Here is a 144,179-nt window from a genome sequence, read left to right as displayed (position 1 = left end):
GTCTGTATGTGTATATGTATGTATGTGTGTATCAATGCATTTATGAATGCATGCATGTTTATATGTATGTGTGTATCAATGCATTCATAAATGTGTGTGTGTGTGTGCACATGTCTGTACATATCTGAGTGCGTGTGTGTATGTATCAATGCATGTATAAATGCATGCATGCATTTATGTATGTATGTGCATGTATGTATGTTTGTAATGTATGTGTATATGTTGCACAGCAAATGAGGGAATAAATGTGGTTTACTGGCTAGAGCTGCCAACATTGGAGCAGCAAAGCAGGAGATTCCAGAGAGCAGCAGATGATGCTTCAAGACGTTAGTTTTCCAATTTACCACTAACAACCTGGAAATGGTTTGGAAAGGAGTCCGAGGCATGGCCAGGAATGGACTTTCAGATAACACGGAGCCCCGTTATCTTAAGCTGGGATTCCACTGTGATCCATTCAGGCTGAAGTCAGGCAGTGTATTCTTTCACCAATTTTATTTTATTCAAGACTTTTGCATGGCTTAGGTGTACGTATTTATTGGTATTTTTTATAATGTGAACCTAGCTAGGGAGCAAAGGAACACTATACATTACGTGGGGTGTCAAGATCATGTACATTGAGTCAGGCAGGGGGAAATTAGGTATGGGATTCTGCTCTGCTTCACTCAGAATAGGTCAGTGTCCCCACATCTGGTTTGCCTGGGAGTTGAAACAGTGCAACTGATTGATTATTCAGCACCCACCAAGTAAAATCGCATGAGGCTTTGACTGCAGCAGCCAAGCCTCAATCTTCCTATTTCGGTCATGTAGGGTGAGAGTTCACTGCCTACAGGACCTTATCCGTCTTTTCATCCCCTACTCCCAAACTCCGCTCTCCACCTCCACCTCGCTCAGAGGCACTAGCATTCATTTATCACTTGCTTATGCATTATAGCCCATGGAACTGAGAATTCTGTTTGGCTTGATGACAAGTACATTCTGCCCCACATAGTAATTCCCAATTCTATGGGGTTCAACTCTTAATTGCTCAAAACGAGCCCAGTTTAACTGCACTGCAATAGTAATTTTCCACCACACCAGTACCATGTAACTCATAAAGCCACTATGTTGGGATTACATCAGACATTTTATAGGCACAGAGAGATTCAGTGATATGTCCAAAATCACACAATATTGGGTAAAGCCAGGTATTGGGTAAAGCCAGGATTCAAACCGATAGCCCCAAGTTGAAAAATCAGCATCTTTAGTCATTAACCCACATCCCCTGCAGTGTGGTCATTAGGTATTGTAAAGTCTTCAACTAGACATTAGTAATAAAGAAGTCAGGACACATAGATGGCTTGGATCGATGGGTGGTCCAAGCAAGGGATACATCTCAGATAGGTTCAACACATGGAAGTGAAACAGACACCTCTGCTGCCGCTAGGACTTGCAAAGTGAATAAACATTTGTAATCTAGTGTAGCCCCAAGGAGTCACACTGTTTTTCAGGTTCCAGGAGGGCCCATGTCTAATGGCCAGTCTTCAAAGTTTGTTGTCAAGTTTGCAGAGCCCAGTTTTTAAATATCTGCTTTGTCAGCTTGTAGACTGGGTTCTACAAACTCTGCCATAAACGTGTTAGATTGCCCAACTGGTAATTCAAGCCTTGCCAGAACCAGTGATTTGCCAATTTACTCGATGTTGAGTCAAGACTGAAATCCAACCAAGGTACTCAGGTTCCCAAGTCAGCAGCTCTAGCACACTAAGCCATATATCCTGTAGCCAGGGCCTTAGTTGTTGTGAGCTTAGACATTCAGACCTTTATGGCTGCTGGGCATGTCTTGCCCTTCCCTTGGGCCTTCAGCAGCGTATAGGAAGCAGTTAAGGAGCTGAAAATGTAAGATGGGGTAAATTCTTTGATACCATCCAGAGTAAAAGGGTGCATTACTCCAATGGTGGCTACAGGACACATTATATCTATTGCTAACTTGTCCCATTGCCTCCTGCGAAATATTACTAGCTAAGGAGGCAGCGCCGTAGGTTTATGTCTCTTGTCACTGTTATCAAACAAGTGACATTCTTTTATAAGCCTCTCCATTTCTTTAACCCCTTCGAGGCTGATGACGAGCTGGGCTCGTCATGGTGTAGCCTCCTCAAACACTGATGACGAGCCCAGCTCGTCATGAACAATGGGTTTTTTAAAAAGTCAGCATAGGAGGAGAAGAAGTGCAGCGCGCATGTGGTTAATAATAATAATAATAATACGGCATTTTATAGAGCACGAACAGCTACCTCGCGAGGAGGTGTCCCGGCGCTAGAGAGAAACAGGGTTGATCAAGAGGACTGAAGTGATGACGCCTAGCGCGGTTGGGTGAAAAGCCAGGTCTTTAACAACCGCTTGAAGCAGATTTCGGAGGGGCCTGCTGAATTGCTGGGGGCAGGGTGTTCCACAGTGTCGCAACATTAGCCGAGAAAGTTCGACCTCCCAGCCGAGCCCTTTTCACTCGTGGGACGGCAAGCCGAACGCGGCAATTGGAACGGAGCGCACGGGCCTGGGAGTATCTCGGGAGCCAAGTTTTCAAGTAATTAGGGCAGGTGCCAAACAGAGATCTAAAGGCCAACGTGAGTGCCTTGAATTTGATTCTGCTGGCAACTGGTAACCAGTGAAGTGACCGAAGATACGGAGAGACTGAATGCTTAAAAGGGATCCGCATTAGCAGTCTCGCAGCCGCATTTTGGACCAGGTGAAGTTTTTGAATTAGGTATTTCGGTAAGCCCAGATGGAGGCCGTTTGCGTAATCCAGCCTAGATGTCACTGTGGCATGGATTACTGTTTTTCGGCAGCTCTCTGGTAGAAGTCTCAGAATTTTACGGAGATTCCTCAGCTTACTCAAACAGCAGCTGACTACTTGCTGGATGTGCGAGGTAAAGGACAAACTGTCATCCCATCGCACTCCCAGATTTTTTGCCGTTTGGCTGGGTGAGGGGGCTTGTCCCATCTCCACTGGCCACCATAGCTCTGAAGGTGGAGGGAGGCCTTTACCAAAAAAGATCACTTCCGTTTTGTTAGCATTGAGTTTTAATTTGTTCGTATTCATCCAGCAGGCCACATCTTGGAGACAGCCCTTGAAACTCGAGAAGGACTCTTCCGACACCTCTGAATACGGAAATACCAATTGGGTGTCGTCGGCGTATGAAATTGCCTTAACCCCCCAATTGGCAATCAGCGTAAAGAGTGGGGCGAGGTAGATGTTAAACAAGAGGGGGCTGAGTGCCGACCCTTGAGGGACGCCACAGCTGAGGACTTTGGGTGTTGAAGAGACACTCCCCATCGCCACCTTCTGTGTTCTCTGGGTCAGATACGAATGTATCCACCCCAGTGCCTGGTCTTGGATGCCTATCTTAGCCAGTCGCAGCAAGAGTTTAGCATGGTCAACCGTGTCGAAGGCGGCCGACATGCGCCATGCTCGCCCATCAAAATGACTCCCTGATCCTATTTTTGGCTTTATTGAGACTCACTTGACCTTGATGAGCAGATTGGACAATCTTGTCTTTCAAGCAATGGGTGGCATTAATTTTGCTCAACTTCTTATTCCCCACTCATCTTCACTAAGTGTGTCTATAATATCGCTGTACTTCAAACATCACCACGTTTGGGCCACTCTTCTCTGATCAATTTGCTAATGTTTGACAACTCCTCGTCATCTTTTACTGCTTGTTTGCACGATTCCCCCATTATGGTTTCCATGTCTATGTATCCTACAGTCTAAACCCATCCCTGAACTTCAACTTCCATGCAATTTTCAAGACTCTGTATGTCCATTAACTTAACCCTCAACATGGCATTGGCAAATCCGTTATTGCTACCAGCAAAAACTCTACCATGAAATTGAACAACTTAAAATTTGCAAACCAGCTTGCATTCCTTGAGGAAGTCATAACAGAACCTTTGGTGATCAACAGGTGAACCAAAGGCTTATGGTTGGTGCATGCCAAAAAAAAAGTAAGTGCACCCCACAATAAAATCTTAAAATGCTTTGCTGCCCAGATTACGACCAAGGCCTCTCTTTCTATGACTGAGTACAGCCTCTTGGAATCAGACAACATGCATGATGTGGAAGCTAATTTAACTTCTTTATCATCTTGAACCATGGCTCAAAACAGCACTTAATGCAAAGGATTGGTCATCGGTAGTTACTGTGGGTTTACAGGTAAAGGTAAAGCTGAGCAATGGTGGTGAATTAGCAATTTCTAGCTTTATATTTAACAAATTCCACCTGACTCTCATTGCTCCATTCACATTTTGATTTCTTCTTAAACAATTGATTTGGTTTTATCAGAAAAGTCCAAACAAATTTGTAATAAAATACAAAAATGCCACAACAGGATCTGAACTCATCCTTATTCACTGGAATGGCCCCATTCATGATATTGTCAATCAATGTGTCTTTTGGTTTAAGTCTGTTCATCAATCATGTAAATATGCCATACTATTCAACTTACAATTTATGTATTTACTCTCATGATCTTCACAACTCTATTTAATCTGTCAACATGCTCCATCTCGTGATTTGCAAAGATTAAATGGCATCTAGGAAACAGCAGATATCCTTAAACAAAGCCTGAATCGAACTACCCGTAAAGAGGGATTACTCTTCTGGTAAGGAACCTAATCATCAATAGATTTGATATATTTTTGGACCTTAGAGAAGAAGCTATAATATCCAAGTATAAAAGTTTCTTTTTGCCCCAAAATAAGTGTCTAATTGCTTCAAGCATTTCGCAAGCAAAGTCAAATTATAACCACCCTCTTGGGTTTATAAATCTGGAAGAGACCAATATGCCCGAAAAACTTATATTACCGAAGCAGTGCAGTAAAGTACATTGCTTCCTATCATCAGCTAACATCTTACCATTTGAAGCAAGTATATAAACTTAGAAAATATCTACCCATACTTCCCAAGGGGTTTCTGGTTGCCCTGGGTTCGGTAGGTGGTGACGACATACTAGACAGTTCAGGTTTTGAGAATTGACAATAACACAAATATTAGGGTAAAGTGAAAAATATTGAACTGAACTACTAATAGCTATGCGAATTCAGTTGACCTAAGGCTTCCCATTAAATCTATAACTGTTCTGCGTGAGAAATTATGACCTTGTCTTGGCCAAGATCAGGAAGATGCTTTGACTTTGATCCAGAATCAGACACTTCCATACATCAAATTGCCCATTCTGCTTTTCCATCCTTTCGATCAGGAAGCTTTTTGAGCGTTTCCCCCTGACAAGTTGCTTTCATGTGGTAAATGGAAAGGAGTCCCATCAGAGTGCAGGGTTCTAAACCAAGGAACCTTTCGACTATAGAGGTAAGGGAGGAGTGAAACCTTGTTAGTATCAGAAGAAAAACTAAGACTTTACTGTCTGATACCTCGCCCTGTATTGACTGCTGAGAGATTTCTTTTCTCATCTGGTTTTAAAGCGTCAAGGCATCTTCTCTGAGGGTGCATGTTCAGCACTTTATAAGTGTATACTTGGATTGATATGTAGAAACTAAAGTTGCACACACCAATAGGTAAACCAATAAAATGAAATAAACCAGAGTTTATCATCACATAATTGGTCTATGGTATAACAAGCACTGACAAAGCCAACACGCCTAACTTTTATATCCGAAAAAAGAGAACAAGGGAGACCCTACTCACGATGGAACCAGGGTAATGTGTTTATCCAAAGAACAGTGGTTCTTGTGGCATAATTACTTGTACAATTTACATTCAGTACAACAGCTAAATAGCAATTTAGTTTATCAGAGAGGGGTTGGCAAAGAGAAAAGCACACTCATACCAATTTATAGAAATTTCTTTTGTATTTCAAGTAGGACAGATAATACTGTAGTCATATCAGCGACATATATACAACACAGAAAAGTGCAGTGTGTCCCCAGTGATATTGTGAGCGAAAAACACAAAACATAAAACAGTAAGTGGTCTATACAATTTTCAGCTATAGATATTTACAACAAAAGGAAAATGACCAAACGCGATAATAGAAACAATTTGTAATCAGTGACTATCTGCAATCATAAACACTGTGTTTGTAAGGTTCATTTCCTATGGCGTCGACGGCGTTTCGACCCGTTGGATGAGGGTCTCGTCAGGACTAAGCAGTAAGGGACATCTAAGGGGAAAGAGTGGAGAGTGTGTAAATATATGTGTAGTCGCATTAAGTTGTGATTAAACGTGGACTTAAATTAAGGAATGTACCTCGTGGTGCGTTTTATTGCGCAACCCATGCGTGAAGAAATAATTAAATTGACTTACAGTGAACCCAGCCGGGCACTGTCGGGAAGCAAAGCAGAGCATTAATGATCAAAACAGACCTCAGAAATTGCATTCACTTAGAAATGAGGAGTTGTCATGTTGTCTGACTTACCACTGTAGATGGAATGAGTGGTAGTCCTATATTGAGAAGTAGCGGTCAGTGCCGTCAAAGCGAGGGATAAAAAGGGAATTACCTGTTAACAACAAGCATTTGCAATGCAATAGGTCTCGCATTAGGAATGTTTGACCTATTGGTATTGTAAATAACCAATATTTCATTTATGTGTTGGTTTTGAAAATAGCAAAATTAATATCTTCCAGATCTAAACAATACAGCCGATTCAGGATAACTAATGTGAAGCTTTGCATGACCGCAAGATTACTTTTCATGAGACTCCCTCTCGCAATCCCTACAGCCAATACAGTAATTCATTAAATTGATTTGTGGGTACAATGCAGGTCTTGCTCTCCACAGATGAACGCCAACAAAATGCTCCAACGCATCAATGGGAGGGAAGAGGGTAGGGAAGGGGGGGAGTAGGGGGGGGAGGGGACGATTACAAATCTGAGCAGAAAAAGGGAGCCCATCAAAAAGAGATCGTGTCAAACAGAAGTCCCACTTGTATGCTGTAAGCGGTTTGTCCATCAACAAGTACAAATGAATCCAACCCAACTAATCCACATTTATCAGACACGCGGACATACAGCGCGCGACTGACACCACAGAGTGGAATAGGCTATTGCTGTAAATTTGCCCTTTGTAACTGAGAATGTGCCAAAGTGTGAGAGCCTCAACATTTTCCTTTCATCAACTGCCTCTGGCAGAACACGAAGAGATATTGCCAAAACAGTATTGTTTTTCATAAAAAGGTCTAATTCGGTACAATATGCATCTGCTATGGGTTTACATGGGCTCTTCCAGAGACCCAAGTCACAGTAACTAGTTTGGCAGTTGGGTCAAGTTTCTTAAAACAAAGACAAAGATTTGTGCTACAGAAATTACGTCATTGTGGCGCAGTTATCAAATATAACAAGGCTGAGGACAACAACAACAAAAAAAAGGCCTCATTAAATCTTTTACGGAGGTTAAGAAATATAAATTCCGTACTGACTTACCTTGTGTAACAGCCGACTAAGAAAGTATGTGGTCATGGCTGTCAAAAATGCCGTAAGTCACAAAACAAGTCCACGTCTGTTACCAAGCACAAGTAAAACTGTGTATGGTTATTGGCCAGAAGTGTTGGCCGGCTCAGACAAAATATGTCGAACAGCTGGAGAATGCTTGTTCCATGGAGAATCAAGTGCAATACTATCCAAAATTATACTCCAAGTTTATACCCAGCGCAAAGACACGACAGCTGAACGTGGGTCGGCCACATGCACGGCAGCTGTTTCTTAATCACACGGAAAGGTACCAGAAGCGTGGCAGGGGTTTAGTTTCACTTCCTAACAAAGCTTTAAAACGTCACGTTGAGAAGTCAATGGAAAGTAGGTGCACGCCGATTTAAACGAGTCATCATCTTGAAAATAAATAAAACACATCTACGCCTACGGAGCACTGGATGAATCATTAAAGCGCTCTCCTTCAAACATAGTTGTTATTATGTCCCGGACGGAAGTCAGGCAGGCCGGGGGCGGGACGTGAAGACACACCGGAAGCCCGGGCGAGCTCCCGTGAGGTGAGAGCCTCGCACGCACAGAAGGATGAGACCGCCGCCGCCTGCAACGAGCCCTCGCCTGGAGACGAGTACAGGTGAGTGGGGGCCTTTGCTGAGCTGCGAGGGCGGGGGGCATGTGTGTGTGCGTGGGGCGGCGGGGGGCTCTGTATGTGTGTGAGCGTGCGTGTGTGTATGTGTCTTGGAGTCTATGTGTATGCGTGTGTGGTGACTGCGGGGGGTGGGGAGAGTGTGTGTGTGTGTGTGTGTGTGTGTGAGCGAGCGAGCGTCTGTCTGTGTGTATGCGCATGCATGTGTGGTGATGTGCACGGTGAATGTGGACGGAGCCGACGTGCACGAGGTGAAATCCACAAGCTAAAGCGCGTGGCACCCTCTTGTCCTAATCCCCCCGAAGTCGATCACTATAGTTGTCGAACTGGACTGGAGCATCCTACGGATGCTAGTCCAGCTCGACCTAAAAAGCGCCCTAAGGTGAAATCAATGCCCGAATGATGTTGGTAATATCTATTGGGCTTAAGGGGTATGTTCCTACCTGCTCGCCGAATGCGTATGCTCAATCGCGTGTCTCCGGGCGTCTGTGTGGTAACAGAGTTAGTTCCGGGTACAGACGTCATCACGATTATAACGTGATGCGTGGAGCACTGCAAATCATTATAGAATTGAACTTACCATAGAAGCAACATCGCACTGCAAATAATTGTAGAAATGAACTTAGCAGAGAAGCAACGGAGCACTGCAAAAAATTTATAGAATTGAAATTAGCCGAGAAGCTACAGAGCACTGCAAATAATTATAGAATTGAACTTAGCAGAGAAGCAATGGTGCATTCCAAATAATTATACATATGAACTTAGTAGAGAAGCAACAGTGCACTGCAAATAATTATACATATGAACTTAGTAGAGAAGCAACAGTGCACTGCAAATAATTATAGAATTGAACTTAGCAGAGAAGCAACAGCGCACTTCAAATAATTATAGAATTGAACTTAGCAGAGAAGAAACAGCGTGCTGCAAATAATTATAGATATGAACTTAGCAGAAAAGCAACAGAGCACTGCAAATATGTATAGAATTGAACTTAGCAGAGAAGCAACATTGCAGTGCAAATAATTATAGATTTGAACTTAGCAGAGAAGCAACTGAGAACTGCAAATAATTGTAGAATTGAAGTTAGCAGAGAAGCAACAGAGCCCTGCAAATGATTATAGACTTGAACTTAGCAGAGAAGCAACGGCGCACTCCAAATAATTATATATATGAACTTAGCAGAGAAGCAATAGAGCAAGGCAAATAACTATAGAATTGAACTTAGCTGAGAAGCAACAGCGCACTGCAAATAATTGTAGAATTGAACTTAGCAGAGAAGCAACCGTGCACTGCAAATAATTATACATATGAACTTAGCAGAGAAGCAACAGAGCACTGCAAAACATTATAGAATTGAACTTAGCAGAGACGCAACATAGCACTGCAAATAATTATAGAATTGAACTTAGCAGAGAAGCAAAGGAGCCCTGCAAATAGTTATAAAATTGAAATTAGCAGAGAAGCAACAGCGCACTACAAATAAATGTAGAATTGAACTTAGTAGAGAAGCAATAGAGCACTGCAAATAATTATAGAATTGTACTTAGCAGAGAAGCAACACCACACTGCAAATAATTATACATATGAGCTTTGCAGAGAAGCAACAGAGCACTGCTAATAATGATAGAATTGAACTTAGCAGAGAAGCAACATCGCACTGCCAATAATTATAGAATTGAACTTAGCAGAGAAGCAACGGCGCACTCCAAATAATTATACATATGAACTTAGTAGAGAAGCAATGGAGCACTGCAAATATTTATAAAATTGAACTTAGCAGAGAAGCAACAGCGCACTCCAAATAATTATACATATGAACTTAGTAGAGAAGCAACAGTGCACTGCAAATAATTATAGAATTGAACTTAGCAGAGAAGCAACAGCGCACTTCAAATAATTATAGAATTGAACTTAGCAGAGAAGAAACAGCGTGCTGCAAATAATTATAGATATGAACTTAGCAGAAAAGCAACAGAGCACTGCAAATATGTATAGAATTGAACTTAGCAGAGAAGCAACATTGCAGTGCAAATAATTATAGATTTGAACTTAGCAGAGAAGCAACAGAGCCCTGCAAATGATTATAGACTTGAACTTAGCAGAGAAGCAACGGCGCACTCCAAATAATTATATATATGAACTTAGCAGAGAAGCAATAGAGCAAGGCAAATAACTATAGAATTGAACTTAGCAGAGAATCAACAGCGCACTGCAAATAATTGTAGAATTGAACTTAGCAGAGAAGCAACCGTGCACTGCAAATAATTATACATATGAACTTAGCAGAGAAGCAACAGAGCACTGCAAAACATTATAGAATTGAACTTAGCAGAGACGCAACATAGCACTGCAAATAATTATAGAATTGAACTTAGCAGAGAAGCAAAGGAGCCCTGCAAATAGTTATAACATTGAAATTAGCAGAGAAGCAACAGCGCACTACAAATAAATGTAGAATTGAACTTAGTAGAGAAGCAATAGAGCACTGCAAATAATTATAGAATTGTACTTAGCAGAGAAGCAACACCACACTGCAAATAATTATACACATGAGCTTTGCAGAGAAGCAACAGAGCACTGCTAATAATGATAGAATTGAACTTAGCAGAGAAGCAACATCGCACTGCCAATAATTATAGAATTGAACTTAGCAGAGAAGCAACGGCGCACTCCAAATAATTATGCATATGAACTTAGCAGAGAAGCAATGGAGCACTGCAAATATTTATAAAATTGAAGTTAGCAGAGTAGCAACAGTGCACTGCAAATAAATGTAGAATTGATCTTAGCAGAGAAGCAACAGAGCACTGCAAATAATTATAGAGTTGAACTTAGCAGAGAAGCAACAGCGCACTGCAAATAATTATACATATGAACTTAGCAGAGAAGCAACAGAGCACTGCAAATCATTATAGAATTGAACTTACCAGAGAAGCAACATCGCACTGCAAATAATTGTAGAACTGAACTTATCAGAGAAGCAACGGAGCACTGCAAAAAATTTATAGAATTGAAATTAGCCGAGAAGCTACAGAGCACTGCAAATAATTATAGAATTGAACTTAGCAGAGAAGCAACGGTGCATTCCAAATAATTATACATATGAACTTAGAAGAGAAGCAGCAGGGTAATGAAATAATTATAGAATTGAACTTAGCAGAGAAGCAACAGTGCACTCCAAATAATTATACATATGAACTTAGTAGAGAAGCAACAGTGCACTGCAAATAATTATAGAATTGAACTTAGCAGAGAAGCAACAGCGCACTTCAAATAATTATAGAATTGAACTTAGCAGAGAAGCAACAGCTCACTACAAATAATTATAGAATTAAATTTAGCAGAGATGCAAAGGCGAACACCAAATATTTATACATATGAACTTAGCAGAGTAGCAACAGCGCACTTAAAAAAACTATAGAATCGAACTTAGCAGAAAAGCAGCAGCACACTGCAAATAATTATAAAATTGAACTCAGCAGAGAAGCAACAGCGCACTGCAAATAATTATAGAACTAAACTTAGCAGAGAAGCCACAGAGCACTGCGAATAATTATAGACTTATACTTAGCAGAGAAGCAGCAGCGCACTGCAAATAATTATACATATGAACTTAGCAGAGAAGCAATGGAGCACTGCAAATATTTATAGAATTGAACTTAGCAGAGAAGCATCAGAGCACTACAAATAATTATAGAATTGAACTTAGCGGAGAAGCAACAGTGCATTGCAAATAACTATAGAATTGAACCTAGCAGAGAAGCAACAGCGCACTGCAAATAATTATAGAATTGAATTTAGCTGAGAAGCAATGGAGCACTCCAAATAAGTATACATATGAACTTAGCAGAGAAGCAATAGAGCACCGCAAGTAATTATACAATTGAACTTAGTAGAGAAGCAACGGCGCACTTAAATTATTATACATATGAACTTGGCAGAGAAGCAATAGAGCACGGCAAATAATTATAGAATTGAAGTTAGCAGAGAAGCAACATCGCACTGCCAATAATTATAGAACTGAACTTAGCAGAGAAGCAGTGGAGCACTGCAAATAATTATAGAATTGAACTTAGCAGAGAAGCAACCTTGCAGTGTAAATAATTATAGTATTTAACTTAGCAGAGAAGCAACTGAGAACTGCAAATATTTATAGAATTGAACTTAGCAGAGAAACAACAGAGACCTGCAAATAATTATAGAATTGAACTTAGCAGAGAAGCAACATCGCACTGCCAATAATTATAGAATTGAACTTAGCAGAGAAGCAACGGCGCACTCCAAATAATTATGCATATGAACTTAGCAGAGAAGCAATGGAAAACTGCAAATATTTATAAAATTGAAGTTAGCAGAGTAGCAACAGTGCACTGCAAATAAATGTAGAATTGATCTTAGCAGAGAAGCAACAGAGCACTGCAAATAATTATAGAGTTGAACTTAGCAGAGAAGCAACAGCGCACTGCAAATAATTATACATATGAACTTAGCAGAGAAGCAACAGAGCACTGCAAATCATTATAGAATTGAACTTACCAGAGAAGCAACATCGCACTGCAAATAATTGTAGAACTGAACTTAGCAGAGAAGCAACGGAGCACTGCAAAAAATTTATAGAATTGAAATTAGCCGAGAAGCTACAGAGCACTGCAAATAATTATAGAATTGAACTTAGCAGAGAAGCAACGGTGCATTCGAAATAATTATACATATGAACTTAGAAGAGAAGCAGCAGGGTAATGAAATAATTATAGAATTGAACTTAGCAGAGAAGCAACAGTGCACTCCAAATAATTATACATATGAACTTAGTAGAGAAGCAACAGTGCACTGCAAATAATTATAGAATTGAACTTAGCAGAGAAGCAACAGCGCACTACAAATAATTATAGAATTAAATTTAGCAGAGATGCAAAGGCGAACACCAAATATTTATACATATGAACTTAGCAGAGTAGCAACAGCGCACTTAAAAAAACTATAGAATCGAACTTAGCAGAAAAGGAGCAGCACACTGCAAATAATTATAAAATTGAACTCAGCAGAGAAGCAAAAGCGCACTGCAAATAATTATAGAACTAAACTTAGCAGAGAAGCCACAGAGCACTGCAAATAATTATAGACTTATACTTAGCAGAGAAGCAGCAGCGCACTGCAAATAATTATACATATGAACTTAGCAGAGAAGCAATGGAGCACTGCAAATATTTATAGAATTGAACTTAGCAGAGAAGCATCAGAGCACTACAAATAATTATAGAATTGAACTTAGCGGAGAAGCAACAGTGCATTGCAAATAACTATAGAATTGAACTTAGCAGAGAAGCAACAGCGCACTGCAAATAATTATAGAATTGAATTTAGCTGAGAAGCAATGGAGCACTCCAAATAAGTATACATATGAACTTAGCAGAGAAGCAATAGAGCACCGCAAGTAATTATACAATTGAACTTAGTAGAGAAGCAACGGCGCACTTAAATTATTATACATATGAACTTGGCAGAGAAGCAATAGAGCACGGCAAATAATTATAGAATTGAAGTTAGCAGAGAACCAACATCGCACTGCCAATAATTATAGAACTGAACTTAGCAGACAAGCAATGGAGCACTGCAAATAATTATAGAATTGAACTTAGCAGAGAAGCAACCTTGCAGTGCAAATAATTATAGTATTTAACTTAGCAGAGAAGCAACTGAGAACTGCAAATATTTATAGAATTGAACTTAGCAGAGAAACAACAGAGACCTGCAAATAATTATAGAATTGAACTTAGCAGAGAAGCCACAGTGCACTGCAAATAAATGTAGAATTGAACTTAGCAGAGAAGCAACAGTGCACTGCAAATAATTATACATATGAACTTAGCAGAGAAGCAACAGAGCACTGCAAAACATTATAGAATTGAACTTAGCAGAGAAGCAACATAGCACTGCAAATAGTTATAAAATTGAACTTAGCAGAGAAGCAACAGCGCACTACAAATAAATGTAGAATTGAGCTCAGTAGAGCAGCAATAGAGCACTGCAAATGAATGTAGAATTGAACTTAGCAGAGAAGCAATAGAGCCCTGCAAATAATTATAAAATTGTACTTAGCAGAGAAGCAACACCACACTGCAAATAATTATAGAATTGAACTTAGCAGAGAAGCAACATCGCACTGCAAATAATTGTAGAACTGAACTTAGCAAAGAAGCAACGGAGCACTGCAAAAAATTTAAAGAATTGAAATTAGCCGAGAAGCTACAGAGCACTGCAAATAATTATAGAATTGAACTTAGCAGAGAAGCAACGGCGCATTCCAAATAATTATACATATGAACTTAGAAGAGAAGCAGCAGGGTAATGAAAGAATTATAGAATTGAACTTAGCAGAGAAGCAACAGTGCACTCCAAATAATTATACATATGAACTTAGTAGAGAAGCAACAGTGCACTGCAAATAATTATAGAATTGAACTTAGCAGAGAAGCAACAGCGCACTTCAGATAATTATAGAATTGAACTTAGCAGAGAAGCAACAGCTCACTACAAATAATTATAGAATTTAATTTAGCAGAGATGCAAAGGCGAACACCAAATATTTATACATATGAACTTAGCAGAGTAGCAACAGCGCACTTAAAAAAACTATAGAATCGAACTTAGCAGAAAAGCAGCAGCACACTGCAAATAATTATAAAATTGAACTCAGCAGAGAAGCAACAGCGCACTGCAAATAATTATAGAACTAAACTTAGCAGAGAAGCCACAGAGCACTGCAAATAATTATAGACTTATACTTAGCAGAGAAGCAGCAGCGCACTGCAATTAATTATACATATGAACTTAGCAGAGAAGCAATGGAGCACTGCAAATAATTATAGAATTGAACTTAGCAGAGAAGCATCAGAGCACTACAAATAATTATAGAATTGAACTTAGCGGAGAAGCAACAGTGCATTGCAAATAACTATAGAATTGAACTTAGCAGAGAAGCAACAGCGCACTGCAAATAATTATAGAATTGAATTTAGCTGAGAAGCAATGGAGCACTCCAAATAAGTATACATATGAACTTAGCAGAGAAGCAATAGAGCACCGCAAGTAATTATACAATTGAACTTAGTAGAGAAGCAACGGCGCACCTAAATTATTATACATATGAACTTGGCAGAGAAGCAATAGAGCACGGCAAATAATTATAGAATTGAAGTTAGCAGAGAAGCTACATCGCACTGCCAATAATTACAGAACTGAACTTAGCAGAGAAGCAACGGAGCACTGTAAATAATTATAGAATTGAACTTAGCAGAGAACCAACATTGCAGTGCAAATAATTATAGTATTTAACTTAGCAGAGAAACAACAGAGACCTGCAAATAATTATAGAATTGAACTTAGCAGAGAAGCCACAGTGCACTGCAAATAAATGTAGAATTGAACTTAGCAGAGAAGCAACAGTGCACTGCAAATAATTATACATATGAACTTAGCAGAGAAGCAACAGAGCACTGCAAAACATTATAGAATTGAACTTAGCAGAGAAGCAACATAGCACTGCAAATAGTTATAAAATTGAACTTAGCAGAGAAGCAACAGCGCACTACAAATAAATGTAGAATTGAACTCAGTAGAGCAGCAATAGAGCACTGCAAATGAATGTAGAATTGAACTTAGCAGAGAAGCAATAGAGCCCTGCAAATAATTATAAAATTGTACTTAGCAGAGAAGCAACACCACACTGCAAATAATTATAGAATTGAACTTAGCAGAGAAGCAACATCGCACTGCAAATAATTGTAGAACTGAACTTAGCAAAGAAGCAACGGAGCACTGCAAAAAATTTAAAGAATTGAAATTAGCCGAGAAGCTACAGAGCACTGCAAATAATTATAGAATTGAACTTAGCAGAGAAGCAACGGCGCATTCCAAATAATTATACATATGAACTTAGAAGAGAAGCAGCAGGGTAATGAAAGAATTATAGAATTGAACTTAGCAGAGAAGCAACAGTGCACTCCAAATAATTATACATATGAACTTAGCAGAGAAGCAACAGTGCACTGCAAATAATTATAGAATTGAACTTAGCAGAGAAGCAACAGCGCACTTCAGATAATTATCGAATTGAACTTAGCAGAGAAGCAACAGCTCACTACAAATAATTATAGAATTTAATTTAGCAGAGATGCAAAGGCGAACACCAAATATTTATACATATGAACTTAGCAGAGTAGCAACAGCGCACTTAAAAAAACTATAGAATCGAACTTAGCAGAAAAGCAGCAGCACACTGCAAATAATTATAAAATTGAACTCAGCAGAGAAGCAACAGCGCACTGCAAATAATTATAGAACTAAACTTAGCAGAGAAGCCACAGAGCACTGCAAATAATTATAGACTTATACTTAGCAGAGAAGCAGCAGCGCACTGCAATTAATTATACATATGAACTTAGCAGAGAAGCAATGGAGCACTGCAAATAATTATAGAATTGAACTTAGCAGAGAAGCATCAGAGCACTACAAATAATTATAGAATTGAACTTAGCGGAGAAGCAACAGTGCATTGCAAATAACTATAGAATTGAACTTAGCAGAGAAGCAACAGCGCACTGCAAATAATTATAGAATTGAATTTAGCTGAGAAGCAATAGAGCACTCCAAATAAGTATACATATGAACTTAGCAGAGAAGCAATAGAGCACCGCAAGTAATTATACAATTGAACTTAGTAGAGAAGCAACGGCGCACCTAAATTATTATACATATGAACTTGGCAGAGAAGCAATAGAGCACGGCAAATAATTATAGAATTGAAGTTAGCAGAGAAGCTACATCGCACTGCCAATAATTACAAAACTGAACTTAGCAGAGAAGCAACGGAGCACTGTAAATAATTATAGAATTGAACTTAGCAGAGAACCAACATTGCAGTGCAAATAATTATAGTATTTAACTTAGCAGAGAAGCAACTGAGAACTGCAAATATTTATAGAATTGAACTTAGCAGAGAAACAACAGAGACCTGCAAATAATTATAGAATTGAACTTAGCAGAGAAGCAATAGAGCAAGGCAAATAACTATAGAATTGAACTTAGCAGAGAAGCAACAGCGCACTGCAAATAAATGTAGAATTGAACTTAGCAGAGAAGCAACAGTGCACTGCAAATAATTATACATATGAACTTAGCAGAGAAGCAACAGAGCACTGCAAAACATTATAGAATTGAACTTAGCTGAGAAGCAACATAGCACTGCAAATAATTATAGAATTGAACTTAGCAGAGAAGCAAAGGAGGACTGCAAATAGTTATAAAATTGAACTTAGCAGAGAAACAACATCGCACTACAAATAAATGTAGAATTGAACTTAGTAGAGCAGCAATAGAGCACTGCAAATAAATGTAGAATTGAACTTAGCAGAGAACCAATAGAGCCCTGCAAATAATTATAAAATTGTACTTAGCAGAGAAGCAACACCACACTGCAAATAATTATACATATGAGCTTTGCAGAGAAGCAACAGAGCACTGCAAATAATTATAGAATTGAACTTAGCAGAGAAGCAACATCGAACTGCCAATAATTATAGAATTGATCTTAGCAGGGAAGCAACGGCGCACTCCAAATAAATGTAGAATTGAACTCAGTAGAGCAGCAATAGAGCACTGCAAATGAATGTAGAATTGAACTTAGCAGAGAAGCAATAGAGCCCTGCAAATAATTATAAAATTGTACTTAGCAGAGAAGCAACACCACACTGCAAATAATTATAGAATTGAACTTAGCAGAGAAGCAACATCGCACTGCAAATAATTGTAGAACTGAACTTAGCAAAGAAGCAACGGAGCACTGCAAAAAATTTATAGAATTGAAATTAGCCGAGAAGCTACAGAGCACTGCAAATAATTATAGAATTGAACTTAGCAGAGAAGCAACGGCGCATTCCAAATAATTATACATATGAACTTAGAAGAGAAGCAGCAGGGTAATGAAAGAATTATAGAATTGAACTTAGCAGAGAAGCAACAGTGCACTCCAAATAATTATACATATGAACTTAGTAGAGAAGCAACAGTGCACTGCAAATAATTATAGAATTGAACTTAGCAGAGAAGCAACAGCGCACTTCAGATAATTATAGAATTGAACTTAGCAGAGAAGCAACAGCTCACTACAAATAATTATAGAATTTAATTTAGCAGAGATGCAAAGGCGAACACCAAATATTTATACATATGAACTTAGCAGAGTAGCAACAGCGCACTTAAAAAAACTATAGAATCGAACTTAGCAGAAAAGCAGCAGCACACTGCAAATAATTATAAAATTGAAGTCAGCAGAGAAGCAACAGCGCACTGCAAATAATTATAGAACTAAACTTAGCAGAGAAGCCACAGAGCACTGCAAATAATTATAGACTTATACTTAGCAGAGAAGCAGCAGCGCACTGCAATTAATTATACATATGAACTTAGCAGAGAAGCAATGGAGCACTGCAAATAATTATAGAATTGAACTTAGCAGAGAAGCATCAGAGCACTACAAATAATTATAGAATTGAACTTAGCGGAGAAGCAACAGTGCATTGCAAATAACTATAGAATTGAACTTAGCAGAGAAGCAACAGCGCACTGCAAATAATTATAGAATTGAATTTAGCTGAGAAGCAATGGAGCACTCCAAATAAGTATACATATGAACTTAGCAGAGAAGCAATAAAGCACCGCAAGTAATTATACAATTGAACTTAGTAGAGAAGCAACGGCGCACCTAAATTATTATACATATGAACTTGGCAGAGAAGCAATAGAGCACGGCAAATAATTATAGAATTGAAGTTAGCAGAGAAGCTACATCGCACTGCCAATAATTACAGAACTGAACTTAGCAGAGAAGCAACGGAGCACTGTAAATAATTATAGAATTGAACTTAGCAGAGAACCAACATTGCAGTGCAAATAATTATAGTATTTAACTTAGCAGAGAAGCAACTGAGAACTGCAAATATTTATAGAATTGAACTTAGCAGAGAAACAACAGAGACCTGCAAATAATTATAGAATTGAACTTAGCAGAGAAGCAATAGAGCAAGGCAAATAACTATAGAATTGAACTTAGCAGAGAAGCAACAGCGCACTGCAAATAAATGTAGAATTGAACTTAGCAGAGAAGCAACAGTGCACTGCAAATAATTATACATATGAACTTAGCAGAGAAGCAACAGAGCACTGCAAAACATTATAGAATTGAACTTAGCTGAGAAGCAACATAGCACTGCAAATAATTATAGAATTGAACTTAGCAGAGAAGCAAAGGAGGACTGCAAATAGTTATAAAATTGAACTTAGCAGAGAAACAACATCGCACTACAAATAAATGTAGAATTGAACTTAGTAGAGCAGCAATAGAGCACTGCAAATAAATGTAGAATTGAACTTAGCAGAGAACCAATAGAGCCCTGCAAATAATTATAAAATTGTACTTAGCAGAGAAGCAACACCACACTGCAAATAATTATACATATGAGCTTTGCAGAGAAGCAACAGAGCACTGCAAATAATTATAGAATTGAACTTAGCAGAGAAGCAACATCGAACTGCCAATAATTATAGAATTGATCTTAGCAGGGAAGCAACGGCGCACTCCAAATAATTATACATATGAACTTAGCAGAAAAGCAATAGAGCACTGGAAATAATTATAGAGTTGAACTTAGCAGAGAAGCAATAGAGCACTGCAAATAATTATACATATGAACTTAGCAGAGAAGCAACAGAGCACTGCAAATCATTATAGAATTGTTCTTACCAGTGAAGCAACATCGCACTGCAAATAATTATAGAACTGAACTCAGCAGAGAAGGTACAGAGCAATACAAATAATTATAGAATTAAACTTAGCAGAGAAGCAACGGTGCACTCCAAATGATTATACATATGAACTTAGAAGAGAAGCAACAGGGTACTGCAAATAATTATAGAATTGAACTTAGCAGAGAAGCAACGGAGCACTGCAAAAAATTATAGAATTGAACTTAGCAGAGAAGGTACAGAGCAATACAAATAATTATAGAATTAAACTTAGCAGAGAAGCAACGGTGCACTCCAAATGATTATACATATGAACTTAGAAGAGAAGCAACAGGGTACTGCAAATAATTATAGAATTGAACTTAGCAGAGAAGCAACGGTGCACTCCAAATAATTATAAATATGAACTTAGCAGAGCAGCAACAGAGCACAGCAAATATTTATAGAATTGAACTTGGCAAAGAAGGAACGGTGTACTCCAAATAATTATACATATGAACTTAGAAGAGAAGCAACAGGGTACTGCAAATAATTATAGAATTAAACTTAGTAGAGAAGCAACAGTGCACTGCAAATCATTATAAACTGGAACTTAGCAGAGGAGCGTAACTGCAACAAATGATGGACGAATTGCTGATTGATTCAAACATTCTCCCCTAATGAAGTGATCTGGGTTAAATCCATCGTTATTTTGCCCACTACGCCACCCCAGTTTGGACCCAGCCATATGCAAATCAGTCTTGACCCTGTGACTTATGGGAACAGTCCAGACCGAACTCCCAAGCCAGGTCCTCCCTGGACCAGAAACAAGCATCCTGTGACCAGTTTCAGGGTATGTCATCCTTCAGCAGCTAACAATTATACATATGAACTTAGCAGAGAAGCAACAGAGAACATCAAATATTTATTGAATTGAACTTAGCAGAGAAGCAACAGCATATGCAAATAATTACAGAATTGAACTTAGCAGAAAAGCAACAGAGCACTGCAAATTATATAGAATTGAACTTAGCAGAGCAACAGAGATCCTGCAAATAATTATAGAATGGAACTCAGCAGAGAAGCAACATCCCACTGCAAATAATTATAGAATTGAACTTAGCAGAGGAGCAACCGAGCACTGCAAAAAACTTAAAGAATTGAACTTAACAGAAAAGCGACAGCGCACTCCAAATAATTATACATATGAACTTAGCAGAGAAGCAGTAGAGCACAGCAAATAATTATAGACTGGAACTTAGCAGAGGAGCATTACTGCAACAAATGATGGACGGAATGCTGAATGATTCAAACATTCACCCCCAGTCAAGTGATCTGGGTTAAATCCATTGTTATTTTGCCCACTGCGCCACCCCAGTTTGGACCCAGACATATGCAAATTAGTCTTGACCCTGTGCCTCATGGGAACAGTCCTGACCAAACTGCCAAACCACGTCCTCCCAGGACCGGAAACAAGCATCCTGGGACCGGTGTCACCCTTCATCAGTCAGGCTAGCCTTGAGACGGTGGCACAGTGAGCAAGGGACCAAATTCTGGGCATACCAGTCCTACCCAGGGCGAAAAGTGTAACTGCAACAAATGATGGACAGAATACTGAATGATTCAAACATTCGCCCTCAGTCAAGTGATCTGGGTTAAATCCATCATTCTTTTGCCCACTACAGCACCCTAGTTTGGACCCAGCCATATGCAAATCAGTCTTGACCTTGTGCCTCATGGGAACAGCCCAGACCGAACTGCCAAGCCAGGTCCTCTCTGGACCAGAAACAAGCATCCTGGGACCGGTTTCAGGGTATGTCACCCTTCAGCAGCAAATTATACATATGAACTTAGCAGAGAAACAACAGAGCACAAATGATTATAGAATTGAACTTAGCAGAGAAGCAACAGCACACTGCAAATAATTATAGAATTGAACTTAGAAGTGAAGCAACATAGCACTGTAAATAATTATAGAATTGAACTTAGAAGTGATGCAAAAGAACACTGCAAATAATTATAGAATTGAACTTAGGGGAGCAACAGCGCACGGCAAATAATTATAGAATTGAACATTGCAGAGAGGCAACAGAGCACAGCAAATAATTATACATGTGAACTTAGCAGAGAAGCTACAGAGCACTGCAAATAATTATAGAATTGAAATTATCGGAGAAGCAACAGCGCACTGCAAATAATTACACATATGAACTTAGCAGAGAAGCAACAGTGCACTGCAAATAATTATAAACTTGAACTTAGCAGAGAAGCAACAGCGCACTGCAAATAATTATAGAATTTAACTTAGCAGAGAAGCAACAGCGCACTGCAAAAAACGTATAGAATTGAACTTAGCAGAGTAGCAACAGCGCACTGCAAAAAATTATAGAATTGAACTTAGCAGGGAAGAAACAGCGCAATCCAAGTAATTATACATATGAACTTAGCAGAGAAGCAACAGAGCACAGCAAATAATTATAGAATTGAACTTGGCAGAGAAGCAACGGCGCACTTCAAATAATTATAGAATTGAACTTAGCAGGGAAGCAACAGCGCACTGCAAATAATTATAAAATTGAACTTAGCAGAGAAGCAACAGAGCGCTGCAAATAATTATAGAATTTAACTTAGAAGTGAAGCAAAAGAACACTGCAAATAATTATAGAATTGAACTTAGCGGAGAAGCAACAGCGCACTGTAAATAATTACACATATGAACTTAGCAGAGAAGCAACAGCGCACTGCAAGTAATTATAAACGTGAACTTAGCAGAGAAGAAACAGCGCACTGCAAATAATTATAGAATTTAACATAGCAGAGAAGCAACAGCGCACTGCAAAAAATTATAGAATTGAACTTAGCAGAGAAGCAACATCGCACAGCAAATAATTATAGAATTGAACTTAGCAGAGAAGCAACAGCGGACTCCAAGTAATTATACATATGAACTTAGCAGAGAAGCAACAGAGCACAGCAAATAATTATAGAATTGAACGTGGCAGAGAAGCAATGGCGCACTGCAAATAATTATAGGATTGAATTATAGTTACATTATATATCATCTATTTTCGGAACTTTAAATACTAGATTATATCTTCTCCATGTCATCTTCTCTACTAGTCTATTCAACCTCATTTGTGAAACCACGTGGCAAAGTCTATTCGAGAAGCTCGCCAAATACAGGAAAGTTCGAAAGGATGGGGACTTACTGCTTCATAATGTGTTACCAAAATGGCATTTATTATCTTCATAGACTCCAAAAGAGTGATGGGGGTTCCCCCTTGATGCTATCACACGAGTACATTTTACCACCCTGTACTTTCTATCCGAACCTGTCCTTAGATTCTGTGAGTAATGTACACGAGAATGCCACACAACAGCTGGCGAGGAACATGGCGGCAGCAGGATAGCTGCCGTGGTGCTCCGCTCTAGGCTCCTGCGGAGCTCTTAGTTATTGCTCGTAAAATCCGAGGACTCTCGAAAGCTTTTCACCGCTTTCAATGAATGAATGAATCTCATGTGTATTTAGCAATACTTACTAAATAACAAGAGAAAACCCCTTTTCAAAAAAGTTTGCTCGGACCGTTTACTCTGGTCCCTCCTCGCTCTCCATGCTTATCCACTGCGGCGTGATCGGAGAGTCAGCGTTCGTCGGAGCTCTTTCACGTTGCTCACCGGCGGCTCTGCAGCAGACTCGGACTTCGGCGGCGCTTTGGAAGTGGCATCTAACCGCCCTGGAGCTGCGTCGCGGGAGGCAACTGCGGTCCTGTCGCAGGGATATTTGCCCTGGGGATTCAGCAAGAGGTGCGAGTGAGAAAGTCCAGAACGCTCAGAAGGATTATGCAGCGGCTTTCGGCGCTGAGAATCAAGTAGCAGTGGCAGCAGCAGTAGATCCTGATGCGTTGGAGTTTGCCGCTGTAGCAGCAAGTACCGGTTCAACGGAGTTGAAGTCAGCAGAGACTGAGGTGAAGGGGGGGCAAGGTGGGGGTAGAGGTCTGAAGTTGCAAGCAGCCATAGATGATAAAGAGCTGAACTCAGGTACAGGCGCTAACCGGAGTGACAGCAGTCTGGTAAAAAACACACGTTCTTCCTCCCTTAGAAGCCGCGGATTAAATCAAGGGGAGCCTCCTATAACCCTGCATGAAATTGCCACTGACAAAGGTTATAGCGGCAAAAAATCTAACAAACATCAAAGCATACCCCAAAGGAAAGGGGGAAAAGGGGGGAAATATTGGTGGAAGAAAGGGGGGGCGAGTGGGCCCTTAGTTTTGGATACCAGGCTGGAGTCAGAACAAGAGGTACAGGATAACACTAGATCTAGCTCTAATACAAATAAGATTCCTTCAAAAACTTCCTCTTATCTCTCCTCTGAGGCTAAACCTAAACGAGCAAAAAAAAAATCTAAGATTCTAAAAACTATCTTAGATCCAGGCTCCAAGATAACGCCCTCATTGCGGTCATATTTTAAGGCCATTCCCCAGGTCTTGGACCTGGCGCAGAGTAATCCCTCTCCTTCTTTATCCTCTCATAAAATTCCGAACATACCAACACCCGATAGTGTGGCTCTTATAGATCCAAGAACACGAAATATGGAGGAAGAGGCTCGTAATGGAGGTTATCTTGGGGTGAAGGGTAGTGACTTCACAGATATCGGATCGACAGATCTAAGCCTAACCATTTTGCCTAAGGGGATATCTGTAGATCAGACTCTTGAGGAGGGTAACAGTTGTAGTAATTCCCCAGTTCTTTGTGATACTGCTATAACTGTTATAACAGCTATAACTCCTGAGGTATCAATCAGTAATGCTGGAGAAGAGACCTGTAGTCTCCCAAGTGAGCATATTTCCCTGGAGGAGGATGTTAGACCTGAGATAGAAGTCTGTGGTAGTCAACTATCTGAATCTTCTCCAAGCATAAATCAGAATATCCAGACACAAATTGTTCACGGCCCTACTCCCAGTCCTAGTACTGACTCACAGATGGGCTCCTCTGCCTGCGCCATTGAAACACCCTCAGACCTCTCGCCTTCCTCTATATTATCTATGTTTTCTAATTTATCTGCAGACATTAAACGGGTTTTGAGGACGCATCAAAAATTCAGAGAGAGATTAGGTCTTACTGCGAGTCGTTAGATAACAAGATAGATGGGCTTTTTTCAAGAACCGGAGTGTTGGAAGAAACAACTGCTGTTATGTCTCTCGAGTTGGAAAACGTTAAGGAGGACATAGTCAAACTTAAAAAAGAGGACACTGCTCTGGCGGACAGAATGGAGGTGATCGAAAACAATGCGAGGCGTAGCAACATACGCATCTTAAATGTACCAGAAGGAAGGGAAGGATCTGACATTAAGCTGTATATTATTCAACTCCTAAAAACATCGCTCAATTTAACCCATACAGAGGAGGTATTGAATTTAGATATCCAGCGGATCCATAGGGACCCTTTCAGGCGAAACCCACAGCGGACGAAGCCCCGGAAGATCCTTGTTAACTTTCACACTTTTCAGTTAAAGGATCATATTCTTAACCTGGCCCTTAAACAAAAATCTCTATCAGGGGGAGATTATAACTTTCAAATAAGATCCGACCTATCACGGTCGACCCTTGACAGGCAGTGGGAGTTGGGCAGGAGGATGGAGGCCTTCAGGAAACTGGGTGCAACAGTGCAGTTGACCTTTCCGGCAGCCCTAAAAATCATGTTGAATAATAAAATGTTTAACATCCGAACAGTTCAGGCTGCGGATGAGTTATTAATGGACATCGGCACTTCAAAGAGCACTTCTAGGAGCTGAGGTTAGGTCCGGCTGAATTTATTTTATTTTTTTTTTCTTCTTCTTCCTCGGCTAGTTGTTTACTACTCCTCTTTAAAAATACTTAATAAAAGCAAAAAACCAGATATAATAAGGGGGAGAGAGAATTAAAAGAAAAAAAAAAAAAAGGAAAAAAAGGAGAGAAAAGAAAGAAGAAAAGAAAAAGAAAAAAAAAGAGGGAAGGGAAGGATGGATGGAAGGGATAAATAAATAAATAAAGCACTCACCTGAATACCGTATGAAAAACTATAGTCTTAAGCATTTGACACTTTGATGAACCCACTTTAAAAATGTATTTGTTTATTTTTTTTTTTTTTATTTTTTTTAAGAGAAGTCATAGCAGGTTACAAAGGTTATATTTAATCTGATTTGCAGACTTTCTCTTTTTGTCCTCAAATACTATACTTAATAATGCTCCGTGGGCGCCTAGAAGGGGTTAGGAGTACCATAACCGGAGAATTTCCGGTTGGACAAACAAGGGTTCCTCAAGGGAGGGTGGGTGGGGATCACGCGGGTGAGGGTTAGGGTAAATAATTATAAAATGTTTCTCATCTCTGAATTGGTATTTGATAATTCTTTTATAAAATGGACAGATTTTACATCTTTGAGATATATGGAGGGTTGCAAGTTTGAAGGGTCTAGCTCCTTTAGGTATATTAGATATGAGTTCTATTAAGTTTCTCTCCTGGAATGTTAATGGCCTGCGCACCAAACCCAGATCTAACACAATTTTACAATATATACGTGACTTTGATGCGCAGGTCATTATACTTCAGGAGACACATTTGGTTGAGGCTGAAGTACTCGATCTGGCAAATAAAAATAAATGGATAGATCAATTTGTCACCACATCCCAAGCTGTTAACACTAGAGGGGTTACTATCCTTTTTAAAAAGACAATCACTACCAGACTAATTGAGCAAAAAGTAGACCCCGCAGGTAGATGGGCTATTGTGACCGCAATGATAGGTGGTTCTCGTTTTACGATAGTGGGTTATTATGGGCCCAATCGAGATGACCCCTCAGCCCTGATATCATTATTTTCTGAGCTCTTACATTTCCCTGAACCCATCATCATAGCAGGTGACTTTAATATTGTACTCAACCCTGTCTTAGACAAGACTACCTCTAGTAGGCAACATACTCTGTCTAAATCTAGAGACTTTTTATTGAAAGCGATGTCCCAATATGGATTTAAAGACATCTGGAGAGCAAGGTCAGGGCAGAAAACCGCTTTTTCTTTTCGAAATTATAAATATCGCCATAGGTCTAGGATTGACTTCTTTCTAGTTAGTAGAATTTTGTCGGACTCAGTGAAGACTGTCACCTATTTGCCATCTCACCTGTCGGATCACTCATCCGTATTTTTAGATCTTATAGCGGTGGTTCAACCCCCGATCAGGTCATGGTCCATTGATAGATCTCTACTTACATCTCCAGAGGATCTGGAATATATTAGAGTTGAAGCACATGAATTCTTTAAAGTAAATATCGGTTCTGCTAGCTCCAGCTCTGTATGGGACGCTTTTAAATCTACCTTACGAGGGGTTATCAAGAACAAAACTACGTACAGAAGGAGACAGTACACCCAAGAAGTCACAACTATAGAGGCTAATATATTGTTGGTTCAAACTGAACTAGAAACCTCCAATAATGTACCAGATTCTATTATATTAGAGAAACAGGAGGAGTTGCTGAAGCTCAAAGGGGAACTTGCTTCAGTACTTAATCGCCGCATTCTTCAAAGATGGGAAGTAAGTAAACTAGCCCATTTTGAATTTGGTGAAGCGGCAGGGAAGTTATTAGCTTGGAAGTCTAGAACAGACCGGACACGTAATAATATAGGTTCTATTACAACTAGTTCTGGTACTGTATCTTCAGACTTAGAAATAAGAGCAGCTTTCAAAGACTTCTTTCAGTCTATTTACCAGGAGGACAATAATATCTCCCCTGAAACTGTGAAGACATGGCTTAGCAACATTCCACTGCCATCACTCTCCTCAGAACAAAGCGCCTCTTTGGACCAGGCAATAACAAAAGAAGAGGTTGTAATTGCTATACATAACTGCAGTAGTGGTAAGGCGGCGGGGCCAGACGGCTTGCCCGTCGAGATTTATAAACATCTTGCGGGTGATATAGCTCCTTTTCTTGCCTCACTATTTAATGAAGTTTTGTTGGAGGGAGTTTCATCGCCCAAGTCATGGAATGAGGCATCGATTACACTGATTTTGAAACCAGGCAAGGTTCCTACAGACTGCGGCTCCTATCGCCCCATTTCAATACTTAATGCGGATTATAAGATCTTCACGTCACTCTTGGCTAAGAGGCTGGGTCAGGTCGCTCCTTCAGTTCTGCATTTCAACCAAAAGGGCTTTGTGAAGGGTCGCCAGCTCTTTGAGCTGACGTATGACCTGATTGGAGCAATAGACATCGTGACTAGCTCCTCATTACCCTTGGCTATTCTTACGCTGGATGCCACCAAAGCCTTCGACAGGGTCAACTGGTTGTACCTGTCGGGGGCCTTGGAAAAGTTCGGTGTGGGCCGGGCTTTTCGCAGAGCAGTCGAACTCTTATATCAGAATCCATCTGCCTCAATATTGGTTAATGGCGGTCTGACCGAACCATTTGCTATTACAAGGGGCACAAGACAGGGATGTCCTCTATCGCCCCTGCTCTTTGATCTTTATATCGAGCCGTTTGCTCAGAAAATTCGGGAGGATAATAACATCATACCTTTCAGATTTAGAGATTGGGAAAAAAAAGTGTCCCTGTATGCGGACGACATTATGATTATGACTTCTGATATCAATACAGCGTTTCCCTCAGCCATAAAATTGGCATTAGAATTTGGTAACATCTCTGGCTATGAAGTCAATGCCACCAAAACTGAGGTTATGGTGTGGAACAGCACAGTAACTGGGCTGCCTGTGGAACCCTGCGATAACTTGAGATATCTGGGCTTGAGAATCGTTAAGGATATTAATTTGATAACTTCCACAAACTTTACTTTAGTCGCTAAGGAATGTAGGAAGTTGATGGGCTCTTGGGGAAATCTCCCATTGACACTCTTAGGACGCTCAAACTTAGTTAAAATGTCCATTTTGCCTAAATTGACTTTTATTTTTAATAGCATACCATTATATTTTGAGCCAGCATTAATTTCTAAGATGCAGAGTGATATATCTACATTTGTTTGGAAGAACAAAAATATAAGAATAGCCTGGAAGAAATTAAGGCGTCGAAGGGAGAAGGGTGGGCTGGCCGGCCCAGACCTTCAGATCTACGCCTGGGCCTTTCAAATGACAAATGCCAGAATGCTGTTAAAAACACCATCAAATCAGGACATTGGGTTGATGTTTACAACACTATTACAGTGTGAAGGACTAGGGCAGTCTGGGTTCCTCTTCAAGTTTGGAGACCCCAAATATTTTAAGAAAATTAAACTAAAGGTGTTACAGGGCCTAGCAAAAACTTGGTATAATTTGAGAGTCACCACTAAAATAGGATATTATTCGAACAGATCTCCTATATGGGACCTCCCTGCTCCTCCGGGTTGGGCTAATGATACATTGATAAGTCCATTAATTGATGCTGGAGTTCTAACATGGGGTGACTTGTTTGTGGAGGGGGACATGCTTTCTTGGGAACATCTAGTAAGCAAGGTGGGCCCCAATTTCTCTAGATTTAAGTTCCTACAAATCTCAAGTTGGGCACAAGCATATACAGCGGAGGTTTCACATCGTCCTCAAATGCCCCTAGGAGGGAGCTCTCAACTGGAATCTTCTTTACTTGACAAAATACCTGCACCGAAGGAGGTGGCCTTTTTATATAACTTAATCTTAGAGGAGATAGACGGAGAATTTCAGCTGCCAGATCAACTATGGGGTTCACTGTTACTTTCTGTCAATTTGCAGGAACTATGGCTAGCATCTTGTAATGTTCTTTGGGATATAGTTAAACCAGCTTGGCTCCGGAGAAATCACCTGTATACCCTCCATAGAGCTTACTATTCCCCTCAGAGACTGTCAAAATTTTCAATGGGGGAACCAGTGGCATGCGCCCGGTGTGGTCAAGTGGCAGCCTCGGATGCACACATGTTCTATGACTGTCCACATTTAACATCCTATTGGCATTCAATAGCCAACAAATTAACATCTTCAACAGGCTCTATAGTGGACATAGATCTTCAGCTTGTAATATTTGGAGTTGTAGATCGTAGCCGAAGTTCAAATAATAACCTTTTATTCTACTCTATGTTGGTGGCCCGACGAGAAATCTGTAAACGTTGGAAAGAGGCGTCCCCTCCGTCCTTGCACGACTGGAGCTCTTCGATGCTACAACTATCAAAAATAGATCTTTCCAGGGCCGGGAAATCAGATAAAAGAGCATTTTGGCAGAAACTTGATTGGTCCCAATGAATTGAGCTGGGGTTTTTTTTTTTTTTTTTTTTCCCCCAGTTCCAATGATTACGAAGCCATGATACACCCTTTCTGCTACAACATCTTCGCTGTCTTACTAGGCGACTTGGTGCATAAAGCAATGGTGGTAACTGGCTACAATGGCAAAACATCTGTTCAACCGTAAGCAGGGTCTAAGGAAATGACGGGAGACAACCTGCTGAAGGGAGTTTTCTATTTATTTGGGGCGGATCCACATTATAACAATGCCCTTGCCAGTCCTCGACTGAGACAGTATGTTGTCATCTTATGTCATCCTACCTGTCCATTGGTATGGCAGATTGAAGCCATGGTGGAGATGAGGAACTAAAAAAAAAAAAAAAAAAAAAAAAAAAAAAAAAAAAGAGAATGCCACACAATGCCACAGTGGAGAAGCGTGGCTCAATGGTTAGAGCGGCAGACCCTGATGCAGAGGTCTGACCCGGGACCAGGGTTCAATTCCTGCCTCGGCGGGTCTTGGACTCAATCTCCCCGGACCTGATAATTCTCGCCTCGGTGCCTAGTCTAATCATGGGTCCCATTCTGTGACTCTGGGCAATAGCTTGCTTAATCTCCACAATGGCCCCAGCAGCGCTTGGATGCCTGGTGTCACCTTGGGGGTGCTCAGGACTGGACGTCTCACAGGAAAGCGAGGAAGGGTTCCACAGCGGTATGAATACAGCGCTACGAGACCTCTGGGTAGAAGGCGCTATATAAATACAAACACATTTACACAGCAAACGGAAATAGATTTAGACATGGCTTTAAAGATCAAGAATTATATTGTTATCCTTGTCAGACGATAATGGTTTCACTTAACTATGAGAAACAATTTCTCAATATAAACTAAGGGGTATATTACCAACGAGCAGCGATATTTATCGCTAACTAGGCTTAGCAACGATTTTTTTATCGCTAAGCATCGCCGGACATTATCGCTGAGATAACGTGCTATTAGCAACGTTTATCTCCAAAGCGATAAGTTTTCTGGCGATAGCCTGAATATCGCTGAGAATACAGCGATATTCACGCATTAGCGATGAAATGCTCTTAGCCATGTTATCCACCTCCCATTGGATAACATGGCTAAGAACTGGTCTGAGTAGGCGTTAGTTTTTGGCGATAGCGGGAATATTTCCATCGCTACGCCAGCCTTGCTAATAGGCGATAGCGACGTTAGCGACTGCTTTCAGTCGCTAACAGGTTGGGTACGCCCACTTTGCATGTCATTAGCGATAAATATTGCTGACATGCAAAGCGGGCCGCAAACCGCTCGCTATCGCCTGAAAGCTGTAGCTAACATCAGTTAGCGACATCTTGCGAATATAGCGATAGAATTATCGCTGCTTACCGGCCGAGAACGGCAGCTAAACTGACGATAATTGCCCCTTAGTAATATGCCCCTCAGTACTTAGGGCCTGACTACAAGTAGGTCGGTTAATTCCTACCAGAGTGAAAACCAAGGTTTACACATGGGTTGGAATTTTGAATTTGACTATATTTGATGCATTGAATACTTATTGGATGTGAAAAACACCTCATCTGTCGTTAAATTTCGGCAGGTCCCACCTGCTGAAATTTAACTGAGCAAAATCTTACGGTATTTACTGTGCCATGTGGATTGTGGTGCACTAAACAATAATAATGATAGATATGTGTTAGCACATCTGTCACCACTGGGTAGCTTTGAGCTACACAAACATCTTGTGGACATATTGATCACTCAGAAGGAACTCTTTTCAGCTCTGTTGAATTTTTAGTGATTGTTGTTACATTCTTTCTGTGCATATTAAAAATAAATAAAACATATAAAACAAATAGGCTTCTGACACCACAGCACACACCTTGTCACTATAAAGAGTTCATATTATCTATACCTTCCTCCTGTACATGGGTTACCAAAAAGGCCTAACTAAGCGGGAGCTCGTGTTCTGAAAAAAGTGTGTTGACAGTGATCACAGGTTCCTGCAGTTGAGCTCCACCCCTTCCCCAAATTGTCTTCACTGCCTTCAAGTGCAGGAGAGAAGAGAATCCATATTTGAATGTTGGTCTTAATATCCAGAGAGATGTAAGGTCTTTTTCCACTTCTACTGAGATTGTTGGCTAAATCTACATTCCCCAGAGTGGTAGTGACAACACATATAGGGAACATTCCTTACAGAAGAACTTCCCCAGGGGAATTGTTGCCTCCTTTGATAGTTCAGTATTCAGTGGCTCTCCCACAAGTTTCCCCCTCTTGTATAATCAGTTCAACCCCAGAGTCAAACCACATTGGTTCATTTATGACTGCAGGGTAATTGGTAATGACCAGCCACCGCACAAACTGTTCTGACCACCATTGATCATTAGAACTGGGGCACCAGCTTCTGACTCCACCTGAAGATGTTGCTTATTGATGTGAAGCAGCACTGAGGGGTATATTTTCTAGGAAAGGCCTAAGGTCTGTGGCTGGATCGGGGCTTAATCGGCTCGCATGCAGAAGTGCTAATAGCATTTTTAAGTGGTATATTGTGTTTTCAAAAGAACGCTGCTCTTACCATTGCGTGTTTGCACCAGAGGCGTAGCTAGAGCTTGTGGCGCCCGGGGCTATCCCTCAGATTGCCGCCCCTTGGGGGGGAGGGGTGCTGGGGAAAAAGGACGGCGAGCACTTGAAAGATGTCCGAGAGACACGTAGTGTTGCCGCTAATAGTTACCTCGATCATGCAAGTTACATGCACATACATGACACGGTCAAAGGCTACACAGTTGAATACACCGGTGACTGAGCGGGAAGACATGATGATGGACTTAGACATGGGTGTAAAAGCCCCAGCTCGATAGTTACTTATCTAGTAGTAGCAGTTTTGACTCTCCTAAAAATTGTGCATACAGGGTTAAAATGCATGCTGCAAAGATCAGCTACTTTGCACCTGTTTCAAAATGTTAGAATTTCCCCATAATCAAATGGGTGTAATTTCTGGTATTCATATGTTTCCTTCATCTTTATTGAGTGATTTAAATCTTTGCCCGTGAGAAAGTGTGACTCCTAGACGTTGAAATGTCACTCATAATTACAATGGAATTCTGAAAGTGCCACACATAGCAATCTGAAACCTTGGCAGCTATGGATGAGCCACAGACTCAGCCACCCACCCCGTTGAACCTGCTGCTGCTCTCCGCTTACCTCACTCTCTCCAGGCACGGTCTATGGCAGGCAGGGGTGGTTCGATTGGAACTTTCTTCCCCTAATGACTTCTGCTGTACTGAGTTTGCAGTGCAGTGCAGCAACCAGACTCACAGTGAGTCCAGAGAGCCAGCAAAACGCCCAAAGCTGCAAGCACCAGGCCAGAATTGACTCCTCACGAGAGCGTAGCGGTGAAGTCGTAGCGCATCACTGCTACGTTCTAATCGCAAGTGCTGGCCAATTTGTCACTAGGGCCGTCATTGGTAGCGCTCGCTGCGCACGTTATAACAAGATTGACGGCCCTGGAGTTGAGGCTGGGACAAGGGGGCCAACAACGGTCGAGGAGTGAGGTGGAGGCAAGGACACACAAATGCGGGACAACTCTGTCTCACCACTTTATTGAACAGATTATAGATTACTGTGTACTTCTCTGAGTACTTCAGTGTTGTTTTTAAACAAAATTGCAGATCTTATCATTGACGGCTCCTCCGCAGGGGCGTGGCTTGAAGAGCTTTGAAGGAGGACGTGCAGAGCTCCTGCTTGAGCTCCCCTCTCCCGGGCCACTTCTCCGGTAAAATTATCCCTATCGGCTGCAGACTGCTAGCGGACCCGTACAAGATCCCCACCCACCCACGGACCGGCTGCGGAGCGGATCGGATGTCGGGGCCCGCAGCGGGACACACAGAGCAGCGGTAGCCGGTGCTGACGCGGCGCCCCCTGGGATCCCTAACTACGCAAGGCCGGGGCTCGGGCGCCGAAGATAGGCCTGACCTCGCGGCCTGTGTGAGGCCTGACCGGACCTAGCGGAACCCTCGAGTGGCGGCAGTGGGGACACCTGCGCCGCTGCCTGAGCCCCATCACGCCGCTTAGCCCTCCCTGCCTGCGCCCCCACCGGCGGCTGAGGTGGGGGACCGGAGGAGACTGGGGGCCCGGACGGGGCCGCCGCCTGGGGAGCTGAGCGCGGAGGCGCTACATCGGGCGGAGAACGACGCGGCCACATCGGCGACCCCCTGGGGATGGTGCCTGGCTGCACTGGGGCAATACTGAAACACTCCCGGTGAGTGACAGAGAAGGGGCGCGATCCACGCGCGAACGCCCCCCGCGCAGATACTTTTGTCTGGGAGCAACTGCTTGGGACGCCTAGCGACACGGCCACGTGCATCCTGGCCGGGCCCATACGACTTGGGGACCGGGACTGTGAGATACCCCCCCCACCTCTGCTGAATCACGTCTGCTGCGGCGCTTCCCTCCTGAGAGGCTGTGAGGAGGCTGGGCCTTAACTGCGACCACCACAAGGCAACAACAGCGACATCCAGTGTGCCCCGACATCAGGGGGCTACCCGCATCACGCAATCTCTACGACGCGCTGCTGCGCGTCCCTGTCTTCACCACCAGAGACAGGCCAAAGCAGGCAGTACTTGCTATGGTGACCTGGGACACGAGAAGAACCGAGGCCATTCAGGAGTTCCCTGCTCAAAGATAGCGTTGTGAGGAACTGACGCCCTTGCTGCTGCCACCCTTGCGGAGACATTGCGCCGAGAGGCGCCCGGAGGAGCGGATGTAGTGGCGGAGTGGTGGGAACATTGGGAGGCGGCAGCCCTGTGAGTTGCTGCGACGAAACGGCTGCCACGCTCTGGAACACCCGCCTACCACTGCCCGTGTCAGGGGGGTGCCCCTCAATGACTGCCCTGCCTGGCTGTGCGCCCTATTGCTATCGGCTGCTGTTGTACCTGCTGCCTGGACCCTCTTGTGGCTACACCGGAGCGCCCTCGCTGCCGGCCCCGCTCACCAGCCCGTCTACGTGTGCCTGCTGCGGCCTGGGAGGACTACGCCGCCGCGACACTACACAAGCTTAGTAGTGCTATTACAGTTGTCCCCCCTCCAGGCTGGAACTGTGGGGAACCGCTGACTTCCAGGTAATTTTCACAATTACCAAACGAAGAGAGACTTGGGGCAACCCCACTGGCGTGCAAGCCGATACCGAAAGGGAAGCTCTCCAAAACGACGTCCAAGATGGATGCGGAACTGGTGACCTCCAAGCTCGATCATGTGCTAGCTGTCATGGAACGCCTAGAGGAATCAATGCAGCAGACTCGCACCTCCCTTGAGACAAAGATAGACAGCGTAGCGATCGACCTGACACATCTCAAAGCCGACCACAAGAAACTTCAAGATCGCACTATGTCATTGGAGGGGGCGGTGGCGACGCTGGAGCCCACAGTGACCCAAGCGGACAAACACATCCTATATCTGCTTAATAGAGTGGAATTTTTAGAAAAACGTGCGGAGGATGCAGAAGGGAGGGCACGGAGGAACAACATTCGAGTCGTGGGCATCCCGGAGAAATGGGAAGGGATGGACCCTACTCGGCGAGTGGAGGAGTGGTTACGCGAACTGCTGCCTGAAGACACACTGTCGCCTCACTTTGTGGTGGAACGTGCCCACCAGGTGCCCACAAGGCCCCTTCCCCCTGGCTCTAACCCCAGACCTCTCATCTTTTCCCAGATTACACTATACAGGTGCAAAGACAAAGCCATTCCTTCCTGGCAGTGAAGAGAAGGCTGCGGCAGGCGAATCTTAAATACTCATTACTCTTCCCCGCAAAACTGAGAGTGGTGGTGCAGGACAAAACGCATTTTTTCACCAACCCTGAAGAAGTGGAGGCCTGGCTGGGTGGAGGAGTATCTGAGACACCTAGAAAAGCACATGGAACCACGGCGTCCTCACGCATGCGCGGGCCGAGAAGACGCCGCAGGCGCAGGACACCCACGCCTACCCGCGCCCAGGACACGCCGCACCGCTCCCCGCCCGCGGATCTGATCCTACAGGAACAACAAGATGCGCTCCACAGGGTTACAGAGATCAGCAGCTCTCCGGCCCCATCCTCCGTTCCGAATACCAGCCTGACCACTCTCCCGAGTGATGATGAGGCAATCTACGGCCTGCCGAATTCCCAGCGCTCTGCAGACATCCCTGATGTCACACTGCAAACAGTGAACCTTCTTGGCTGACGGGACCCTGAAAAACTTGCTCCCTCGTGATACGGGGCAGATATGCCTGCGCAACTGTCCCCGGACTTACCCTCAGGTGAGCGAACTGCAGAACTTTTTGGTGAGGGGGTCCCCCTGCCCTGAGGAGTGGAGACCTATCAGGACGCAGTGAGTAACATTTTCTTATACACACACGAAGCTGTCTGCCGCACTGATGGATTCGACCCCTAGACTATTACCACAGACCTACCAGTAGCCCCTGTGCTGGATTTACCAGCGACGGGGATCCTGTGAGAACTCTTCTCCTCATTCTCTGACACCGGAGGGCAGTACCTAGCCTGCATAGGGCGGGAGGACTGGCGGGCCTGCCAGTCACACACGGCTGCTCCCTGCTGGCCTCGGAGAGGTGATACCTCTTTACATCAATAAGACTGACACATAGACTCTTGTTGCATAAGCCACTTATCTCCCCATAGAACTGTATAGTTTAGCTCACTTGAGTGTTTGGACGGCGACATGTTGTGCAGCTGACCTTTTGGTATTATTTACTGTGTTACTCTATTTTGGTTTATTCAGTTCCCCTCTTTTCCCACCATTTTATTTCAAGGGAAATTATTGTATAATGTATTAGCAGCTACGAATAGCCTGAAGGCGGGGATGGAATTGAGGAACTGGCGGGGAACCAAGGCTGGGGGATAGACCCTGGCGAACATGGGCAGGACATTCATGGACAAAGATTATGGCTGAAATTCGGATATGTACCTGGAATGTTAGAGGCATGCACACACTGACTAGACAATACCAGATATACTCATATTTAAAACGCCATGAGATACATGTAGCGCTGCTTCAAGAGACACACCTGAACAGAACAGAGGCGCGAGCACTACATCGCAGATGGCGCGGGCAGCTTTATGCCACAGATTATTCCTCATATGCGCGCGGCGCACTGATATGGGTTCGCCCTGGGACCCCTTGGAAAGCCAAGGATACACATATAGACCCTGAGGGTAGATTCGTTCGCGCAGGGCAAATTAGATGGGCAGCAAGTGGCATTGACCTCCCTTTACTTACCAAACACTGACCAGGGCGGTTTTCTGGCGCGCCTCTCGATGACAATGGCGACCTGGCATACAGTCCCTTGGGTACTGGGGGGCGACTATAATTGTGTATTTGACACATCACTAGACCGCTCTTTCCCACCTCCACCGGTGGCACCAACACACAGAGCCATGAAGGCACTGATTGGATGGGCAGCACAATGGGACCAACATGACGCGTGGCGATCGCACAACCCTGCAACACAAATGTACTCTTACTACTCGGGTGCACATAACCTACACGTGCACTTGGACAGATTTATGGTGTCCGCAGAACTTCTCCCAATTGTTACGGACACAAGATACATGGGGCGCACACACTCAGACCACAACCCGCACTTCTTAACTATAGCCTGGGAGCGTCCTATCCCGCCCATCCCCACATGGCGACTCCAACCGGCGCTGCAACTGGATGCGGCTTTTCGCGACTCCCTTCTCGCACAAACTCCCCGATACTTTGAAGCGAACTCTGGCACGGCATCCTCTCCCCAGGTTGAATGGGATGCCTTTAAAGTTGTGATACGGGGCCATTGCTTAGGAATGCAGGGACACATGAGGCGTTAACTGGAGGGCGACTTAACGCGACTGGAGACTGACCTATTTAATCGAGAACAGGAAGCGGTAGGTGGCACTGACGACCCGCTAACGGAGGCACGTGCGGAACATATACGCCTCCTAGAGAGGCTGCGCAACCTCAACTACACTGCACACTCGGCGCGAACGCATCACCTAAGCGATAGGCCCGGCAAACTATTGGCTTGGTTGATTTCTAATGAGGTCTTCGATATGATTTTAGGCGTGCTGCCTCAATACATATGATTGAAAAACCAGAGCAATACGGCATTTTCAAAATACCTTCTTAGCATTGGGAAGATAATATACATATATCAGGAGGGGAACAACGATAAGGTAGGAATATGTTCCACTTCCTTAAAATAATTCAGCAATTGGCTTCAGCCATATTTCACTAGACTTAGTAAACTTGAAATTTGGTTTCTTCTATTTTGGATTTCAGGGTTGATACTGACTTTGTGAAGGTACCAGCATCAAACTTGATGCATATCCTTTTTTTATCACGAGCACTTGGGTTGTACAAAAAAAAATGATTTTCGAGGAAAATAAGGGTCTAGAGAATGACAATTGACACCTTAAGCAATCATGTATTATATCATATACTGTTTTACTAAAGTTTACAAAATACGTAAATGCATTGTTTCAAATAGTAGCTTGTATGGCTATAATGGACCTATGTTTTTTACAGTCCTGACACGGTCTGCATGATAATGGTGAATGGTTTTTATGACCACATGTAAGAAATCATTACAAATATACGTTCTTTGTATTATTTCCAGCCTTGATGAAGCCGTAGGTGTCTTGAACCTAGGCGAAACGCGTTGGCGTAAGGAGTGGATTTTGTGGAATAAAAAGATTTCTGTTGTAAACACTGTTACTTTGGAGTGGAATTTTGGACTTACAATTGGCAATTGCATTTAATTTTCTGTATGCTCCGAGATCTTGTGTTTTAAAGGGTTTGTTACATTTGGACACCTAGGGAAGATGATGCTTTGGTCGAGATATTCATATCCTGGATTGTTTTACTGGTGACACTTCTGCCAAGTACCGCTAACTCAAACGATTTCCAAGTAAATACAAATAAGCATAACAGTGACATGACTTTCTCTTTCTTGCAGACATCAGAGAGACGGCCTTCGTGTATGCCATAACCGCAGCAGGGGTGATCCATGCTGTGACACAGGCCTGCAGCATGGGGGAGCTGCTACAGTGCGGTTGCGAAGTGATACGCAGCAGGGCCCCACCTCTTCCCTTCCCCGGCCAGACCTCAGAGGGCACAGCCTGGGAGTGGGGTGGCTGCGGAGATGACGTGGAGTACGGGTACGAGAAATCCAAGCAGTTCATGGATGCAAAGAGGAAGAAAGGGCAGAGCGATATCCGCACCCTCATAGACCTGCACAACAATGAGGCAGGGCGTCTGGTAAGGAGTTCCCCTGCCCAGAGGTTATTGATAGGTAGAGCTGCACTTGTCGAATCGACGAATACTAAAATAATATTAAGTTTTAAGAATGAGAAAATGTGCACAAAATCTCCAATGAATTTCATTACATGTGCATTTCTTCTTACATATTGTGGGTATCTTACAAATCTAATTGGGTTTTATTTTTCATTGAATCGACAAGCGCAGCCCTAGTGATAAGGGAAGGGGTACAAGAGTACTCCCTGCACTATCCACACCACTTCTCCCATACTGTGTCCTCTGAAAGTGTGATAGGACAATATACTTGTGAATATATGTGTCACATTAACAGCCAACACTAGATATTGCCTTACATTGGTTCATATTGTTATGCGGTTAGTGAAAAAATGTAGTTTCCAATTCTGTATTTCCACATATATTTAACTGATAAATTACAGCTACATTTGGATGGGAGATGGGTTTTACAGCTACAAGTCAAACATATACTCATATAAAAACATTTTCATTATAATACCACACACGCACAGCTCCAGTTTCTTAAGGGAATACCTATTTTCTAGTCTGTCCATCTGCACGGGTACCAGCCTGACAATCGCAGTTGACAGCGTAGCAAGTCATTGAAAAGAAGAAATATTTTCTGTATTTTTCCATTTTTTTAAATCAATACAGACAATTAAACATATTTCCTGGTAGTATAAATGTATACAAATGGAAAACAAAGTTATTTACTTATGAGTAATTCACTGGAGGAAGTTTCCTTTGAATCCAGCAAGATATTTGAATTGGTTTCTAAATTGAGGATTGTTTTTACTGGTTTCGAATGGCTTTAATTTCTCTGCTTGTTCTGATGGATATTGGAGTCCAAATCCAAATATCCATATTGATCCGTTAAATGTAGTGGAAATTAGTTTACAGCCAGTCAAGAGTGATAGTGATGAGAGTTCACATGCAACAGCTATTTTATTTCTCACTTAGCATCGGCTAGCTATTGAAAAAGAAGTAAGTACTTTGGTTAAATATCACAAAGATTTCATACATTCACAGGTCTGATAAAACTTGGTAAGCACTTCTCATCCTTTAATGTATTTACAGTTCAGAAACTACTATGCAAATCACAAATCAACACACATCTAGACAAATATCACATGCCTCAAATACACTGCACAAAAAGATGTTCCTCATTATTGTTTCATTACTGAACCTAATTACTGGTTATTTAACATGAATAATACATTGGGGAAGTTCAACATTAAGTAATTTATGGCGCTGATGACTATTCAGTCACTTACACATACCATAAACATATTAACTTAATCTTATATATAATCAAAAAGAAATCTAAATTTAAATTGAATAAATGAAATCTTACTGAATCAGGTTGTTTTTAAAACAAACTATTGCATTAGTACCCTCAATAAGGACATCTCATAACAACTTGAGGCACTGAAGCTTTGTGAAGATTTCCGCTAGATCTGTCTTAATTGAGACACATAGGGCCTAATTACGATGGATGTCCGACCACAACTGATAGTTCGTCGGTTGCGGTCCGACTTCCATCTACTGCAGCAGTCCAACCGACGCATTATGATGCGTGTGGTTGGAGGCGGCAGTCGGAGGGACTGACCAACGCTTTCCGACGAGCTCCATCAGTCGGAAACTCACTAGAAGGATTATAGTGAGTTTCCAACTAACGGAGTTCGTCGGAAAGCGTTGGTCGGCATTTTTTCTGCTGTTGGGATTATGGTGTTGGTTTCCGACAGCCATTCGTTGTTAGCCTTTACGACATGAAAAGGCAGTGGGAAAGCAACATTGAGTCACCTAGCAGGCCCCTATTCCTACAAGGCCTCCACATTTGGACCTGGGGGACACCTACGGTGGCCCCCTAAACATATCTGCACCGTGTGGGAGGCACCTTGAGGTGCCTGCCACACCGTGCAGGGATGTTCACAAACTTCAATTTTTCAATGGGAGCTTGTGCTGCGGGCCTTTTCAGCCTGCTGCACAAGCTCCCATTGACAAATGGAAGTCTCAGACAGCATTATGTGCCGTCGCATCCTAATCGGGGTGTCGGAACCCTAAGCCTAAGGCATCTGACTCGAGAGGGAATCTAATAACAACTTCAAATACCGCAGGTTTGAGTATGTCTTGCCAGCCTCAGGTTTTCCAAAAAATATTTGTATTAAAATATATACATATATTTGAATAAAAGGACATGTCATCAGATATAGTGCTAGTCAAAAGACAGTTTATTAAGAGTAATGTTGATGGCACTTATATTTAGCAGAAACTGCTAGTACCTGTATATTTCCGATTGTCATCAGAAGAGTTACGTAGCAAGACATCTTCCTGCTTTCACAGACTTGGTAAGTGCACTTGCTGAAGCAAATGTCCTTCCAAAGATATGTTAACTTTCATGTAAACCATCCATCTTACTCTTGACAAACTGATCTAAAATGGCCTTGAACTGAAAAGATTATGACCGTCTATCATGTGACCATCAGCCAATAAGACAGTGACATCGCCCTTTTTGCATCACTGGTGCACTGCTCCCATATGTCTTATAAGTACTATGACTGGAAACGCAATGAAGGTTTAACACAGGCAAATGCCAACCTATCTCAGGAATACCACCTATCACAATAAATGAGCTTAACTGGCCCTGGAGTCCCAAATATTTTCCCTGGCTTACACTATCCTTCAGTAATCACTCAGGTCTTTTCTACTGGTACAAATTAAATGTATCCTATGCTCCTTTATGAATTTAGTCGAAGAGGTCAGTAAAACCTTTTCTTCAAGGGTCAGGCCAGTTAGATAGCTTGATTACTAGCCATTTTCGGATAACCTCCTTACGTGAAATACAAGTTCATTTAGATATTAGTTTTAGGATTTTGATCTCTAAGCTATTGACATGATGCTGTTTGTTAGGTTTATCTTCAGGCTTACAGCCTTGTGTACTAGTACTGCATCAGAGGTAAATGTACTGGTTTGTTTTCCTGGATAATCACTTGAAAAAACATAGATGGGGTTTCAACCGTAAGGCTATTCACAAATATCATATGTTCCTGCATTATTTAAGTTAAGAGCTGTAAAGGATTTCCTCTGCACACTTGATATTTCCATTTTAGAAACTTGTAAACGTTTGCAAGGCAAGATTTTTAAATGTATTGCTAGAGAAAAAGCGATAAAAGCAGGTTTTACGGAGAAACTCTTCAACAAACCATGGTTTTATTAGGGAAATTTTCTTGCCATAAAGGTATGCAGGGAACCTTTTCATCAAATGTTTTACAACTTATATTCACTTAAAATTTTGGGAAATTTACTGCAGCTAGACCTTTCCCAAAATATGTAAACTTATTGCAAAATGTCACTGCTTTTTTTCAGTTTGAACACGCTTAGTTTAAACCTCAGCTGCGTCTATTATCACAGGCTTTAAGACCTCATGGCTACTTTAAAAGAGATCGTTGGAAAATATGTGTGCTTTAAGTAGCTGGATGATATTTAGGGCCCAATTACAAGTTTGGCAGTGAGGCGCTGGGTCCCGTCCGCCCCGCCGTACCGCAAACCCAGTGGTGAAGCCGCCTAGAAGATTGAGTGTAACTCGTCTCTCACTGGTTCTTTTAGGCGTTCACACAGCGATGCCTTTAAAAACAGGGACTGCAATGGGAACGCCATAAACAGTTCCTGCACAGCATGGACTGAGAAGTCCATGCCTTGCAAAAACTGGTAAGCATGCACACAGGGGGCACAAGTTGTGGCCCCCCTGTGTGCATCCACAGGGCGCAATGGCACCGGGGGGCCCTTTAAGCCCCCTTTGTTTCCTCTCTGTCAAAGTTTATAGGGAGGAGGAACCGCCATAAAAACCCTGCAGAGAGGAAACTAAATACTTGGCGGAACCACAGCATTCTTGTCAAGCATATTAATGCCTCTACACCACCGCAATACCGCCAGGGAGCGGTGGTTCCCTGGAGACTGCAGCGGGCTGTGGAGGTCCCACCACCCAACTCAATAATATCATTACATGAGGTGGAGAAATCACCACTGCCACACCCCCACAAGTATGGCGGTCCTGGGACCACCAGACTCGTAATTGAGCCCTTAATGTGCTTCTAACGGATGCAAATAGGTTGTTCATGGCTGATGTCACTGCTTCGTAGATTACAGCAAGATGCAAAAATAGATGTAGTGTTATTTGATCATCAAATGTTACAAAGCTGTCTGTAGTAAGTAAACAGACAATCCAATTGGAATGAAGTAGTTAAATGTACAAGCTACACAGTAGACAAGATCTTCACAGCCCTCTGCCACCAAGCTCCAACCACCACAGTCCTTTGAACATCAACATTCAAGACCAAAACGTAATATCTTAGTAACATCAGGGTTCCTGGCATAGAATGGTCAGGAACAAACACATGCATTCCACTCCTGTAGTCCTAGAATGTTACATATCTTCCATTCTCCTTAAACAAAAAAAACCTATATACATAAACAAAACAAAAACATATGCATCAGATACAAAACAGAATAAAAAGGGTGGCTTGGCAAGCCATGATAGCGGTTGTGTTCTGAGTACGGTCCGTGAAGTCCCATAATATCCTGCTAATTTATCCTGTCTCTCCGACCCTGTGTTGGTCCCGGAGCTGCTCTGCTGCAGTCAGAACTCGGCAGCATACACCTGGGTCAGTCTGGACTCTGCAGGAGGTTCAAGGATGGTGCTGTAGCCGCCAGGAGGAGCCATGGCCTGTGGGAGGCGTGCCTTTGTGAGGCGCCGGGGAGTTGCCTGATCTCTAGCCTGGCTGAGGGGACATTGCAGCAGCTGTGCAGGAGGCAGGCTGTATATTGGTGTCCCCGCGAGCCCGGACGGACATCATCGGAGAGGGGTCCATAAGCGGATGGCTGTCTTCGCTTGATGCAGTGAGGACCAACGGAGTTAAGGAACGTCTCGGTGGCCTGTTCGGGCCACAGAGGTAAGGTGCTGTCGGGGAGAGCGGTGCGGCTGACTGGCCGCCATCTTGGGGTCCTGGACTGCCCCTAGAGGCTGCTGCACTGGATCACGGGGGCGAGGGGGGCCCTCCGTGACACCGGGGCTTCCCTGGGGCCCATTGTGTTGTTGGGGAGTGCCTCTTCACCACTGTATTCCCCCTCTGCTCTCCTCTTAGCTGGGTCTGTGCGCGATGGGGCTTCGCGGTCATCGTGGGGACGCAAGACGGAAGGAGGAGACCAGGAGCGGCCGTGCCGCGGGGGCCCACGGCTTTAGGGGGAAGAGCTAAGGAGCTGGCCGGCGGGGGTGCCATCGGGGTCGGGACCTGCCTTAGTGCTGCTTTCTTGTCCAACATCACCTTTTGAACCACCCTGATCTGCGAGCGGCCGGAGGACCTAGAGGTGGGGTGCTGTTGGGGGTGCCGACTGACCGCCATTTTGGAGCACTGACTCTCTTCTGGAGGCGACCTCACTGGACTCTTGGTTGAGAGGGGATCTCCATGACATCGAGGGCCATGTTGGGACTGAGAGCCGACTGGGGGCCCGTGAGTGCCAACGTGCTATTGGGAGGTGCCTGCCCGTCATCTTCTCCCCCCCTCCCCGCTTTTTTCTTTTGAGCCAGTCCCGGCTGGGGACCCAGCAGTCGTATCGGGCCGCAAGGGGAGGGGGAATTATTGGAGTAACCGCCTTGGCCACAGCTTGGGAGCAGTTCCCGGTGGACCCCGTTTGGCGGTCGGACTAGGCCGCGTGTGCCTACAAGTGGGTGATCCCGGTTTTCGCTCCTTCCATTGTCCTCCTTGGGCTTGTGTGGGGAGTCCTGAGGGCAGCCATGACGCGGGACAAGGGTGGTGGAGGCCAGATGAAGCAAGGCCCCTTCGATAAATATACCGGCAGGAGAGGCTGCTGGAATGCCCAGTGGGCAACAGGGAGCGGTACCTGATAATGCAGCACTTAAGAAGTGTGGCTCACTGGTTAGAGCAGGCAGACCCTGAAGCAGAGGTCAGACCCGGGACCAGGGTTCGATTCCCGACGCGGCAGGGTGTTGAGCTCAAATGTCCACGGACTTGATAATTCTTGCTTCGGTGCCTGACCTAATCATGGGTTCACCCTCTGCAACTCTGGGCATTAAGCTTGCTTAATCTCCACAACGGACCCCCCGCGGCGGGATGCCTGGCTTTCACCTTGGGGATGCCCTGTAGGGGCTATCTCACAGGGAAAAACCAGGACGGGTTCCCAAGGCAAGCGCGGAGATACGTATGTATGTATGTATGTATGTATTTTATTGCTTATTGAGCGCAGCTGTCACCCAAAGGGTATCCTGGCGCTGAGACCTATCCATACATCTGTTACATAAGCTACATTACTCTGGGGAACAAGTAAGTTTTAAGGTCCTTTTTAAAAGTAAGCAGATCAGGGCAACTCCTCAGTGCCAGAGGGAGAGTATTCCACAGCGTGGCAGCCGTAAAACTAAAAGCGCGACCACCCATTCTCATTCTATTGATTTTAGGGACTTTTACCAGGAACGCCGAAGACGATCTTAAAGGTCTGGCTGCCTGATACCAGAGGAAGAGATTCTGAAGAGGTATTGGTCCCAGTCCATGCAGGGCCCTAAAAACAAGGCAGAGAGCTTTAAACGCAATTCTCTGCTGGACTGGGAGCCAATGCAAATCAGCCAGAGTTGCGGATGAAGAGGCGGACCGCGGTCGAGACAATGCCAATTTGGCGGCCATATTCTGGATCCTTTGGAGCTTTAGGACCAGAGTCTTCGGGGCACCCAGAAGTAGTGCGTTGCAGTAGTCGATCCTACTGAGAATGGAACTACGCACTAACTCAGCTCTGGAGCCCCGTGGGAGAAGTGGCAAGATTTTCCGTAGAGCACGGAGCAAACCCATACACGTTGCTGCCGTCTTGTTTACAGAGGCATCAAGCTGCAAATTGGGTTCGAATAGAACTCCCAGGTTGCGAGCTGACTCTGCCGCCTCCACCGAGCCCGGGATGGACACTGGCCAAAAATCGGCCGGTAGTGTACGGGGAGTTCGGTCCAAGGAGCAGTAGAGTACCTCTGTTTTTGACCCATTGAATTGCAACGCATTGGCTCGCAACCATGCTGCTGTGGCTGCCATACAACGGTGAAAGGCATCCCTTGAAATGGTCTCTGATCCCTCAAATGAAAAGATCAACTGAGTGTCATCGGCATCGTTGACAACAGATATGCCGAATGACTTTATCAGTGCTATCAAGGGGCGGAGATATATATTAAATAGGATCGGACTAATTGCCGATCCTTGAGGGTCTCCCTGTTTCACCTGCCTAGTGGCTGATCGAAATGGTGGTAATGCCACGGCTTGTTGTCGGTTATCCAAATAGGAAGTGAGCCAGTCTAGGGCCAGACCGCTCACTCCCGCACTCCGAAGACGGCCAAGTAGTACTTCATGGTCCACTGTGTCGAACGCGGCCGACATGTCAAGTAGCACCAAAAATGCAGACTTGCCCTTGTCGACTCGCGTTCGCAGATCATCCAGCACGGTGACCAAGGCCGTCTCGGTGCCGTGCGCTGGCCTGAAGCCAAATTGTGCAGCATCCAGACAGAGATTTGTTTCCAGGAATTTGGATAAGGCTCTTGTGACCCACCTCTCGAGAATTTTTATCGCAAATGGTAATAGCGAAATTGGCCGGTAATTAGCCGAACAGAGAGGGTCCAGAGAAGCCTTTTTCAACAAAGGTGTTACAATTGCCATCTTCCAGCTGTCTGGGACTGACGCTGTGGTCAATGATTGACAGCAGATGGAGTGCAACGGAGGGAAAAGCTCATCTTGAAAAGCCTTCCAGATCTTATGAGGCATTGGATCCAGCGGTGATCCTGACGATACACTGACGATACACTACTTGCCAGGATGACAAATTCCTCTAACGAGGGAACAGGAAAGCTGGACAACTGAGGCATACCTTCCTTGCTGGGTGCCCATTTGGAGCCCAGGTTGTCAGAAGGGTCCAAAAAAGAGACTGCAGATGTTACAGATTGTTCAGAACTTTTGAGTCCAGTCAGGATGATCCTGATTTTCTCCTCAAATGCAAGGGCCAGCGAGTCGCACAGTGCCTGCGAGGCCGGGATAGTAGACGCCGTGCAAGGCGGGTCAGACAGAGTCTTAACCAATCTGAACCTTCGGGGGTCGATTCTGGCGCTATATAAGAAATATAATAATAATAATAAGGCAGCCATCACCAAGTCCAGGGACAGGCTTGATGCGAAAATTGGAGCGGTCAGCTCAGATGTCATGCTGCTGAGACAAAACTTGCGTAACGCAGTGTTGTGACTCACAGAGGCCGAAACCCGTATTTCTGGGGTGGAGGACGATGTCACCTCACTAAAGAAAAAAGGACTAGCGTTGGGAGTGGAAGATGCGGAAGGGTGGGCCAGGTGCAACAACCTCTACTTCATTGGTTTTCCGGAGGGTTGTGAGGGGGACAGCATGGAACGCTTCCTTACACAGTGGTTGGAGAGCTGGCTTCTCCTGGAGGCTCTGTTTCGTGGCTTTGTAGTCAAGTCAAGTCAAGTCAGAGAATTTATATAGCGCACTACATACCCAGAGGGTCTCAAGGCGCTAAGGAGGGGTGGGGAATTACTTGTCAAATATCCACGTTTTAAGTTGCTTTCTGAATGCTAGGTGGTTCTGGGTAAGGCGAAGGTAAGTGGGAAGTGAGTTCCAGGTTTTAGCTGCCAGGTAGGAGAAGGATCTACCTCCCATGGTGGTCTTGTTGATGCGAGGTACAGTGGCAAGGGCTTGGTTGGAAGATCGAAGCTGGCGGGAGGGGGTGTAGAAGGACAGTCGTGTGTTGAGGCATTCTGGTCCGATTTCGTAGAGTGCTTTGTGTGCGTAGGTTAGGAGCCGGAAAGTGATCCTCTTATTGACGGGAAGCCAGTGGAGGTTTTTCAGGTGACCAGAGATATGTTCTTTACGCGGAATGTCTAATATGAGCCTGGCTGAGGCATTCTGGATTCGTTGGAGTTTTTTCTGGAGTTTAGCGGTAGTCCCGGCGTAGAGGGTGTTTCCATAGTCCAGTCGGCTCGTGACCAGAGCGTGGGTGACCGTTTTCCTAGTTTCGGAGGGGATCCAACGAAATATTTTTTTGAGCATGCGAAGAATGTTGAAGCAGGATGAGGAGACGGCGTTGACTTGTCTGTTCATTGAAAGTGAGGAATCCAGGATGACGCCCAGGTTCCGTGCGTGGTCTGTCAGGATGGGTGCTTTTCCAAGGGCTTCTGGCCACCAAGAGTCGTCCCATGCGGAGTGGGAGGTACCTAAGATGAGGACTTCATCCCGTGGGATCTAGGGGCCACAGTATCATCCCGGCCAACTTGGACTTCAGTTTTATCTGAGTTCAGTTTCAGACGGCTGTGTTCCATCCATTCGGCTACTTCTTTCATTCCTTTGTGTAGGTTAGTTTTGGCGGTGCTAGGGTCATTGGTGAGTGATAGGATCAGTTGAGTGTCATCCGCGTAGGAGATGATGTTGAGGTTGTGTTGGCGGGCGATGGCCGCGAGGGGGCTCATGTATACGTTGAAAAGGGTGGGGCTGAGTGAAGATCCTTGTGGTACGCCGCAGATGACTTCAGTGGCCTCTGACTTGAATGGTGGAAGGCGGACTCTCTGGGTTCTTCCGGTGAGGAACGAGGTGATCCATTCCAGTGCTTTTCCTTGGATTCCGATGTTTCTGAGGCGCTGTAGAAGGGTGCTATGGCAGACTGTGTAGAAGGCTGCGGAGAGGTCGAGGAGGATGAGGGCGACTGTGTCTCCATTGTCCAGTAGAGTTCGAATGTCGTCTGTTGCTGCGATGAGGGCGGTCTCAGTGCTGTGTTTTGCTCGGAAGCCGGACTGTGAGGAGTCGAGGGATTTGTTGGCTTCGAGGTAGGCGGCGAGCTGGTTGTTGACAGCTTTCTCGATGACTTTGGCCGGGAAAGGAAGGAGCGAGATGGGGCGGTAATTTTTGAGTTCGGTGGGGTCCGCTGTGGGTTTTTTCAGAAGGGCGCTGAGTTCAGCGTGTTTCCAGCTTTCCGGGAAGGTGGCGGATTTGAAGGAGCAGTTGATGACGTCTCGGAGGTGCGGTGCTATGATGGAGTCTGCTTTGTTGAAGATGTGGTGAGGGCATGGGTCTGTGGGGGATCCTGAGTGGATGGAGTTCATCAGGCGGATGGTGTCCTCAGTGGAGATTGGGTTCTAGTCATTAAGGATGTTCGAGGGGGGTGAAGGTCCAGCAGATGGATGGGTGGGTTGGTCTCCGGGTTGGTTGTCGAAGCTGTTGTGGATGTCTGCAATTTTGTTGTGGAAGAATGAGGCTAGGGAGTCGCAGAGGGCTTGAGAGGGGGTGATGTCGTTAGAGTTGGCCGAGGGATTGGTAAATTCCTTGACGATGTTGAAAAGTTCCTTGCTGTTGTGGGCGTTGTTATCTAGTCGTTCCTTGAAGGCGGTTTTCTTGGCCTTTCGGATCAGTTGGTGGTGTATGCGGGTGGCGTTTTTGAAGGCGTCCTTGGTGCTGGTTGTTGAGTCTTTTTTCCAGGCCTTCTCAAGGGAGCGGCAGAGTTTCTTGGATTTCTTAAGATCATCGTTGAACCATGAGGCCTTCTTGCTGCCAAGTTTGCTTTGTCGTTTTTTCAGTGGTGCTAGGATGTCGGCGCTGTTGGATAGCCATAGGGTGAGGTTGGTGGCGGCTTGGTCGGGGTTTGAGGAGTGGGCTGGGGGTATAGAAGAAGCGATGAGGAGATCTGGTCGATGGTGATTTTGTTCCAGTTTCTTTGCAGAGTTGGTTGGGGGTGGTAGTTGGGTTTGGGCTTGTTGTAGGTAAAGTGAACGCAGCTGTGGTCAGTCCAGAGGAGAGCCGTAGTGTGGCTGAAGGAGACATGATTGCTGGAGGTGAAGATAGGGTCGAGAGTGTGACCTGCGATGTGGGTGGCGGAAGTGACCAGTTGTTTAAGTCCGAGGTTGGCGAGGTTGTCCAAAAGGGTGGGGGAGTTGCGGTCGTTGTTCTTTTCAAGGTGAAAGTTGAGGTCTCCCAGAAGGATGTAATCTTTGGAGGGGAGCGCGTGTGGAGTGATGAAGTCCGTGATGTCCTCACTAAATTGTGCGCGGGGTCCTAGTGGCCTGTAAAGGAGGGTGCCTCTGAGTGTGGTCTTGGGGTCGATGTGGATCTGGAAGTGAAGGTGTTCAGAGTTGGCGAGATTGACGTCAGAGCTGGTTGAGATGTGGATGGATTTCTTATGGACGATAGCGATTCCTCCTCCTGTGTGGCCGGTACGGTCCTTGCGTATGATCTTATAATCTTCTGGGATGGCAATGGTGATGTCTGGGGCGGAGGAGGCGTTCATCCATGTTTCAGTAAGGAAGGCGACGTCCGGAGAGATGGTGTCTAGTAGATTCCATAGGTCAATGGCGTGCCTGTGGACCGATCGGGTGTTGAGCAAGATGCATTGTAGGTGGTTGGTGTCGGGAATCTGAGGTGTGATCGTAGCGGAGTTGGTGACGGTGCTGATGAATTTGCAGGAGTAGCATGAGAAAGGTCCATGGGTGTGTCCAGGAGCGGCTTGGACGCAGTTGGGGGGACGGCCGGGGTTAAGGGCTAGGAGGGTGGTGGCATCGTAGGTAATGCGGGAGGGCTGGGCAATGCGAGGGCCAGGGGGTCTGGCGCTGGGCGCGGTCCAGGCGCGGACGGGCGTAGACGGGCTTACCTTTGGCGCACCTTTGGCGCGGATTGGGCGCGGACGCTGCGCATGAACGCTGCGCGCGGGAGCAACTGTCATTAATACACTCTGAGGGGGGGAGGGGCGTGGGAGGGGCAGCAGGGAGGCGGGAGCGGTGCGAGGAGGAAGGGCTCAGGGCAACAACAAAATACAAAATGGAGGTAGAGACAAGTCGAGTGAGGCTGGGGCACAGAAAAAGGTCACAGGCGCTTTAAACATGCAGATAGAGCGCTTATGCAGAAACCTCCCCCAGTCATAGCGAAACTCCTGAACTACCTTGATAGAGACGCCATCTTGAAGCAGGCCTGAGCTAAGGAACCTCTTATTTACAACAATGCACAAATTCTTATATTCCCTGACTATACGTGGCTGGTGCAACAGCAGCGACAATCGTTTATGGAGGCGAAGGCCCGTCTGAGAGACCTCAGGCTGCCCCTATTCTCTCTTGTTCCCCGCCTGCCTGCGGGTTGTATACTGCTCCCACACACACTTCTTTGATACACCGGAAGAAGTCAGCAAATGGACTGATGAGACGGTGCGGGTGAGAGTTCACCCACCACCTGGAAGAGAATCTGAGAAGTGTGGCTCAGGGGTTAGAGGCGATTTAGAAAAGGGGGTGGTGATGAACAGAGTGTCTGAGTTAAACAGACCACTCTTACCCAGTCCAAAGATCAGGGCTTGATCCATCACCGTTATTTATCTCACTGCCCCATCCCAGCTCAGAACCTGGCTATATGCAAATCAGTCTGTCCCTGGCCCAGTGCATCATGGGAACAGGGCAGACTAAACTACCAAGCCAATTCTTCACCAGAAAGGAGACAAGCTACCGGGGACCGGTTTCTGGCATTTCAGCCTTCTTCGGCCCGGCTTGCTTGAATCCTGATGGAGCAGTGAGAAAGGGACTCATGTCTGAGTATACCCTGCCACACCTATAGTGGCCAAAAACGATTTAGAAAAGGGGGTGGTGATGAACAGAGTGTCTGAGTTAAACAGACCACTCTTACCCAGTCCAAAGATCAGGGCTTGATCCATCACCGTTATTTATCTCACTGCCCCATCCCAGCTCAGAACCTGGCTATATGCAAATCAGTCTGTCCCTGGCCCAGTGCATCATGGGAACAGGGCAGACTAAACTACCAAGCCAATTCTTCACCAGAAAGGAGACAAGCTACCGGGGACCGGTTTCTGGCATTTCAGCCTTCTTCGGCCCGGCTTGCTTGAATCCTGATGGAGCAGTGAGAAAGGGACTCATGTCTGAGTATACCCTGCCACACCTATAGTGGCCAAAAACGATTTAGAAAAGGGGGTGGTGATGAACAGAGGGTCTGAGTTAAACAGAACACTCTTACCCAGTCCAAAGATCAGGGCTTGATCCATCACCGTTATTTATCTCACTGCCCCATCCCAGCTCAGAACCTGGCTATATGCAAATCAGTCTGTCCCTGGCCCAGTGCATCATGGGAACAGGGCAGACTAAACTACCAAGCCAATTCTTCACCAGAAAGGAGACAAGCTACCGGGGACCGGTTTCTGGCATTTCAGCCTACTTCGGCCCGGCTTGCTTGAATCCTGATGGAGCAGTGAGAAAGGGACTCATGTCTGAGTATACCCTGCCACACCTATAGTGGCCAAAAACGATTTAGAAAAGGGGGTGGTGATGAACAGAGTGTCTGAGTTAAACAGACCACTCTTACCCAGTCCAAAGATCAGGGCTTGATCCATCACCGTTATTTATCTCACTGCCCCATCCCAGCTCAGAACCTGGCTATATGCAAATCAGTCTGTCCCTGGCCCAGTGCATCATGGGAACAGGGCAGACTAAACTACCAAGCCAATTCTTCACCAGAAAGGAGACAAGCTACCGGGGACCGGTTTCTGGCATTTCAGCCTTCTTCGGCCCGGCTTGCTTGAATCCTGATGGAGCAGTGAGAAAGGGACTCATGTCTGAGTATACCCTGCCACACCTATAGTGGCCAAAAACGATTTAGAAAAGGGGGTGGTGATGAACAGAGTGTCTGAGTTAAACAGACCACTCTTACCCAGTCCAAAGATCAGGGCTTGATCCATCACCGTTATTTATCTCACTGCCCCATCCCAGCTCAGAACCGGGCTATATGCAAATCAGTCTGTCCCTGGCCCAGAGCATCATGGGAACAGGGCAGACTAAACTACCAAGCCAATTCTTCACCAGAAAGGAGACAAGCTACCGGGGACCGGTTTCTGGCATTTCAGCCTTCTTCGGCCCGGCTTGCTTGAATCCTGATGGAGCAGTGAGAAAGGGACTCATGTCTGAGTATACAAGCTACCGGGGACCGGTTTCTGGCATTTCAGCCTTCTTCGGCCCGGCTTGCTTGAATCCTGATGGAGCAGTGAGAAAGGGACTCATGTCTGAGCAAACTGGGCCGAAGACGGCTGTAATGCCAGAAACCGGTCCCCGGGAGCTTGTTTCCTTACCAGTGTAAGAATTGGCTTTTGTAGTTTGGTTTGCCCTGTTCCCATCATGCACTGGGACAGGAACAGACTAATTTGCATACAGCCAGGTTCTGAAACTGGGATGGTGCAGTGAGCTAAAAAACGGTGTTGGATCTAGCCCTGATCTCTTGACTGGGTGACAGTTTTCTGCTTAATTCAGAGACTCTGTCCCTCACCACCCCTTGTTGTAAATATTTTCAAGCAAACTGGGCCGAAGACGGCTGTAATGCCAGAAACCGGTCCCCGGGAGCTTGTTTTCTTCCCAGTGTAAGAATTGGCTTTTGTAGTTTGGTTTGCCCTGTTCCCATCATGCACTGGGACAGGAACAGACTAATTTGCATACAGCCAGGTTCTGAAACTGGGATGGTGCAGTGAGCTAAAAAACGGTGTTGGATCTAGCCCTGATCTCTTGACTGGGTGAGAGTTTTCTGCTTAATTCAGAGACTCTGTCCCTCACCACCCCTTGTTGTAAATACAGGGGTTAGAGGCGGCAGACCCGGAAGCTGAGATCGGCCCTGGACCAGGGTTCAATTCCCCGCCTCGGCGGGTCTTGGGCTCAAAAAATTCCACGGACTCGATAATTCTCGCTCCGGTGCCTTCCCGACTCACGGGTTCACACTCTGCGACTCTGGGCAGTAGCTTGCTTAATCTCCACAACGGCCCCTCGCGGCGGGATACCTGACTTTCACCTTGTGGATACCCTGCCGGGGTTATCTCACAGGGGAATACCAGGACGGGTTCCCTTAGCAAGCGCCGGGAAACCCACTGCGGATAGCTGTGCGCTATATAGGCTCAAATACATTTACATTTACATCATCGAGCGAGATGGCCCGGAGAGGTCCCCGGGGCCAGCTGAAGGGCAACAGACCGTCACGATCTAGGCGTCACTCCCAGTCCTGTGCCGCCTCTTTTCGGGGGGCCCCACCTCTGGGTGGCAGATATCAGCGGATTGATCTATGGGTCTGTGGGGTGCTGCAGGGCTCCAGACTACTGATTGATTATCGGAGAGACTTGGACATGGGCTGGTTTCTCTGCCAGGCCCTTGCTGGCAGGGGATATGCCCGAGGGGCATGGGCTGTGAGTTGGGGATCCATTGGTCGGACTGGCTCCCATCGCCCTGATGGGGATCGGGATCCCGCCCGGACGCGACGGATGCTTCAGTGTTTTTGAGGTATAGAGTGGGGGGTTTGTTGGGGGGTTGCTTATGTTTATAGATCGCGTGTCCACTGGGACCACATCTTTCCACACATGCACCGAAAAGTCCACATGCTTGCTATAGTAATAGATGCCCAACCGGATGGCCAATACACCTAATAGTGTGCAGGTGACCCCAGGTACCCTCCGTATTGTTAGCTGGAATGTTCGTGGGGCCATGGACAAGATTAAACGCGGGGCCATACTTCAACAGGCCAAACGGGCCGGGCCGATGTACTTCTGCTACAGGAAACACATCTAATTGGCATGAAGGCCCCTTGCTTTTAGAGATACGGGTTTCAGCAGGTCTTCCACTCCGGCTTTATGGGCGGTTCACAGGGGTGGCGATACTGATACACCGCAGGGTCCCTTACACACATAGAAAACAGTGGACAGACACATAGGGGCGATATTTGTTTCTTCGGGGCAAGATTGGGGAGGACCTCCTGGTATTGGGCAGTGTCTATGCTCCCCCTCACCTGCAATGGAATCTAGTGGAGCAGCTTATGACCCTCTGGGGGGACATGCCAGAAGTGCTCTGTGGTTGGTGGGAACTGGAACGATATCATGGAGTTGGGCCGGGATAGATGGCGGAGTGGACGTGGTCCGGAGAGTAGTTTTCCCACAAAATTGCACTCCCTAGTGAAAGGGCTTGATTGGCTAGATGTATGGTGGCGCCACCATGGGGATACTCGGAAATTCAGCTACCCATCCGCAGACCATGATTCATACTCCAGAATTGACTATCTCTTTGTTCTCAGGGTTGCAGTGGGTAGGGTGGTATCGGCGGACATTCTGTCCCGGGGCCTGTTGGATCACTCCCCAGTGGCCCTTACGCTCCAGATTGGTCGAGGGCGACAACAGTTCAAGTGGCGTCTGTCTGTGTGGCATCTGCAAAATGACGACTACAAGGAGCACATGAGTGAAGCCATCAACCACTATCTGACAGCTAACGTGGGGTCTGTCTCTTGCGCCGAGACATTATGGGAGGCACTGAAACCCACACTGAAGGGGGGTAGATATTTCCTGGTGCGCTGTAGCGTGTAGGGAGGAGCTGCTGAGAGTGGAGGCAGGAATAAAAGCACTTGAACGTAGGAGCCGGGAGGTGGACGGAAGCCAATTTAGGCGGCAATTGTTGATGGCACAACAGAATTATGCGGCCCTTCTGATGGACGAGGCCCGCCAAGCCTGGCTGGCAACGCGTAGCAGGGTTTCTCAATGGGGCGACAAGTCCAGCAAGATGCTGCATCAACTTTGTCAGGGAACCTACTATTCCCAGGCCTACCGGGAATTCTGGACCTGGCGGGAGAACCAATTAACGACCCCCCCCCCAACCCCCCGGCTATTGCGTAAAGCTTCGCTACCTACTTTGCAGAGCTATACGCTCCAAAAGAATGCTTATCAGCTGCCATCATAGATAAATTCAATAGCTGACCTACCACCCAAAGCCGTGTCAGATTAGGTGCTGGAACAGTTGGAGCTACCACTGACAGATGAAGAATTGGGCACGGCACTGGGACAACTCAACCCCGGGAAGGAGCCGGGACCCAACAGGTTCCCTAGTGAATTTTTTAGACACTATTTTATACAATTGGCCCACACTTTCGACCGGTGGAGGAGGTGGCTCGGGAACGGGGCTCGCTTCCTCCTGACTGGAGGCATGCAGAGGTGGTGGTATTCCATAAACCGGGCAGGACCCCGGAGCAACAGGCTTCATATCGTCCAATTTCCCTTTTAAATGTGGAGGTCCTGGCCAAGGCGTTGGCCAATCGCCTCCTGCCCCACATCTCCACCCTGGTACACCCTGACCATACACACTGACCAAGCAGGGTTCATGCCCCGGAGGGCGACCAGACACAATATTAGACGAGCCCACGTGGCACTGGTGGCAATCAGGCAATTGGAGGAACCAGTGGTACTGCTATTGGCTGATATGGACAGGGCCTTTGACTCCATGAGCTGGGTGTACCTTTTTTCCCTGCAGCGAAGGCTCAACTTCGGCCCGAGCTTTCTTTCCTACCTAACGCTACTATATTCAGAACTAACAGCGTCTGTGCGGGGGCGCTCTCATCATCCTTTTATATCGGGCAGGGTACGTGGCAGGGCTGCCTCCTGTCCCCAAATTTATTTGCACCAGCCATGGAGCCCTTGGCTGCATGGGTGCGCATTGACACATAGATCAGGGGATTTGAATGGGCGCCGGGTCTGTCTGATAGGATTGCATTATGTGCGGATGATGTTCTTTTCTTTCTCACAGCTATAGACAGGACGGGTCCGCGGCTATTGCGCATTATGCAAGTTTTTGGGGAAACTTCGGGTCTCTATATGAACCCCTGTAAGTCAACATTATGGGTTTGGGGGATCGGATGGGGATAGGAGCGTGGGCTTCCTCAGTTCAGCTGGTGGTGGGGGGACTGAAATATCTGGGCGTGTTTTTATCGGATGTACCTGCAGTCTCCTGGGAGCGCAACCTCATCCCAGTGTGGGAATAGACTCGTGGTCCAGTATGCCTCTGTCATTATATGGCAGGTCAGCGATATTCAAGATGGTGGCGCTTCCCCGGCTCCTCTATCAGCTACAAACTCATCCATATCAGATCCTGCCCGATGGTTCAGACAGGTGAATGCAGCACTTGGACAGTTCCTGTGGAAGGGGGGAAAGGTGCAGGTGGCTCTGCGCACATGCTTCCTGTCCACCTACTGTGGGGGGGCTAGCGTCCTCTGATGTTCTCTCATACTATCAAGCCTCACACTTGCTGGGTCTTAATGAGTGGTGGTACGGCAACAGGAGAGACCCGGCGTATGCAGTTGAGCGACAGCTCATGGGACATCATTCCCTACATACAATACTATATTCAGCGCCGCTGCAGGGGTTGCTGCCATAGGTGACGCGGGTAGTGTTCCTGATATGGAGGCAGGCATTGTGACAAATGGGGTGGTGGAACACTTTGACACAGGAAACCACCCTCTGAGGCAACAGGCGCTTGCCTCAGCTGGCGACCCTACAGGGATTCCGGGGATGGGATGCAATAGGTATCTCGGTCCATGGTGATATTATGAGGGGCCGGACGCTCAAATCCTTTAAAGACGTACAGAAAGCATTCCTTATGCCACAATCCCAGTTTTATCGCTACCTTCAATTTCGGCATTCATTTCCCCTAGTTTAGAGGGTTTGGAGTTGCTACCGGAATTCAGCACGCTGGAAGCAAAGGTTTTCATGGGAGATCTAAATGACTGGAAAATGTCCCAAATGTATCAATCCGTGTTCACTCATTGCTCCTCTAAATTTCAGAGGCTTCGGAGGGCCTGGGAGGGGGATGTGGGCACGCTAGAGGAGGAGTACTGGACTGAGGCCTTAGCAGCCCCACCTTGGGCTGCCATATCGATACAACTTTGCCTTGTTCAGTTCAAGTATTTACACAGGATCTATTTTACCCGAGTGTGCCTGTGGAGGGCAGGGCTGATAGCCTCCCCTTTGTGCCTTCCCTGTAGTCGAGAGGAGGGCACATTCATTCACACAGTTTGGCACTGTCCATCTCTTGATCGCTTTTGGAGGGGGTATATGCCTGCCTTTTGGAGGTTTTGGGGTGGGAGCTCCCCCGTATGACACAGCTGGCCTTACTTCATGTTATGGAGGGAATAGGAGGCAACATCTATAAGCGTCTCCTTATGCAATTGGCCTTTACATTGGCGAAAAGACATATTGCCAGGGCATGGAAGGCTCCAAGGGCCCCATCGGTGGTCACATGAAAGAATGGGCTTGACTTCTGTATGGGGCTAGAACAACCTACTTTTGTTGCTATGGGGTGCCCACGCAAACACTACAAAATTTGGAAATGGTGGACGGATTATCGGGGATTGTTGTTAGACCCGCCACCAGTGACAGAGGTCCATCCGATGGGATAACGCATATGCATATCTTCAGACTGTGAGGGCATACTACGGGGGGCCCGGAGGGGCTCACCCATCCTGCTATATTTCTATGTGGTGGACAGGACTATGTGGACCTTGTGCAATCAGGGGAGTGGGGGGTTGGGAGGTGCTGTTGGTATGTGTTTTTCGATTTTATGTGTAAAAGTGAAGGTCATTATTACTGTATTGTTGGATTGTGCAGTTGTCTCTGCAGTGCAGAACCCTGCAATATATGTGCAACTTGACAAAATAAAATGTGTTTAAAAAAAAAACAGAGTAAAAAGAAACTCTACACCCGATACTTATTAGGGATGGCTCTGGTTCTGGCACTTCTCCCGAAGTGATTTCCATTACATTATCCGCTCCCTTCATTATCCTTGCTGAAATCAGGCATGGAACCATCACAGCACTGCTTAAATCAGTATTCCTCCTAACATTCACCTTAACAATTCTACTTACGTTCCACCACTGACCACCTTTCACCTGAACATCATTACTTCCCACCTTTGTCACAGTGATGGGCTCACCATATTTGTTCACACTTTTCTTCACATGAACAGGTGACTTTATCCGGACCATGTCACCCACTGCCACAGGAACATTCTTTTTTTTTTTTTTTTTTTACAACCTTTTTTCCCCTAACTCCTCCCCCCCCTGCACAGGACATGAAAAATAGCAAAAGAATACAATCAAGTTTCGTTTTTTTCCATGACATTACTATATCTCAAGTTACAATTTACAATAATTCAGACTGGCAAATTATACTGGGTAAGCTAGAGCATTATTAAAAACAACTGGTAGAAACCCCTTGAAGGGTGAACAACCAAACATAACCCCATGTATACAGCTAGAATAATATTCCTGATTGCATTATACACCCGCCCTGAGGCCCTATGGAAGTTCTATGTTTCCTGCCACCCTATTCTTCCAATCTGTTATTGGTTTCCAGATCTGCAGACCTAGGGATCTAGCATTCTTCCCTTTTCTGGCGTATAGCGCTTTTTCCATGTTGTATATATACAAAAGCCTAGCCAACCATTGCTGCATAGTGGGTGGAGCTTGTCTCGCCATGCTGAAGCTATGCATAGACGAAATACTGACATCGCTACGAACAGAAAGTTCTCCAACTGTGGTTGTTCTCCAGTCCCGTCCAATCCCATTAATATTACTTCGGGTGTCATTGTTAACTTACAATTCAGTGATCTATCTAAAAACCCTTCGATTTCTTTTATCAGAGGAACTAGGTTGGGGCATTCGCCAAACATGTGAGCTATGTCTGCCTCCTGGCTGTCGCATCTTGGGCATGTTATGCCTTGTGTGCACCCCCACTGTGCAATTCTGGCTGGGGTGTAGTATAGCTTGTACAAGGTCTTATAGTGCTGGGTTTGCAATGAAGAAGAGCGGAGAACCTCCTGTCCCATCCGCAATGACTTCTCAAAGATCCCCTCCCGAATCCCTAGCGCATCCATCCATTTTGCTTCAAATTTACCCAAGTCATCTCCCCTGTGTGCTATAAGTTCGGCATAGAACCATTTTATCGTGCAGCTGTGTCCCCCTTCTATTATTTGTAATATTGTATTGTCTCCAAATCCTAGAGGTCCTCCTCTCTTTCCAGCCAATAAGCTTCTTGTCTGCAAATACTTAAAAAACGTCCTTGTACTGACCCCAAATTTTCTCTGTATCTCTGAGAATTGGCGCACTCCTAGCGGGCCTATCAAATCCCCCATTCTTTTCACTCCTAACCGTCCCCATTCCTTGAAAACAGTATCAGCAAAGATCTCTGGGAGTAATGTGGGATCATTCCCTAACCTAGTGTATGCATGGTATCTACCCAGTCCAAAGCTCTTTTTAAACGCCTTCCACACCTTATAGGCTGCCTCCAGGGTCTTGAATCTGGTTCTCTTGAAGTAACTCGGTTCAGTATATCTCAGGAACACATTCTGTGCCTCCTCGCCTAAAATCAAACCGAAGATCTCTAACGATTCGGTATAGAATTCTACTTCCATCTCGGCCCCGCCAATAAGGCCCGTTATTTGCTGCAACACTGCTGCCCAGTAATAGAGTCTCAGATCGGGTAGTGCCCACCCCCCTCTCTCTTGGTAATGCCATATATTTTAGTGCCCTTCTTGTTTTGCCCTGTGACCAAATAAACCGGTTTATTATGAACTCTATTCTACCAAACAAAAGTGGGCAAAAAAATAGAGGTATAGTTCTAAATATATATAAAAATTTCGGGAGGAGATTCATTTTAATATAATTTACCCTGCCAACTATAGACATGTGCAGATTATGAACCCTATCCAAATCCTTCTTCGCTTTCGCGATGATAGGAGAAGTGTTTAAGTCCACTAGATTGCCCAGGTCAGCCGTGATTGTTATTCCTAGATAAACCCCCTCAGCCACCACCCGTGAATCCGTGCATGTTGCATATATGTTCTTTATGATTTGTGTCTTAGTTTTATTTAGTGCGTACCCCGCGACCCGCCCAAATTGCTCCGCCTCCTGTTCTATTTTACTGATGGCCTCTGATGGTGAGGGTGTGATAATCGCAATATCATCTGCGTATGCTAGTACCTTAATCAGCCCCATCTTAGTGTCTAGCGGCCTAATTCCATAATTTAGCTCCAATTTCTTAATTAATGGGTCTATGTAAAGTGCAAAGAGCAGGGGTCAGCCCCGTGTAATTCTAAATGGGGTAGTGCGGCTTGCATTCACCCTTACACACGCCGTTAGTCCTACATACAATGATTGTATCGATTTTATGAATCCTTCTCCGATTCTCCCTTTCCTTAACACTGCCCACAGGAATTCCCACGCCACACGATCGAAGGCCTTTTCGGCATCTAGTAACATAGCTGCCATAGGTTTCTCCTCCGCTCCTTTTACATCAAATAGCGTGATCATTTTTCTAACATGGAGTGTAGTTCCTCTGTGTGGAATAAAGCCATGCTGATTAATACTTACTAGTTGCTCTATTACCCTAGCAAGTCTGTTCGCTAATGTTTTAGAGAAGATTTTTAGGTCAGCATTAATCAGTGTAATCGGGCGGTATGATCCGGGATCTGCGGGGGGTTTCCCTTTTTTAAGGATTATAACAATATCTGCCCCTGCCCAGCTGGCTGGTATAGAATGCCCCGCCTGTGCCTCCCTAAGTGTCCTGACTAGGTCTGAGATAATTGATGCAGAAAACACTTTGTAAAATTCCCCGGGTATCAAATCCGGCCCAGCAGCCTTACCGGAGGGTAGGCTGAGCATAGCCTCCCTAATCTCTTCTGCCTCTAAGCAGATCTCGAGAGAGTTCCTATCTATCTCCAGTAGGGTTTTAATAGATAGGTCTTGCAGGTACCTCTGAATATCGGCAGGATCCCTGTCCTGCTCCTCCTCATAAAGCTTGCTATAGAACTCCCTAAAGACCCCGAGGATGCCTTCCTTATCTGAAACCATATTGCCCCCGCTGTCTCTTATCTCTTTAATTTCACCTTTTGCCATCCTCTGTCTCGTGCGTGTTGCAAGTGTTCGCCCTACCCTTTCACTGTATTCATAGCATTGCTCTCTCTTAGCACTGTAAATCTTAGCTGATTTTATTGCTATACTCTCTTCTGCTTCCGCTTTAGCCATCATGGTCTCCATTAAATATTGTTCCAGCTCCCACCCCTCAGTAATAGCCTGTTCCAGTCTCTGCTCTGCTTTCAACAGATCGCTGTTTACTTGATCTACCTTGGCTTTCTCCTTTTTCTGTTTGGCTAGGCTGAAACTCAGTGTTTCACCTCGCACCCCTGCTTTAAAGGTATCCCAATCATTTCCTGGATTAGTACTCCCTCTGTTGATATCCCAGAAGCCCTTTATCCAAGCGTGCATGTGTGTAATATAATCTATTCCGTCAGGAGTTCCCTTTCAAATGTCCATGATTTAGCCTGTCTTTTAAGCCCGCTACCCGTTATTGTCAATAATAGGGGGTTATGATCAGACAGAATACGGGGTAGCCTCGCTATCGTGAAGGTGTTTGAAGGTAATCCGGAGGTGAAGAAGTAATCCAGACGGACGCACTTCCTGTGGGGGGCCGAGTAGTAAGTAAAGCCGTCCTCGCCCACTTTAAGCTCTTCCCAGACATCCATAAAGGCATTGTTACTGGCCATACTTCGGATTGCTCTGCACACCCTCTTTTTCCTTCCTTGGTATAGGCCCCTAGTATTCAGTCCCAAACCTGACGCCCCGTCAATGTTGAAATCTCCTGCTAGGATCATTCTTGGTGCCCAGGTAGCCAGTTCTATATCTAGGAACTCGAATACTTCAGGGTCATCCTCCGTTGACCCATAGACGGACCCCAAAGTGATCCAGACTTCTCCGATCAGACACTCAATCAGGGCCCACCTGCCCCACGGATCTTCTAGTTTCTTCCTAGTGTTAACATTAGGTCATTTAGTTAAAATGGCAACTACCCTGACCTTTGCCCCATGTTTTGAATATGCCAGCACGTGCAGCCCCAATTGTTCCAACAAGAAAGACTTGTTACCTTCTATGTGTGTCTCTTGTAAACATATAAATTCTGCCTGGGTGTTTTTGATTATTAAAGCTACCTTTTGTCTTTTCAGCCTATCGTTCAGCCCACATACATTCATTGTTAACACCTTAACTTTTGAGCTCATCTTTACTCTTTATTATTCCTGAGCCTTTTAGACTGAAGAGATAACATTTCTTTTCTACCCTCATTACCACCCTTGCTACTAGTACCATTATCATTGCCTTTAAGTTTTTGTCTAGTTTTTTCCAGATCCAGCTGTCTAGTATAACCAAGATTAATGCTTTAAACGTGAAGACAGCCCTTGTTTCCCTTCCATGTAACTTGAGTTCCTTTTGTGTAATTTCCTTGTTTTGATATGTCCCAGTCCTTTTCCCTGTATTCTGTCCTGTGCCCCTTTCCCCTCCCCCCCCCCCTTTGAGGCATCCTGGGTCCAGCCGGATCCAGGTGTGGGCGTCCGTTGAGCAGTACGCCTCAGTGCACTCCCCCCCTTAGCCCCACGTGATTATTATAATTAAATTGGGAGAAAGTCTATGACAAACAAAAGTTCTACACCTAATATTGATATAAAGAATTGAAACTTATTATCCAATCCACATCTTAAGAGAAAATATAGTTCTTAATCATTTTCTGGTATTGTCTTTTGCAGTCTCTGAGATCTCTTTAAGGTAGTTTTCAGCCATTATTTCGCTGATGAAACTATGAGTTGCTCCCCTAAAAATTACTTTCAGTCGAGCAGGGTTCTGTAAAAACACTTTAGCGCCAATTTGCTCAAAAGGAGAAAATAGCTGTCTCAGCCTCCACCTCCTTTCAACGGTGGCGTGGGCAAAATCTGGTCTCACAAAAAATATGGAGCCGTTGTATTCTCTCTTGCTTGTGGGACGCGCTAAGTCGTAGATAGTATCACGAAGTAGAAAGTTTCCAAAAAACACCAGTATTGCCCTTGGAAATTTAGGTTGAATCTGTGGTTTCTTAGACTGAGTGAGGGGGAACCGATGGGCACGTTGAACTTCTTTCTCTAAATCCCAGGTTTGAAGTTCAGGAAGGGCTGATTTCAGAAGTCTAATTACGTACCCCCTGGGGTCGTTTTCCTCGACGCCTTCTGCGAGCCCCAGGAAACGCAGATTGTTTCGTCTTGATCTATTCTCTTGTTCCTCGACCTTTATCAATAGATCCTGTATGATTCCTTCTTGTTTTTTTTCCTTCCTCTGAAGGTAGGTAACCTCGTTCTCAAGATGGTCGGTTCGTGATTCGACTGACACCATTCTTTCGGAAATCTCTATACATGTACTTCCCACTTTATTTACAGCGCCTTGCAGTTGTTGGATTGCTGAATGATGCTTTTGGGTTTCCATTTTAACATCTTTGTGGAGTTTTTTTATTGAGCATAATATATCTTTCAGTGACGGCTCATCCGCTTCTCCTAATTCTTCTTCGAATTGAGAGATATCCCCAGTTGGATCCTCCTCGCTTTCTTGAGCCAGTATCTTTTCCCCCATTAATTTATTTTTGGATTTTAAGTTTTTTCGGGGATTGATGGATTCTGGGTTACTTCCTTGATCGGTTGTTTCTTCATAGGTACTTTTATTTAATCTTTTATTCCGTATTCTTCTTTTCTCTAGTTTTTTCCCCCTTGGTGTGTTCCCTTGCCCAAGATTGCTTATGTTCCTTGTGTCTGAACAACCTGATATTTCCTGGGTTGATACTTCTTGGTCTTGTTCTTTATTTACATCGCTAGCCTCACTAGAAGTTGATATGCCAGTTTCATATATATCTGCTTCAGATTCGTCTGAATGTGAATCCGTTTCTGGTAAAGGCAATTTGTCCATTCGGGTATTCGATGTTGCATGAGGATTCATCCCCTGAGCAGATTTTTGGGTTGTCCCGTTCTTTATCGTTAGGTCCTGGACCACTAGCTCTTGGCTTGGCCCTTTATTTACCCCAGCTTTGGGCAGTGGGCTAAAGATGTTTAATATGCTAGGCTGTGAAGTAGTTGATTGCCCCGGCAAAGTTGCTTTTGCATTTGCTTTCAAATCCTTGATAGTTTGTAGCCGTTTTGCTTTTTTTGCCATTAGTTCCAGCTCTTCCGTGTCTACAATGTCTTTCTCTCTCTCCTTCTCCTTGTAACTCTCCTTGGCTTTATCTTTCCTTTTCTCTGTTTCTATGTCATTAATTTTGACTGCATATATATCATTCTTCTTTTCCTTTTTAGATTTTTCGTGGTCTCCGTGTTGCTCACTGCAGCTCTGGATGACACCTTTGACCTTGTCTTTGTCTTTATTTTTCTCTTTTTCTGGACCCTTTTTGTTTCCTCTGTCCTTCTCCTTTTCATTGTCCTTTTCTCTATCTTTTCCTTTAACTTGTCCGTGATCCTTATTTTTTACTTCCCTTGCTTTAGTTCCTCTAGTCTCTCGTCTTTGCTGCAATGGCTGTAATGGCTTTAATAATTGAACATTATCCGGTTCTTGTGCCTCATGTATCTTCTCGTCAGGTTCAGAGTCTTCAATACATTGGGCGCTCATGACATCCAGGGTGTTTGATCGGGGCATAAGTGAATCGAATAGATCAGGCACTCTAGTTTGATCACGTGATTCCATCTGATCACATTGGATACTCTCCACCTTTTCTGTACCCTTTTCCTGCATTTTCCCTATTTCTTCTCTCCCTATAGTGTGCTTGTTAGATTCGATTTTTTTCCGCTCAATTGATATTGTATGGGCTGGTTGTAATGTGACTAATCCATGCCCTGAGTTAGCCAGTTTTGACACTTCTTTTAATATTCTCAAGAGACTCAGTGTGATGCACCGTCCTTGTGCGTTTCGGTTGTTGTACAATTGACACAGAGGAATGAGTATGGTGATATCACTTTCAAAGTTTCGTTTTGTTTGCACCTGTTGCCGGTCAGATTGTAGGCGCTTGAGGGCCCCCTTAAGTTTGGTTGTGGTGTTTAAAGAGCACGGTATAGAGATTTTTATCCCTCCATCCGCCACTTGCTGTCGTAGAGGGGTGTCTAGGGGCCGAGAGTAGAGTTCTTGGTTTTTCAGACGCCGAGGCTCCTTGCGCATTGCAGGATGTAGGATGTTGGATGTTGGGATATATATATATTTTTTTTTATTTAGACTTTTCCCCCTCGGAAATGCCCTGCAAAGTCTTTTAAACAGGTGAACGGTGTCAGATTCAAAAGCGGGTTCAAAAGCCTCCCTTGCCACCCTGATAGAACCTGATGGAACCAGCAGAGCAAAGCCGAAAGCAAAGGGGTCCTTGTATCACAATTAACACTGTGACAATTTAATGTCTATCACTCGCTGCTGCATCTTGTTTGTTTCACTCCTTTGTATAAGTGGTGGATGTGACAGGATGTGACAGGTCAGAAGCGACAACTTCAGCAGGACACCCCACCTCGGTTTTCTCTTTATTTATTTTTCCTTGTTTTTCTTTTTCAGAGCTCGTTAATCTCAGCACTCTTTGAAGCTAAGTTTTAGAGCCCTTGAAGCCGATTAGCACATGTGATTGATGGCGTCTCACTGTTACTGAGCCTTCGGAATATGGTTCTCGGAGAAGAAGAAGTGTCAGAACACACTTCCCCCCTGCCCCATTCAGCCTAAGCTGCTTATGTTCCCTTGATAAAGCATTGAGGGTCAAGTAGTGCCGCCACACAATGCACCCCCGCTCCTCACCTTCTGCCTTTCGCCTCGCCTCCAGCTCCAGCAGGCTGATCGCCGAGTCAGGGATTGATAGCTCCAAGGCAAGAAACGGAGTTAGGGGTTAGGAGTAAAGGGCAGGCATCAGTGTCTTTTTAGGTTCTGCAATTATTTCCCCTCCGACGAAGCTTTTCTTCCCCTCAGACCACCTCTGTAGAAGACACCAGTCGGTGATATCCGAGAATGTCAGTGATATCTTCGGGTGTCTGAAGGTATCTGTTCAGCTCAAGGATCAAAGGTCAGCTGGCAACAGTCTTTTTTCCGCAGCCCCTTTCGCGATCCTTTTAATGGATTGTTTTTCTTCCTTTTTTTCTTTTTTTCCCCCCCTGTGAGTTATTTCCTAACATTCTTAACACCCTTATTTTGGTCATACCAGTATTTTTGCTTGGTTTGAGTTCTTGACACGTTCTCCTTAACAATGTTCATAATACTCACCACATCTGAGTCAGACTAGAGCCACGTACTCATCCAACCCGGTCTAAAACTAGTGTTGGCTCCCCTCCCCCTCAAAAATTCAAAAGGAGATACTTTGGTTGTAGAATGAGGGGTTGTTCTGTAAAACCAAAACATGCTTTCCAAAGCCTTGCTCACATCTAGGTTCCCTGACTTTGCCCACTTGACACACTCACCCACCACCCTGCTCATACGCTCCACCAGGCCATTGGTTTGAGGGTGGTACAGGGAACTCTTCACATGCTTAACACCAGGAATCAAGACAGGATTGTAACTCTCTACTCACAAATTGGGTTCAATTGTCAGAAACGAGTACTTCCAGGGAACTCCTCCCTCAACGCCACCTCTTTGAGGAATAAAACTATATTGGATGCATTATGATCTTTGACCATCTTAATTTCTGGCCACTTGGACGCATAATCCACTAGAATCAAAATATAGCGAGAACCCCCAGGCAGAGATTCTATGGGATCCATGATATCAAGACCCAATTTGACCCAGGGGCCAGAAGGACAGCAGGGGTGGTGTTGACGCCTTCAAACTTTTATCAGCAGACCCACACACCACACAATTTTCAACTATCTCATTTATCTCAGCATCCATCCCAGGCCACCAAAAAGCTTCACGAATGCGACTTTTAGTAAGTGTCGCCCCCAAATTGCCTTAATGAGCTTTGGTGATGATGACGCTCCTGATGACATGTGGAAGGAGACGTTTATCTGAATGCAACAACAGTCCCTTGAGGGAAATTTCTGACTTAACTTTATAATAAGGCTGTAGGAGGGGTGACAACACCCTTACTCTGGGCCAACTACTCCAGACAAAATCGCATACTTGCTGTAACAACACATCATACCTAAAAGCACTCTCATCTAGTCTTGCTCCAAACCCACACTACGCTCAGGTATCTCCAGTGCAGCCACAAAACAATCTTCGGTGTCTTCCTCACCCACATCATGAAAATCTTGACTCTCATTGCTTTTAGGAGGGAACCGAGAGAGAAAGTCAGCCCTACGATTCTTCCCACCAGAAATGTGTGTCACGCCGAAATGACGAAATGATACTGCATCAGCCTAGAAACCAACCTCACCATTCTAGGGGTACAACATTTGCTAGATCCTGCACCAAGTATGTTGACTAATGGCTTGTGGTCCGTTCGCAAAGAAAACCATCTACCCCAAACATATGGGAGGAACTTCTCCACCGCCCCCAGGCAAGCAAGGAGTTCCATCTCAAAGACAGAATATTGTAGCTAGAAGTCTCTAAGAATTCTCGAGGAAAAACCCACTGTGTTCTCTTTATCAGCAGAACCAATGTATCAAGATTGCCCCCAAACCAACTTAGCTCGCGTCCACAGTAATACAACAAGACAAAGGTAGGATCAACCGGTTTAAGAGCCCTACTCTCACTTAAACACGACTTGACTTGCTGAAATGCTGCAGCACATTGCGTGGACCTCTCAAACTTTACTCCCTACACGAGCAGATTGCTGATAGGCCGAACTATAGTGGCAAAATAAGAATGAAACATGAGTCGTACTCAAAAAGTCCCAACAATGACTTGACTCCTGTCTTGTCACAGGATGTAGAATCCCCAACAATGGCATCAATCAGCCCCTGCCTAGGCCTAATTCCCTCTTTAGAAATAAGGTGACCCAGATACTATACCTCCTCACACAAAAACTTAAATTTTTCAGTTTTCAGAACCACACCATGCTTCACACAAACGTCTAACAATCTGTGTATAATAACATCACGAGAATGAACATCCTTTGCATGGATCAATACATCATCTTGAAAGACTAAAACACCTTCTACTGCACACAACAAATTCTGCATAATCCTCTGAAAGACAGACGCAGCCGATGCCCAACCGAAAGGCATGAGTCTTTACTAGAAAGTTTCTAAAGGCGAACCATAAGCTGTCACAAAAGACGTGAGTCTGGGTGTACCTCAATCTGATGATAGGCGCTAGTCAAGTTCAATTTTGAAAAATATTTAGCTCCTTTGACACAAGCAAACAGGTATTTAATCGTAGGTAAAGGGTGTGAATCATTCCATATCTCTATTCAGTGACCTCAAATCAACACCTACGCACAATTGTCAACATCTTTTGCGTACTACTACAAGTGGAGAAAACCATGAAGAAGACTCTGTGGGTTCAATATTACCTCTATCTCACAGGGATCTGAGTTCTTTGTCCAGACCAGGGGTACTCATAGTACGGCCCTTCCCTGGCGGCCCGCGGACCTTCCAGACATCGTACACAAGTTGTTTTTTTTTAAGAGTGTCTGCAACCAGAGCGCGACTAAGACTCTGCTGCTCTGTGGGGGCCGGGCGATTCTCACCATAGTCAAAGTGGGGCTGGAGGGGCGCAGAGAGGTGAACAAAGCCTCATTAACATGCCAATGGTCTTTTAAAGACCTGTGAAGTATTTGGGTGCGGCTGAGTGTGGCTGTGTGTGTGCGCGCCTGGAAGCTGTCACAGCCCGGGCACACACAGACAGGGTGAGGAGGGAGAGCGAGGGAGGGAGGAAGAGCAAGCGAGGGAGAGCGAGGGAGCAAGAGTGAGGGAGGGAGGGAGAATGAGGGAGAGCGAGGGAGGGAGAGCAAGCGAGGGAGCGAGAGCGAGGGAGAGCAAGCGAGGGAGGGAGAGCAAGCGAGGGAGCAAGCGAGGGAGGGAGAGCAAGCGAGGGAGGGAGGGAGTGCAAGCGAGGGAGGGAGAGAGGGGGCAAGAGAGGGAGAGCAAGCGAGGGAGGGAGAGAGGGAGAGCAAGCGAGGGAGGCAGAGCAAGCAAGGGAGAGCAAGGGAGGGAGAGGGAGGGAGGGAGGGAGAGCAAGCGAGGGAGCGAGGGAGAGTGAGAGAGAGGAAGCGAGGTAGAGCGAGGGAGGGAGAGCGAGGGAGCGAGAGAGAGGGAGCGAGGGAGAGCAAGGGAGGGAGGGAGAGGGAGCACGAGGGAGGGAGAGCGAGGGAGTAAGAGCGAGAGAGGGAAAGAGAGCGAGGGAGGGAAAGCAAACAAGGGAGAGCGAGAGAGAGGGAGGGAGAGCGAAGGAGGGAGGGAGAGCGAGGGAGGAAGAGCGAGGGAGGGAGAGCAAGCGAGGGAGAGGGAGTGAGAGCGAGGGAGGGAGGGAGAGCGAGGGAGGGAGACCAAGCAAGGGAGACAGAGCAAGGGAGACAGAGCAAGGGAGACAGAGCGAGGGAGACAGAGCGAGGGAGACAGAGGGAGGGAGACAGAGGGAGGGAGACAGAAGGAGAGAGAGAGGGAAACCTCAGAGTGAGGGGGGGCGAGAGAGAGGGAGACCTCAGAGTGAGGGAGACAGAGGGAAGGAAAGAGAGGGAGGGAGACAGAGGGGGGGGAGACAGAGGGAGGGAGACCTCAGTGTGAGGGAGAGGGAAGGAGAGAGAGGTAGACCTCAGAGATAGGGAGACCTCAGAGTGAGGGGGAGGGAAGGAGAGAGAGGGAGAACTCAGAGTGAGGGAGAGGGAAGGAGAGAGAGGGAGACCTCAGAGTGAGGGAGAGTGAAGGAGAGAGAGGGAGACCTCAGAGTGAGGGAGAGGGAAGGAGAGAGAGGGAGACCTCAGAGTGAGGGAGACCTCATAGTGTGGGAGGCCTCAGAGTGAGGGTGAGGGAAGGAGAGAGAGGGAGGCAGAGGGAATGAGGGAGAGGGAAGGAGAGAGAGGGAGACAGAGGGAAGGAGAGAGAGTGAAGGAGAGAGAGGGAGAGGGAAATAGAGTGAGGGAGAAGGAAACAGAGAGAGAGGGAGACAGAGGGAATGAGGGAGAGGGAAGGAGAGAGGGAGACAGAGGGAAGGAGAGAGAGGGAAATAGAGTGAGGGAGGGGGCAATAGAGTGAGGGAGAGGGAAATAGAGTGAGGGAGAGGGAAATAGAGTGAGGGAGAGGGAAATAATAATAATAATAATAATAAAGGGGATCTTATCATGCGCAAACTTAGCCCAGTGGGCATCAAGGCGCCTAAACAGTGTGAGGGAGAAGGAAACAGAGAGAGAGGGAGACAGAGAGAGAAAGTGAGACAGTCAGGGTGAGTGAGACAGAGGAAGAGAGGGAGTGAGACAGTCAGAGTGAATGAGACAGAGGGAGAGATGGAGAGAGGGAGTGAGACAGTCAGAGTGAATGGGACAGAGGGAGACAGAGAGACAGAGGGAGAGGGAGGGAGGGAGGGAGAGAGAGAGAGAGAGAGAGAGAGAGAGAGAGAGAGAGAGAGAGAGAAAGAGAGAGAGAGAGAGAGAGAGAGAGAGAGAGAGAGAGAGAGAGAGAGAGAGACACATATGTGTGTATGCCGGGTCTGGTGGCTCAGTCCACTGCAGGGACCTGTGATCAACCTCATGGTCACAGTTTTTTTGTTGTTCTAGCCCCGCCCCCTTCCCCACTGACCCACCCTCACCGGTGCGGCCCTCAGACACAAACCACACTGTAAATTTGGCCCCCGAGAGAAAGTTTGTGAGTACCCATGGCAGACCATTCCTTATACTAAAAGGACACCCCCTCAACTTGTGTTTTATGAGGACAGCACCATCCTTCTTAATAATCTTGTGTTTTTAAGCCTCAAATTTTCCCCAACCTTTGACTGAAAATAGAGGTGAACTGGTTCTTCCCCTTGAATCCCTCATCATCATAATCAACTATCAAAACTTGTTCTGTGGTGCCTGGTCTCAACACCATCCTGAATAATCCCTGATGGAACCATCCTAAAATGTTTAGACCTTTGAGCGCAACATAAACTTTGCCTTTGATCCTCCTACCCTAGAACATGAGCACATCCACAATATTCCGAAGAAGCTCAATCTTGAGCCCTTCATAGGAAACAGGAGAACAATCCAGTGGTATCAACTCTCTATGTTACCATGTTTTCTCAAATAGGCTTTGATTGATCATAGTAATCCTGGCACTAGAAGCAACCAACAACTTGAGAATCTTATCCCCAACACTCACTTCTACAATTGTGTTGACACAATAAGATGGATCACCAACAATGGGTTCCTTTCAGTTTGAAGAAAGACTAATTTGGACATCATGGACAAAGAAATGACTTCAGAGTCAGATTCGTCATCAGACTCCACCACACATGCCACAACCTTTTTCTGTACCTTTCTTTTTAACATACTTAAGCAAAATTACCTGTTTTTTTGCAGTAATAGCACATGAAGTTTGCAGCGAGACATCTACCCCGTTTAGGGTGTGATGCATTCCCACAACGAAAACACATACTGTTCGATATGGGGTTGTCAGTTTGACTCTTACTCTTAGCGTTGGTAGACCATCCCACTACGAAACCCTTCTGCCTATTTGTTTATTTATTTATGTCATTTGTAAAACGCCTGAATCACCCCAACTGGGTATCTCCGCGCTATGATGGCCCTGGACAACTAAGCCTGGTGTAAAAACAATGAGGTTTTTAATTGCTTTCTGAAGGATAAGTAGTTGGAGGAGAGTCGAATGAGGATGGGGAGCTGGTACCAGAGGGATGGAGCGACATAAGAGAAGGCTGTGCCACCCAGCCGGGTTTGTTTTATGCGAGGCACAAGAAGAAGCTCTTTGGACCCAGAGCGTAGGGTCCTGGAGGGGATGTATCAGGTCACTTTATCTGCGATGTATTTAGGTCAGAGGTTGTGCAAGGCTTTATATATCATACAGCAGATCTTGAATTTCATTCTTTTCCGAATTGGCAGCCAGTGAAATTTGCGAAGTAGGGGGAGTGTGGGTGTTCTGGGGGGAGTATTGGTCACCAATCGGGCTGCTGTGTTCTGGACTACTTGTAGTCTGTTTAGGGAAGATTCCTTAGCAGAGATCAGCAGAGCATTACAGTAGTCCAGACGGCTTGTGACCAATGCTTTGACCAAAGTTTTCCTTGTGGATAGCGGGAGTAAGGGGATGACTCTGCAAAGCAGACCTAGTGCATGGAAGCCAGCCTTGGCGGTCGAGGTGGAATGCTCCTCTAGGTTTAGCTTCTGATTGATTTTTACCCCTAAATTCTTTACCAGAAGTTTGGGGGATGATGAAGGGCCCAGTTCTCCTGACCACCACTTGGGAGACCATCTTGTTACTGCTTCTCTGAAAAGCGTGATTTCTGTTTTCTCAGCATTCAGCTGGAGGAAGTTGTTGCTCATCCAGTCAGTGATGGTTCTCATGCCCTCCGAAAAGGTGGCCTGAATGCTGCTATTGTTCTTATCGAATGAGAGAAGCAGTTGCATTTCATCGGCATATGAGATTGGGACAAACCCTAAGTTTCTTATTAAGTTTGTAAGTGGTGTAACATACATATTGAATAGGGTTGGGCTCAAACAGGAGCCCTGGGGTACCCCCTTGGTGACATTGGTAGTATGTGATCTGAAAGGGCCAAGGTTAACGGTTTGCGTTCTGTCAGCTAGGAAGTTCGTCGTCCATTTTAATGCCATCCCCTCAATACCTATGTCTCTGAGCCTTTCTAGCAGAATCTGGTGAGAGATGGTATCGAATGCAGCAAACAGGTCAAGCAGTATGAGACCTCTGCTAGCATTCTGATGTTGTCTGTAACTGTCACAAGTGCCGATTCCGTACTGTGTCTGGGACGGAATCCTGACTGTGATGGATCAAGGCTATTGGAGGATTCTAGGAAACTGGTAAGGTGTTTATTTATATGTTTCTCTAGCAATTTACTTTGTAACCGGAGTAGAGAAATGGGTCGGTAGTTGGTGACGTCATTTGGGGGAAGTTTGGCATTTTTCCTGATAGGTAGGATGAACAATAGTTACTTACCTGTAATCTGTGGTTCTCCAGTATTGGTGTCTTTCATAGATTCACATACCTGAATCATTCCCCGTCGTCGGAGTGGGAGTCCCACGGTATATAAAAAAGCAATAATATGCCTGTAATAACCAAAAAACCTTAGTAATAACCAACCAGGAAGTAAAGTAGCCCTCAGCTACAGGAGCAAAAGCTCCCACACTCATGACTATCCTAGTCATTTTGTATAGACCAAACTGCAGCCAATCAGGCGACAGCACCCACCAGAATGTTCTCCCCAGAGGCTCGGGCTCTCAGATTTTCTCGCACAGGAGTGAAACCAACATAATTGCCTGAGGGAGCCTCTGAGGGGAGGTGGGCGGGTGCATGTGAATCTATGAAAGACACCAATACTGGAGAACCACAGATTACAGGTAAGAAACTATTGTTCTTCTCCAGTATTGCGGTGTCTTTCATAGATTCACATGCCTGAATCAGAGTAGATAGCAGTACAAGAAAAAACATTATGCTCGTAAGACGCTTACAGTATACAGCAGAAATGCATGCAATGTAATAACCAATAACATGTTAGAAGCGTCTAAACAAGAGCATAGAGGAGGAGGGAGAACAGAGGCTCACCTTATTTGAAAAGATTGCGTAGAACTGCTCTTCCCACTGACGCATCTGCATCACTTGCTGAATCCAGGCAGTAGTGTCTGGTAAAAGTGTGCCTGCTGGACCATGTTGCAGCTCTGCAGATTTGTAGCAGGGGCACACCAGCGGTGGAAGAGGACACCGCCCTTGTAGAATGCGCTCTTGGTACAGACTGCAAGGGTCTTCCTGCCTGTTGATGACATAGCCCAATTGCTGACGAGACCCATCTGGCTATAGTCTGCTTGGATACCGCGCAGCCTTGGCGCAGTCTTCCATATGCCACAAACAATTGGTCTGTCTTGCGAATAGTTGCCGTTCTTTGAAGATAGAACCTGAGACATCTCCTGATGTCTAAAGAGTGTAAAGCTCTTTCTGCCGGTGATTATGGATTTTGAAAAAATTTCTTGAGGATCACTGGCTCATTTAAGTGAAAATCGGATGGTGCTTTGGGCATGTACCGAGGATTGGTACGTAGCACCACAGAGTCTGAGGTAAATTGCTAGAAAGGCGATTTTGAAGTGAATGCTTGAATGTCACTGACCCTTCTAGCTGATGTTAAAGCCAATAGCAAAGAGACCTTCCAAGTAAGAAACTTGAGATCAATCTTATGAATGGGTTCAAAGGGGTGACGCATGAGTTGAGCTAGCACCACGTTCAAATGCCAAGATGGAGGTGGTCGTCGAATCGGAGGAAACATCCGAAATAGTCCTTTAAAAAATTGCTGGATTATCCTTGAAGAAAACAGAGAGTTTGTTCCGTCCTGACGGAATCTGGAAATGGCTGCCAGGAATACCTTTAGGGTTGAATGTGCCAAACCCGATCTAGCCAAATGCAAGAAGAAAGGCAAAACATGTTCTGGTCGAGCATGAATGGGATGCAGATCAACAGCTTGACACCAGGCACAAAAACGCTTCCACTTGACCTTGTAGGTCTTAATCGTTGACGGCGCTCTGGCATTAGCGAGAACTTTTTTTTTATTATAAAAAGACCTTTATTGATAGCAAAGCCATTGACAGCACCAAGTTTAACACATATTCACAGTGCACCATCTCATACATTATGATAATCACATGAGCAGTGAAGTATAAGTCCGTACACAGCCTTGTTGCCGGCATCCGGGGGGCCCGGCGGCGTGGTGATGTATCGTTTGCATATCAGTACCAAGTGAGGTGGCGCTCCGCAAGCAGCGTGTTGGAGCGGTGTGTCAACTGGCAATCCCCTACTGCAATCGCGGTCAAAAGGTCTAGTACCGAAATAAGTTCAAGAAAACTACCCCAACTAAACTCCCACCCCACCCTCTAGAGTGTGTCTGTGTGTCTGCCCACCCAACCCAGTCATGCATGTCCCAATGTGTACCTACTCTGTGTCCCGTGTCTCCCCTCCCGCAAGGGATGACCCCCCCTAGGCAGCCCCCAGTCTCATCTCAGCGCAGGAACCTCACAGCAGCCCCTATCCGGCGCGAAGCACACCCCAATTTCCTCCCTTCTGTATAGCAATGAACATGATCAGAACCTTACTCCCCCACCCTGTCCTGGAGTTCAGCCACTTCGGACGTGTCAGAGTCGCCATCCTCCCCCTTCTGCAGGTGTTCTTTATAAAGATCCCAGAAATTCTTGGGCCTACTCCTGGGCGGCAACAAGTCGCTGTATAGTTCTGTCTGGGTGCAGCAGTACTGTAGGTCTCGCATCCATCTCCTTTTGGCTGGCGGGGGCCCTCGCATCCAGCAAGCCGCCACCACCCTCCTGGCCAGCAGCAATGCCATGTCCACCAGACGGCGCAGTGAAGGGGCCAGTGGCTTAGAATAACCAAGGAGCGCCAGCGCCGGGGTGCGGGGTAGTGTCTCCCCCAGAATCTGGTCTAGTTCGGCAAATACCTCCCCCCAGAATGCTTATACCCCAGGACAAAGCCACGCCAAATGGAAGAAGTCCGCCACCAATGTTCGGCAGCGCTCGCACTCAGCTGTGGGGCGAAGGCCATAGCGATGCAGTCGCTCGGGGGTATAGTACACCCGCTGTAGGTATTTGAAATGCACCAACCTGTGCCTGCCATTCAGGGAAATCTTACGCGTGTTGGTGCAGCAGTATCGCCACATAACGTCATCTATGGGGGATTGCAAATCAGCTTGCCAGGCCTCCCTAGCCTTAAAGTCTGTAGACGCTGATGCACTACACCCAACTTGTTAACCTGTGAAATGAGCCTCGCCGACGAAGTGGATTTAATTACATAGGTCAGTTCCGGGACCTCCTCTGGTTCCTCCATGTCAGGGCCCAAAATTTTCCGGAACGCAGAGCGGAGTCTATGATATTGGAATTTCTGTAGCAAGGTAGGGCCTGACTCCGTGGCAGTTAGTTGGTGTCAGGTTTTAAGTGTGCCATCCATGAACAAGTCCTCCATTTTTACTATGCCAAGGGCCTGCAGGGCTTTAACTACTCCTCTCTCACCCAACGGGTCAAGCCAAAGGGCCCACTCTACGGGCATCAGTGGGGAGTACATTAAGGCGCAGCCACGAGAACTCATCAAGTAGTTCCAGGCATGATTAGTCGCTTTAAGTGAGTCCATCTGGCCTACCGTACGATCCGTGGGCAGGCAAACAGTGGCAGGCAGAGGGAGCGGGTCCGCAAACAACCGCTCCGAAATGAGGTGCGGAGTCCGTGCATCACCGTGAATCCACGAGTGCAGATGCGACGCCTGTGCTACTCGATAGTAGCGTTCTAGGTCCGGTGCTCCCAGGCCCCCCATCTCGCAGGGGAGGGTCAGGGTCGTCCATCAGACTCTGGGCTGTTTGTCACCCCAGGCCAGCCGAATCATGACTCCAGTAAGTTGCCTAAAGAATACCTTCGACAATACCACCGGCAAGTTTAGGAAAAGGAACAGGAATCGGAGAAGCACTACCATTTTCATTAAAGCGATCCTGCCCGATAGGGAGAGCGGAAGTCTGATCCAGGCGTCGACGTCGTCGACCAATTTATTATATGCCACTCCGTAGTTGTCCCGAATGAGGATCTCAGGATCCGTATGTAGGCGAATGCCCAGATAACGGACAGAGTCAGAGGACCACTGCAGCGGGTACTCCATAGCGAACGGTCGTGTCACCGGGGTAAGTGGAAAAGCAATCGACTTATCCCAGTTCACCCTCAAGCCCGATAGCGAGCCAAAGCGTACCACCTCCCGAAGAACCGCGGCCAGATTAGCCTCCGGGTCTCTGACATACAGTAACGTGTCATCTGCATAAGTCGATATCCCTATTTTATAGGTGGGGAAACTTATACCCTCCAGGCTGTGGTATTCCCGTATGGCGCATGCTAGGGGTTCCGCTACTAGAGCGTAGAGCAACGGCGACAGGGGGCAGCCCTGTCGCGTGCCCCTACCGATGTAAATCGGTTCCGTCACCCTGTCGCCCAGTCGTAGTCTGGCAGAGGGCCGATGGTACAGTGCCCCTATCCTCTGCAGGAACGGCTCGCCCAGACCCAACTTTCGCAGTACACGCACCATGAAGGGCCACTCAACCGAGTCGAATGCTTTTTCCATGTCAAGGAAGATTGCCAACGCGCTGTTCTCCTGCTTGACATGCTGCATAGTGCCCAATACCGTGCGTATGTTGTAAGTCAAATTTCTGCACGGGACAAACCCGGATTGCTCCGGAGCGACCAGTCCTGGGACCAGTAAGGCCAGCCGAGTGGCTATGACCTTGGCATAAATCTTCGTGTCAACATTCAGCAGGCTGAGCAGTCTGTACGAGCCTCAAAGGTCCGGTGGTTTCCCTGGCTTAGGTATTGTGATGAGCAACGCCTCACGCATAGTGGGCGGCATTTCGCCATTCTCACAGACGGCATCGAAGAGGGCAACCAAGTGCGGTAGCAGTAGGTCCTTAAAGGCTTTGTAAAAGCCAACCGTGAGGCCATCCGAACCCGGAGCGCTGCCCGATCTCATGCTCGCTAGAGCCTCCAGTATTTCGTCCTGGTGAAAGGGGGCCATCAAGAATTCCCTGTCCGAATTCTTGAGGAACGGCATCGCAATGTGATCTAGATATTCTTCCATTTCGTCCTCTACTCCCTGCGTCTTGGACTGATACAGCTCTGCGTAATATCTTCTAAAGGTCTCTAGTATCTGTTCCTCATCTGTGACCGTGTCACCCTCCGGAGTCCTCAGCTCCTCTACAACGAGTGGCCGTCTAGAGCTTCGAACCATGCGCGCTAGTAAAGCGCCTGGCCTATCCCCCTCCCCATACACTCTGGCGGTGGCGTATTTGCCCAAATAAAGGATCTCTCTGTCCGCCAGAGCCTGAAACTCGGACAGAAGTTGGGTGAGCGCCGGTCCCTCAGTATCACTACTTGTCGTCAGTTGCCTACCCTCCAGTTCCGCTATTCTATTCTCCAACGTAGTGAGGTCCCGCCTGATGGAGCGTAACACACTTGAGTGCTTTGACATAGCCACTCCCCTGATGTACACCTTAAAAGCCTCCCAGACCGTAAAGAAGTCGTCGACTGAGCCTATGTTAGTTGCAAAGTATTGTTCTATATCTTCCGCAAGCTCCCCCCTGAATGCGTCATCCAGCAACGCGAAAGGGGGGAATCTCCAAGTGAAGGCCGGTATCCCCTTCCTGGCGGTTGAAAGGTGTAGGAGGATGGGGGAGTGATCCGAAAGTGTGCGTGGAAGGACTTCGCATGTGCTAATACTACCAAGTACCGGGGTGGATGCCAACCAGTAATCTATCCTAGTGTGCACATTGTGGAAGGCCGAGTAATGCGTAAAACCGCCCTTCGTGGGGTGCCTGTCCCTCCAAACATCAACCAAGTCTAATTTGGTCATTTCAGCTTTCATATGTGAGGCAGAAGCCACCGGGCGCCGAACCAGGCCCGCGGAACGGTCCATAGTTGGGTCGAATACGAAGTTAAAGTCCCCCCCCCCACAACATCCAAGGCTGTGCATGTGACCTGCTAAGAGCCGACAGAGTCGCATAGAATTCAGGGCGATCATAATTGGGGCCATAAACGTTTCTCTACTAGTAGATCGAGGCCCTTACCCACACACCTAGCTAGGACGTATCTGCCTTCCGGATCAGCGTGCACCGGAATAAGCTTCAGCTGTGAAGAGGGATTGGCCCAAATTAACACCCCGCGGGCGTGTGTCGTAAAACCCGCAGCAGCTATGTTCCCCGCCAAGCCCCTAGATTGTAACATTTTGCTGGTGCTTGGTAAGTGCGTTTCCTGCAACAGGGCTAGATCCACATGGTGTCTATGGAGATAGCTAAGGACCTTCCTTAATTTACGGAAGTCGTTCAAACCCCGCACATTCCAGGTCATCAGTTTCAACCTATTCGGGGCATTCATAGGCAAATTCGGTGCAGCATTAGACATTACAAGGGTTCATGTGTGTATAATTAGCAAGGATAAGCAAGACAGGACACCGCAGTACACATAATCTCACAATCGCCAGCCGGCGTTTCCGAACAGGTACAGCACCACATAACAGTTCACACTCCGTACGATCAAACCCCGCAAACAACCCCAGGCAACAACCCCCCCAACTGACCAGATCCTAGTCCCCCCCCCCTCGAACTCCCGCCCACCCACAGCCGACCACCCCCAACCAGGTCAGACAGGTCCCAAAAATCCCCCCCATCAACCCTCAGGAAGTAGAGTTTCCAACAGCCCAACACTAACCCCTTAGAGAGTAGCACAACCAAAAGCACCAGGGCAGAGCGCGCCAAAATAGTGCACCACCAACTGTCCCAAAGCAATGTCTGATCAGCGCCTCAGTCCGGCCCCTCTTATAGGACAGTGCCCCTCGAATTTCGAGTATAACAGCCCTCTCACACCCCTACTGGCCCCCCCAATTCTGCAGCATTGATCCAGGATTCCCCCCCCCCCCCCGCGGCAACTACCTCCTCACCAGTAGTATGTGAGGCATATGTCCGAGCAGCTTATCCACCGCCTCCCCAATCAACACCAGCAGAGCTGATTTAGGCCCCACGCGCCTCTGCTATCATGGTGTCCTCGTGGTGCCAAGTGAAAGTGACCACCATTCGTTGAAGAGTTCAAAACCTCACTGCAGGAGCCTCTAGTCCTGGTCTTCCAGGTTCGATGTCGAGCCGGCGTCGTCCTCCTGGCCTCGCCTAGCCTCCTTCCGCTCCCGCGTCCAAGTCTTCAGGAATTTATGAAGTTCTTTAGGGTCTGTGAAGTAATACGATCTCCCACCGGTGTTGATGCGGAGCTTGGCGGGGTATAACATCGCGTAGTCCAGGCCCAGAGTTCGGAGTTGTTTCTTATATGGCGCAAACTGCGGCCTCTCTTCCTGCACCCTGGCCGTGAAGTCCGGGAAGAGGGAGATGTCCATACCCTCATGTTGTAGTTTGCCCTTCTCCCTCACCACCCGTAAAGCTGTGTCTCTGTCGCGGTAGTTAAGGAGCTTCGCAATAATGGGACGAGGAGGCGCGCCAGGCTGAGGTTGTGGGCCCAACGTACGATGCGCTCGTTCCACGATGAACATGGGGGAAAAAACCTCCTCACCTAGTAGCAGCTTCAGCAGTTTCTCTACGTACAATTCCATCTTCCCCGTTTGCGTAGTTTCCGCTACGCCTGTGATACGGATGTTGGACCTGCGCGAGCACGCCTCCAAGTCCTCTGTTTTGTCACGGATAACATGTAAAAGTCTATCAAACTGCTTTCTGTCTTTGTCCCACTCTGTTTGGGCTTCTTCAGCTTCGGTGAGACGGCGTTCCGCCATGTCTAGGCGCTCCGCGTGTTTGTCCACGCGCTCCGCCATGCGGTCCATGCGATATGACAGAGCGTCTATCTTAGTGCCCACAGATGCAATGCTATCCTGGATGCCCTTCTCCATTGCAGCCAACATGTCTCGAAGCTCCGTGGATGCTGGGGCCGTCGCCGTGGCTCCCTTCGGTGATGATTCCGGCGCCGCCGCCTCTGATCCTTTTGGTCGGCGCCGTTCAAAGGAAAGCTTCCCCTGGGCAGCGTTGTTCTTCCACATCGTCGCCCCTGATGTGGAGGAGTCCAGAACAAGGGAGCGTTTCTCCGGCGGCAGGCCGCGTGTGCAACCCAAGGGTCTTTGTAAGCAAGCGAAGTACTGCCACCGGTCTCCGGGGGTCCGCTGCAACCAAGATGGCGCCTACAATGGCGAACAAATCACTTCCTTTCACTCCAGCAAGGCCCGCACCAGCGTGGCCCAGGGTGCAGTCAGGTCCACAGCTCCTGCCCCGGTCAACCTCACTCTTCCGTGACCGGCGGGCGCCGGGATAGCGGTTCGCCGCAGTGGGGATCCAGACCGGCAGTAGTACCGTAGTAACGGTCGTTCCACCTCGTGGCACGGGAGTTCAGTGTCCTTTCCGCCGTGGGGTCACCAGGCCTTTCATTCGTGGGGCATTCGCCTGCGAGGGGGGAGAGGTCGCCCCAGCCAGGGACAAATCCAAACAACGGTCCTGTCGGCTCTCAGCCCGACCACTCCCAGCGCTGAAGCCGCAGGTCCGGCGACGTCGCCCGGCCGCCTCTCCAGGATAGTGCGCGGCTTCTGGCCCAGTCTGCCACTGCCGTGCCGCCGGGGGCCGCTCCCTGGAAAACTCGGAGAGGCTCGCCCGCAGTTGACCCAGAAGGTCCCCAAATGAAGCTGGGGGTGCCAACAGATGTTCGAGAGCCCGCTATGGCATATAGGGCACGATTAAGGATATTTTAGCAGGATTATTCCGGGGCTATGCGAGGAGCCGAAGGCTCACGCGTCCGCCATCGACGCCGGCTAGCTCCGCCCCCCATTAGCGAGAACTTATTGACAATCTTGTGGAATGTCTAAGTTGGCAAACTCATTGTGTTGAGGAGCCAGGCCGATAATTTCAACAAAACTGGGTCCGGATGGTACACTTGGCCTTCTTGGATTGTCAGGAGATTCGGTATTCGAGGCAGCTGTATCGGTCTGCACTCCGAGAGGAGGAGCAACTTGGTGAACCAATATTGTCGGAGCCACCTTGGAGCAATCAGGATTAGATGACATGGCTATCTCATCTTCCTGATGACTTTGGGAATCAAAGGAATCGGCGGAAAAGCGTACGCAAATATCCAACACCAGTTCATCGAAAGGGCATCCCCGCATGAGTTCTTGTGGGGAATTCCAGGTCGGGATGACCCTACTCTTGGAATATGTGATCCAGGGTTGGTTGATGTAGCTCCCATTCGTGATTGCCTGCAGCAGACCTGCTGAGGGAATCCGCCAGTACATTGGCAATCCCAGGGACATGGACCGCTGACAGATTGATGTTGTGATCCAGGGCCCAATTCCAAATCTCCTGTGCCTGATGGGATAATCGGGCCGACCTTGTGCCTCCCTGTTTGTTCAGGTAGTGCATGCTGGTTGTGTTGTCCGTTCGAATTAGAACCGTAGAGTCCTCTAAAATTGCTTGAAAGGATTTCAGGGCAAGAAAAATGGCTCGCAACTCTAAGAGGTTTATGTGCCACTTTCTTTGCTGTATGTTCCATTTGCCACTGATTGTCATTCCTTGAAGGTGGGCACCCCAGCCTTCCAGAGAAGCATCTGTGGTCACGATGAATCTGGGCACTTCTGTTAGGAATGCACATCCTGTCTTCACTTTTGCATCCACCACTGAAAGGAGTTCCTCTTTCGAGGAGTTATGTTGATCACATCCTCGAATGATCCTGTTATCTGAATTCACTGAAGACTGAGTTCCTCTTATAAGGGCCTCATTCTTAGGCGGCAGTTGGGGGTGAGAGGAATACAGGACGAGATCATCCCCAGGAAAGACTTGAATTTGCGAACAGAAACGCACTTTCTTGTTAGCAATGCAGATGCCATCTTGTGAATCTTCAACTGCCTTTCTTTTGATATGAAGACCTGGGCGAGCTTTGTGTCCAGCTTCGCTCCCAAGAAAGATTTTCTCTGTGATGGAGTTAGATGAGACTTTTCGAAATTTACTGAGAAACCTAAACTCTGAAGTAGCGACAGACATCTCTGAATGTGAGTTCTTGCTGCGAGGAAAGAACTGGCTTTGATAAGGCAGTTGTCCAAATATGGATAAATCTGAATTCCTTCCAATCGCAAGTGAGCTGCCACCGGAGCTAGACTCTGGGGGCTGATCGTAGTCCAAAGGGGAGGACTTTGAACTGAAAGTCCCTGACTGCTTCTCTGAACCGCAAGAACTTCTGGCGTCTGGGAAAAATGGGCACATGGAAGTATGCGTCCTGAAGGTCGAGTGTTGCCAAGTGATCTCCTTCTGAAAGAAACTGGAGAATTTCTTGAAGCGTTAACATTCTGAAGGACAATTTTTTGAGGTATTTGTTGAGGGCACGCAGGTCGAGGATGGGATGCCATTCCCTCGACTTCTTGCGAATTAGGGAAAATCTCGAATAAAATCCTTTTCCTCTTTGATGTTGAAGTACCCTTTTGGTTGCTCCTTTTCGAATCATAGAATATATTTGGGAAAACAGCTCCTTGAGATGAGCTGGTGGTGGTCCCTTTGGGGGAGAATTAGGAGGGGCTTTGACGAATTCCAGAATGTGACCCCTGGATACTTCATCCAGGACCCATCTGTCCGTGGTAATCTTGGACCAATTTGAGTAATGTAGGGATATTCTTCCTCCAATTTGCTTCAGGTTGGGTAAAAGTGGTGGAGGATGTTTGTCTCACTTGCTTTTGTTGTTGTCTCTTCCTCGATAAGAGGTTTTTCCTCTTGACTGAGAGTAGTTGTTCCTCTTTTGACCATACGTTTGTTGCCGGTATGGTTGGTATCTTTGGTTACTCTGTGAGTTGTTATAGGAAGGCTGCTGTGAGTAACCTCCTCTGTTAGAGAAATTGCCTCTTCCTCTTGCTCCACGAAAGGAAGATTTACGAAACTGAAGAGAGCCCGTGCAGTCTCAGTATCCTTCTGTATGGCTTGTAAAGCCTCATCCACATGTTGTCCAAAAAGGAACTCTCCATCGTAAGCCATGTCCATGATCTTAGACTAGACCTCCAGGCGAAAGGATGTAGATTTCAACCATCCCTGTCTTCTCAAACAGCTGCACCCGCTAGCTGTCTGAAACCTGTGGCAACCACCTCCACTGCAGCATCAATAATTTCTGATGACACACATTCTCACTCCTGCAAAATCTTCTTGGCTTCAGACCTATCAGGCTCTGAAAGCTTTTCAATATACGGTGATATATCCGACCACATCTGTCTGTCATACCTCCCAAGTATTGCAAGGGAGTTCGTGACACGGACAGTAGTTGCCGCAATAGTAGAGACTTTCTTTCCTATTGTGTCGAGGCGCCTTCCCTCCCTATCCGGGGGAACAGTGACTTGTTTAGACGGATTTATGGCTCTCCTATGAGCAGCCTGGGCACACACAGAATCCGTTTTTGCCTGGCCAATAAGGCATGCCGGTGACTTGTTAGGTGCCCTATACTTTTTATCTACCGGAGGTAGAACTGCAGGTAGAGAATTTGGCGTCGCCATTACCTTTTGCCCTTCCTTCCATATAAAATCAATAATAGGAATGGACCAACTTTGTTTGTGCGGTAAGTCTTTAAAATCATACAAAAAACACTCATCCTGCTTAGCTTTCATTGTGATGAGGAACCTCTTTGTTGCCCTTCCCATGATTTGGTGGAAGGTTGCGATGTCCACCGGTGGAGAATCCGCCGTAGGTTGGCCAACTGGAGAAGGAGTTTGTGCCTGATACTCATCCCACTCCGACGATACTGACTTGTCGTCTACCTCGCCATCCTCTCGTTCTTCCGAAGAATTATCATCCTGCGTATGATGTAAATGTAAATGTAAATTGATACTTGTATAGCGCACTACTCACCCGCAAGGGTCTCAAGGCGTTTGTACGAATACCGCTGTGGAACCCATCCTGGCTTTCCCTGTGAGGCGTCCACTCCTGGGCACCCCCAAGGTGGAGGCCAGGCATCCTTAGCGTTGTGGGGGCCGTTGTGGAGATTAAGCAAGCTATTGCCCAGAGTTGCAGAGTGGGACTCCATGATTGGAATAGGCACTGAGGCGAGAATTATCCGGTCCGTGGAATTTTGGGCCCAAGACCCGCCGAGGCGGGGAATTGAACCCTGGTCCCGGGCTAGACCTCTGCATCAGGATCTGCCGCTCTAATCATTGAGACACACTTCTCCACTATGACGAGATGGCCCTGGCGAAGAAGCTATTGCAGGCTGTATCTCCGAAGTTGGCAGTGGAGAAGCTGGTCTTGGAGGCCTTAGCGTTGCCGTAGATGTTCTTGGCACCGGCATAGAGAGGTGAGAATCACTCGATTCTGATGATGAAAAACTATGATAATAATCGCTTAGCATATATTGAAGATTATGCAACAGGTCTAAAGGCATTTGTGTGGTAGGCGCAGACACAGGAGCCCGACCAGAGGGCTCAAGGAATTGTTCCTTCTCATCTTGTTCTTCATCTTGAAGTTTGATAAGCAGCTCAGATGGGCTTCTGGCTGCACGGAAAGTGTCATCTTCATAGGATTCCTCTTCCTCGGAATCTAGTAATTTTTCTGGTAATTTCAATGGAGACAGAGTTGTCAAAGATGAACCACGCTTTTCCAAAAGTGAAGCCGTGGTAGACGGTGAAGGCAGAGGTATTGCAGATGGCTTGGATGACCAAACTTGTATTTCCGTACAGGTTGACAGTGGGGGCGTCGACGGTGCCACCGTCGACGGTGCAAAACCTGTATCTGACTGAGAAATAAGAATCTTCGTCGACGGTATGTCCGTCGACGGTAACATTGTCGTCGACGATGACTTCGTCGGCGGGGGTGTCTTTTTCTTCGTCGACGATGACGTCGTCGACTGAAGCGCCTTCTTCGTTGACGAGGTCGTCGACGGGAGTATTTTCTTCGTCGACGAGGATGTCGTCGACGGTAACTTCGTCGTTGAGGTCGTCGGCGGTAACTTCGTCGACGGGGATGTCGTCGACGGTAGGGCTAACTTCGTCGACGGCAAGATGTTTGTCGACGTTCGAGTCGACGACGGAGTACCCGTCGACGGTACCTTTAAGATAATCGTCGACGGTGGGACGTCGACGGTAGATGGCACTATCTTCAACGACGAGATAGGTCGAACTTGGACATGAACCAGCGTCGACGGTGAGAAGGCTGTAGACATCAACATAGCTGGTTTTGGTGAGGAGAAAGTCACCGTAGATGTTGAAGAGGTGGCCACATGAAGAGATGGTGACGGTGAAGCTGTATTTGACGCTGAAGTGGTCAAAGGGACAGCCTGAGGTAAAATCTTTTGAGAAGCTGTCTTGGAAGTTGTAGATTTTCCAGCTTTCTTTGAGGGCGTACTAGGACCAGATTTAATAGGTGGAGAAGCCTTTTTTGAAGTAGAAGGCATGGGCTTTTCTCAACACCTTCGCCCCAGGAGAAGCTAACTCAACCTCAGCTTTCCTCTTCCTAGAAGATACAGATGACCCCGAGGCGATGCTCCCTACCTCAGAAACGGGGTTATCTTTGTCATTTATCCTCTGGAGCCACAGGAGAAGACGACCCGCTCTGTCCCTGAGGGTTTTCTGAGGAAAAGTTCTGCAGATTTTACACTCCTTTGCCTCATGATCTGGATACAGACAATATATACATTTCTTGTGAGGATCCTTCTTGAACAGCCTTAGCTTTCCACAGGAATCACAAGCCCTAAAAAGGGATTTAGAAGTAGACATCTTTAGAAGGTAAAAAACCAACCAAAGTAAGAAGAAACTGAGCAGAGCTCAGGGAGACTCCCTTCACACGACGTGCGGTAGAAAATCTGAGAGCCTGAGCCTCTGGGGAGAACATTCTGGTGGGTGCTGTCGCCTGATTGGCTGCAGTTTGGTCTATACAAAATGACTAGGATAGTCATGAGTGTGGGAGCTTTTGCTCCTGTAGCTGAGGGCTACTTTACTTCCTGGTTGGTTATTAATAAGGTTTTTTGGTTATTACAGGCATATTATTGCTTTTTTATATACCGCGGGACTCCCACTCCGACGACGGGGAATGATTCAGGCATGTGAATCTATGAAAGACAGCACAATACTGGAGAACTGAGCTGCTTTCCATGCTTTTGAATGTGTTGAGGACCTGAAATAGTGCTTTAGAGGAGTTATCTGCCTGGTTAAGTAAGTTAGCTATATGGTATTTAGAGAGGGCAGATTGAAACCTTTCACTGTCATGGTGATTGTGTATGCGCCGCCAATGCCGTTCTCATTTCTTGCATTGGCTTTTTTCGGTCCTAAACTTGGTAGTGTACCAAGGTGTCTGTGGTCGTTTAGGGGTCGCCAACTGTGATTTCAAGGGTATCAGTGTATTTATTGTGGATACTATATTTTCCTGGAAGTTTCTGAGGCGGGATTCAACATTGTCTGAGTCCGAGTACTGTGGTGGGACAAAAGTGTCTTGGAACAGAGTGGGGGTCAATTATGCTTATGCCAATGTCTGCTTTTCTTTAGGATATGACACCTCAGAGTATTCTGCTCTTGAGGTCCAGTAATGCAGAATTCAATTTTAGAGTGGTCTGACCATGTAAGAGGGTACGTTGTTCCACAGAGGATGTTAGGCGAGTTAGTGAGGACTAAATCAAGTAGGTGCCCTGCTGTATGAGTTGGTTCATTGTTAATTTTGATCAATTCAAGAGTCTCAAGCTCTGTCAGGAGAGAGGAAGCGTCAGGATGATTGGGGTTTTCGGTATAGATATTTAGGTCTCCAAAGAGCAAGAAGTTTTTAGATGCGATGACATAAGGGGAGATTAGGTCCATGAGTTAGGTGACGGAATCGAGGAGTGGTCTCGGAGGACAGTATACAAGGGCACCTTTCCAACTAAGTTGCCCATGTAGATCGATTCTAAAAACAAGAATTTCTATATTGTCACTGCTTAGTTGATTTAAGATGGTGACTTTTATTGGATCTTTATAGATGATCGCTACACCACCCCTGTTTTTAGTGGTCTATCGAGTTTCCGGATGTGATAGCCATCGGATAGAGCTATAGCTATTGCTGGATTTGAATTGGGCTTAATCCATGTTTCTGTAAGAAACCCGATGTCGGGGAGGGTAGAGGAAAGCATGTCCCATATATTAATGGTGTGCTACAAGCCAGGCAGTGCGTTGAAACTGGCACGCTAGTTGTTTCATGAGTTGTTGTGTGCACGTGAGGACGATGGTACATTGTTTGCCCTTTTGAAGGATGCGCAAGCACAGTGAGGAAAGCCCACCAGATTGTATGAAAACAAAATATCTAGCAGGAGAAAACAAAACAAGCATTTGCAATGCAATATGTCGCGCCTTTGGGACCGTATATGTATTCAGCTATGAAGTGCATTAGCCTGGGGGATGAAACATGTACTGTTCTTTAACATGGAGGGAAAGTAAGCACCAAACTGTGTGACATGCCAGGTATGGGAACACATGGAGAGAAATATTGCCTTTCAGTGGGAAATGGTATAGTCCAAAGCAGTTTTTAATATAAAATAAGGGCCTTCGTTGGTCATATCACTGAAAATACAAGATTTGAAAAAAATATTATTGTCTACAGGTGCTCATGGAAGGCAATTTCTATTGAGTGGAATCTAAAGAATGCTCAAGTGATTCTGAAAAATAAATAGAGGCAGTTTGAATAATCAAAAGGAACTAGCCAGAAAATGGAAGCTTCAAGATGTGTGTTTCTCGAGGGAAGAAAACATTAGTTTCTTATAAAAGCCCTCACTCACCAACCTAGTTGGTGGCATGCTTCATCATCGGGACCCACCTGGTGGCACTGAGTGTGCCCCGGGTGTGATACGACGCCTGTTTACAGCAGAGTGGGTATTGGTAAGTGATCTGGCTTTCTTCAGGACCTTTGTCTCCCAGATGCCAGCCAAGTAGGTCTGAATGCAGGTCCCGAGCTTTGACGAAAGTGTGACTAAAAGCCGGACCCCCTGCCGGAAACTCATGAGGTTTTTCTCTGACAATTACCAGAGTATAAAACCAATAGAGGAAATTCTCTTCTTACCCGGATCGCACCTTAGTGAGTGCGCCACTTACCTGGTCACATATATTCTGTTGACGACGCTCTAATCACTTTTCACACATAAAGGTCCTGAAGAAAGCCAGATCACTATAAGGCTTGGCTGAAACATGTTGACAACACTGGATGTGGTAGATCATAGTCACCTCCACGCACATCCACCGCCTTGCATTTAATACTGCCAAGGGCCCATTAATAAAATAACCCTTGAGGGTAGTGGGACCCCAGGACAGTTTTTAACCTATACTGTTATGTTATGTTAAATTTTATTTCTATAGCGCATGGCTACTCAAGAAGAGTGTCCCAGCGCTTTATTTAGGCAGCTCGGTGTGAAAAACATAACACCATAAAAACAAAGACAAACAGGGGAAAGAAAGACATCCTAAAGGTTAAAAAGCCAGGTCTTGAGGCTCTTCCTAAACAGGAGCAGATTGGGTATGCGCCGCAAGGCCAGAGGCAAGGTGTTCCACAACTGAGGGGCCCTTAAACTAAAGGAGCGACCCCCGGAACGGGCCTTCCTCACTCGGGGGACCACGGCCAAAAACAGAGATTCCGACCGCAGAGATCGAACCGGGCGATAAAAGACGAGCCTGCGCTGTAAGTACCTTGCTCCAGAGCCAAAAAGCGATTTGTGAGCCAGGGTCAACGCTTTAAACATAATCCGCTTCCGGATAGGCAGCCAATGAAGCGACTGGACCAACCCGGATGCTCTCGCTCGCCTATGGAGGCCGAAGATGGCGCAAGCCACAGAGTTCTGCACAACCTGTAGCCGCTGAACAAGATAGTCCGGAAGACCCAAATAGAGGACGTTGGCATAGTCCAATCTGGAGCCAATTAAGGCTTGCACAGTGATCTTTCTATGCTCTTCTGTGAGCAACGGTAGGAACTTCCGGAGCATCTTAAGAATGCCAAAGCAAGTGCCCGTCAAACCAAGAATAAATATGTGATCTCAGCGTCAGATACTCACACACTATCACTGCATACTCACTTACCAATACCCGTTCCGCTGTAAACAGGAGTCGTAGCACATCCGGGGCACGCTCTGTGCCACCGGTTGGGGCCCGATGATGAAGCATGCCACCAATTAGGTTGTTTTCTTCACTCGAGAAACACACATCTTGAAGCTTTCATTTTCTGGCTAGTTCCTTTTGATTATTCATACTTTCTCAGGGGAAGAGAACTAGCTTTCCTGGTTCTCCCTCTCTCCTTGATACCTATAAATAGAGGCAGTTGCCAGAAAAATAAACAAGCATTTGCAATGCAATAGGTCTCACATTAAGTTTGAGCTATTGTCATTGCTAAATATTGCAACACCAATTGCAACAAAAGTCTATAAATTGTAGGCCAAAAAAATGTGTATTTATTTTTGTAGCAATGGTGGCATGCTGCGCTTTAGATGAATATGTTTAAAAGTAAAGTGCGCCATACTGCGATTGCTACAATAGTTAATTGTAGATGTGTTAACATTTGATGTGTGCACTGATGGCTGGTGGTGTGTGTGCCTGTAGAAATTGTACACTGATGGCTGTTGGTGTGTGTGCCTTGTGGAAGTGTGTACTGCCAGCTGGTGGTGTGTGTGCCTGGTGGAAGTGTGCACTGACGGCTGGTGGTGTTTGTGCCTGGTGTAAGCGTGCACTGATGGCTGGTGGTGTTCGTGCCCGGTCAAAGCCTGCACTGATGACTGATGGTGTCTGTGCATGGTGAAAGTGTGCACTGATGGTGTGGTTGTGTGTGTGGTTGTATATGTGGCTGTATGTGTGGTTGTGTGTGTGTGGTTGTGTGTGTGACTGGTTGTGTGTGTGGTTGTGTGTGTGTGTGTGTGTGTGCAGGCTGCTGCTGTGCCAACATATGTTTGAAATTAAATAAAACACAAGATCTGATTGGATAGCGAACCTTTATTGGAGCTGAATCTTGGGAAATTGATCTTAAGTCATTCAATACTATGTTATGAATAAATTATTTTGTGACATTACATACTCAAACTGGATTATAGAAATAATGATAGGGTGTGCTCGGGTGTAGTAGATATAATATTGAGTCAGGATTTTTGAAATCCATAGACTGATTGACACCCTAGTGGGTGGGTGCAAAAACACTCTTTCAGAGCACCCTTTACTTGGTAACATGTAATAGAAAAAATTCTCTTTTTCGGACTTAGAAGGTCAAAAGATGTGCATTACAAATTGAGCAAACCCACTTCATGTACTCTTGTGGTTGTAAGTATGGTTGTGTGTATGGTTGTGTATGTGGTTGTGTGTGTGGTTGTGGTTGTGTGTGTGGTTGTGTGTGTGTGTGTGTGGTTGTCTGTGTTGTGTGTGTGGTTGTGTGTGTGGTTGTGTGCGTTTTTGTTTGCGTTGGTGTGTGGTTGTGTGTGTGGTTGTGTGTGTTCTGTTTCTGGTTGTGTGTGTGGTTGTGTGTGGTTGTGTGTGTGTGTGGTTGTGTGTATGGTTGTGTGTGGTTGTGTGTGTGGTTGTGTGTGTGTGTGGTTGTGTGTGTGGTTATGTGTGTGGTTGTGTGTGTGGTTGTGTGTGTGTGTGGTTGTGTGTGTGTGGTTGTGTGTGTTGTGTTTGTGGTTGTGTGTGGTTGTGGTTGTGTATATGTGTGGTTGTGTGTTGGTACTCTGAGCTCAGCATGTTACTCAGCCCCCGGTCCAAAAGGGACTAAATAAAGTTATCTGCAAGAGGAGAGGGCGGCCGTGTGTTTGCACATCAGCATGTGACGTCAGCCAGTGGGCTGGCATTCGTTCGTTACAGCGTGTGGGCATGGCAGCCTGCATTAGAGAAACGGCCTCCAGACGCACCCATTCGAGTCCAAGAATGGGCTAATTCTAAGTGCAGTCTGATGCTCAATTGCAGTTGATCCCTAATTTCATAGTGGCATAATGTCTACGGCATCTTTAGGTATTAAAGGTGTACTCATTTTAAAAGTGGCATGGTTAAAATGTTCAGAATGTTATGTGTATATTATCCCAATATTCAACATATGTCGTTCACACAATGGTAACATGTTTATAGTGACAAGCAGAAACAAGCGGGTCGGGCAGACGAGTGCAGTGGGGGGCAGGCGAGCCTTTCAAGTAGTGCAGCGTCTGCAGGGGGTACACAATGTAAAACTAGGTGGCTTTTGTTTATCTCAAATTACTCTGGCACCTTGAAGTTAACAGAGGATGTGGCGAACTGGTTGGTGTGGCCAACCTTGAAGCTGGGGGGACTGGGTTGGAGTTTCGGCCGAAGCCTCACATTCTAAAATTAACAAATTACTTAATCTCTCCGTGCCTAAAAAATATTAATGTGTCTGTCTGAAATGCAACGAGTGGTCCTGTGACACCTTCGGCTCGCCTTCGCGCTTTAAAAAAAATTGCCCAAAAAAGGGGGTATTGTCGTGCCTAGTTGCCCAGGCCTCGCCGTGAGCATTGTTTGCAGTTCTGAGGGGAGGGGTGCGGCTTGAGTCGGGCGTACGGTTGTTTGGAGTTGGAAGGTTCGCCTCGAGACTGTGTCCGCCCGAGGGCAGATCCCCGGACAGAGAAGGACAGCACAGGACAGAATTAGCAACTGAAAATATTTAACCTGTGAATTATTAAGTTCGAGAGCACATTTTTACTTTGCAGAAGGGGTCTATGGAATTAATGTGCGTAAGGGAGGGCTTCACATGTAATGTTTTCAAGACCACTGCTGTAGGATAATGTGAGGGTCCCGAAGGCATGGACAGGCTTAACTTGTGAAGTAGTGTGTTCTATGGGGGAAGTGAGGGGTGTTAGACAGGCACAATGAGCATACTTGTTAAACCAATATACCCGTAAAACACTGACAGTGCGGAATGTTGACTCCAGGAGTAGGTACCTAGATGTTACAGGAGTGGCAGGAAAGCAAACTATTGTCTAATCCGGTTACAAAAGTGCAGCAGAGTGTGGGCTGGACAGGCTGCACAAACACACGACGACCCCCCACGCCACACCAAAGAAGCCTGTGTGTCCATACTAACGGGCTCCTGGGCTGCCAGGCACTGGGCATCGCCAAGTCTATGTAGACTCTAATAAAACAACAACAAGACTACGCCACCGGAAGCGTAGCGAGTAGGGGGGAGGTGAGTAGTGCTTTGGGTAGAGGCTAGAGTGAACAAGCGATGCGCGCTCTGTGCTGGGGGGCATTAAAGGAAGGGGCAGAGAGGAGCCTGTGAGAACTCGCGGCGAAGATCAAAGGAATGGTGGGAGGGAAATTGGCGAGCGAGCACATGGAGGATGAGGGGGTGTGCAGCCTGGTGAGCTGAATGCGTGTGGCAGCAGAGGCGCGGCGCGCGCGCATGAAGTGTCTGGTGGCAAATGGAAGCTGTGCACAATGTGCGTGGTTGTGCTCACATGCACTGTACCCGATCCGCACTTTAGTTGCACTTTTGAAAGCCCTTACTTTAATCTCGCCAAAGCATCCCTAACACTTTAATCTCGCCAAAGCATCCCTAACGGGATGGTTTCAGCGAGACCTAAAAAAGAAAGTTCCTCAGCAGAAAGCAATTCTGGTATTTTCCTGATCTCTGCTGGTCGTCTTCTATCAAGACAGTTAAATAGAAGCAGTTGAACAAAAAAAAAAATCCCTAAGCGGAAGCAGAAACGTCCTAGGGCGGATCTCCAGAGCCCACAAAGTGCATATACATATAAGTATATAATAATTATATACTAAAGTATGTGAAGAGGTCTCGAATGCTCGACCTCAAAATGCGGGCAGGAATGAGCACAGTCAGCCAGTGGTGCTCTAAAAATGGCAAAGCCGGCGATCTCCACGGATTGCAGGCCAACAGCAGAACAGAGGCAGAGCAGTGTACATAGGAGGCAGATACGGTGCGGACGCCGTAGAAAATGTTGGTAATCGACACGAAGTCCTCTATGGCTGAGTGCACAACACAGTGTGGTCAAACGTGGCAAGGGGTACCTGGAACACTGGTGAGTGTTCAGATGCCCTCCAGGGAGCGAAAGAGAAAGAAGCTTGAAGAAAGTTGTGCGCACAAGGTTCACAGTGTGGCCGTGTAGCCAGCTTGTCTCTAGGAACTTGTAGTAAGAACGCAGAGGATGCAATTGGGTTGAAGTAGTTTAATGAACAAGCTACACTGGAAAACAAGATCTTCACAGCCCTCTGCCACCAAGCTCTAACCACCCCAGTCCTTTGGACATCAACATTCTAGTCCATAACATGATCAGGGCCGGACTGGGAACCAAAACCGGCCCTGGCGAAGTGCTCAGCCGGCCCCCCTGGGGGAGGTTGGGGGTGCGACCGAGCTCTTTGCCAGGGCCGGTTTTCGACCGATTTTGTTGCAGGGCTGATTTTGCAGCTATGCTGCATAAACGACCCTGTAACAAAAACGGCCCCTAGGGGCCCAAAACCGGCCCCCACCCTTGCGGCGCACCTGGGGATTGCCCAGTGCCCACAACGGTCAGTCCGGGCCTGAACATGATATCTTAGTAACATCAGGGTTCCTGGCATAGAATGGTAAGGATCAAAAACATGCATTCCACTCTTAGATTTCTACAATACTACACTGTCCTGATATCAAACCCCAAAAGAACTGAGACGATGAAAAAAGTCCACTTTTGAAGCGCACCTGGCAGTATACAAACACTTTCTCATCACCCCTACCACTGCCCTTGACAAAAGCAAAGTGAAAAATACTCCCAGAACCCCATGTCTTCTCTCCAAGTTGGTTCTGGGTCCTGTGGTGGACCCAGAACCAATTGGGTCACGGGTACCATTTTGCTCCTGGGGGACTCCGAGTGGCCCTCCTGTTAGGTACCATAGAACTCCACCAGGGGCCACTTTAAGTTTCACACCTACAGTGCAAGTTTTACCCAGTAAGCTTGCATGGTACTGCATTGTCATGAGGGTGAAGCTCAGAAAGCGAGAGCATTGCTTTCTATCTCTAAAATCACTGACCTTCCGACCTGGCATTACAGTCACATTGGCCACCTTCAGGGCCAATAAATATTCTAATTATATCCAGTTAAAAAGGAAAGCATCAGGAGCACACTTACCGCTCTTTTACCGGTTACCGTCCAGCTCCTGTGATGTATAATGGTCTTTGCCCCACCTCCATCTTTACCTTTCCTGCTGGCCTCCATCTATTCTGCAATCTGCTAATCCATCACCTGCTCCTTCTTACTCCATCTTCCTAAAATTCCTGAACATCTGTCTCTCTTTTTCGGGACCTACTGCGCACATCTTCTGCTTCACACTTGGTGTATCCAGGTTGTTTGTATGTCCTGCTAGGCACTTCGGATATCGCCTCTTCAACTAGCAACTAATGTGCTGTCTTTCATCTTATTCTAAACACCTTGAAGTCCAGATGATGTACCCTACACTAGCCTGATTGACCCCTTCCAGTTAGGCCTCTGTCCTGCTCTCTATTGAAACAACTCTCACTCAAGTCTTCAACGTTATTTCCACAGCTTGCCACAATCAACATATTTTCTATCACCCTTCTAGACTCATCAGCTGAATCCGTAGTACTTTCTAAAGATACTCAACTCTAGTAGTAGTGGTTCATCTCTTATCCATCAAACAACTAATTCCCAGTATATGTGGGATAATGTACCCCCTGCATAGAGCATAAGGATATTCCAAGTGTCTGAAGAGTTCTGTGGCCACAGAGGAATGAGGCTGAAGGCCAAGTTCCTTTATAAGGTTATAGAACTCTGAGGTGGCTTGCAATATCCTTGTCCTCTATGTCAGAGGATACTTTACTCCTTATAATACATGGTCACACCATATCCCTTCTAATATGAAAATGATATTATGTTTGTAAATATGAAGAGGTAAATTAAAATCTCAAGTACAAAATTAAACACATCTTAAAAGCATGTACATATCTCTTGCAAAAAGACATTTGAAAACTTAATACAAAATACATTTAAAAAAAAGCTGCAGAATGTGTATAACCCCTCAGAGTGATTCTGTTCTTCCTATAGATACTTAAATTGTGTTCAAAATAACAATGTTGCCATAAATATCTATCTTTCTGTGTATAACTGTCCATCTAGAAAAACAGAGCAGTAGGCATTGTACCCTCAGAACTGTATTGTAATCTACCTTACTTCGTCAGTATCCCTCGCACAACCCCTCTCACCTCCTACGCCACAGCCTCGTGGGTTCCTTTCCCACCGCCATCAGCTTCGGAGCACGGTTTGAACCCTGACAAAGGCTAGACTCCTTTGTTTTTACCACAGGAGGACATTAGCATGATATCAGCTCCTTCATTTTAACATACACTTGTAGAATGTGTCATTTTGCTTCTTAGGAGAATACCGTGGTGGGCATAGGAGAGAGTGTAATAGTAAGTTCTTAAGTAAAAAGTATAAATTGCCTGATTTTCCAAATGTAAAGATCCCCTGATGGTATAAGACAAAATGTAAATGACCATCTTACTGTTGCTTTTTGAGCGGCCTTCAACTGTAGAATGAACCTGCAGACACATTACAATATATTCAATTAAAACTTAGCATCCATTACCCGAATTATAAAAGGTCCTGAGCAGAGAGAAATCAACAGCCAATGGTAAACTGTCACAAGAGAATCTCAGGGGAATGGATGCTGAATGCCTTGTTTGGGAGTACTCTGTGTGAGGTGCCATCAGACCACTAGCTAGCTGTCAGCAAATTGCATGCCATTTTAGGGAAGATAACACAGACCATGCTTTTTATGCTCAGACCAACAACAAAGAGCCTTCACTCCTCCTGCACTGATGTTAACACGGCCAGCTATGTACTTAAATTTAGAGCAGTGGTCCTTAACCTGTGGTCCGGGTACTTATAGGAGTCCGCAAAGCCAATTCAGGGGTCCGTGAAAGCTTACAGAATTTAATAATTTTAACAGATTTATAGTGTGTATAAATAAAGAAGCAACATGTAAAGTTGAAGTCTTTAAAATGTCTGGTGAATGTTAACAAATCTGAAGTTTGAGGCTTAAATTAAGCCAGTGCTTTCAGATTTGTGGGAGCAGTGTAATGCATCAAACTGAATGTACTATAGATAATGAGCGGCCTCAGTTGACTTTAGAATAGTGCCAACATTACAATTGAAATTAATTTAAAAAAAATTATTTTCTATGTGTTTGTGAATTACATAAAATATTTCATTAGTGAATTTGCTTGAGGAGTGCTTCTTTTTGTATTTTTAATGTATTCTTTTGCGGTTCAAATTTACGAAAATGCTTATAGCGGGTCCACAGAGTCCTCAGTGGGTGTCCCTGGACCCGCCCGGGTTCATTACTAGAACCCGGTCGGGTTCTAGTAATTAATAAATGGAGTCCACAGAACTCAAAAGGTTAAGAACCACTGATGCAGAGAATACCCAAAAAATATACATCAACACCTGCACGCAAATGTGCAGCTAGAGTCACACAAAACCAAAAATGCAACAGAGAAGCATACACACTGATACAGCATCTTATACACACACGCACTGGGCATTGCACGCACAAACGCACATAGACAAACAGGGTGTGGGATCGCGTACACCAGGGGTTCCCAACATAGGGTGCCCCCCCCCCCCCCCATGGGATGTGAGATGGCATTTCAGGAGGTGCAACATTTCATGCAATGAGTTGAAAGTAATTTTTTTGCTTTAGTTCGTTCACCCGCAGTACTATATGTGGTTCAATCTGTGGTTCAAAAAATACAAATATGACTATTCATTTTTAAATGTGCTATTAATTTTGTAGGGGCTGCAGATGTGAATCAAACCTTTTCTTGGGGTGCGGGGCATAGCTAAAGGTTAGGATCCCCTGGCACGCAATGATGCCTAAGCTCCGAAGCGGGCCTGATAAAAAAATGTTTGATTGGCCGAGGAGACCTGTGCGGTCCCATCCCTGATCGCTCAGGTATTTTAATTAAAGACCTGGAGCAGACAGGATCCTTACATTAATCATGAATTAATTAGCAACAAGCCCCAGATTTGAGAGCAGAGCTGCTTGGCGAGAAGCATTCCTGAAATAGTGGGACTTGCCTTGAGGCGACACCTATGGATTCCTTCTGAGAAGCGTGTGTTTTATCTCGTCCGCTGATCTCTTCTCCCCTCTCTCCCTGTCTGCAGGCCGTGAAGAACCACATGCGGACGGAGTGCAAGTGCCACGGCCTCTCGGGCTCCTGCACGCTCCGCACCTGCTGGAAGAAGATGCCCCACTTCCGGGAGGTCGGCGACCGGCTGCTGGAGAAGTTCAACGGGGCCTTCAAGGTCATGGCCGGAAATGATGGCAAGTCCGTGGTGCCGGTAGGCCACAACATCAAGCCACCCGACAAGCGGGACCTTATCTACTCGGCCGAATCCCCGGACTTCTGCTCGGCCAACCGGAAGACAGGAGCCCCTGGCACGAGGGGGCGAGTGTGCAACAGCTCCGCCATGGACATGGGTGGGTGCGACCTGCTCTGCTGTGGTCGGGGCTACCGGGAGGAGACAGTTGTGCTGGAGGAGAACTGCCTGTGCCGGTTCTACTGGTGCTGTGTGGTACAGTGTAAGAAATGCGTCACCAGGAAAGAGGTCAGCGTGTGCTTGTAAGGACAGGGACCCATAATGGGCATGGTATCAGCGGTGACGTCCCAGAGCCAAAGAACCCTGGTGGGGCTGGGAAGCCTTGAGAATCTGCCCCACTGTTATCCCCAGAGCCGCAGCCTAGCACTTGTACCAGAACCTGTAAGATGGCGGAAGCCAGAAAAGGGATAAGAGTGGAGCGTCACTTCTAGTGACATTTGCGAAGGATAAGACAAAGCAAGAGAAGATGTATGTACACCTCCAATCGGAGAGACAAAGGACTGAGTGGGGATGAGTGAGGCCCCACACTCTGGCAAAATTAGGCACAGATTATGAACTTCTTTAACGTGTGTCGTGACTGCAGAATGTTAGGCCAGACCTTCACTTTCCAATGATCTGATGTGGGCTTGCTTCATAAAATAAGCCTTCATCTTCTGGCAGCATGCATTGGGAAAGCTAGGGAGCCTTGCAGGACACATTCGAGCGTGCCAGTAGCGGTCAGTGGTGCAGGATGAGGGTGGAAAAAAGAACTGGCATGGGATCTGTATTGTCACAGAGTACAATGAAAGATTTGCCTTCAGAGGTTCGTGCTTTTGGGCTGGATGGCGATAAGGGTGGCTTTCATGTGGCTTTTGATTCTGTAAACTGTACATTAAGTCTTTACCTCTGAGCAGCATGGCCAAGACATCCAACATGCAGAAGGCTTTTATCTCCGAGTGACTGGAGTTGGATCATGAATGAGAGAAGACGCTACGTCCAGTGACAGGTGTTCCATCAGCCTAGAGGAGCATAGGCTGGTCTGCATGTTCAGTAGCATTGAAAGGTCAGACATGAAGATATAACTGCAGTGGCATGGGAGGGGTTAGGCACGAGAAAAAGGAAATAGATTATATTGCAGCGATAAAGATTGGAGCAAAGATGAGGCACATCAATATGCCTTCACCTTCAGGGACGTGGAAGGCCATAGGTAGTAAATACAACAGATCTTCCCCCTTAAGGATACGTGTTGGATAGGAGAGGGAAAAGAGACAGCTACTTGCAGTTCCAGGTCATTATATCGAGGTTGATCATAAAAAATATCATATCCGCTACACTGTCAAGGAAAGAATATATTTACTATTCTTAACTCCACATCTACTTACCATGATGCAGTGGGAGGAGATCTTGTGAATGCAATATTTTTCTCATGTGGTACACCACATAAGAAACAATGAGGTTATACTTTCCACCAGTGGCGGCCGGCTATTATACAGGGATGGGGTCAAAAAGGACACCCAGGCATACATAATTACACACTCACTCACCCATCCATTCACACATGTGCACACACACATCCTTTCACAACACTCACTCCCAAATATTCATGCATGCACGCACGTGCGCACCAAACATTAAAAAGAATCACACTTACCTGCACAGCACTGTCTTGTTGGTCCTAGGAGGGTTGGGACTACTGCCTTCTCTCATTGGCTGACTAAAGGAAGGCAGCAGTCCCTACCTCATCACAGAGTGGTATGGGGTCACTGAGAATTGTATTGTTGACCCGACCCCACTCTCTGACAAGTTATCAGTGATTGACACTCGGCCCTGGACGCCTCGGGGCTTAAAACTGAAGCACCCCAATCCAAGGCAATCAGGCGCTTTCGCAGGCAAAAGAGATCATGCCCACAGGAGCTGTGACATCCTCAGCCCGGCAAAATTCAGCCTATGTAGCGCATTTAGCCAAAGGCACGCTTAAGGCAAGCCCGCCTGCGCCCTTCCGCACCCAAACGGGCCCAGGGGCCAAAAACCCTGATCCTTTAATGCCAAACCAAATACCATCACACACCTACTCAAGAGATATGCTTTTGGACCTGGCAGATACACAGAAACCCAGCATGCACTGTGTGAAATCATCTCTTAATGAGCAGGAATGCCCGTTCTCTTGCTGTCATTGCAAATGGGGATGCCAAGTTACATATGCCCAACATACAGAGAAAGATACCAACTCTAACTGCCTACCCCTGGTCTGTATTTACTTTATTCTAGGTCAATACCAAACACTGTATTGAGATCTGGGAAACCTTAGATGATCTAAACCCAGATCTAGCATTTATCACCAAAACATGGCTAGACGACAACAACACCCCCGACATTGCCTTAGCTCTACCAATAGGTTACAAAATATTAAAACAAGATAAAAAGGGGAAGAAGGGAGGGGGCATAGCCATTTTATTTAAAGAACACCATACCGGTATTCCTGAGGCAGTTACCCAGACAGGCACTCATGAGATGCTAGCTTTCTCAGTGTTCAAAGGCGAACACAAACTATTCAGAGGGGCTGTTATCTACAACCCTACCGGCCATCATGCTGACTTCAGCGTAAACTTGCTATCTAAACTTCTCCCCCTCTGCTTAAAACAGAAACAGTTTGTAGATTTTGGTGACTTCAACATCCACTATGAAAACTCCACTAATCCGGGGGCCAAACATCTGGAAAACAATATGGCAATAATACAACTAGTTCAGTGGATCAAAGGACCAACCCACACGGCTGGATATACACTGGATCTACTGTTCTCTAATATCGAGACATCAATGTCCGTGACAATAAATCGCTGCCTTGGACTGACCACTCCCTAATCTCCTTCTCTTTCAGCCTACCGGATAAACCACTCCAGGCAAAAACAGAGTTTCAGTCAGGGGAAAGAGCTTGGAACCGAGTCACCCTTGACTTGTTTGCCTCACATTTCTCCCAATATAAGCCCGATACTTCTTACACTAATTCCGTTCAAGCATAGCTGAGCATCTGCAAAAAGAAATGAAAGCTCTTGATCAGTGCACCCCTAAACTAGACAGTAAATCTAACAATAAAGCGCAATCCGAAAAGTGGTTCTCATTTGAACTAAAACTAATGAAAAGAAAGTGTAGAACCCAGGAGCATAAATGGAGACTGTCAAAGGAGAGCAAGGACAGACATAGCTACCTAGTCGAACTGAAAAGCTATTACTGTGCCCTAAAAAATGCAAAGAAAAACTACTATACAAAAAGAATCGAAGACAATGGTAGTTCATCCAAAGAACTCTAGAAAGTAATTCGAGAATTCTGCAAACCGACTAGCTTGTCTCAAACTATGGCACCTACAATAGATAACTGTGAGACTCTTAACAACTGCTTCACTGATAAAGAGACCAAAATGTATGCATCCTTTAACAAACAGCCTGAGGGAGATAATATAGACTGGGAAATCATGCCGTCCCATCCCCTGGCTTAGGTCCATCTGGCCACTCTGGTCCCCCACTCAGAAGAGCAGGTAGCAAACGCTATGATTGAGGTTAAGGCAGGATTGCCACTCGATTCTTGCCCACACTTCAGCATCTCTCGATTAGTGTCAGTCTTATGCCCCCATGTCACCAAAATCTTTAATCAATCTTTAGAGCTAGCTTCCTTCCCAACCATATGGAAAGAAACCGTGGTCTTTACTCTATTAAAAAAAAAAGGCCTATAAATGTATAACCCAGCAAATTACCGACCGATCTCGCAGCTACCTTATCTATCTAAAGCCTTGGAGAGATTGGTTAATAGATAACTCGCCACTTTTCTTGAAAGCAATAACCTCCTAGAACCCTCCCAGACTGGTTTTAAAGGCAACAACAGCACTGAGGCCACATTACTTGCTGTATCCGATAACATCAGATCCCTAGTGGATCAAGGCAGAGCCGTAGCACTGATCCTTTTGGACCTTTCTGCGGCTTTTGACATTGTATCTCATAACAACCTACTACAAATTCTCCACAAGAAAGGATTACATTCAAAAGCCCTCCCATGGTTTGCATCCTTCCTGAAAAACAGAACCCAAAAAATTCAAATAGGCCCTTGCTCCTCAAATCCAAAATGTATCAAACATGGAGTCTCACAGGAAGCCTCCCTAAGCCCCACTCTTTTTAATGCGTATGTCTCTTCCCTAATGAAATAAATGCCAGTATTTGTAAAGCCCACATCTACCTCCAAAGTGGTGTCGCAGAGCTGGGGGCCCTCTGGAAGATTAAGCAAGCTACTGCCCAGCGTCACATGGTGCTGGGCTAACCTGCCGCCGGCACCAGGGATTGAACCATGAACCCCGTAGTCCAGAGTCAGGCACCCTGGCTGCTGCACCACACCTCTAGCAGCCATCAGTAGAAAATGGGCTTTGACATCTACTCATATGCCGACAACATGCAATTATTGATCCCTCTGGATGACTGGCGTGCTAACACTGACCTAATTAACTGCCTCACCGAAATCGCAACTTGAATGACAGATCACTGCCTAAAGCTAATTGCTGGAAAATCAGAGATTTTGCTCTTTGGGGGTGCACACTCAATTTGGGACAGCAGCTGGTGGCCCCAAGCATTGGGAACCGTCCCAAAACACAAGTGGGTGTTGGTAAAAATCTGGGTATCCTTTTTGATAATGCTCTATCAATGCAGGACCAAGTGCATGTGTTATGTGGAAAAAGGTTCGCTATATATTGAAACTTTTCCGCAGATTTTTTCTTTGGATTCCGGTGAACTGCAGAAAAATGGTCATTCAAGCCATATTTCTGAGCAGACTGGACTACGGGAATGCACTTTACATGGGCATGTCCGAATACCTCTTTTCTCGCCTTCAAGTAGTCCAAAATACAGCCGCTAGACTGATCTGTGACAAAAGCAGATACAGCTCAGCATCTGACAGCATTAAGGAACTACACTGGTTGCCCATGCGCCAAAGAGCCAAATTCAAGCTCCACTGCCATGCTCACAGGACCTTGCATAAGAAAGGCCCACACATTTTGCAAGACAAAATGGCATTTCTTGTTCCGTTACATAACCTGAGATCGAACCATCAGGCCCTAGCAAAGGTCAAACGTACCACTAGAGTCAGGATGGGAGATTGCTGCTTCTCTAAGTTAGCTGCAGTTCTATGGAATGATCTCCCACTTGACCTACGACTGACAGACGACTATCTTCTTTTTAGAAAGAAGCTAAACACCTTCCTGTTCCCCAGATACTAAGTCGATTAGTCATTAATTAAGAATACCCTGCTCCACAGTTGCGCTGTACAAATACAAGTACAAATACAAATGCATGTCAAGCTCCTGCCTGCCTTACCTGAAAAATGATTGTCAGGCTTATATTTGCTCAGCCTGACAGACACTCTACTTGTTGGACTGAAGGTGCCTTCTTCAGCTACAGAGACATGTGGTGTGTATAACATGATCGAATCGTCAAGTCTTGAGCCTCCCTGACCTGTAGGGGTAGGGCGAGTCGATATGAGAAAAGAGACAGGTGTCTGCGTCCAGAATTCTGGTCAGAAACAGATATGTGGATACGTTAGTGGTCTTCACCTCCAGTGAGGTGGATGGGGGAGGCAAGATAAATAAAAACTGTTGTTCACATTCAGTTAAGGGGTTTTAATAGATGGATCATACAGCAGGTGTTAAATTCAATTCCAGGAATAGGCATTTGTTTATTTCCAATTGAGCGTGGACAATGAGCAGGGGTTCATGCTCTTTGACAAGAGTTGGGCAAGAGATGCAGACTATTCATGGACTGGACAAAAGATGATGACTCCATTGACATGGCGTGTGCCTCATGTGTGGAGTAGTTAATGGTATGGCTGGACTCCAATACAGATGGAGACTGGGTGGTGTCTGATGCTTTAGAAACATGGCCCGGATTAGAGACAGGAGACATTCTCGAGTTTACCACTAGAGATGTGAGCTAGTTCACATATAGCAACAGAAACAGGCATCCTTTCAGTTGCATTTGTTGGTGATAACTGAGAACAAATGATCCATCACACTCCCTCAGGGGGCACATCACAAAGAGAAGGGAACGAACGACAGGCCATCCCATCACAGCAACAATATACACTGTGTGTTGGACTGGATCTAGTTAAGGCAAAGGATATATTGCTTGAGAGGCTTATCGTTGTGGAAACATGTTTATAAATTAAGAAAGAAACAACCTCACAGCCCTGACTCTTGATACATTGGTTGAATTTATATATTTTCATCACCATCATTTTACATATAATACAGAGACTATGTAGAACATAGGTCGTCAATTAGCAGACCAGCTACAAATAAGTTCTCAAAAGACAAGAAAAATCTTATTAAAAACATCTTTATATCTGTGACAACTAAAACCTGTCAAACAAACGGCGAAATCCCTGAATGTATTTCTGTTTGTTATTGACACAATGTGCCTTGCAAGGCCAAGCAAACCAACACAGCATGATTTAAAATAAATATAGCGAAATAATCCCAGCGAGGGAGTTAAATCACACTGTAAGAACACACGGTTTCAGCCTATGAGATTCATTTTTAAGGGCTTTGTCAAGTGTTTGTATTTTACAAAAGCATTGGCAATTAGTATGTATTCCGATTTGTTATTGACACAATTTTACTTACGACCCAACACAGCATGGTTTTTAATACATATAGAAAAACAATCCCAATGGGAGAGTTAAATCGGACAATAAGAACAGAAGGTTTCGGCCCATGAGATCCACTTTTAAGGGCTTTGTCAGGTGTTTGTTATTTTTTACATGGCATTGGCGATGAGGAAAACAATATTTAAATGGATAATTATGATTCCTTAGAATGGCATTACAATTCTTATGAGTTACGGCAGTCATTGTTACATTGCTAATAAACACCTGTGGTCGTTGTATAGTAAAAATTAGATACCCGGGGGGTTGTATATGTACGCCCCTCTCTGAGTTTATTTTCATTAATGTAAGATAACTGGTGAAAGGTAACATGCCCTTACACCAAATCACCTGAAAATTAAAAATGTCTTAAGATGGTTGAAGGAGGTGGAGCACAGAATGAAGGAGAATGAAAAATGATGGACTGATGACGATTCTGTCATCCTAACTGGATTGTTATCACGACAGACCCGTACAAATCGCAAAGCCGTGACTAAGGATGCACTCTCTGCCAAGTTGTGTTACTTTGAAGTTGGACCAGATAAAGATTATTGTATGTGTGCTGTTCTTTTTTTTTTTTTTTTACTAATAAAGATATTTAAACATTTATGAAACAATGTTTAATCACAGCATAACTATGCTAAAGTCCAGACACCAGTCACTGTAAAAGAGGGGTGGGGGTGTTGCATCAGAACTGTATGGCCTCAGCGTTTCTTTAGTTTATCAAAAACAATAGTTTAATATTTGAATCATATGAGTCAATACCGACAAACATATGAGGGAAGATTTTACATGCAAATGGGTGATCATTTGAGGTTAGGCAGGTGTTGTATAACTATTACACAAACCTCCGAATGTTGTGACAAGAAAGCCAGTGTGGCTTCTATGTATGTCTCTGTATAGCTGTATTTTATTCATCTCCCTCATCTCTTTTACTTCTCCACAGATAACACTTGGGCCAAAATGTTAACATATTCCGGTACCAACAACCCATAATAGCACAACCTTCAAATAGTCATGGACAAACCTCAGTATGGTATTTCACAATCTCATAAACTCAGTGCTAAAATCCCAGAATGCTACAGCACACTGCTATTGCAGCTCTTCTTCAGACGACTCAAGAACATGGGGTCAGTATGCGTGTACTTTAGGTAATGCAGAGGAGCCAGAATGCTGTGGAACATCTTCAATGCCAACGTGCTGTTAGTACTGGACAAAACCTAGCAAGCTATGGGGAACGTCATAATAGTAACTGCACACCTTCCGGCTTGGCACTATACGATCTAAGGGCCCGATTCACAGAACTAACTTAAGACAATATTGGTATTCAATGTGGAGAAGCGTGGCTCAGTGGTTAGAGGCGGCAGACCTAGAAGCTGAGATCGGCTGTGGACCAGGGTTCGATTCCTTACCTCGGCGGGTCTCGGGCTCAAAAATTCCACGGAGTCGACAATTCTCGCTCTGGTGCCTACTCGACTCACGGGGTCACACTCTGCGACTCTGTGCAATAGCATGCTTAATCTCCACTACGGCCCCTCGCGCCGGGATGCCTGGCTTTCACCTTGTGGATACCCGGCCGGGGTATCTCACAGGGGAATACCAGGACGGGTTCCCTAAGCAAGCACCTTTAGGCCCCTGGGTTAAAGTGCGCTATATAAATCGAAACACATTTACATTTACATATTCACAGAAGTTAGGATTTTGTCTTAAATGTGTCTTAAGACAGACTTAAGTCTGTCTTAAAACAAACTTAAGACAAAATCCTAACATCTGTGAATACCAAAATTAGTAAGTTTAGGATTTTGTCTTAAGTTAGTTCTGTGAATCGGGCCCTAAGAGTTTATTGTAGAAATCCTACCATGCTGCTGCTGTTCTCAGCGCAGATATATCACAAATCCCAGTCTGTTTTAGGCCATCTCACTACAGCTTGTATGCAAATTCCGCCATGCTTTGTCTCATGCTTGGGTTCTCGTGATCTTGTAGCAGAGTTAGAAAACTGGGAAGTACTAGTGATCCGTACTGTGTTGTTTTCTCACTGGCTAGGGTACCGAACTGTTAGAACTGACTATTTCTGGTTGGCTAAGGCTGACGCCAAAGCTAGGCAGAAACCACCATTCTAGTCAGGGAAAGGGAGTCACACGCCAAGATAACCCCTGCTCACCCCCTGGTAGCTTGGCACGAGCAGTAAGGCTAAACTCGGAGGTAATGTGTAAAGCATTTGCACCAGCACACAACAGCAACAACATCCTAGGCACACCACAAAAGGAACTCCACACAAGGTTATATAAAAATAACTTCTGTATTGTCAAAACACATCAGATAGAAGTCACACATGTACATTGTGCCAATTGGCACGGGCAATAGTCACAAGGGATTATTTACAGGACAGGGCCACATGGGCCACTGTCAGAATCAACACTTTTAGAAATAGCACTTCTAGAACTTAGAATAAGTATAGCACAAAATAACAGTTATAGATCACATCCAGTAACTACTGGGAACAGGTAAGTACCACGTACGCAACCCTAAACACCTTAGGAGAATGTGACGCAGGGAACCAGGACCTCACTAGGACCACTTGTACTAGAAAGAACAACCACCTAAGTATAAAATACATTTAGGGGTATAGGTAAGAACACATTACACATAATGCAAAACCAACATTCAGAGGTGTAGGGAAGGAAAAACACATGATGCATAAAACATACATTCAGCGGTGTAATAACAAGGCACATGATGCATCAAAACACATTCAGAGGTACCGGAGAAAACACATGATGCCTAAAACATTCAGAGGTGTAAGGAAGGAAAAACACATGATGCATAAACCAACACATTCAGAGGTGTAAAATCAAGGAAGACACAGGATGCATAAAAATATTCAGAGGTGCCAGAACATAACTCAATAGCGCAAAACACATGATGCCTAAAAACATTCAGAGGTGTAAGATCAAGGTGCGTAATCATATTAAATGCATTACATTTCCTAGCACCACATCACATTGCGCAAAACTCACATTAGGCAATTACCATCACATAGATAATCACATTGCGCCTCAGTAAAATCACATACCAGCCCCCATCCAATAAAGGGACTAAAGAGCCCTGTGTCCAGAATGTCAGGGCACGCTGCCTTGCAGCGCCAGTCAGGGGTGCGCCACTGGCGCAAAACCTAAACGTTGCAGGTGCCCACTACTTGCTGGGCACCTTAGGACATCCCAAGACCTAAACGGTGCAGCTGCCCACTAATTGCTGGGCGGCTGGGAATCAAAACTGCGACAGGGTCCTCACTGACCCTTAGGCGCAAACTGCGCCCTCTGTTGGAGCCCCACAGGCTCTGAACTGAGCACGTTGGAGCCACACAGGCTCTGGACATCGCACATGCCCCAAACGTTGGAGCCACACAGGCTCTTAAAAAATTATGGCCCATGGAGCCCTCATGCTCTGCAAACCATGGCACCTCGAGCCTCGCTGGGCTCGTAAATCAACGGTGGCACTGCGGAGCCTCTCTGGGCTTTAACCAAACAAAAATGGCCCCCTGAGCCTCTCTAGGGTCGACACATAACACTGGGGCCTCGTTGGAGTCACTCGCAGGGGGGGGCTCGAATTATCAAAAATGCCCCCGGAGCCTTTCACTAGGCTCAAAGACAAGTAAGGCCCCTCTGAGCCCCGCAGGCTCTTAAATCAATAATGTGCCCCACTGACACGTTGGAGCCACACAGGCTCTGGACATCGCACACGCCCCAAACGTTGGAGCCACACAGGCTCTTAAAAAATTATGGCCCATGGAGCCCTCAGGCTCTGCAAACCATGGAACCTCGAGCCTCGCTGGGCTCGTAAATCAACTGTGGCACTGCGGAGCCTCTCTGGGCTTTAACCAAACAAAAATGGCCCCCTGAGCCTCTCTAGGCTCGACACATAACACTGGGGCCTCGTGGGAGTCCCTTGCAGGGGGGGCTCGAATTAGCAAAAATGCCCCCGGAGCCTTTCACTAGGCTCAAAGACAAGTAAGGCCCCTCTGAGCCTCGCAGGCTCTTAAATCAATAATGTGCCCCACTGACAAAATGTCCCTAACGCGGGACAATCACGGGCCTACTAGCGCCGGGAACAACTCTCGCCATGTTGGAGCGGCCCGCTATCACGTGGGGCCGCTCAGGTTGAAGGCACCGGCAAAGTGCCTCCTCACTCCCCCACTCACCCCCAGCCGGCTTCGACTCACCGGCTTCCGTGGGTGGGGGATCCTCTCGTGGCTCCGGTCCCGCTCTGGTGCTGCCTGTCCTCGCACCGCATCGTGGAGCCCCCCCTTCATAGGGGCTCCTCCTCCTGGGCGGCCAATGACTGCGTGGCAACTCTTTCTCAGGCCAGCCAATGGCAGCGCGGCCCCACTGACGAGCCCCCCTGGCTCCGGTCGCGCTGCCGAGGCCAGCGCTGCGATTTCCCCGACAAAAGCATGGAGTGGGCTCCCGTTGCAATTAAACCATCAAGCGATGGGAGACTCGCTCGGGGGCACAACACGCAGGGTGGGCACCTGCTTCTAAATATACAGGTTTGGCGGCCATGACGCGGGACGGCCCCCGCAACAAATACATGAATCTGGGCAGAAAGCAGCGAGGTGGGCTCTCGCTAGCACAATTGAAGCACTCCCAAGCACTAAAGGAAATTTAAAGCGCTCCCTACGCTAAAATCAGAGATAAAGCGCCCCCAGGCGCTAGGGGTGAAAGCAAAGCACTCCCAGCGCTAGGGACAAGTAAAGGTCCACAAGTCCAGCAAGGTCCTTCAGCAAAGGGAAGCAAAGGGGACCGAGTAAAAGGTCTCCAGAGTCCAGGACATCAGCAGTCCATCAGGATTCCCCTGGGCCCAAGCAGCAGCATGCCCCTGGCAGGATTCAAGTCAGAAACAAGAACAGTTTTTAGAGTGTCTCAGCACCCTTTTTATACCCAAAATCCTTTGTCTAAAGGGTGCAGGCAGTGTGAGAACCAGCTAGAACTGGTTATAGGGAATTCCTTTCACTGACCAGGCTAGGGACATCAGACGCACCCCAGGGGGTGGAGCCAGCATTGTGTGGGGAAAACCCAGCCTCACTCAGGACCCTCAAACCAGACGGTCAATCCACAAGCAGGCCCAGGCTCACTCCTCCCCTCACATCAGCATGCTAAACAATCCATTCTCCACCGGGGCAGACCCTCCCAGACTCTTGGAGCCAGGCTCACCAGCCAGCCTCAGCCAATCACACACCAGACACAAATTATACACAAATAAGCCAACTTTTAAAAGTGTTCATTGTTTGCTCCAGGTGCACCTTCAAAAAGGTGCGCACAGGGCAAACAATGAAAATGTGCCCTATTATGATAAACGCACTGGCCTTTAACGACTTCGCTTTATTTAAAGGCGGCGTTAAGCCACTTAACGTGGCTTAACGCCGCCTTGTAAATAATGCCCCTATTCTTGCAGCACTTAGCGTGAACGGGGCATGCAATGGGTGTTACAGTGGGCATTCCCAATTAAGACCCTTGCTTTTTGACGCTGCCCCATATTTACAAGGTATGGGGCAGCGCCAAAAATACCGCCAGGGAATACATGGTCTTTAAGCAGGTGATACGAGGAGAAATGTTTTATTTCTCCTCGTATTTTGCTCTTTCCATGTGTGCTGCATTCTGCAGCACACATAGATAGAGCAAATCGCCTATAGAGATTGTTTATGCGCAGGCACCCTAGCAAAATGGCGCTAGGGTGCCTGCATTGGCGCTAGGCAGCTTTTTTTTTAGCACCAGCACTAGTGGATACATAGGGATGCACCGCATTCTTGTGACTACGGAGCATACCTGCATTTTAAAGCTGTTGGAGCGAGGCATTACCAATTTTGGTGTAACACAGCACTCCACCAGTTTCTTGTAAATATGCCCCCAGGAGGAGGATAATGAGCAAGATCACCGACACTACTTGTCTATGTTCCTTGCCCTCAAAGGGCCCGGCCTGGGAATCCCATGAGTTTTACTCAAATACTAGATATACCTCAGTCAGTGGAAATGTAGTAACCTTGCAGGTGTGATTTGTGAGGTAATTCCTTCACTAAAAAAATGCTCAGTAGCTAGGCAACTTTGAGGACTGAATCCCTTTTTTAAACAAGGTGTCTCCATGCAGTGCTACATAACCCCAAGGTACGTGTCTTAACTACAGGAAACTCAGCAAGCACCAGTGGTACGGAACAACAGTCAGATCAAAACAGTTCTGGTTAGTTTATTTAATCCTTGATATTGATGTCAGTGATTCATTGGTGTGGTTCAGCCCTTCTGCCCAGCTCTCTTCTTCAAGCTGCCCTCCATGCAGGGATAACCTCAACATCCCTCTCTCCTTGGTGAAAATTCTTCCCTCAAGTCTCCTCCCAAGCACTTTTAGTACAATTATTGCAGGACTAATAGGTTGATTTCTGACCAGAGAAATGGGCTAGTTTGCAAATACGCTAGCCCTGCAGAAATCTTCCCCAGTACACTGTACCACCTGCCAATAGTCAGTGAGAAATTCCTGGACCACCGGCCTACAGTGATAGCCTATATTTATATTTAGCTAGCAGTCTAAAATGTAGACAGAGGTCCCCTCTCTGGTATGTGTTTCATCTCACTTTATTAGAGTTGGATTCACCTCACATTAGATACTCTGCCACTTACCTTTGACCTTTGACCTGCAGATTTGCTAGGTAAGTGGGTGGGGCCAATTGTTCCCAACAGAGAACAGGGGTTTGCCAGTCAAGGGCGCAAAATACACTGGGCTGCCCTCACCTGGATAATATAAATAGAGACCATCTATGCAGATTACTATCACCAGAGCTTGGGCTACTTCAAAAGACTCTTAGAAATGTTCTAGGGTCTACCTAAAAAAACATACCTGTCTGGCGAGCTCTCCCCATCCATCCATTTTGTGACCCACTCTTATAAAGGAGATGCAAAATAGTTTCCTGTGCCCCTGTAATCACATGCAGTCTACACACGCCATACTGACTCTGCCATACAATCACAGACCAAACATAAATGAGCCATCCCTGCCTCACATTGATGACACAAAGAACCTTGGCAAAAGACTCAGACAGAGACCTTTTAAACACAAGAGCCCAGGAGGCCACTCTCCCAATGCAGCGATCAGAAAAGAGGCATGTGTCCATGTAGGAGAGTAGGGTCTGCAATCCTATGATCACCCAGATTTTTTGCTTTTGTTTCACTGGTTTACGACTTTCTCTGGCTGTGGGCCTGCCAATCAGACCCACAGCCTAGCTGTTCTCTCTCTAAATTCCGATATGTGCCCTAGGTGCATTTACCAATTGGTACTGGGCCACCTTATCAGACCCTGTAACTCAGGGCATAGGTGTACCCAGGGCCGCCATGGGCTGCAGCATGTATTATGCCACCCCTGGCTGGCCTCGTAAATTTGACACAACTGGCTGCACGACAGCTGGGGCGAAGACGTGTAACCACCCTTCGCTTTAGGTATAGTAGCTCTATATCTAACCATACAATGGACACCAGAGTTCCTATCAGTCACTCCTATGGCAGGCCTTAACAATCCTGAAGGCAGAGTGCGTGGGCTCGTGTGAGTTAGGCTCAGGCCCGAGCCGAGCCCGGCTGCAGCTTGCGGAATCAAAACCCAATAGCTGTTCCATGATAACGCGTACCACCTCGGTAACTTCGGTGTCGCGTTATCAAGGCATGTCGAGTAAGGTGTCATACGAATCGGGATGCTGCCCTCTCACCAACTCTGGCGACGAGGTTAGCATTCCGCCCTTCTAGAGGGACACGACATGTACGTAACTGTGAACCCCGGTTAAAGTTAACGAAAGCCTCAGCTCCACAAAATGGATGCTGCCACCACAGACACAAGTCTGACCTCCTGCTGCTGGGAGTACTTCCAGCGAGGAGCACTTGGACAAAGGGTTTCCTGTCGAGGGCGCTGTTCGCACCGTCCCAGACAGGGTTTGTGTATTCTGGGTAGGTAGGGCTTTGGCGAGAAGGTGACTGCGGAGTGGCACCCCGGTGCTCACTACGCATCTGCCGGTTAGAACCAGTTCCAGGGGCGACAGCCCTGGCCTGGGGAAAGCCCGGCAGGGGAGAGGGGCGTAACTACCCCCCTTCCTGGTCCCACCCTTAGGGCAGGACCTAGTCATGTACCCACCCCTTTCTTTAGAATAAAGGCCGGAGCGGGGACCCTTCCAAATTAGATCATCTTTGAATCAAGAATACTTTCTACGAAAGGACTTCAAGACTCTTCTCAAGATTTCTCCCTTGTGGCTAAGGAGTAGTCACCCTGCATCAGCAGGCACCATCTAAGAACTCTGCGGTTTGCTGTAAGTCCTTCCTCAAGGAATCCGACGGCCCAGCTCGACGAGAACCGGCTTCCCTGGCACCTCTGACCTCTACCCACGTCATCAGCTCAGCTGTGATCTGTGGGTGCGACGAGACCTCGAGGGACCGGCCATCATCAGAACCTGCACGCTCTTAAAAACCAGCACGACCATCGAGGTAACTCTCTGGTGAGTGCTCTGGGGTCCGAGAAGCCCCGACCCTGAGCCGCTCCAGCACCGAAGTGCAGTCTCCCAGCATCTCCACGATCTGCGTGGGGCCCTTCTGCTCGCTGCTCAGCACGTTGTCTGGTCACTAGCCGCTGGCTTGTGCCCTTCTGTGACGACATCCGAGAATCATCACTGCCGGTCTGGTTGCTCCAGACTGGCCCTTGCTTCCATCTTTCCGAGAAGCACCCCGGACCCTCCTGGTCCACTCAAGACGCCGACAGCGACATCCGTCGTGGGACAGCTCGCACCTCCACCGTGGTCGCCGACAACGCCTCCTGGTCCGAGAGACTGCAGAGCCTAGCGTCGCCCACTCACCTGGTCGAGGTGACGGCCAACCGGTGCCTTCCTGGTACCCTCTGACTACTGGCTAGTAGTACGAACTTGGTCCCCTCTGCTTTCAGGTTTCATCAATCTCCGATCCAGGCTTGGATCTCTACGAACTATTCAGCACTGGTCGCCGGCCAGCAACTCCTTTCTTCCGGCTCCTGGCTCGTCAGCGAAGACCCCGACGCCTGTAAGACTTGTGCAGCCGCAGCCCTCGTGGCTAGGTAACTCGGCATTTCGGTGCCTGCATAGCCTCCTTACTCTAGGGTCCCGAGTCCCTCGCTTCCGACTTGCCTTAACCTTTCCGTGTCCCCGGACACTTGTTTTAAACTGTGCACTTGAAGTATTTGCTAAAGAGATTTGGTTTGTGCTTAGTACCCTGTCCTCATAAAGAGTACAGGGCTGTTGTGATTCTTAATAAATATACTGTTTATTTTCATAACACTTGTGTGGTGTCCTTTCACTGGGTGTTCAAGGGGTACATGTGTGGTAAACAGCTGGCTTAACACGCCCTCTCGAGTCTTTAGCCTTAGACTGCTCGTATCCACGCTACTAGGATAGCTGGTCTATAGGTTGACTTACAACCAAACACCATAAGGGTCGTTGGAACGATACATAGCGGTCGCTAGAATAGCGAACGTTGCATATCGGGCCAACTTCTCACATTGGTGAGCAGCGGTTGGGATTTGAGCTTGCTGTTGTTTTACCACACGTATCCTAAGAATATCTTGTTGAAAGATCGCACAAGTACTGTTAGTACATATAACTAAAGCTTAGAATACTCTGAGTTCTACTGAACCAGCTGTTGTAGCTCCTCAAGGCTTAGCACACCTTGGCTACAACTCTTAGCAAGGGTACAGTAGGAAAACACATAGTGTAGGTAGGTGCATCACTTACACCACACTAGAAACAGTATGTCGGGCCAAGGAGGAAACTCTGAGTCTCCCCTTGTGTCAGTTGACCCTCCACAGGTCATCCCTTCAGGATATACTGTGCTGAGCTTCAAGGAGTTAAGACGATTATGTCACTCCCGGAAGATTCAGCAGGGGTCTAACCCCACAACGTCCTTTCTGATTGGTCTCTTGGAGACTTATGATGCCAGAAGAGCTGAGAAACTTCGTAGCTCTTCTAATCCAGAAGGAGACATGCCTCCCCTCGAGGGAACCCGGGACGATCCTGACCTCATTCACCTCGCAACCGAGAACGAGGATGTGGAGGAGGATGAGGATGAGGATCTCTCTGGGGACGAGGCAGATAAGGGACAGGTAGAAGTCGTCAGACTAACACGGTCCAACTTAAGCAGACACGATAGTGGTACGGGGGGAACCCCGGCGCTACTGTCGGTTCCGCTTAACCTGGGGAATGGACGAGCCCGATCTCTGTCAAGAGACTCTGGCAGATCCCTCCATACCAACGGCTCTCACAACTCTTCTCAAAGAGGGATGACGTCCCCTCAGAGGAGAGTGTACGAAGCGAAAGAAAGGGCAGCTAATCTAAGGATCGAAAGGGAAGAACTTGCCCTGGCCAAGGAAAAGCTTGCTTTCGCTAGAGAGCAACAGTTAAGTGGGGCAATCCCCACTGGTGGCAGCAATGTACCTAGTAATAGGGAAAAGAGTTTCGATACGAAACACCTTGGGAAGATAGTGCCCCCCTTTAAACAAGGGGACGACATCCACAAATGGATTACTGCTTTGGAGAGGGCCTGCACTGTGCAAGGTTTTCCCCAGAGTCAGTGGGCAGCTATCTTGTGGCTCTCCTTTGAAGGTAAAGGAAGAGACAAGCTCCTCACCACAAGGGTAGAGGACGCTAATAATTACCAAGTCTTGAAGAATACACTCGTTGAAGGGTTCGGCCTAACCACTGAGCAGTACAGGGTGCTGTTCAGGGATACCCAGAAAACGCAGTCTCAAGATTGGTCTGATTTTGTCGATTGTGCCACTAAGGCTTTTGAGGGCTGGTTGCTGGGCAGTAAGGTTACTGATTATAAGGGATTGTATAATTTGATGATGAGAGAACAAATTTTAAACAATTGTCAGAACCAGTTGTTGCATCAGCATCTTGTCGACTCGGATCTGACCTCTCCCCAAGAATTGGGGCAGAAGGCAGACAAATGGGTTCGTACGAGAGTTAAACAGAACCAGGGCCAGAATCAAGGTGGTCAGAAGAAAGCAGACCAAAAGGGTAAAGATTCTAAAGGGGAACAAAATGACCAGAAGTCTTCGACAGGTCCCCAACAACCCAAAGAGGGTGGGGGTCAGGCTCCCCAAAAGAAGAAAGAAGGCCAATCCAAACGATGGTGCCAGTACTGTAAAAGTAAATCTCACTGGTTTAGTGAGTGCACCAAGAAAGGAGGAGGGCAGACTCCTGCCACTGCAGCCCCTAAGGCACCTGTGCCCCCTAGTACAGTCAGCAGTGGTAGTGCGCCTCCCAAGGGTTTAGTAGGGTTAACCCTGGGTTCTGAGGGGCGTGACAACTTAGTTGGCACGCTCACTCAGGCTGTCCTTGTCAGTACAGGGGACGTGGACGTGTCCCCTGACGTAAGCCCCAATACCTTGGGCAAATACCGACAGACGCCTTTCATAAATGGAAAGATGGCTCAGGCCTATAGGGACACTTGTGCCAGCGTCACCATGGTGACGCCTAACTTTGTGGACCCTGGACAGATCATGCCAGGTACAGAATTCCTGGTGACCAATGCAAGCAATGTCACTACCAATCATGGTATGGCAATTGTAGCTTTCTCCTGGGGAGGGGTAACTGGCCAAAAGAAGGTTGTAGTTAGTCCAGACCTCCCAGTGGATTGTTTGTTGGGCAATGATTTGGAGTCGTCACAATGGTCAGAAGTGGAGCACCGGACTCACATGGAAATGTTAGGTTTGCCAGCACATGTGTTCGCTGTGACTAGGTCGCAGGTCAGGAAATGCCCCACTGAACAGGTGCTGGATCCTGGAACAACGGACCAGACACCTCCCAAGAAAAAGAGCAGTAGGGTTAAGGCTGCGCCTTCCCCCTTGCCCCAGGTCGAGGATCAAGTCTCAGAGGAGGCTGACCTACAGGAATTGAGGGAAACTGAGCCGAGAGAGTTCGAACTTGATCAAGTTGAATTCTTGGGCTCAGGGGGACCCTCAAGGGAAGATCTGGGGAAGGACCAGTTAGACTGCCCTTCTCTTGAAACCCTCAGACAGCAGGCTGCTGCTGAGGCTGCTGGGAACGCCACAGGTACCCACAAGGTATACTGGGAAGATGGACTCCTGTACACTGAGTCGAGAGACCCCAAGCCTGGCATGACCAGGAGGCTGGTCGTCCCCTTGTCTCAGCGTGGTTTCCTACTTACCTTGGCCCACGAGATTCCCTTAGCAGGTCACTTGGGCCAGACGAAAACGTGGGACAGGCTTGTCTCGCACTTTCACTGGCCACACATGAACGAAGATACCAAGGAGTTTTGCCGCTCCTGTGTCACTTGCCAAGCCAGTGGTAAGTCAGGTGGCACGACAAAGGCCCCCCTTATACCACTGCCTGTGGTGGGGGTACCCTTTGAACGGGTGGGGATCGACATCGTCGGTCCCATGGAACCACCTACAGCATCAGAGCACAAGTTTATACTGGTGGTAGTGGATCATGCCACCAGGTATCCTGAAGCTATTCCCTTTAGAACCACTACAGCACCTGTTGTGGCAAGAGCCCTAGTTGGAGTGTTCTCCAGAGTGGGCTTCCCTAAGGAGGTCGTCTCCGACAGAGGTGCAAACTTTATGTCGAGCTACTTAACTGCTATGTGGAAGGAATGTGGTGTCAACTACAAGTTCACTACACCCTATCATCCACAATGCAATGGGCTTGTTGAGAGATTCAACAGGACCCTAAAAGGGATGATTCATGGACTACCGGAAAAGCTTCGGCGTAGATGGGACGTCCTGATCCCCTGCCTCTTGTTCGCCTACAGAGAAGTCCCACAGAAGGGGGTTGGCTACAGCCCTTTTGAACTTTTGTACGGGCATCCTGTAAGAGGACCCCTGTGTTTGGTGAAGGAAGGATGGGAGAGACCTCTCAAAAAGCCTGCAACCAACATAGTGGACTATGTGCTCGGCCTCCGCTCGCGGATGGCTGAGTACATGGAAAAGGCATCTGAAAACCTTAAGGCCAGCCAAGAACTCCAAAAAGCTTGGCATGACCAAAAGGCTGTCTTGACTGTTTACCAGCCCGGACAGAAGGTGTGGGTGTTGGAGCCAGTGGCCCCAGCAGCACTCAAGGACAAATGGTCCGGGCCCTACACCATCCTGGAGAAAAAGGGAGAGGTCACCTACCTGGTTGACCTGGGAACTCCCCGGAGCCCCCACAGGGTGCTTCATGTCAACAGGCTCAAGGCATATGTCGACAGGAAGGACATGAGTTTGCTCATGGCCCTAGATGAGGGACAGGAGGAGGAGAGTGACCCTCTCCCCGACCTGCTCACTCAGAATCCTGACGATGGATCGGTAGATGGTGTTGTCTTTTGTGGCAGCCTCTCCGAACATCAACAGAGCGACTGTAAACAGGTTCTTCAGTCGTTCAGACATATGTTTTCTCTAACACCCAGCCAGACCGATTGGTGTACCCATGAGGTTGACACTGGTGACAGCTTACCCGTGAAGAGTAAAATCTACCGGCAGCCTGATCACGTTAGAGACTGCATCAAGAGTGAAGTGCAGAAAATGTTGGAGCTGGGAGTCATTGAACCCTCGGATAGCCCTTGGGCTAGTCCCGTAGTTCTAGTGCCGAAACCTCACACCCAGGGTGGTAAGAGAGAGATGAGGTTCTGCGTAGACTACAGGGGTCTCAATGCAGTCACTAAGACTGACGCCCACCCAATACCAAGGGCAGACGAGCTTATCGATAGATTGGCTTCGGCCAACTACCTAAGTACGTTTGACCTGACAGCTGGGTATTGGCAAATCAGGTTAGCTGAGGACGCCAAGCCTAAAACCGCATTTTCAACCCCTGGTGGGCATTATCAGTTCGTGGTGATGCCCTTTGGTCTGAAAAATGCACCTGCCACCTTCCAACGGTTGGTGAATCAAGTCCTTACTGGGCTGGATGACTTCTGTGAGGCGTATCTTGACGATATTGCTGTCTTTAGCTCCACCTGGGAGGATCACCTGGTCCACCTGCGGAAGACATTGGAGGCGCTGCAAGCAGCAGGCCTCACTATCAAGGCCACCAAGTGCCAGATAGGGCAGACACAGGTTGTATACCTGGGCCACCTTGTAGGTGGAGGCCAGGTTCAGCCACTGGAGAGCAAGATACAGTCGATCAGGGACTGGGCTCCTCCAACCACCCAGACTCAGGTTCGAGCTTTCTTGGGCCTGACTGGATACTACCGGAAGTTTGTCAGGAACTATGGTTCCATCGTGACACCATTAAACGAACTGACAAGTAAGAAAATGCCAAAGAAGGTTCAGTGGACAGCGAGCTGTCAAAAAGCATTCGATGACCTAAAGCAGGCCATGTGCACGGCGCCTATCCTCAAGAGTCCGGACTACTCCAAACCATTCATTGTCCAAACAGATGCTTCTGAGTTGGGTGTGGGAGCTGTTCTTTCTCAACTGAATTTTGATGGTCAAGACCAGCCCATTGCTTTTATAAGCAGACGGCTGACCCCTAGAGAGAAAAATTGGTCAGCTATTGAGAGGGAGGCCTTTGCTGTGGTTTGGGCCCTGAAGAAGCTGAGGCCATACTTGTTTGGCACTCACTTCAAGATTCAGACCGACCATAAGCCCCTCTTGTGGCTAAATCAGATGAAGGGTGAAAACCCCAAACTGCTAAGGTGGTCCATTTCCCTACAGGGGATGGACTTTACAGTGGAACATAGACCTGGTACTGATCATGGCAATGCCGATGGGCTCTCCAGATATTTCCACTTAGAACAAGAAGACTCACCTGGTCAAGGTTAGCTAGTTGTTCCGACGTTTGGGGGGGGGTCATGTAGGAGAGTAGGGTCTGCAATCCTATGATCACCCAGATTTTTTGCTTTTGTTTCACTGGTTTACGACTTTCTCTGGCTGTGGGCCTGCCAATCAGACCCACAGCCTAGCTGTTCTCTCTCTAAATTCCGATATGTGCCCTAGGTGCATTTACCAATTGGTACTGGGCCACCTTATCAGACCCTGTAACTCAGGGCATAGGTGTACCCAGGGCCGCCATGGGCTGCAGCATGTATTATGCCACCCCTGGCTGGCCTCGTAAATTTGACACAACTGGCTGCACGACAGCTGGGGCGAAGACGTGTAACCACCCTTCGCTTTAGGTATAGTAGCTCTATATCTAACCATACAATGGACACCCGAGTTCCTATCAGTCACTCCTATGGCAGGCCTTAACAATCCTGAAGGCAGAGTGCGTGGGCTCGTGTGAGTTAGGCTCAGGCCCGAGCCGAGCCCGGCTGCAGCTTGCGGAATCAAAACCCAATAGCTGTTCCATGATAACGCGTACCACCTCGGTAACTTCGGTGTCGCGTTATCAAGGCATGTCGAGTAAGGTGTCATACGAATCGGGATGCTGCCCTCTCACCAACTCTGGCGACGAGGTTAGCATTCCGCCCTTCTAGAGGGACACGACATGTACGTAACTGTGAACCCCGGTTAAAGTTAACGAAAGCCTCAGCTCCACAAAATGGATGCTGCCACCACAGACACAAGTCTGACCTCCTGCTGCTGGGAGTCCTTCCAGCGAGGAGCACTTGGACAAAGGGTTTCCTGTCGAGGGCGCTGTTCGCACCGTCCCAGACAGGGTTTGTGTATTCTGGGTAGGTAGGGCTTTGGCGAGAAGGTGACTGCGGAGTGGCACCCCGGTGCTCACTACGCATCTGCCGGTTAGAACCAGTTCCAGGGGCGACAGCCCTGGCCTGGGGAAAGCCCGGCAGGGGAGAGGGGCGTAACTACCCCCCTTCCTGGTCCCACCCTTAGGGCAGGACCTAGTCATGTACCCACCCCTTTCTTTAGAATAAAGGCCGGAGCGGGGACCCTTCCAAATTAGATCATCTTTGAATCAAGAATACTTTCTACGAAAGGACTTCAAGACTCTTCTCAAGATTTCTCCCTTGTGGCTAAGGAGTAGTCACCCTGCATCAGCAGGCACCATCTAAGAACTCTGCGGTTTGCTGTAAGTCCTTCCTCAAGGAATCCGACGGCCCAGCTCGACGAGAACCGGCTTCCCTGGCACCTCTGACCTCTACCCACGTCATCAGCTCAGCTGTGATCTGTGGGTGCGACGAGACCTCGAGGGACCGGCCATCATCAGAACCTGCACGCTCTTAAAAACCAGCACGACCATCGAGGTAACTCTCTGGTGAGTGCTCTGGGGTCCGAGAAGCCCCGACCCTGAGCCGCTCCAGCACCGAAGTGCAGTCTCCCAGCATCTCCACGATCTGCGTGGGGCCCTTCTGCTCGCTGCTCAGCACGTTGTCTGGTCACTAGCCGCTGGCTTGTGCCCTTCTGTGACGACATCCGAGAATCATCACTGCCGGTCTGGTTGCTCCAGACTGGCCCTTGCTTCCATCTTTCCGAGAAGCACCCCGGACCCTCCTGGTCCACTCAAGACGCCGACAGCGACATCCGTCGTGGGACAGCTCGCACCTCCACCGTGGTCGCCGACAACGCCTCCTGGTCCGAGAGACTGCAGAGCCTAGCGTCGCCCACTCACCTGGTCGAGGTGACGGCCAACCGGTGCCTTCCTGGTACCCTCTGACTACTGGCTAGTAGTACGAACTTGGTCCCCTCTGCTTTCAGGTTTCATCAATCTCCGATCCAGGCTTGGATCTCTACGAACTATTCAGCACTGGTCGCCGGCCAGCAACTCCTTTCTTCCGGCTCCTGGCTCGTCAGCGAAGACCCCGACGCCTGTAAGACTTGTGCAGCCGCAGCCCTCGTGGCTAGGTAACTCGGCATTTCGGTGCCTGCATAGCCTCCTTACTCTAGGGTCCCGAGTCCCTCGCTTCCGACTTGCCTTAACCTTTCCGTGTCCCCGGACACTTGTTTTAAACTGTGCACTTGAAGTATTTGCTAAAGAGATTTGGTTTGTGCTTAGTACCCTGTCCTCATAAAGAGTACAGGGCTGTTGTGATTCTTAATAAATATACTGTTTATTTTCATAACACTTGTGTGGTGTCCTTTCACTGGGTGTTCAAGGGGTACATGTGTGGTAAACAGCTGGCTTCACACGCCCTCTCGAGTCTTTAGCCTTAGACTGCTCGTATCCACGCTACTAGGATAGCTGGTCTATAGGTTGACTTACAACCAAACACCATAAGGGTCGTTGGAACGATACATAGCGGTCGCTAGAATAGCGAACGTTGCATATCGGGCCAACTTCTCACATTGGTGAGCAGCGGTTGGGATTTGAGCTTGCTGTTGTTTTACCACACGTATCCTAAGAATATCTTGTTGAAAGATCGCACAAGTACTGTTAGTACATATAACTAAAGCTTAGAATACTCTGAGTTCTACTGAACCAGCTGTTGTAGCTCCTCAAGGCTTAGCACACCTTGGCTACAACTCTTAGCAAGGGTACAGTAGGAAAACACATAGTGTAGGTAGGTGCATCACTTACACCACACTAGAAACAGTATGTCGGGCCAAGGAGGAAACTCTGAGTCTCCCCTTGTGTCAGTTGACCCTCCACAGGTCATCCCTTCAGGATATACTGTGCTGAGCTTCAAGGAGTTAAGACGATTATGTCACTCCCGGAAGATTCAGCAGGGGTCTAACCCCACAACGTCCTTTCTGATTGGTCTCTTGGAGACTTATGATGCCAGAAGAGCTGAGAAACTTCGTAGCTCTTCTAATCCAGAAGGAGACATGCCTCCCCTCGAGGGAACCCGGGACGATCCTGACCTCATTCACCTCGCAACCGAGAACGAGGATGTGGAGGAGGATGAGGATGAGGATCTCTCTGGGGACGAGGCAGATAAGGGACAGGTAGAAGTCGTCAGACTAACACGGTCCAACTTAAGCAGACACGATAGTGGTACGGGGGGAACCCCGGCGCTACTGTCGGTTCCGCTTAACCTGGGGAATGGACGAGCCCGATCTCTGTCAAGAGACTCTGGCAGATCCCTCCATACCAACGGCTCTCACAACTCTTCTCAAAGAGGGATGACGTCCCCTCAGAGGAGAGTGTACGAAGCGAAAGAAAGGGCAGCTAATCTAAGGATCGAAAGGGAAGAACTTGCCCTGGCCAAGGAAAAGCTTGCTTTCGCTAGAGAGCAACAGTTAAGTGGGGCAATCCCCACTGGTGGCAGCAATGTACCTAGTAATAGGGAAAAGAGTTTCGATACGAAACACCTTGGGAAGATAGTGCCCCCCTTTAAACAAGGGGACGACATCCACAAATGGATTACTGCTTTGGAGAGGGCCTGCACTGTGCAAGGTGTTCCCCAGAGTCAGTGGGCAGCTATCTTGTGGCTCTCCTTTGAAGGTAAAGGAAGAGACAAGCTCCTCACCACAAGGGTAGAGGACGCTAATAATTACCAAGTCTTGAAGAATACACTCGTTGAAGGGTTCGGCCTAACCACTGAGCAGTACAGGGTGCTGTTCAGGGATACCCAGAAAACGCAGTCTCAAGATTGGTCTGATTTTGTCGATTGTGCCACTAAGGCTTTTGAGGGCTGGTTGCTGGGCAGTAAGGTTACTGATTATAAGGGATTGTATAATTTGATGATGAGAGAACAAATTTTAAACAATTGTCAGAACCAGTTGTTGCATCAGCATCTTGTCGACTCGGATCTGACCTCTCCCCAAGAATTGGGGCAGAAGGCAGACAAATGGGTTCGTACGAGAGTTAAACAGAACCAGGGCCAGAATCAAGGTGGTCAGAAGAAAGCAGACCAAAAGGGTAAAGATTCTAAAGGGGAACAAAATGACCAGAAGTCTTCGACAGGTCCCCAACAACCCAAAGAGGGTGGGGGTCAGGCTCCCCAAAAGAAGAAAGAAGGCCAATCCAAACGATGGTGCCAGTACTGTAAAAGTAAATCTCACTGGTTTAGTGAGTGCACCAAGAAAGGAGGAGGGCAGACTCCTGCCACTGCAGCCCCTAAGGCACCTGTGCCCCCTAGTACAGTCAGCAGTGGTAGTGCGCCTCCCAAGGGTTTAGTAGGGTTAACCCTGGGTTCTGAGGGGCGTGACAACTTAGTTGGCACGCTCACTCAGGCTGTCCTTGTCAGTACAGGGAACGTGGACGTGTCCCCTGACGTAAGCCCCAATACCTTGGGCAAATACCGACAGACGCCTTTCATAAATGGAAAGATGGCTCAGGCCTATAGGGACACTTGTGCCAGCGTCACCATGGTGACGCCTAACTTTGTGGACCCTGGACAGATCATGCCAGGTACAGAATTCCTGGTGACCAATGCAAGCAATGTCACTACCAATCATGGTATGGCAATTGTAGCTTTCTCCTGGGGAGGGGTAACTGGCCAAAAGAAGGTTGTAGTTAGTCCAGACCTCCCAGTGGATTGTTTGTTGGGCAATGATTTGGAGTCGTCACAATGGTCAGAAGTGGAGCACCGGACTCACATGGAAATGTTAGGTTTGCCAGCACATGTGTTCGCTGTGACTAGGTCGCAGGTCAGGAAATGCCCCACTGAACAGGTGCTGGATCCTGGAACAACGGACCAGACACCTCCCAAGAAAAAGAGCAGTAGGGTTAAGGCTGCGCCTTCCCCCTTGCCCCAGGTCGAGGATCAAGTCTCAGAGGAGGCTGACCTACAGGAATTGAGGGAAACTGAGCCGAGAGAGTTCGAACTTGATCAAGTTGAATTCTTGGGCTCAGGGGGACCCTCAAGGGAAGATCTGGAGAAGGACCAGTTAGACTGCCCTTCTCTTGAAACCCTCAGACAGCAGGCTGCTGCTGAGGCTGCTGGGAACGCCACAGGTACCCACAAGGTATACTGGGAAGATGGACTCCTGTACACTGAGTCGAGAGACCCCAAGCCTGGCATGACCAGGAGGCTGGTCGTCCCCTTGTCTCAGCGTGGTTTCCTACTTACCTTGGCCCACGAGATTCCCTTAGCAGGTCACTTGGGCCAGACGAAAACGTGGGACAGGCTTGTCTCGCACTTTCACTGGCCACACATGAACGAAGATACCAAGGAGTTTTGCCGCTCCTGTGTCACTTGCCAAGCCAGTGGTAAGTCAGGTGGCACGACAAAGGCCCCCCTTATACCACTGCCTGTGGTGGGGGTACCCTTTGAACGGGTGGGGATCGACATCGTCGGTCCCATGGAACCACCTACAGCATCAGAGCACAAGTTTATACTGGTGGTAGTGGATCATGCCACCAGGTATCCTGAAGCTATTCCCCTTAGAACCACTACAGCACCTGTTGTGGCAAGAGCCCTAGTTGGAGTGTTCTCCAGAGTGGGCTTCCCTAAGGAGGTCGTCTCCGACAGAGGTGCAAACTTTATGTCGAGCTACTTAACTGCTATGTGGAAGGAATGTGGTGTCAACTACAAGTTCACTACACCCTATCATCCACAATGCAATGGGCTTGTTGAGAGATTCAACAGGACCCTAAAAGGGATGATTCATGGACTACCGGAAAAGCTTCGGCGTAGATGGGACGTCCTGATCCCCTGCCTCTTGTTCGCCTACAGAGAAGTCCCACAGAAGGGGGTTGGCTACAGCCCTTTTGAACTTTTGTACGGGCATCCTGTAAGAGGACCCCTGTGTTTGGTGAAGGAAGGATGGGAGAGACCTCTCAAAAAGCCTGCAACCAACATAGTGGACTATGTGCTCGGCCTCCGCTCGCGGATGGCTGAGTACATGGAAAAGGCATCTGAAAACCTTAAGGCCAGCCAAGAACTCCAAAAAGCTTGGCATGACCAAAAGGCTGTCTTGACTGTTTACCAGCCCGGACAGAAGGTGTGGGTGTTGGAGCCAGTGGCCCCAGCAGCACTCAAGGACAAATGGTCCGGGCCCTACACCATCCTGGAGAAAAAGGGAGAGGTCACCTACCTGGTTGACCTGGGAACTCCCCGGAGCCCCCACAGGGTGCTTCATGTCAACAGGCTCAAGGCATATGTCGACAGGAAGGACATGAGTTTGCTCATGGCCCTAGATGAGGGACAGGAGGAGGAGAGTGACCCTCTCCCCGACCTGCTCACTCAGAATCCTGACGATGGATCGGTAGATGGTGTTGTCTTTTGTGGCAGCCTCTCCGAACATCAACAGAGCGACTGTAAACAGGTTCTTCAGTCGTTCAGACATATGTTTTCTCTAACACCCAGCCAGACCGATTGGTGTTCCCATGAGGTTGACACTGGTGACAGCTTACCCGTGAAGAGTAAAATCTACCGGCAGCCTGATCACGTTAGAGACTGCATCAAGAGTGAAGTGCAGAAAATGTTGGAGCTGGGAGTCATTGAACCCTCGGATAGCCCTTGGGCTAGTCCCGTAGTTCTAGTGCCGAAACCTCACACCCAGGGTGGTAAGAGAGAGATGAGGTTCTGCGTAGACTACAGGGGTCTCAATGCAGTCACTAAGACTGACGCCCACCCAATACCAAGGGCAGACGAGCTTATCGATAGATTGGCTTCGGCCAACTACCTAAGTACGTTTGACCTGACAGCTGGGTATTGGCAAATCAGGTTAGCTGAGGACGCCAAGCCTAAAACCGCATTTTCAACCCCTGGTGGGCATTATCAGTTCGTGGTGATGCCCTTTGGTCTGAAAAATGCACCTGCCACCTTCCAACGGTTGGTGAATCAAGTCCTTACTGGGCTGGATGACTTCTGTGAGGCGTATCTTGACGATATTGCTGTCTTTAGCTCCACCTGGGAGGATCACCTGGTCCACCTGCGGAAGACATTGGAGGCGCTGCAAGCAGCAGGCCTCACTATCAAGGCCACCAAGTGCCAGATAGGGCAGACACAGGTTGTATACCTGGGCCACCTTGTAGGTGGAGGCCAGGTTCAGCCACTGGAGAGCAAGATACAGTCGATCAGGGACTGGGCTCCTCCAACCACCCAGACTCAGGTTCGAGCTTTCTTGGGCCTGACTGGATACTACCGGAAGTTTGTCAGGAACTATGGTTCCATCGTGACACCATTAAACGAACTGACAAGTAAGAAAATGCCAAAGAAGGTTCAGTGGACAGCGAGCTGTCAAAAAGCATTCGATGACCTAAAGCAGGCCATGTGCACGGCGCCTATCCTCAATAGTCCGGACTACTCCAAACCATTCATTGTCCAAACAGATGCTTCTGAGTTGGGTGTGGGAGCTGTTCTTTCTCAACTGAATTTTGATGGTCAAGACCAGCCCATTGCTTTTATAAGCAGACGGCTGACCCCTAGAGAGAAAAATTGGTCAGCTATTGAGAGGGAGGCCTTTGCTGTGGTTTGGGCCCTGAAGAAGCTGAGGCCATACTTGTTTGGCACTCACTTCAAGATTCAGACCGACCATAAGCCCCTCTTGTGGCTAAATCAGATGAAGGGTGAAAACCCCAAACTGCTAAGGTGGTCCATTTCCCTACAGGGGATGGACTTTACAGTGGAACATAGACCTGGTACTGATCATGGCAATGCCGATGGGCTCTCCAGATATTTCCACTTAGAACAAGAAGACTCACCTGGTCAAGGTTAGCTAGTTGTTCCGACGTTTGGGGGGGGGTCATGTAGGAGAGTAGGGTCTGCAATCCTATGATCACCCAGATTTTTTGCTTTTGTTTCACTGGTTTACGACTTTCTCTGGCTGTGGGCCTGCCAATCAGACCCACAGCCTAGCTGTTCTCTCTCTAAATTCCGATATGTGCCCTATTTGCATTTACCAATTGGTACTGGGCCACCTTATCAGACCCTGTAACTCAGGGCATAGGTGTACCCAGGGCCGCCATGGGCTGCAGCATGTATTATGCCACCCCTGGCTGGCCTCGTAAATTTGACACAACTGGCTGCACGACAGCTGGGGCGAAGACGTGTAACCACCCTTCGCTTTAGGTATAGTAGCTCTATATCTAACCATACAATGGACACCCGAGTTCCTATCAGTCACTCCTATGGCAGGCCTTAACAATCCTGAAGGCAGAGTGCGTGGGCTCGTGTGAGTTAGGCTCAGGCCCGAGCCGAGCCCGGCTGCAGCTTGCGGAATCAAAACCCAATAGCTGTTCCATGATAACGCGTACCACCTCGGTAACTTCGGTGTCGCGTTATCAAGGCATGTCGAGTAAGGTGTCATACGAATCGGGATGCTGCCCTCTCACCAACTCTGGCGACGAGGTTAGCATTCCGCCCTTCTAGAGGGACACGACATGTACGTAACTGTGAACCCCGGTTAAAGTTAACGAAAGCCTCAGCTCCACAAAATGGATGCTGCCACCACAGACACAAGTCTGACCTCCTGCTGCTGGGAGTCCTTCCAGCGAGGAGCACTTGGACAAAGGGTTTCCTGTCGAGGGCGCTGTTCGCACCGTCCCAGACAGGGTTTGTGTATTCTGGGTAGGTAGGGCTTTGGCGAGAAGGTGACTGCGGAGTGGCACCCCGGTGCTCACTACGCATCTGCCGGTTAGAACCAGTTCCAGGGGCGACAGCCCTGGCCTGGGGAAAGCCCGGCAGGGGAGAGGGGCGTAACTACCCCCCTTCCTGGTCCCACCCTTAGGGCAGGACCTAGTCATGTACCCACCCCTTTCTTTAGAATAAAGGCCGGAGCGGGGACCCTTCCAAATTAGATCATCTTTGAATCAAGAATACTTTCTACGAAAGGACTTCAAGACTCTTCTCAAGATTTCTCCCTTGTGGCTAAGGAGTAGTCACCCTGCATCAGCAGGCACCATCTAAGAACTCTGCGGTTTGCTGTAAGTCCTTCCTCAAGGAATCCGACGGCCCAGCTCGACGAGAACCGGCTTCCCTGGCACCTCTGACCTCTACCCACGTCATCAGCTCAGCTGTGATCTGTGGGTGCGACGAGACCTCGAGGGACCGGCCATCATCAGAACCTGCACGCTCTTAAAAACCAGCACGACCATCGAGGTAACTCTCTGGTGAGTGCTCTGGGGTCCGAGAAGCCCCGACCCTGAGCCGCTCCAGCACCGAAGTGCAGTCTCCCAGCATCTCCACGATCTGCGTGGGGCCCTTCTGCTCGCTGCTCAGCACGTTGTCTGGTCACTAGCCGCTGGCTTGTGCCCTTCTGTGACGACATCCGAGAAACATCACTGCCGGTCTGGTTGCTCCAGACTGGCCCTTGCTTCCATCTTTCCGAGAAGCACCCCGGACCCTCCTGGTCCACTCAAGACGCCGACAGCGACATCCGTCGTGGGACAGCTCGCACCTCCACCGTGGTCGCCGACAACGCCTCCTGGTCCGAGAGACTGCAGAGCCTAGCGTCGCCCACTCACCTGGTCGAGGTGACGGCCAACCGGTGCCTTCCTGGTACCCTCTGACTACTGGCTAGTAGTACGAACTTGGTCCCCTCTGCTTTCAGGTTTCATCAATCTCCGATCCAGGCTTGGATCTCTACGAACTATTCAGCACTGGTCGCCGGCCAGCAACTCCTTTCTTCCGGCTCCTGGCTCGTCAGCGAAGACCCCGACGCCTGTAAGACTTGTGCAGCCGCAGCCCTCGTGGCTAGGTAACTCGGCATTTCGGTGCCTGCATAGCCTCCTTACTCTAGGGTCCCGAGTCCCTCGCTTCCGACTTGCCTTAACCTTTCCGTGTCCCCGGTCACTTGTTTTAAACTGTGCACTTGAAGTATTTGCTAAAGAGATTTGGTTTGTGCTTAGTACCCTGTCCTCATAAAGAGTACAGGGCTGTTGTGATTCTTAATAAATATACTGTTTATTTTCATAACACTTGTGTGGTGTCCTTTCACTGGGTGTTCAAGGGGTACATGTGTGGTAAACAGCTGGCTTAACACGCCCTCTCGAGTCTTTAGCCTTAGACTGCTCGTATCCACGCTACTAGGATAGCTGGTCTATAGGTTGACTTACAACCAAACACCATAAGGGTCGTTGGAACGATACATAGCGGTCGCTAGAATAGCGAACGTTGCATATCGGGCCAACTTCTCACAGTCCACAGCTTCAATCAGTTGCAGCAACTGCTAGTATTCTTCCTCAAGAAGGCATGATAGCAGGAGTCACTCTCAGCAAAGTAGTGGTACAAGTGGTGTGTCCATTTGTATGTGATCTTAGTAGAACGATTTCAAGAAATACCATTAATGAGAAACAATTTCACCTACATTGTTATATGAAAATTTGCAAGATGAATGACATTTACCATTTGTAGTAAACTGAGGGCCCGATTCACAAAAGTAATCTGAGACAAAATCCAAACTTTACGACTTTCGGTATTAACAAAGGGCATTTAGGAGAAGTAAAGTTAGGATTTTGTCTCAGTTAAACTTAAGTTTTAGTCTTAAGTTTATTTATTTATTTATTTATATCATTTCTAGAGCACACTGTCACCTGACAGGCATCCTGGTGCTAAAAGTGACTCGCCATAGCATACCTCCTTAAGAGCCTACTGAAGCCCACCCCTTGATCTTGGGAAATAAAAATGATTTTAAATTCCTTCTAAATAGTAGGAGTTCACTGATTTGTCTCAGCGCAAAAGGCAAGGTGTTCCAGAGCTTTGCAGCAGAGACCCCAAAGGATCTACCACCTGCGCTAGCTTTTTTAAATCTAGGGATTTTTATCAGTTTTGCACCAGATGAGCGTCATGTTCGAGCAGGAACATACCACTCAAGTTTGCTTTGAAAAGAGGTAGGCCCCATTCCATGCAAGGCCTTCAATAGCAAGCAGAGTGATTTAAACTGGATTCTTTGTTTCACAGGAAGCCAGTGCAGCTCCGCCAGAGCCAATGAGGCGGAGGACCTTCTAGACCATCCTAGTACTAATTTCGCTGCAGTTGACTGTAGCCTCTGCATCCTAGCAAGTAGGAACTTTGGTGACTCAAGGAGGAGGGCATTACAGTAGTCAACTCTGCTAAGTACGGTGCTCCGAGCTATCAATGAGCGCGCCAAAGGAGGAAGCAAGGGAAAAATCTTCCGTAAAGAACGTATAATCGCCAGGCAACAGCCTATTACTTTCGCCACATGCCCCTCCAAAGTAAGATTACAATCAAATGTCACACCCAGGTTGCGAATTGACTTAACAGGCTGAACCAAACTGGGGGGATCGGAGGACCAAAAATTACTAGGCAGCTCAGAAGGAATCATTTCCGAGGTACAGTAAAGCAACTCTGTTTTGGACGCATTAAATTGGAGCGAGTTATCCCTCAGCCACAATGTAGTACCCAGCATGCAACTATGAAACTCATCTAGAGAGGTTGAATGGGCTCCCTCCAGGGAGAGAATTAATTGCGTATCATCCGCATAGTTAACAATATCAATGTTATGACGCTTGATGACAGCCATCAGGGGTTTCAAGTAGATATTAAAAAGAATAGGGCTGATGGCCGAGCCCTGTGGCACGCCATGCGGGACACTAGTAAAACCAGATTGAAAAGAAGAGAGGGAGACTGCCTGCTGCCTGCCTGACAGAAACGATTGGAACCACCTTAGGGCAAAGCCCGTCACTCCCCCCTCTTTAAGTCGTCTCAACAGGATTTCATGGTTAACCGTATCAAAGGCGGCAGACAGGTCAAGCAGAATAAGTGCATCTGCCTGACCCCTGTCTGCCCGCCCCCGAAGTTCGTCCATCACGGTTACCAGAGCTGTTTCAGTGCCATGGGCTGGTCGAAACCCAAACTGCTCCACCTCCAAGAGCTTAGCTTGTTCTACATATTTAGACAATGTGCTATTCACCACCCGTTCCACTATTTTAGCAGGGAAAGGTAGGAGGGAGATGGTCTTAAGTTGAACTTAAGACCAAAACGTAAGTTTAACTGAGACAAAATCCTAACGTTACTATTCCTAAATGCCCTTTGTGAATACCGAAAGTCCCACGGCGCGCAGAGGTGCTGCTGCAGTAAGTTTTCCGGATCCAGTCTGACGCCTGGGGATATTCTAAGTTAAGGAATCTGTGGCTAGACTGTGTCTCTACCAGATACATTGTTACCGAAGGTAAGTAACTCATCCATTAGGATTTTGTCTCAGATCATGTTTGTGAATCGAGCCCTGAGTTACTGCTTGAGGGGGGTGAAACCCTACTCTAGCAGCAACCATAACTACCATCAAGGGGAAGTCACAAGCAAACCCCAAATTAACCTGTGCTCAACCCTACGGTAGCTTGGCAGTAAGCCGTCAGGCTTAATTTAGAGGCTGCGTGTAAAGTATTTATGCACTACTTCAAACAGTGATAAGGTGAAAACACAACACGAGGAAAAATCCCACACGAATTTAGAAAAATAGAGTAAAGTTGAATAAATTACTTGAGACTAAAACAACAAAAATCCAATCAGTAGAATTGGAGAAATGCAATTTAAAAAGATTTCAGCGAAAATATTGCCTAAAAGCACAAAGCGCCAATTGTGTTTTTTATATTGCACCAGAGCAGAACAAAGCCACAAGTTCAGGCGACCATGATGGAGTGCGCGCTGGATACAGGGACCAAGTTAGGCCTGCATAACAAAGTACCCTAAATCCTGGTTGTGGAACATTGCGAGAACCTACGTCGAGGATGCATCGTGCAGTGGCAATTCCGATCCTGGTTGTGGAACATTGCGAGAACCTACGTCGAGGATGCATCGTGCAGTGGCAATTCCGATGAATTGTGGGTGGTGATGCAAGTTTCAGCATCTAGGATCCATTGCCCAGAGGTGGTTCTGATGAAGCCGTTGACAAGGCGTGCAATATAAGGTCCTGCATCATCGCCCAGGATGTCCTCAATGGAGGTTTGAGTATGTGTGAACATTAACAATGCGCACATCCCAGTATTTGGGCACTCCCTCTGGTTCAAAAATAGATAGACTCCATTGGATTTCAGGAATTTATTCAATAAGAGTTGATTATTTTTCAAAAGTTTTTCATCAGTGGATTATTTGCATCCAATTCATTAAACTCTACACAAAATCATCGTCGCTCCAATGCATTTCGGGTCGAATACCCTTTCTCAAGGAGCTCTGAAAAATGAGAACGATCTATATTTGTATCATGGTTGCATTAACAAATGATAACATTCAAAACAAACATATCCCAAAAGTGAATTCAAGACGAACAAAAGTCTGTGCAGAAAGATACAGAGGTAACCGTTACCAGGATGGCTCAGAAGTGTCAGGAAATTATTGGCGCACCCAGAAAGGAAAAGGAATCAGTGAGCGGGTGATAGATAGAGACGCTTGGATAAACAAGTGAAAAATGCTCACGTGTAAACGGGGCTGTAATGCGGTGCTAAAACGGAACAAATGTAAAGGCAAGTGGTTAGGGGAACGCTCGAAGAGCGGGTACGAATGTGAGCGGAAGCTCGCTAGCAGGGCGCGGCTCATGGGCTTACCGATGGGGATTCTGTGGGGGGACTGTAAAAGTCTCCAGGTCGGTTGACTGCAACTCGAAGTCGCCGGGTTGAAGTGACGGCTCACGGGTGAAACTGACTCGATATAAACACCGGGTGGGATGGGCGGAAATGAAAATCGACGAGGGACCAACATATGGTGACGGTGGGGGCCATGTTGGAATGGGTGAGTTTAGACGGAACGTGCAGTTAGTAAGAAAGCGATGTGAAGAGGGTTAATGAGATCATCAAGGGATGAAGAGTATGATATTATAGAAGAGTGACAAAAACATGTCAAGAAGTGGGTGATATTGAAATAAAAACAATAAATACATGAATATCTCAGTAGACTCGCACAATATGAATGTGTCCTTATATACCCAGCCGGGTATTTACAAGAAGCAACTTAGTTCAATGCGGTCATTAAGACCGAAAGGTTTGTATGATTGTAAACGATAAATCCATGAGGTTTCTCTTTGGAGTAGAAACTTGTTGTTGTCTCTTCCTTCCTTTTTTTCAACAATTTCAAGAACCAAGAATTTCAACTGTGCCACAGTGTGATGGTTTTCCATGAAATGTGTAGCCACACTAGATTTAGTTTGTTTCGTCCTGATGTTAGATTTATGTTCATTCAATCTGACTTTGATTTTTCGCTCTGTCTTTCCTATGTAGATCTTTCCACAGGGACATTTAAGGAGATAAATCAGGTTGGTTGAGTCGCACGTTGCATTAACTTTCAGCTTGACTTCTGTACCTCTCATTGGGTGATTAATTTTACTGCCAATAATGATGTTATTGCAGTTGTTGCAATTAAGGCACGGTTTTGTGCCTTTGTAGGTGGGTGAAACGGGTGTTTCTTTCGACAGGATCTCCTTGAGGTTATTAGCTCGAGTGTATGCAAAAATCGGAGGATTTTTAAACATTTCTTTGAAGTCTGGTTCCAATGCCAGAATTCTCCAGTGTTGTAGGATGATTTTCTTGTATCTTCCACTCAATGTCGAGTATTTAGAGACGACTACCATCCGGTTTGTCTCTTTTCTGGTTGTCTTCTTTAGAGCTGTTTCACGTTCAATCATAGATACTTTTATCCTTGCTTCCTCTGTGGTTTCTTGCGGGTATCCTCTGGCAATGAATCTTAGACTCATTTCATCGATCCGTTGAACATATGTATCCGGATTGGATACGATGCGTTTTAATCGCAACATTTGGCTATACGGGAGGTGACGTTTCAGCGAGTGCTGATGAAAGCTAGCGAAGTGCAAGGTATTGTTGCGGTCGGTTGGTTTTCTGTAGAGGTCTGTGATTAGACCAGTGTCAGATCTGGTGATTAGAACATCCAAAACATTGATTTGAGCATCATCAAGATTCCATGTCATTTGTATTCTGTGGTCTTTGGTGTTTAAGTTGTTAAGTTCATCTTCCAACATGGTTCTAGTGCCTTTCCACACAAAAAATAAGTCGTCGATGTACCTGACGTACATCAACAAATTGTTGGTCCAAGCTGGATTGTCATAGATGTGTTGTTGTTCAAAATCAGACATATAAATATTAGCATACGCTGGAGCAGCGCAATTGCCCATGGACATCCCAGAAGATTGTTGGAACCAGTGGTTGTTGTGGCAAAAGTAGCTATGGTATAGAGTGTAGATCATGAGCTCCATGAGGAATACTTTCATAGCTTCCGGGATGTTGCTGTGTGCTAAAGTTTTCTCAATGGCTTCTATTCCACCTCCGTGTGGAATCGAGGTGTACAAACTGTTCACATCCGCAGTACAAAAGATAAGGTTGTCATTTTGATTTATTTTGATTTCCGACAGTTTGAGTATGAATTCCGTAGTGTCTTTCACATAGCTTTTTAATTCTTTAACAGATGGTTGGAGATACCGATCAAGAAATTTGCCTACGGGCTCATGGAGAGATCCCTTGGTGGACACAATTGGCCGCATTGGTGGGTCCTTTAGGTTTTTGTGTATCTTGGGTAATAGGGTTATGGTGGGACTTCTTGGGTGATCAACCAATAAGAATTTCTTGGTGCGCTCATCAATAGTTCCTTTGTCATAAGCTTTGTCAATGATTGATGTTAAAGCAGCTTTGTATGAGTTGGTTGGATTAGTTTCTAGTGGAATGTAAGTATCGGATTTGCCGATATGTTCATTCATCTTGGTGTTATACATACTAGAATTCATGACGACGAGAGCCCCGCCTTTGTCAGCCTTTATACATTTAATCGAATTGTTATTGGCAATCTTCCTCAATGTGTCATTATCTTTCTGTGTCAGATTCCTGGTCCCAGTTCTTTTCTTAAAGTTTATTTTACCCAGATCTTGTTTAACTAAAGTCTCAAATGTGTCTATACTTTTGTGACTGACAGGTGGTATGTATGAGCTCGTGGGGCGTAGTCCACAAAGTTGATCCGGTTTCTGATCAGTTGATGGTGGAATCACATTCTCAAAGAAATGTCGTAGCCTTAATTTCCTGGTTAATTTGAATGTACTGGTCTCCAATTCCAGTTGATTGGTGTATGAAGTGGGAATGAATGACGTGCCTTTTTGTAGAAGCTCAGTCTCATGTTGTGATAGTACAGTATCGGAAATATTGATAACTAACGATTCTGCTTCTTTTTGTCCTTCTTGGAGCCTCTTGTGTTTGGGGCTTCTGGTTCCTTTTCTCTTACTTCGCCTGGATCGTCGGTGTCTTGGGGGCCTTTCTCTAAAAAAGGACCACTGTCAGATGTGGAAGCGCTCTCATCCGCTTGTGTTCTATTTTGTTGTTGACCCCTGTTTGTGTCAAGAGTTGTCTTTCTAGTTTGCCTGCCCGAAGTGTCGCTCCCAGAGGAGGAGGTATCAGTATGTTGACTTGTCGGTTTATTGCGACGGCGTTGGGCATAGATATCAGCCCAGGTATATACCTCATCCAGTTGGTAATCCAATGTGTCACGTTTGAATTTCCTAAGTTTCCTGTCATTGATGTCCTTAGTATGTTTTTCTAGTTGTGTTTTCATGTCTTCTAACATTTGCGAAATGTCTTCTGTTGATTTAAAGACCTCGAGTTCTTTCTCAACCTCTTTGATTTCATTGGTGAGTTCAACCAGAATATTGGACAATTCTTCGATGATAAGTAATATGAGATCTAGACTACACTTATTTAGGATAGCGTTCCACTTGGCTTGGAAGTTTTTAGAATTCTTGCACAGGGACGGTTTGAGTGCGATTCTGAGTCCACGGGGAATGCGGAGGGCTTGGTGATATTTCACTAATGTCTTTGCATGCAGTTGCTGATTGATGCGACGTTTAGATAAATATAAGAGATGTTTGACACATTGTTCTCTTGTGCGAGTGCTGGATTCCTGTGATACGTCATCCTGGATTAATGCATAGATACGTTCTTTTTCCTCATCTCCATATGCTAGGAGGTCTGCTCTGGCTTCTGTAGACTTTGAAATGGTCTCGTATTGCATTCTAAATGCGTGCTATTGCCTTTAGGGCGGAAAGACTGTTAGACTCAAAAGACAAGGTGGGCAATGCACTGCGTTGTTGTTTGGAAAGTATAATTTAATATTCAAAAATGCGTTGTTGTGTTTAAAGGTGCTCCAACTGGTGGCGTAACCGTCCGTTTACGCCAAAATATAAGCTTGAGTATGTGTGAACATTAACAATGCGCACATCCCAGTATTTGGGCACTCCCTCTGGTTCAAAAATAGATAGACTCCATTGGATTTCAGGAATTTATTCAATAAGAGTTGATTATTTTTCAAAAGTTTTTCATCAGTGGATTATTTGCATCCAATTCATTAAACTCTACACAAAATCATCGTCGCTCCAATGCATTTCGGCTCGAATACCCTTTCTCAAAGAGCTCTGAAAAATGAGAACGATCTATATTTGTATCATGGTTGCATTAACAAATGATAACATTCAAAACAAACATATCCCAAAAGTGAATTCAAGACGAACAAAAGTCTGTGCAGAAAGATACAGAGGTAACCGTTACCGGGATGGCTCAGAAGTGTCAGGAAATTATTGGCGCACCCAGAAAGGAAAAGGAATCAGTGAGCGGGTGATAGTTAGAGACGCTTGGATAAACAAGTGAAAAATGCTCACGTGTAAACGGGGCTGTAATGCGGTGCTAAAACGGAACAAATGTAAAGGCAAGTGGTTAGGGGAACGCTCGAAGAGCGGGTACGAATGTGAGCGGAAGATCGCTAGCAGGGCGCGGCTCATGGGCTTACCGATGCGGGATTCTGTGGGGGGACTGTAAAAGTCTCCAGGTCGGTTGACTGCAACTCGAAGTCGCCGGGTTGAAGTGACGGCTCACGGGTGAAACTGACTCGATATAAACACCGGGTGGGATGGGCGGAAATGAAAATCGACGAGGGACCAACATATGGTGACGGTGGGGGCCAATGGAGGTTTGCAATGTGAAGTCATGCATGGGGGATGCTTCGCCCAGCAGCGCTTACAAAGAGCTATAAGCTGCGAGGTCCTGTATTCGAAGTGCATCATGCAGCAGTGGTTTTGATGCAGAGCAGCAAGGAGATGCATTGTACTGTGTCAGTTCTGCTCAAGAGACCAAAACTGGGCTGGTAGAGCACCTTCAGTCCCACTTCCAAGGGTCCAGGACTGGGGTGGCAACTCTTGGGGAACAAGACTCACATCAGACGAAGTCCAGTTGCTGAGTGCCAGGTAGTTGGAACCTTTTTTATCCCTGAGACTCTGATCAGGTGGCCAGCCAAAAAGCCCTTGAAGTCACTCTGTTGGTCCTTGATTAGAGATGCAGGTCCAGTTCTTTTCACTCAGGCAGCATGGCAGAAGGCAGCAGGGCTACAGAGTAACAGGACAGCAGAGCAGCAGTCCTTCTTGCAGCAAAGCAGCACAGAAGTCCTTCCGAGTCTTCCACAAGTCCAGAAGTCTACTGAAGAGTTGAGTCTGAGGGTACAATGTTTATACTTGGTGCAAGCTTTGAAGTAGGAGAAGGCTCTGGAGGTTTCCACCCCAGTGGTGTTTGTAATATCCTGCCTCCCTGCCATGGCTCCAGCTTTTCTGAGGGCACAAAAGACTAGAGTCAAACCTTCTGTGTGCTGAGACAAAGTGTTTGTGATGTGCAAGTGTGGAAGGTGACGGCTCTGTCCTCCATTAAGTCAAAGATGAGCCATCCTGCCAACACCTTTCCCCCTTTATCTCACTGTCTGGGAGCAATACTTGTTAGAAATTGGGTTGTTGGCTGACTGGAGTATGAGCCCTGGTAAAGCAATAACCACAATCCTAGTCCGGGTAAGAGGCAGGCAAACCCAAAATAACCTGTGCTCACCGTCTGGTAGTTTGGCACAAAGCAGTCAGGCTTAACTTCAGAGGCAATGTGTAAAGTATTTGTGCAACACTTCAAATAGTAAAACAGTGAAAAAACTACACAAAAAGAATCCACACCAGGTTAGAAACATAAAGCCTAATTTAATAAATAAATCAAGAGCAACATGAAAAAAAACAAGTAGTAGAACTGGAGGTATTGAATTTCAAAGTTTTTAAGTAAAATAGCGCCAAGAAGCAAAAAGCGATATAGGGGATATATGCTAGTGCCGAACTGGGACAAAGTGTCAAATTCAGGCTGATCACAATAGAGCATGGGCCGGTTACACAGCCCCAGTTAGGCCTGCTGAACAAATGTACCTAAATCCTGGTTTCGGAGCATTGCATTGATCTGCATCAAAGATTCGTCATGCAGCAAAGGTGATAGGTCAGTTCCGAGTTGCGTCAAGGCTACAGTGCAAGGTACGGATGTGTCGACGCAAAGATCCAGTCGATGGCGTTTACGATGCAAATTCTGGTATTGTAGATGAAGGGCACAGCAGAGGCGATGCAGTGGGTCCTATGAGTAGTGAAGCTGCGATGCAGAGTTTCGTTGTCGAGGCTGTCGACAGTAGGGATGTGAAGAGCTTGTGCATCAGTCCCAGATAATGGAGGCTGCAGCAATTTGAGTCTTTTGTGACGGGTCTAATCCATGCAACAGTGGCGATGCATCAATTCTGCTCAAGGATTGCACCGCTCAGCCAAGGAGATGCGTCAGTTGTGCTCAGGGTTGCATTGCTCAGCAAAGAAGATGTGTTGGTTCCTCTAGCAAGCAACTTCGTCCCACTTCCAAGGGTTCAGGACTGGGGTGGCACAATTTGGAAGGGTAGACTCACAGATGGCAGAGTCTAGGTGCAGGGCTTGGAAGTCTTTTATGTCCCAGAGACTTCAAATCAGTAGGCCAGCCAGCTAGCCCTTACAGTCACTCTGGAATCTGAGCTTAAGTCAGGTTTGGATTGGGATTCAAATTAGGCCCAGGCACCCAAAGAAACCCCCCCCACATATATGGTTAATTACCTTTTGTTAGATTTAGGGGTCTCTAGTTGGCAGAGGTAGGTACCTTTGCCCAAATAGGGGCCCTTGCGTCTAGACAGGGTAAGGGGTACACTCCTAAAATAACCCCTGCTCAACCCCTTGGTAGCTTTGCACGAGCAGGCAGGCTTATCTCAGAGGCAGTGTGTAAAGCATTTGTGAACACATACAGTAACCCAGTGACAACACTACAGATGGACACCACACAAGTTGAAGTATAAAAATAAGTATTTTTATATAGACTTAACACAAGACCACAAACAACAAAAATCCACAATACTGTACTTAAAAATGGTAGAAATAGCTCAGTTCTCTTAAGATGTAAAAATGCGACACTTTGAGTTCAATGTACCTTAGGTTGCGTAACGCTATACAACGAAAGTGTTGCAGGGAAGGTGATGCGTCGGTTCCTTACACACAAGAAGAGTGATGCGTTGGGTCCCTACTGATACGTAGGGGATGCGTCGGTTCTTCTCTGCGAGGGGAGGTGGTGCGAAGGTTTCTTACTGCGCTTCCGTGGCTATGCGACCTACAGCGCCGTGATGCGATGAAGATCCGGTGCAATGAACATAAATGGCGTCTTCTCCTGGATGCGACACAATGCGTGCATGCCCGACGGCCGTGCCGCGACTCAACGATTCTTCTGAGCCGCGACAGGCTCTGCGGCACACTTCCCAGTGATGTGGCGGCATCTGGTGCAACGTCAATCCTCTTCTCCGGCAATGCCAGGCGCTTTAGCGATGATGCGACAGCTGCAGCATTGGCAAAATGCTTCTCCGTTGATGCGGCGGCATCTGATGCAACGTCGATCCTCTTCTCCGGCGATGCGACGACAGCGGCTGCGGCGGCGACACGCTTCTTCTTCGTGAGTTGCGCTTCTAGCTCCTAGCAGCACGCAGTCACTCAGAAAGCCCAACACAACTGCAGGCACTTCCAAAGAACTCTTGGGGAGCTGGTGGGTGAAGTCTGTTGCCCCTGAGATTTTAGCAGGAGCCAAGCTTTATCTCAAGCCCTTGGAGATCCTTCATAAGTTGAAGAAAGTACACACAAAGTTCCTCTCTCCTTTCTTTGGCAGTCAGACAACCACTGCAGGCCAATTTCCCAAGCAGCACTTCAGCTTAGGGATAGTCTCTCCTCAGTCTCTCTGGTTACTCTCCTCAGCAAAGGTTTCTTCTTGTTTCCCAAAAGTGATCTAAAGTTCTATGGTCTGGGTCCCCCTTTTTATACACAGTTTCTATTTGTTCTCTGAAGGCAGAGAGGCCTTTGCCTAGTCCAAACCAGTTGATTCAGTGGTGCGAACGGAGGAGGTCCCGCGGGGGATAATGGTCCAGGTCTCCAGCGACCACTGAATTAAAATCCCCGCCTAACACCAAAAGGCCCTCAGGGATTTCCAACAGCAACGTACCCAAATCCCTGAAGGTGGAGGCATGCAGGCCGGGCGGCACATACACTGAGAGGAAGGTGATAGAATGGCCCTCACTCCTGCCGGAGATCCCCACATATCTACCTCTCGCATAGGACCAAGTATCCACCACCACAAGAGGGAAAGACTTCTTCATCAAGACACCAACTCCCCGTGAACCTGTGGTGAATCCCTCGTGAGCTAGTAGGACATAGCCCCCCTGTGTAACGCTTTACATGTGTCACGATCAGATGGGTTTCCTATAGGAGGACAATAGCAGGTGCTTGGCGCTCAATACACTGAAGGACAACACTGCGCTTAATTTTGTCCCCCAAACCGTTGACATTCCAACTCATCCGTTTAAATCCACTGCACCCGACCGATGCCATCTCCGAATTCGTTAAACATCACTAAAAATGATATCGCTCCCCCAATCAAATTATCCATAGTTGCTGCTGATGCGAACCAAATTATAACCAAACAAATAAACCATCCCTCCCAACTCCCCCCCACCCCGCTGCCCTGCCCTCTGGGTTGAAACTGCCCATGAAAAACTGGCAGAGTGCCTGTCGCCTCAAACATTCAAGGAAGAAAAAAAAGAGAAAGCCCCTTTAAGGAGGGTGAGGGGGGAGGCGGAGTCCGTCCCACCCAAGCCCGACAGTTCTGCGTCATATCCCTACCAAACATATTACACAGAATTCTTCAGAAATTCCCCCCACTCGACTCCAATCCCGAAAGAAGATCCCCACTCACTGCATCACCCACCCCACACTACTAAAAACGCTAATCTGGCCACGGAAAGAATGCCCAAAAACAATTAACAATACTCTCCAACCAATGGATAAGCGTCCACTTAGGCCGGTTGACAATCACCAGTCCCATCACCACTCCGTCCCGCTGGGTTTCTTGCTCCTCTGCTCTCAACCCAATCCGCCGCCGCTTCAGGGTATTGGAAGAACCATGTGTGCCCATCCGGCTCAACACGGAGGCGGGTAGGGAACAACATGGAGTATTTGTATCCCTGGCCCCGCAGAACCCACTTGATCAACATGAACAGCCGCCTCTGTTTCTGCACCCTCTGGGTAAAGTCTGAAAAAAAGGAAATATCCGAGTTCTCGTAGCACAGGGGAGCACCAGCTCTGGAATGTTGAAGGATGACGTCCCTGTCTCGGAAATGTAAGATCTGCGCTAACATGGGGAGCACCCGGCTTGGGACAGCCGCCCGGAATCATGTGGGCACGCTCAACGGCAACAAAATTACTGAGGCCCCTTGGCTGCAGGTGCTTCAAAATGAAGTCCTCCACAAAGAGGTCCGGTGCCTGCCCCTCGGCCCTCTCCGGAACCCCAAGAATGTGCAGGTTGTTCCAGCGCAAGCGGCCTTCGTAGTCATCCAATTTAAGATCAGTGAACCTGCGGCACTCCTGAAGCTCCTTCAACGCATTCTGAAGCTGCAAAATGTCATTGTAAGCTCCACCTGCTTGACTTTTTCATTGAGTTTGCCCATGACTGCCTAAATAAGGTTGACCTCAATATCCACAGTATCCAACGAGGTCTTGACTCCTGTGATGGCGGCATGACGTCCTTAAGGGATATCTCCGGAGTCTCTGGGCGTCTTGGTCTGTGGCACCGCCTTAGGTACTGTATACTTGTCAAGCTTGTTAGATTGCGTGGGCTTGGAGCCACGGGCTCCCGTGGTCTTGCCGCGGTCCATCCCGGCCAGCTCACTGTCTATTCCTGGCTGCAGCCAACAGGAGCCGCACCAAGGCACCTGCAGGGATGGGCACGCAGCACTGCACCACCAGGCCAGTCACCGGGCACTCCACCAACCGTGCCACCACAACTATCACCACTCGGGGGTCGGGAACCACAGCCTTACACGCCAGTCCAAAGTTGGTTCAGTATCTCGCCGGGGGCGGTACTCCGGAGGTCCCAAACAACAGGGGGGCTCACAGGCCGGCGGCTCAACACCAGCCCCCCCAGGAAAGGCCCAAAGCTGCGCAGCAGGGAGGGGGGGCACCAAAGAACGTCAGACCCTCGGGACGGGCCGCTGCCACCGCAGTTCACGCAGCCGACTCGCCCCTAATGCCTCGGTGTCTGTGTAGGAGCACCTGTGCGGTCTCCTTAGTGCCGCAGTCCCTCTCGCCAAGCAGTGGCCGTCTCCACTTCCAGGGCACCCCCGTAGGCCACACCAGGGGCGGCACCCTGAGGTCCAGAGTCGGCGGGGGCCCCAACCAGCGGCCCAGTCTGGCACCCCTCCCGGGACAAGCGTGTGTGCAGCGGGGAGGGCAAGGGGGGCCACCGGAGAGCTTCCTGCTTCTTCAGGGACGAGCTGCCACCATCTTGCTCTCCGCGGCCAGCTCGCCCTTTGTCTCTTAAATTAGAACTAAAGTCCGCGCCGGAGCTCCCCACCGACCCCTCCGGCACCCCCACTGTCAGGCAAATAAGTGCCAGCCTTCTCATCCAAGATCGGGCGCCGCGCTGGTCTCTGGCAATGTCACCGCCACCCGTGGGGCCGCCGCCTCACCTCCGGGTGGTCTGTGGAGCTCCCT

General features: G+C 46.9%; 1 protein-coding gene across 1 annotated transcript; it reads left to right on the top strand.

Moving 5' to 3' along the window:
• Positions 1 to 36,299: 36,299 nt before the first annotated feature.
• On the top strand, positions 36,300 to 106,146 carry WNT6 (Wnt family member 6). The gene is made up of 3 exons (XM_086954009.1): positions 36,300 to 36,333; positions 39,028 to 39,329; positions 98,715 to 106,146. Exons 1-3 carry the CDS (start codon positions 36,300 to 36,302, stop codon positions 99,174 to 99,176), a joined length of 798 nt encoding a protein of 265 aa, XP_086810135.1. The 3' UTR covers positions 99,177 to 106,146.
• Positions 106,147 to 144,179: the final 38,033 nt, after the last annotated feature.

The sequence above is a fragment of the Lissotriton vulgaris genome, chromosome 2_1 (assembly GCF_964263255.1).
Source record: "Lissotriton vulgaris chromosome 2_1, aLisVul1.2, whole genome shotgun sequence".
NCBI classification, from domain to species: domain Eukaryota; kingdom Metazoa; phylum Chordata; class Amphibia; order Caudata; family Salamandridae; genus Lissotriton; species Lissotriton vulgaris.
This window is presented reverse-complemented; position numbering and strand designations above follow the sequence as displayed.

Bases quoted from the DNA above. Each gene is read 5' to 3' on its own strand.
- WNT6 (XM_086954009.1), top strand. From the start codon at position 36,300: ATGCCTGCGCAACTGTCCCCGGACTTACCCTCAG. The intron at 36,334-39,027 runs GTGAGCGAACTG...TCTTTCTTGCAG, and splicing joins GTCCCCGGACTTACCCTCAG to ACATCAGAGAGACGGCCTTC. The intron at 39,330-98,714 runs GTAAGGAGTTCC...CCCTGTCTGCAG, and splicing joins ACAATGAGGCAGGGCGTCTG to GCCGTGAAGAACCACATGCG.